The 126342-nt window shown below is 45.1% G+C and overlaps 15 protein-coding genes across 32 annotated transcripts; 10 read left to right on the top strand and 5 right to left on the bottom strand.

Moving 5' to 3' along the window:
• Positions 1–11168: 11168 nt before the first annotated feature.
• On the bottom strand, positions 11169–21768 carry clcf1 (cardiotrophin-like cytokine factor 1). The gene is made up of 3 exons (XM_040172783.2): positions 21579–21768; positions 14496–14650; positions 11169–13845 (listed from the first exon to the last, which is right to left on the bottom strand). Exons 1-3 carry the CDS (start codon positions 21589–21591, stop codon positions 12526–12528), a joined length of 1488 nt encoding a protein of 495 aa, XP_040028717.2. The 5' UTR covers positions 21592–21768; the 3' UTR covers positions 11169–12525.
• Positions 21769–23312: 1544 nt separating this feature from the next.
• On the top strand, positions 23313–33505 carry ssrp1a (structure specific recognition protein 1a). 3 transcript variants are annotated; one of them, XM_040174542.2, is made up of 18 exons: positions 23313–23564; positions 24367–24442; positions 24921–25106; positions 27483–27588; positions 27761–27954; positions 28036–28136; positions 28297–28426; positions 28544–28647; positions 28815–28943; positions 29028–29249; positions 29610–29682; positions 30923–31055; positions 31146–31191; positions 31291–31417; positions 31672–31839; positions 32289–32404; positions 32490–32664; positions 33021–33505. In XM_040174542.2, the coding sequence occupies exons 2-18, from the start codon at positions 24389–24391 to the stop codon at positions 33090–33092; spliced, it is 2136 nt and encodes a 711-aa protein (XP_040030476.1). In that variant the 5' UTR covers positions 23313–23564; positions 24367–24388; the 3' UTR covers positions 33093–33505. The 3 variants fall into 3 exon arrangements, with proteins under 3 accessions (XP_040030476.1, XP_077957261.1, XP_077957260.1); XM_078101135.1 differs by having other exon boundaries at positions 23502–23564; positions 25757–27588; XM_078101134.1 differs by lacking the exon at positions 23313–23564 and adding an exon at positions 23736–23939.
• Positions 33506–35928: 2423 nt separating this feature from the next.
• Positions 35929–40689, top strand: p2rx3a (purinergic receptor P2X, ligand-gated ion channel, 3a). Its single transcript, XM_040173698.2, has 12 exons — positions 35929–36273; positions 37317–37452; positions 37623–37694; positions 37991–38060; positions 38281–38377; positions 38467–38544; positions 38685–38826; positions 39230–39366; positions 39449–39542; positions 39686–39751; positions 39831–39908; positions 40003–40689. Exons 1-12 carry the CDS (start codon positions 36140–36142, stop codon positions 40129–40131), a joined length of 1233 nt encoding a protein of 410 aa, XP_040029632.1. The 5' UTR covers positions 35929–36139; the 3' UTR covers positions 40132–40689.
• Positions 40690–41535: 846 nt separating this feature from the next.
• On the bottom strand, positions 41536–47443 carry LOC120817449 (uncharacterized). Of its 2 annotated transcripts, XM_040173695.2 has the most exons (8): positions 47210–47443; positions 45405–45815; positions 44604–45302; positions 44378–44508; positions 43435–43825; positions 43166–43289; positions 42868–43055; positions 41536–42502 (listed from the first exon to the last, which is right to left on the bottom strand). In XM_040173695.2, exons 3-8 carry the CDS (start codon positions 45300–45302, stop codon positions 42254–42256), a joined length of 1782 nt encoding a protein of 593 aa, XP_040029629.2. In that variant the 5' UTR covers positions 45405–45815; positions 47210–47443; the 3' UTR covers positions 41536–42253. The 2 variants fall into 2 exon arrangements, with proteins under 2 accessions (XP_040029629.2, XP_040029628.2); XM_040173694.2 differs by having other exon boundaries at positions 44604–45815.
• On the top strand, positions 46794–51486 carry rad9a (RAD9 checkpoint clamp component A). Its single transcript, XM_040173699.2, has 12 exons — positions 46794–47112; positions 47217–47287; positions 47430–47503; positions 47656–47704; positions 48118–48232; positions 48356–48455; positions 48640–48746; positions 49205–49311; positions 49767–49831; positions 49931–50029; positions 50644–50881; positions 51083–51486. The coding sequence occupies exons 1-12, from the start codon at positions 47079–47081 to the stop codon at positions 51191–51193; spliced, it is 1170 nt and encodes a 389-aa protein (XP_040029633.2). The 5' UTR covers positions 46794–47078; the 3' UTR covers positions 51194–51486.
• On the bottom strand, positions 51487–58596 carry tbc1d10c (TBC1 domain family, member 10C). Its single transcript, XM_040173692.2, has 10 exons — positions 58499–58596; positions 58028–58165; positions 57143–57242; positions 56695–56802; positions 56233–56339; positions 55943–56057; positions 55663–55728; positions 55309–55498; positions 54653–54810; positions 51487–54191 (listed from the first exon to the last, which is right to left on the bottom strand). The coding sequence occupies exons 2-10, from the start codon at positions 58159–58161 to the stop codon at positions 51633–51635; spliced, it is 3537 nt and encodes a 1178-aa protein (XP_040029626.2). The 5' UTR covers positions 58162–58165; positions 58499–58596; the 3' UTR covers positions 51487–51632.
• A 303-nt stretch (positions 58597–58899) lies between these two features.
• ndufs8b (NADH:ubiquinone oxidoreductase core subunit S8b) lies at positions 58900–62783 on the top strand. 4 transcript variants are annotated; one of them, XM_078101131.1, is made up of 7 exons: positions 58900–59040; positions 59869–59948; positions 60040–60099; positions 60243–60332; positions 60898–61070; positions 61735–61863; positions 62260–62783. In XM_078101131.1, the coding sequence occupies exons 2-7, from the start codon at positions 59900–59902 to the stop codon at positions 62389–62391; spliced, it is 633 nt and encodes a 210-aa protein (XP_077957257.1). In that variant the 5' UTR covers positions 58900–59040; positions 59869–59899; the 3' UTR covers positions 62392–62783. The 4 variants fall into 4 exon arrangements, with proteins under 4 accessions (XP_077957257.1, XP_077957259.1, XP_077957258.1 ...); XM_078101133.1 differs by lacking the exon at positions 58900–59040 and adding an exon at positions 59104–59199; XM_078101132.1 differs by lacking the exon at positions 58900–59040 and adding an exon at positions 59722–59754.
• A 313-nt stretch (positions 62784–63096) lies between these two features.
• ran (RAN, member RAS oncogene family) lies at positions 63097–66261 on the top strand. The gene is made up of 7 exons (XM_040173706.2): positions 63097–63396; positions 64305–64363; positions 64531–64615; positions 65079–65204; positions 65292–65479; positions 65595–65765; positions 65892–66261. The coding sequence occupies exons 2-7, from the start codon at positions 64331–64333 to the stop codon at positions 65934–65936; spliced, it is 648 nt and encodes a 215-aa protein (XP_040029640.1). The 5' UTR covers positions 63097–63396; positions 64305–64330; the 3' UTR covers positions 65937–66261.
• Positions 66262–67548: 1287 nt separating this feature from the next.
• Positions 67549–80618, top strand: stx3b (syntaxin 3b). 10 transcript variants are annotated; one of them, XM_040173701.2, is made up of 11 exons: positions 67549–67966; positions 72313–72387; positions 72574–72673; positions 72759–72833; positions 72956–73026; positions 73299–73407; positions 73492–73565; positions 74153–74287; positions 74995–75105; positions 76792–76908; positions 77296–79381. In XM_040173701.2, the coding sequence occupies exons 1-10, from the start codon at positions 67937–67939 to the stop codon at positions 76876–76878; spliced, it is 867 nt and encodes a 288-aa protein (XP_040029635.2). In that variant the 5' UTR covers positions 67549–67936; the 3' UTR covers positions 76879–76908; positions 77296–79381. The 10 variants fall into 10 exon arrangements, 7 of the variants coding, with proteins under 7 accessions (XP_040029635.2, XP_040029637.1, XP_040029636.2 ...); XR_013467393.1 differs by having other exon boundaries at positions 67554–67966; positions 74153–74713; XM_040173703.2 differs by lacking the exons at positions 74995–75105; positions 76792–76908; positions 77296–79381 and adding exons at positions 75419–75529; positions 79787–79880; positions 79968–80618 and having other exon boundaries at positions 67554–67966.
• A 679-nt stretch (positions 80619–81297) lies between these two features.
• On the top strand, positions 81298–93003 carry kdm2ab (lysine (K)-specific demethylase 2Ab). Its single transcript, XM_040173691.2, has 23 exons — positions 81298–81585; positions 82020–82060; positions 83349–83487; positions 83764–83842; positions 84022–84068; positions 84510–84688; positions 84987–85093; positions 85254–85347; positions 85458–85611; positions 85706–85821; positions 86361–86487; positions 86597–86868; positions 87043–87120; positions 87414–87674; positions 87866–87994; positions 88133–88213; positions 88384–88608; positions 88794–88823; positions 88963–90059; positions 90360–90523; positions 90826–90972; positions 91120–91335; positions 91439–93003. Exons 2-23 carry the CDS (start codon positions 82025–82027, stop codon positions 91618–91620), a joined length of 3960 nt encoding a protein of 1319 aa, XP_040029625.2. The 5' UTR covers positions 81298–81585; positions 82020–82024; the 3' UTR covers positions 91621–93003.
• A 144-nt stretch (positions 93004–93147) lies between these two features.
• Positions 93148–99959, top strand: ankrd13d (ankyrin repeat domain 13 family, member D). The gene is made up of 16 exons (XM_040173693.2): positions 93148–94096; positions 94240–94375; positions 94459–94583; positions 94747–94792; positions 95242–95385; positions 95483–95672; positions 95841–95907; positions 96293–96374; positions 96660–96721; positions 96824–96954; positions 97053–97210; positions 97360–97473; positions 97646–97818; positions 97941–98020; positions 98655–98900; positions 99423–99959. Exons 1-16 carry the CDS (start codon positions 94001–94003, stop codon positions 99484–99486), a joined length of 1914 nt encoding a protein of 637 aa, XP_040029627.2. The 5' UTR covers positions 93148–94000; the 3' UTR covers positions 99487–99959.
• Positions 99960–100470: 511 nt separating this feature from the next.
• On the bottom strand, positions 100471–103560 carry LOC120817450 (signal-transducing adaptor protein 1). 2 transcript variants are annotated; one of them, XM_040173696.2, is made up of 11 exons: positions 103282–103560; positions 103079–103150; positions 102799–102849; positions 102481–102597; positions 102340–102396; positions 101795–101991; positions 101593–101724; positions 101408–101477; positions 101235–101337; positions 100957–101142; positions 100471–100852 (listed from the first exon to the last, which is right to left on the bottom strand). In XM_040173696.2, exons 1-11 carry the CDS (start codon positions 103381–103383, stop codon positions 100695–100697), a joined length of 1245 nt encoding a protein of 414 aa, XP_040029630.2. In that variant the 5' UTR covers positions 103384–103560; the 3' UTR covers positions 100471–100694. The 2 variants fall into 2 exon arrangements, with proteins under 2 accessions (XP_040029630.2, XP_040029631.2); XM_040173697.2 differs by lacking the exon at positions 102799–102849.
• Positions 103561–106308: 2748 nt separating this feature from the next.
• On the bottom strand, positions 106309–108157 carry LOC120818085 (paired box protein Pax-1-like). Its single transcript, XM_040174852.2, has 6 exons — positions 107898–108157; positions 107486–107683; positions 107362–107402; positions 107185–107283; positions 106501–106644; positions 106309–106422 (listed from the first exon to the last, which is right to left on the bottom strand). Exons 1-6 carry the CDS (start codon positions 108104–108106, stop codon positions 106400–106402), a joined length of 714 nt encoding a protein of 237 aa, XP_040030786.2. The 5' UTR covers positions 108107–108157; the 3' UTR covers positions 106309–106399.
• A 257-nt stretch (positions 108158–108414) lies between these two features.
• Positions 108415–114454, top strand: LOC120818220 (zinc finger CCHC domain-containing protein 7). 2 transcript variants are annotated; one of them, XM_040175127.2, is made up of 8 exons: positions 108415–109555; positions 110533–110585; positions 110686–110796; positions 111258–111428; positions 112272–112307; positions 112540–112644; positions 112881–112998; positions 113627–114454. In XM_040175127.2, the coding sequence occupies exons 1-8, from the start codon at positions 109189–109191 to the stop codon at positions 114109–114111; spliced, it is 1446 nt and encodes a 481-aa protein (XP_040031061.2). In that variant the 5' UTR covers positions 108415–109188; the 3' UTR covers positions 114112–114454. The 2 variants fall into 2 exon arrangements, with proteins under 2 accessions (XP_040031061.2, XP_040031060.2); XM_040175126.2 differs by having other exon boundaries at positions 111255–111428.
• Positions 114455–114758: 304 nt separating this feature from the next.
• LOC120817869 (E3 ubiquitin-protein ligase RNF38-like) lies at positions 114759–125968 on the top strand. Its single transcript, XM_040174500.2, has 13 exons — positions 114759–115060; positions 115852–116365; positions 120357–120406; positions 120568–120749; positions 121523–121973; positions 122294–122434; positions 122565–122753; positions 123092–123253; positions 123346–123449; positions 123761–123842; positions 123951–124072; positions 124265–124364; positions 124945–125968. Exons 2-13 carry the CDS (start codon positions 116038–116040, stop codon positions 125005–125007), a joined length of 1974 nt encoding a protein of 657 aa, XP_040030434.2. The 5' UTR covers positions 114759–115060; positions 115852–116037; the 3' UTR covers positions 125008–125968.
• Positions 125969–126342: the final 374 nt, after the last annotated feature.

Raw genomic sequence — 126342 nt, 5'->3', positions numbered from 1 at the left:
AGCTAACCGGCTGCTGGGTGTCGTATATTTAACCAATACGCATGTGTAGGGTGTTAATCTTCTCATCTAATTTTTGACAATATAGCAAACGGGCACATTCTAAATAAACTTTATTTCAATGTGGAGTTGTCAACGTTTGGTGCCCATGTCCCCGTGTGAGTGTGTGTGTGGTTCCAATTGACCCGAAGCCCCTTTAAAAGCAGCCCATGACGCGGCTGCTGTTTGACATATGGAAATTCCACCTTATTAGACCTAATTATCATTCTTCAATCTGTTTCTACTTAAATAGAGTCCAGACAGCAATCAGCGAAAGCACACACGCACTCTCAAACCCAATGTGGTCCTAATTTTCATGAATGTGAAGACGCTTGTTGGGTTGGCGAGGGAGGGAGCGGGCCAGTCCCACGGTACCGGAAACATAAAACATATCTAATCCTCTGATTCCATTAGTAGAAGACCATAACACATCACTTCTCGGAGCTCCAAACTACACACAGGTGGCCCTGGACAGTTATCACCCGCTGCAGTAATGCTCACTGCTCGCCATAGGAGGGCACCGGAGGCCTGTGAAATCAAGAGGGGTCTATTTAACCTCCATAACTACTGGCCAATCACTTAGGAAACGGTTCTGTGGGCTGAAACATAACAGCTTGCAGTTGGGTTATTTACCCTCTGGTGAGATTTGGAGAAGAAGGTTTCTCCTTAATATAATCCAGTGCTCCCCGAAAATACCAGAAAAAAAAACTCAAACCAAAGCATGAATACATCTTTTTGACACATTGTCTTGGTTCCAGTTTTTTGTTCCCTGCAGTAACGTGGAGCCTTTTCTACTTCTTCCTTCCTCAAGCCTCAAGACTCGGACTTGGAACACGTTTTCCCATCATTGTTGGTTGCACTGATTTAGAATCCGTTTACTGCAGATCTGCGTATACATCTTCCTTAAGTTGACGCAGGACGTCAGTCCTGTAAGATTTATGCATTTATCAAAAAGCAGTCCCAACAGTATCTGTTTTCAACACCCAAACGCACACCTGACATTCATTTATTTTGACATTTACGGGTAAGGTAACCGCATAAGGAACAAATCATATTTAAATGTTGAAGCTATGCTGAGATCCTGTTTATTTGAATTAATTTAGATTTAATTCATTTTAAATTTCCTCTCTCTCCCCATGAAATGATTAATTCTTGTTTTGAGTCAAATTTGCAATTATCGCAAATAATAATAATGATACACATTACTATACATTATACACATTATATTATTTATTTATCTCATGTGGTTTAGCCTGATGCGTTATTGTTCTAAATTGTGACGGAATCTTTAGCAATGTCGGTACCAGTAACATGATCAGTGCAGTCTCTGTGTAGCTGGGTGAGTCCAACATCTCCTCGAGTCCAACAGTTAACCAGTTAACCAGTTAACCAATTAACGTGGCCGACGTCCATGTCGTGTAGGACGGACCACGAGTGTGTAAATATCAGAATCTCAATCAAAGTGTCAACAAACAACTGTCCACTCGGCTGTAAAGTCAGACCTTTACAGGAAATTCATTTATTGGGTGTGACTACATGTAACCACAAAGGTTATCTGTATGTGTGAGTGTTACAGGACAATCCAGTGCGTTTAGTCATCACCATTCCTTGTATCGGACAAACAGAGCACTTGACAATGGCACTCGGCAGGTGTTTGAATAAACAAAAGGTAGCTGGAATCAGGCTGACTGTTAAGTTAAATATTCAGGATCATGTCATCATGCAGTCAGTAGACCACTGAAGGTGATGTTGCCCATAAAATGTCAGTCAGCTGCAAAGAGAAACTACAGCTTTGGAACCGGTTGTAGTGTAGTTTCCACCTAGTCATTCCGTTTTGAATAAAATGTCCACACTAGGATTTCCATCTACAAAAAGTGAAAGGATTTTAAAACTGTTTGCCTTGAAAACGTTTTCTCTCCCCATTATTACAGATCAAGCAGATCCTGGGAGCTTTTAAGTCTCTCCTTTTTTTTGTTGCCAGGCACGCTAGCAAGAAAAACATGCACGTAGATTTATCATACGCAAAGACAACTTTGTCAGAATGGAGAGAAGATGTGAGAAGGGAGTCCTGTGCTTATGAGAAGTATTTGGACCCTCCGGGCGTTTGGTGTAGGCCGCGATGACGCTCCCCGCCGGCTCTGTGCACGCTCCTCGGTTAGGGGTTAGACTCCCACTGTGGCTCCTCAAAGCTCAACATGTGTTTGCACAGCACTGAAAACCCCAGTAATAAATCGTATCCTGCAAATCACCTGTGGTGCATTTGTACCCGCTGCCTGAAAGTAATTAGCGCGTTCATTGTTTGTCCGAAGACGACGGCCTCCGCTGAGAGCGGTGGAGGATCAAAGAGGTCCCGCTGCGTGCCGTGCGGCCTGTCGGGCCAATCAAACGTCTCCCGCTGGCTTGAATTATGACGCTTTTTTCCAAGCCAGGAGCGCGGAGTCGCAGGAACCCTGAGTGTGCATAAAAAACAGAACCAACAGGACCGGCATATTGGCATAAATATGAGATAATTGCACAACAGCGTCACGACCGCCGGCGACAGCACATGATGGATGAGCCAGGGAGAGAAAACATGTCGAGGGAGGGTGGAGAAAGGCACGGGGCTACTGGTGTAACGCACACTGTGGTCGGAGGGATGGGAGGGAAAGGCGAATAACAAAAGATGGATCGAAGGAGGAGGAGAGAATGGTGGTCTTAGTGTCTCAGGCCGCAAGTCTCACCCCCCTCTTCTATTTCTGCCTTTTAAGGAACTCCATAACTTCAAGTAGATAATGAGTGCCTTCAAGCAGACGGAGTAAATCAGGCATGGAAAAAAATGACAGAAAAGGTGTGTAAGGGGGGGTGGGGAGGGGGGGGGATTAAGCGAGGCAGTGGGAAGCGGTGGAAGGAGGGAGAAGATCTGAAGTGATAACAAATGAAGCGAGAGGGGCAGAGAGAGGCGCTGAGCCAAGGGGAGATGCGAGATAACATCGTGCATTAACTTAAAAGCATACTTGCGTGAAACTCCTCCGAGAGCTTTGGAGAGGGAGAAGCATGAAGGGTTAGGAAAATACACGCTCGTGGGAGATGTTTTACACTCGCTGATTTTTTTGTTTAACCCCGACTCTCTTCTTCTCCCCACACAACCACCCTTCAGGTTCTCGTCTTTCTCTGCCGTTCTTCTCCTAATTTGCAGGCGTTTCTCAGTAGATATGTTGTGACTTTGAATGAGCCTTGAGGGCGGGGGGCACGGCCTAAATGTAGGATTCAATGGGGCTGCGACCTCAGCGCTCGGTTTAAACCAACAGTCACTGAGTCAACTCTAAACGTTGACCCTTATTGGAATCATGTGTGTCAGAGAAAATGTCTCAGTACGCCTCAAACAAAGAGCTTGTCGGGCCGTCCACTTCACTCTGCATAAAACGTCTTTACCAGTCGAGTAAAGTCAGTTTTACACGGCCTAAAACAATATGATGTACAGTATCTAGAAGAGCTTTTTAATATGTACAGCACAATGTACAGAAAATAAAAATGGAGAAGCCTCAGGGAGCTGGGATCCCTCTCCCAGTTCAAATAACCAAACGCTGTATGTGCCACCGTCAATTTTCATGAGAACATCCAAATGCACCACATGGAAGGCCTTTCTAGAAGAGACTGTTTGTACAATTCATTCAGATTGTACAACCTACTTTAATTCAACCATCGGAACCCGTGGTGCTTTGCCCAAGCTTCTGCTCATCAGACCTGAAACTGTTAACACCACTTCATGTTAAAATGATGAGAAAAACTGCAGCTGCTGTGGTAAAGATCAATTTCCTACCATTCAGTCACCCTGCCTGACAGAAATAACTACTCTAATAGAAAACAAACAGCAGCCAAGCTCCATATAATACTCTCATGTGACGTAAAGGAAAAAATAAGTCCAATTCTTTCTCCGTATTTCAAGCCCCGTCTCTGTTTTACTGTGTTTCTCTGTATTTAGCTTCCCCCTCGGTTCGGTTCTGTGTCCCTAAACCACAACAGTTGCGTAAAATAAGTCTCAGCTGTCAGCACTTTGATGTGATCGTTGAATGTGTCAATCAAGCCGGCGCACGATGCGCTGAAATCTCATTTTAGGATGCTGGTTCTTCGGGCTCCCACCGAGGTCTTTGCCGAGGAATTACCTTCGACTGTCACGCAAGAACAGAGGAAACCCAGGAAGAAACTGACCTTTGTTCCACCTCCTAAACAACGCAACATGAAAGGACAAACGTCTTCGGCTTCTCAAACTCAAGATGTAAAGGCGTTCTGCATTCGAACTGGCAGCGCTGAGAGAAACAGGCTGTGGGAACTGTGGGAATCTCTCCTCTGGATACGCGGCGCGGTGGTTTTGCAGGTTTGAGAGTTCCGAGCTCTGTCAAACATCAAGTCGGTGTCACAAATGGGATGTGAGTCAGAATGCTTGGGTGCATTCATACGTCTGGTCAGAAAGAATTTTAAAAAAAAAGCTCTTTTTCTAAACTTTTCCGTCTCGCTCATCCTCGTCCCTCCTGCCAGGCAGACACAAGCATGTGTTGTTTGCTTTGGTCTGGACGTGACTGAATGTGCTGTAATGGTGAAGGACCAAAAAGGAATTAAATGAAAACTCAGACAGCATGACGGAATAAAGAAATCGTATTGCATTACCGTGGGGTTCTTAAGAAGACCGTAAAAAGATATGCACTGTGAACTTTCCAGGCCTTGAACGGGAAAGTATTTGCTTCTGCCTTTTCCCTGCGCTTTTGAAATGGTGCACCGCGGGAGGGGGGGAGGAAAATGGTCCGGCGTTTGTGGGACTTTTAGAAGGAAAAAAAAAAGAACGAGTATGAGTCTGCGAAAATGTGCGTTATGTCTCTGCAGTTGTGCATCGTTGTGTAGAAGTGAGAAAAAAAATTGGTCCACAAAATAAAGTCTCTTACAGTTGAAGTGCTTGCGTCATTCTGTATTTTTTGTTTTTTAGAAATCCCATGAAAAGACAAAAAGCAATGAATGATTCAGATTAATTTCCTGATTTTGTTTTGCTTTTGTTTGTCGTACAAGATGCAAATCTTTTCAGAACTGCTCTCATTCTTAGGCTCACACTGTAACAAATTGCTGTACATTTTTGGTGCATTTCTAATGGTATCTTGCTTGTAAATAAACGGCCATGAATAAACAGTTAAAGTTGTAAATTTACAATAGCAAACTACCGTAATTCAACTGCATGTTACATATATTTTATGAAGTGGTGAAAATACACGTACAAGTGCAGTGAATCACAAACCATCTACATCTTTTGTAGGTTAATGTATGGAAGCCCATGTCAGCCACTGAAAAACAGGTCCTGTAAGTCATCATAATGAGATAGTATCTCATGAGATACGATGATGACTTTGACTTACAGGACATTACTATACATGCGGCTGTCACTTTTACCCAAAACGCCCATAGTTTATCATAATTTTATGTGGAGTGATTGGGGGTTAGGTGTCTTGCTCAGGGACACTTCAAATTGGCACAGGTCAGTCAGGATTCGAACCACCAACCTTGTGCTGCACAGCACACCCTCCCTATCCCATGCGCTGCCTTCGCCGTCAATCCAGTGGCCGGAATGTAAAGATTAGAAATATTTGTATTATTCAAAGTGTTCATTGCCTAAAAGTCATTTGAGTGTTAATCGTGACCGATTGAACGTGACGTCAGATGTGTAATCTCAGTTCATCCAGAATACCTGTGCAGTTCAACATCGGAGGAGTTTCTCATTTCCTCGTCTTACGTTCCATCCATCCATCCATCGTCAATGGATGCAGAGTCCATCCCAGCCAACTTCGGGCAATAGACAGGGTACATCCTGGATTGGTCGCCAGCCAATCGCAGTGCCAACACAGAGACATACAACCATTCACACATCTACGGGCAATTTAAAGTCCCCAATTAACCTGATCCCCAGAGCATGTCTTTGGACTGTGGGAGGAAGCCGGAGAACCCACGCAGACTCCACACAGAAAGGCCACTGGGCGGAATCGAACCCAGTACCTCGTCTTACGTTGGTAAGTGTTATTTTCCTAGCATTATTAACATTCTCCTTCCTTACATCTTGTTGTCTTCCTCATCTTTGTAATTTTAATAATTTATCAATGACAGTGTTTCTAAATATTTTATTTTGGTTTGTTTTACAGAGGCACTGGATTAAGGACGCCAGCCGTTTGCTGCGGTCAATTGAAAATGTTCCATAGTGTATTGTTGCAGTTAGTTTACCTTGTTCCTAATGATTTTGATTCATTTTTTTATTATTGTATACATGCGGCATATTTTATGTTTTGATCTTGGTTACAAATCCCGAACATTTTTGTCTTAAAGGCATCTCATAAACTCCAACCAGTATGACCAAAATGAGTTTGGTTGTCTTTCTTTAATTTGTGGGGAATTAAATGCAAAATTATACGGTTATAAGTAAACGGTAACATTCTGGTATTTATAACACAAAAACAGTAATCGTATGGTAAAAAACTGTAATCCAATATACGTCAACATACCGTAAATTACGGTAGAGCACTGTAAATAAAACAGTAAGTTACTAGCGTCGACTGCCAGTAAATTGCAGTTAATTCACAGAAAAAATTTGTTCAAGTTCACGGTAACAAAAAGTAATCCATTTTACGGTAACATAGTGTGAAAAACATTTACGGTATTATACCACCAAATAACGGTAAATTCCTGGCGTCCTTGCTGCCAGTAAAATACCGTTAATTTACAGTGAATTTTTTTAGAGTGTAGAGAATAAAATAATCTAGCAAAGGAGTAAATGTACTTCACACAGGTTTTGCACGGAAAATAACTTTTAGGGCAATAAATAAGAACAAGACAGAATAACACAGATTCGACTATGAAAACAGTGGTTATCAAAAGGTTAAATTCAACGTTGAATGATTTGTTGTCAAAATAACAAAAAGGTAGAATATCCCTTCAGTTATTTCAGGGGATTAAATTGGGATTTTGGCATGTGGAGTTGAGATTATAGAGCTGGCCTCCGGTGAATGAATGTAAGTCAACGTCTCTTCCTCAGTGACAAAAAAATGAGTGTGTGTGTGTGTCTTTGGTTCTTCCATAATCTCCTGTCTTTGTGCGTCCCGCCGACAGTTTAAAAGCTTTCTATTTACCTTTCGCAGCCATTCGCAGATAATGTGTGTGTCTGTGTGAGAGACAGAGAGACAGGGACAGAGCACTGCACAGAGTCCTCCACCGGTGGGTGGACAGCTGGTCAAAAACAGGCGTTTTAGTCTCTAACAAACCGTGGCACGTCAAAGATGTAACGTAGACCGCAACACAGCAACGTGTAAAACGCCTCATTGATTCCCACCCGAGGCCTGGGGGGAAATTTAAAAAAAAGCTTTTGCTCACACACAACTGCAGCCGTTAATCATAAATGAAATTTTTACGAGGGACGGGGAAGAATATGATTGTCATACATTAAGCAAAACAAATGCGCAGTGGGAAGATCCTGCAGCTACAGCTGCTCCAAGTACCTCAGGTCATATTGGCTCCGGGAGCAAAAAGTGTTGAGATCTACTCTGTGTTGGATACGTGTGTTTATCTCGCTGTTCTGAATCTGTGCGTCTGTGCTTTTGCCAGGATGCACGTCAGTTTAGCGGACTTATTAGACGCCATCAGACGTCTGCTCTATCATCTGTCTGTCGTCTGAGTCTTTAAAGCTCTCTCCTTTAAAAGCAGCTGTTTTCGCTTCCCATGGCTTTTCCCCACAAACGCATACAGGCACATGTTCAATGCAAATGTTGGCAAAGAAAGAAAGAAAGAAACGCACAAACTGCATGAAAAACACATGCTTCTCTGAGGCTGAAGCGCTCGGTTTGAACGATTACTCGTGTGAACTGTTTTAAAGACAAGTCAACGCAGTTTGTCTTGTCATATGTTTATTTTAGATTTTCTGACTCATTGCAGACGTTGAGGTGTAAATCTGCACCGTTATCGTCCCTGAAAATAAAACAAATGTCCCTCACATCCTTCTCATCTCATCCATCAAGTCAATGAGCCACGAAGGTGGATGTTGGGGAAAGTTTCAACCGTTGTTGATCGAGATCACTCCAGGAGGAGTCACGTTGTTTACTGTCCCCTCCGCCTCCTGGACATTGATGAGTTGACCGAAGCTCACCTTGGCTTCTGGGACCAAAACGTGCCTCATGCACACGTGTCTTCTGTGAGACGCCCCACATGCACCCACCCATTCAAACCATTCAACCATCAGATGAATGAGCACCCAGCCCCATTTCTCCCTAATTGCTTTTGAAAACATGTCGGCGGGCTGAGCAACACGGGCAGCGACAGCTCGCGGTGTTTTCCTAAGAGACTAAGTCAACAAGCACAGACAGCGACATGAAAGGGCTCACACGCCTCCGCCGTTCTGCTCACTCACACGGACGACCGATTGATTAACTCGTAAATCATCCTCATTCAGGGGCCCCCGGGGGCCCTGAAGCGCCCCTTCACCTCCACCGACACCAACGCCAAGCCCCTCCCCCCCTGCCCACCTAAGAGGAAAAACGGCGGCGAGGAGCTGCGGCCCAACCCTGCGCCCTCCAGCTAAGTAAGTGGAGGCGGGATGTTTCAGCTCGTGGCAGAAGCCCAGGAGGAGGGAGAGGCCAGGTGGGGCAGGTACACCGGGTGCTACTGGGTATATTCATGGAAACGACAGGTATATAGAACCAGTGAGTGCTATTACACTGACATGGAGGGGTGGAGAGAGAAAGAGGGATACAAATATGTTGAAAAGACAAACGACAAGATCTGCCAAAAACAGAGAGAAACAGGGGGGGGGACGATATAGAGAGAAGGGGGGTGGGGGGGACGCTTAGAGGAATGCAGTAAATCCCAAAGAGACTGAACTATCCTCTGAAGAAAGAAAAGAGGAATTTTTATGTGCTGCAGGTGAGCAGGAGAGAGGGGGAAGAGGAGACGAGGAGGCAGACAGATGGAAAAAAAGAAAAGAGGGAGAGGACGCGGGGGTGGCCGAGGGAATTAGGGGGGAGGCTTCAAAAGGCTTTGATTGTGGCAGAGGGAAAGGGACACATGGGGGGTTGAAATGGAGCAAAAGTGGCAAGAAAATGACACAAAGTGGCTTCTCGGGCCGTTAGGGAGAGGATGGCGTGTGCGTGGACACGGTGGACGAGGGCAGGAGGACATGTGGCAAAAAGATTGGGAGACAGAGTGTGACCAAAAAAGAAAAAGAAAGAAAAGCAGATAAATAGGAGAGAGACAGACGGACGGGGAGAAAGAGGAGGTGTGAGTATAAGGGTATCTGAGGATCTTAAAGGCATACGGGAGACAACACAAAAATCGTGTTTAATATTATCAGGGTAAAGACGGACCACCTTCGATGGGCTCTTCATTTGTTTGGCCTATTGATTCATGTAACATTACTGTAATAGTTCAGGACTTATTGGATTGCTCAATATTTTAGTACCGTCTACCGAGCATCAGCTTTAATGTCCCATTATTGTTGCTGTATATCTGCTTAAAAAAATACCTGTGATTAAATGGATTTTTCCAAAAAGCTTTCAACTCTATGACACCGTATACGAGGGACATGGACGCATCCATTAATCCACGCGTTTTTCTTACACTAAAAGGAGGCAAAGTGTGGATCGATGGAGCGAACTTAAAAGAGCAGAAGAAGAAGTGCGCACCGGTTTGAACAGAACGCGGCGAGCGCGTCGATGTCGCCTGCTGACGGTATCCGATATTATCGGCGGTGTCTCGCCAGCTGAGTCACACCAATGGGGTTTGGCGATTGTGTTGAGCGTTATAGTTGGAGCCGTTTGTCTCTGAAAGAGAGAGAGAGAGAGAGAGAGAGAGAGAGAGAGAGAGAGAGAGAGAGAGAGAGAGAGAGAGAGAGAGGGAGAGAGAGAGAGAGAGAGAGAGAGAGAGGGAGAGAGAGAGAGAGAGAGAGAGAGAGAGAGAGAGGGAGAGAGAGAGAGAGAGAGAGAGAGAGAGAGAGAGAGAGAGAGAGAGAGAGGGGGACAGGCAACGCTGAGTGATGGCTGTTAGATAGTTACGCATGACGGGCCTTATTCCAACAAAGCTGTGACACAGAGATAATGATTCACACACGTGCTGCGCTTGCAAGCCCACTCGACAATACACGCACACAGAGCAAACCCACGCGCGCAGACTACACAAAGCTGCCTTTGTTGACGACTGGCGGCCCTTCAGTCTCACTTGAATGTAAAAAGCATACCCCGTCTTGTGAGTGTGTTAAGTCACGTCCCCGTCAGCGTTAACCCTTTCCCTTGATGATGATGATGATGATGATTTCAAGGTGCGTGTGGACACTTGTTTGTCAGCACATGGTCCTGATTTGTGCGTGCATGTGTGTGTGTGTGTGTGTGTGTGTGTGTGTGTGTGTCAAGGTGGGCGTTTGCTGTTTTGTGCAGGTGTGTAGCTCAAAGGTGATGGAAAGGAGATTCTCATTGATCCTTTAATATCTGGCCTTGGGCAAAGAGAGGGAGCCAGTGAGCTTCAGAGCAAGTGTGTTTGTGTGTGTGCGTGCGTGTGCGTGTTTGTGTGTGGGATGGGACGGGATGGGGGGAACAAAGATAACAGGTGAGGAAGCAGTAAAAGAGTCCGTGTGTGGCAGAGAAGAGAGGAGCAGGGCAGCATGGCGGCATTGACACACAGACACAACAAGAGAGCATTGTGGTTTGTGGGATTAGGATGTGGGGCATGGGGGGGGGGGGGGGGGGGGGGTGTACCTGTGCCCGTTTCATGTAAATCCCTCATTGTCACATGTCAGAGAGATGGGGTTTTGGGGGGAGGGGGTGGGGGTGGGGGGGAAGAGGAGCTTCGTGAGATAGTGTGATGAGAATAGAAAGCAAAGTGGGAGGTGGGAAAGGAGGAAAAATGAGAGATCGTAAATTTTCACCGGGACGGACGAATAAAAACTCTCTCGTCTCTCTTGCTCTACTTTCTTGTGATGGATGTGAGCCGGCCTTTGTCTCGCTGACCCCAAACTCCTCTCCCCTTGTGCCAATCACCCGAAACCATCCCTATAAAACTGAAACCATAGCAAACAAAAATCCCATAAGCATTTTTTTTTTGCCTCCCCTCCCAAAAGGCTCCCAAAAGACCAATAACACTCTGCGCTCTGTACAAAAGCTCGTATTTATTCTCTCTTGAGTTACATTACAGTATATTCACACCGCGGAGAAAAATAAATAAACATCTCGTTCAATAAATATTATAGAGATATGATCCATAACCTTTAGCCGTGTCAGCCGACGCACATTGTAGAGACATAACAGTGGATTTATTCACAAAAATAAATCAACTTAAAGGAAAAAGTGTCTAATTTCATGTGTCGAAAGGCACAAAAGATTCACATAAATGTGTCAAAATTTTTCTGTTTAGAGGTGTGAAGTTACTAAATGGATTAGTTAGAAAATGTATTTCCACTCTCACATTTGCCTTTTGGAAATGAATGTAAAATGTTAAATAAACATACACCTTAAATGTCACAATCTGTCCAATACATGTGCCGGATTGTTTGTGTGGTTCTGATACTGCAACATGGTTTTTAGTCTGGATTAAACAAACAAGATTTTACTTGTTGATTAGTTTAAAGGTGCTCAAGGGGGGTTTTATCTGGCTAGTGCGTCCCCTTCTTTCCAGTCTTTATATTAAATTCATATTTTAGTGTACAAATATGGAAGTGGTACCCATTTTACAATTTTACTCCCAGCAAGAATGCTTAAATGTTTCCCGATACTCTATTTTCAAAAAACACAAAACTGTGGTACCGTTTGGTAAAACGCTTCAAGCTAACCATGTGTGTCAGCAGTGACATCAATACGAAATTGGCACAAATGTGTGAGCAGTGAAAACAAAAGCGTGTGTGTGTGTGTCTGCACAGTATGTGTAGCGCTGTTGTGGGGTTACTGTAACTGACCAGCAGACTTCTGATTACTCAGCAAAGCTGTGCTCACCCCCCCTGACTCACGCCTCCTCCCGTCTTCCTCTTCCTCTCCTCCTCTTCATCCCCTTCGGCCATTTCCTCCTCTCCTTTTGTCTTCCACCCATCCAGAAGTTTTCTTCCATTACAGAAGATGAACGTTTGCTGATTCACACATCTGGGGATCACTGAATCGGCTTTAACTCAATGGCTGCACTGTTTGTCACTCGCCGCCCCCCCTGTGTGTGTGGAACCACCTACGGTGGTATTTCTGTTGATCTATGAGCCGTGCAGTCCGGTAACTCTGCCCAGCCTCAGTGTGTCCCGCTCAATGAGCTGCTGTGTGCATCGGGCCGGGCGGCGCTGCCGGTAATGTGTCCTATATTCCGTCAGTGCTCCCAAATCGTTCTTCATTCACTTACTCCAGCACGGCGTGACTGAATGCTTTAATGTTCTATTGTCTGTCGAGCTCTCGGGTTTGTTCGCTCTCATTTGGTGCAAACAATAGACTGTGTGATGAACTGCCCTCGGAGCGTCTCCGCGTCGTCGCCTCAGCCTCTGAGTCGCTTCTTGAGGCGGTTGAAGTCCTTCGCCGAGCGCCACAGCCAAGTCTGCAGCTCCCTCAATATCCAAAAGCCCTCCACCTTCCTGGCAAAGTCGTTCATCGTCGGCCGCACCGACAGCAGCGAGGAGGAGGGGGAGGCGGGGGAGAGGAGCGGAGTCGAAAGGGGAGGCGAAAGGAGGGAGGTCCCCCTTTGTAAAGACAGGGGAACCGGGCGGGGGAGGAGGGTGTGCTCCTCACCGGACCCGAACTGGTAGAGTAAGGACAGTGTGGACAGAGGAGGCTGGAGGGTGGGAGCGAGGAGGGAGCGAGGAGGCCGACGCTGGTGATGGAAAGTGGAGTAAGGGGCCTCCGTGTCTGTTTGCTTCTCCTCCTCCTCCTCCTCCTCCTCCTCCTCACCCCTCAAGCCCCTGCGTCCCTCCACAATAAATCCGTCTTCTTCTCTCAGTGTGTCCGTGTGACGAGAGTTCAGATTGTAGCTGTATTGATTGCTCGGCAGTTGAAGGAAGGTGGAGCCGCCCGCAGTCGGGTACGACCCTTCTGCCCAGGGGTCGCGCTGCGCCTCCTCCTCCCCGCCATCCCCGCCGACGCTCAACAGCCTCCGCCTCCTCCATCCCTCCTCGCCTGCCTCTCGCTCCAGCTGCTCGTCCTCCTGCTCCCCTTCTCTCTCTCCTTCGGGCCGCTTCCCGCTCGGCGGCTCTTCCCTCCTCCCCCTCCTCCCTCTTTCTCCTCTTCCCTTCTCCCTCAATCCGCCGCCACCACCTCCTCCGGCTGCGGTCGCGTCCGCTCTCCTCCCCTCCCTTCCTCTTCTCTTTTCCACCGCTTCTACAGTGACGTCGTCCCCCCTCTCTCCTCGGGCCGGCGTCTTTCCGCTACGTTTCCGCTGACCGGGCGTCGTCCTCGTCCCGGCTCTTGACCTGTAAAGGCTCCGGGTCATCAGCGGAGCGGGTCGGTCGCCGCCCGGCCCCCTCGGAGGGTACTGCAGCTCGCCGGCGTCAGCGGAGGGAGGAGGAAGCGCGTAGCCGAGGGTGGTCATCAGCGCAGATATGGAGCCCAGCAGCCCGTCCAAGCCTGTGCAAAAGTGCAGCAGGGAGGTCTTGAGGGAGGGGCAGAGGGTGGAGCGGGCCAACTCCCGGACCGCGGCCAGCAGGACGGAGTAGGCCTTCTGGTTCTGGGCGAGCCGAGCCTGGTTCTCCAGGCCGTGCCACAGCTCCAGGCGGGTGGCGGCGCTGGGCAGGGACAGAGCGGTGCTGTTGGGCCGAGGAGGGGAGAAGTCCTTCTCGTTGAATGGAGGGCCCAGGTAGGTCAGCTGGAGGGGATAAACACAGGGCGGAGAAGGTTACGGGTGATTCTGGTTTATTACGTATTTTCAATAGTTTGGGCTTTCTAGAGCTCTGTCGCTACGCTCGCCGAGCCCAGAAACGTGAGGTCAGGCAGGTTGTCAACGAGCCAACAGCTTAGAAAGATTATCTCAACGACTTCATTTGGAAGTTATACTGAACGTGAGTGATTCTGTCACGTCTGTAATAATACATCATCTAGGCGGAAAAAAACTCCGGTAGCGAGACAATATGTGATGGATTTGTACTTTGGCTTCATGTTCTCTTCCGAATTAGTTTAGCCATTAGTCCAATGTCAGCTCTCTTTCAGCTCTGTTTTTCATCTGTGGGAAATATCTACCTTTTTAGCTGCTTAATGCCCACTATGTTCACTGGCCGCATCACTCTGACTGTTTGGAGCACAGCAGGTCCTCTGGTTTTAAGACGACCCAATGAGAGCTTTAAGGCGCGATGAAGCCGAGAGGAGCCGTGGATTCGGGGGTTTATCCTCTGTGGGTTCACCACGAGCCATTCAAGTGCTCACATTGGTTTCGTGTTGCCACATTGTTATTGTAAAACTATAGATTTGAACGGCTTTAACAGGAAGTGAAGAAGCGATCTGAAACAAAACCCGGCTCACATATATGTCTTTGATTTCCTTGAGCTGGTACTCCAGGTACTTGGTCAGCTCGTACGTGCTTTCTATCGAACTCCTCTCGCTGGCCAGGTTGGGCGAAGTATCCAGCGCCGTCGCCATGGCAGCGGCCAACAGCAAGACTAGCTGGCGTTGATGCACTGTGGAGAAAATCAAAAAGTGATTAAAGCGGTTCGGGATGTTTCTTTAAGGACACTGGCGTCATGGGTGATAATCAGCACACACTGAAGAGGGATTCGTAATCATAACAAGAGGGAATGTACCTCAGCCATTATTTTCTCAGGCGATTATATAACTTGAATGCTTGGTTTTTAATTAATATGATGATTCGAGAACTCAACGGACAGAAATCACGTCCAGCTACAGTCGGTCGCTGCGCCATCACACTGTTTATAGGATTTCTTTTTTTTACAATATTCTGGTTTATTTCTTTGTCTCTATGGCGATGGCCTCGTCTGTTTACATACTGCCAGGTCGGAGTCATCGGACACTGCCAATAAAGCTTTTTTCCGTTTCCAATCTAATTTTAGAGGTTTCTGGCTGTGGGAGGTTTACTCTGGCTTCAAATAAAACCTCACTTAATAGCTTCAGAGAGCCTATGTTCAATGCACCAGCCTGTCAGGCAAAGAGTCGCATTAACACACACACACACATGTACAGATCCCAGACATGAGGCTCTCTTTACAATCACAAACACAAATGTGTTGCATGTTTGCTGTGGACTTGTTTAGTTTTCAGAGTGTTTGTGTAGGTGTTTTATATTACTGCGTGAGTGTTTGTGAGGATATTTGTAGCCGTAATTTTATATATGGATGAAATTTACATTGCTGCGAGTGTGTGTTTTTTTTAGGGGGGGGCCACAGGGAGAATGTTACGCTTAGAAACCTTTTTGGTTCTCCTGTTCTCGGATTTCAAACAGAGAAAATTGGAGGCGAAAGGTGGTTTTCAACATTACGGGCGCTCGTGTACGTCCACTCCTCTTCGTCCCCTGCTCGCCGTCTCCGCACACCTTCACCTTCACTGCACACACATGTCTTTGGTTTGTCTCTGGTCTCTGTCACCCTTTTCCTTCCTCTCTGCACTCCCCCCTCCTCCTGACACCCAGGCGACAGTGCTTCATGCTTGTAATCAAAGGTAAAAAGTGCTGCTGTACAACAGGTCTGGAATATGTGTTGCACAATGTGTGTCAACTTTCTCTGTCTCTGTCTCTGACTCACTCGGGTCTCTCGTTGCCTCATCAATTTAATCCCTCTGTCCTCTCGAACGAGTCACTGCCCATTTTCTGTCTTTGTCATCATACCCCCCCCCATGGCTTTTATCCCTTTTATGCCTCTGGGGAAAATAACTGCAGCCAATTAACCCCGATTAGCTCTCCTGCTCTCCCTCTATTGCCCCTTTTTTCTTTCATCCGTCATGGGCCCCGCGGGAAGAAAATTAACTGGTTTAAACACTCAACGCGCATTCAGGGGTTTTAGGAAAAACAAGTTCTGACCTTAAAATGTCGACACCTTTTTCTTCTGACTCAACCGCTTACATTTGACGCATCAGCACGCACGGGTTGGGTCGAAACCCAATGATGTCACGCACTCCATATTACTCATACACAAAAATGTGTAGCATAATTGTAATTACAACAATTTCAAAAATGTGTTGTATTTACATAGTTTTTGTTCTTTTGGCCTTTGCCCAAACATGTCAGGAAGAAAGAAAATCACCAGAATAAATTGACTTTGGTTGTGTTACAAATTGAAATGACGACATGGCAACAACGAGTAACTGTCGTGACATTTTCAGCCTAACAAGCTGAAGCTCGCTGAAGTTGCAGATTGAATGACAGTTTTTGGAAACCGGCAGTTTGAAATTAAAACAGGATTAGAAGTGAGGGCCTGGTAGAACGCCCACTACCTGTTGACCCTGAGTTGTCGGCTTCCTCAAAGCTTTTCCCCAGAATATTTTCTAAAACACAGGTTGGACTTGGGCAATTCCCACATGCTCCCGCACACACCTTGAAATCAGTCGGCTATAGTGCAACCTGCGCCAGCCAAGCCCTGTCCGATCTCCTCGCCCTCAAAACCCTCATCACCTGTCGGAAGCAATAAGCATCTTTCAACCACGCCTGAACATTTGGAGCTCATCAAGCGCCGGTTCCTCCTCCATTAGCATCAAAACACCCCTAAATCAACACGACATCTCCCAGTAAACAGGCCTGAAGGAAGGGGACACACACACAGGCAACAAGGGTGGCATTCAGAAGGAATAAACAGGTACCCAAAAAAAGGAGCCTGGGATACGGAAAGAAAATTCTACTTGGTAAAAATCAACCCAAACGGTTCCAAACTGCTTTGCTTTGCTTTGTCTGCAGCCACATGTTCGGAGATGATTGCCAGACGTAAAAGCCTCTTGCTGTTGTTGTGGAGCGCCGACATGTCTTAAAAGCATCCTGCGCTCCGGCTTAAAACGACTGCTGTTTTGTACCAAAAAACTGAGACAACTGGAACCCAGGACCAGGTTGTCGTTATATAACATTACATTGAGCAATACACTTTGTAGGCGGCATGTAGCCCGACTTCAAGGCTGAGCCCTGCAGCCGGGGGGGCGGGCTGTGTACCTGGCAGTGGAGGCGCACTCCGCAGGGCAGGTTGGAAACCAGAACATTCTCCGTGGGAGAATTGCGTTACGGCAACACAGGGGTTCCCTGCAGCCGCCAACCATGACACACCCTCATGTGCACTGCTGTGAGTGTGAAACGTATTTTGACACACTTACCCATCAGGGTTTCACATATTATGTGCACAACCGATCGCACGGTTTGTTCGCTGGTTCTAAAGTTAGATCCCGCTCTGGAGTCTGGCCGCCATCTGCGGTTGCAGAGCTCAACGTGAGCTTCGGCCATCGGAGCTTCTGAGCTCCTGATAGGTAAAAAACTGAGGATCGACCACCTCGCACCCTTCAGAGGGTGCAAGGTGGCGATCTGGATAGTTTCAGAGAGTGTTTTGGTAAACCAGTGTGCTGTGGGCGTTGTACTGCCTCCATCCAAGAGGACTATCTCATCTTTTCCAACATGCACCACCACTAGAGGATTTAAAACAAAGTACTAAAACAGAATTTGGTAATGTTGGAAATCCATGCGCGAGGTAATCTTTCCAGTCTGGTCCAAGAAAAAAATATGTCTGCAGAGCCAAAAGAGGTTGCCCTTCATTGCATTAAGCATACAAAAGAAGTCTTAAACAAAAAGAAAACATCAGCATCAAGTAGAAGATGTTGGAAATCGGCCCAAATTGGATGTTTAATTGTTCCATTGTGCAGCGCAACGATGCCTAGGGTGACCACAGTCAATTGTCCTGCCAAACTGTTGGTGAGTCTCTAACATGGTTTAACATTCATCGGGCAATGCGGCCCGATTTTGAAACAAAATGTTGGAACCGCAGTGTGTTTCCCAGAACGCAAACAACGTGCCGCCGACTGCATCCTCTCACTCCTCACTCTTCAGTGAGTTGTCTAGTCACCGTTCAGGACAATATTGGACAATGATGTATCCAGCCATGTTTCATGCTACCGTCAGGAGACACATCACTCAGAGTTCCATCTGATTTAAATTTGACCCGCTAATGACTTTTGATCAGATTCATGTTTTTCATTTCAGACCGAAAGAAATCTGATGGCCATTTGATAATTCTTCATTTGGGTTGCAATTCTGTTCAGTTCAGTTGGTAACATTGACAGTCAGGGGTCAGGGTCAGTGTTGTGTCTGTGTACAGTTAAATGCCAGATTTATGTGCAGTCTGTACTCAATCAAATGTGCATTCCTTTACTAACTCAACACACACGCACACATGCATCCAGATTGTGCACTAGAGATCCATATTTGCACAACCTTATCCTGAATAAATACATATAAGAAAGACATTTTTCCCATCTCTTGTTCCAAGAAATTCCATCATCTGTAGTTTGTTCATGCTGAATTTAGAATTGATCCTCCTGGCACCGGCACGGGCAGCCAAGCGACATCGGTGATCCAGAAAAACAAAGATGAAAGAAAACAATCGAAGGAGCCAATAAAATTGCTGTTTGTGCCCAGAATCTCTTTGTGAAACTATGTCTCACTGGTCGTAAACTCAATGTCCTCTGTGCACTTCCCCTTCTTAGCCCGATGTCTGTGTCCCCTCTTCACCTTATAAACAAATCCATCCATGCATTTGCGTTTTTAAATCTGTGGATTCCAATCGGGCCGAGCTTTATCGCCATGTTTGGTTTCAATTTTGTTGTACCTTCATGCGTCTCCCTTTGCCCCTCAATCTTTCTGAAACATCAAACCTTCTTTTTTAAAGTCTCCTTCCTTACTCTCCCTAATTACCGTCCCCCTCTCTTCCTTTCACTAATTGGCTCCACTCATTCCCTCCATCTACATCTTTCCTCCTTCCCTTTTCAGACCTTCGGTCTTTAATTTACCACTGAAAGCCCCCTCGCTGCACTCACGATCTCCCCTCATGGTTTTCTCCTAAATAGTACACCCAAACAGAACAAGACAAGATATAATTTCAATGCCTCTGCTCCGTCACCAGGTTTAAGAGAAACTTGTGGAATCAAACAATTAATCAAATTATTGTTAGTTGACAGGAAATAAAATGACGACCACTCTGTTAGTGGATTCGTAATTTGAACCGTTTTTCTTTAAAGTGAAATCGTGTCAAATAAGAAAGAATTTGTCTAATTTGATTACAGGCCCATGCTGAATATGAAGGAGTTTGGGACTTTTAAAACGGGATATAATGATGTCATGTCTAGGAAATGGTGTGTCTTCTGATAGAAAAAGCCATCTGCAGACATATTGTTGTTGAAAAGATTTGTTGGCTCACTTGTTTTATATTTCAACTTTTCTATGTAAACTATTTATTTGATCCCACTATTTTTACTGATCTGTGTGTGTGGTGCCTCAGTATATGTACATGTATTTATCACATCAATCATTTTTCTTATAATTGATGCATAAGCTGCACCTTTGGTTAACTATGTTGTGGTGTGCTGAGCAGTTTTCTTGTGTATCTCTTGTTATTTGTTACCAAAACTAGTTTCCCCTCTGGAGATTACAAATGAAAATGTTATCAATGAGGAGCTTGAGATTCTTCGCGGCCGTATTAAGGGTCTGAATCAGGAGAGTGAGGAGAGATGTTCTGGGGGTCTTGAGGGACAGAGGAGAGGAGGAGAAGGAAGAGGGGATTTGAAAGGAAGGAGGCATAGGAAAAGAAGTTGGTGGAGGGGAGGGAGAGAGGGAGAGTTTTCTGAAGCGAGGGGCCATGTTAATTTGGGAAAAATGTAAACAGCATGTGTAACTGTTCAAAGCGTGACCGACTCATTTTATATCATTCCCCCCTACTCTCTTCTCTCTCTTTCCCTCTGGGTGCTGCTAACTTCTGTCAATCGGGAATCTGCACTGCATTAACCCCTCTTCCGCCAGTTCCTCTCTGCTTCTCTCTCCCTCTATTTACTTTTATCCGTCCCTACCTCTCTTTACCCCCCCTCAGCGCCCCCCTCAGCGCCCCCCACCTCCACAAATCCTCCTGACAGCCACATATATACCGTGAAGAATTGAGGACGGTGGTGAGCGAGTCAAAAGATGTGAAAGGGTCACTTTTTCTCTTCCACCATTCCTTCCTTCCCTCCCTCCCCCCTCTCTCTGTCTTTCTCTGTCCCTCTCTCCTTTCACTCTTCCTTTGTTTCTTCCTTTTGGCTGGTGTGCTTAAGCTTGCAGGTCCAACACACACTAAATCTTTTATCTGAAACACACCGACACTAATTCACTCCTGACAGAAATAACAAACCTTGTCACTGTGTGTGTGTGTGTGTGTGTGTGTGTGTGTGTGAGAGAGAAAGAGAAAAAACATGTGCAATTATGTGTTGTTTTGTGTGTCTACCTGGCGAGGTGCGTTTGTTTGTGTGTGTTTGTGTTGTTGGTGTGAGCTCAGCGTGTATTTATTTGCTTTGCGTATCAGAGGGAGCAGCAGTTTTTTGTTTTTTCACGTCATGTGAACCGGCCGGCCATCAGCACATTTGGCCTCGCGGTGTGACCACCTAGAGGAGAGCGAGGGAGGAAGGAAGGAGAGAGGGATGGTGAGCTGTAGTGGACAGAGAGGGGGGAGAGAAAGAGGAAAAGACAAACTTGGTGATCTTCACTTCAGCGCATCATTTCAAGCTCTCCTCTGCACGACTTTCTGTCACCTCCCTTCCCATCCTTTCATAGACGGAGAACAGCAGCCGCACCACGAAAGAATGAGAAATGTGTGTGTGCGGTGTGTGTGTGTGTGTGTGTGTGTGTGTGTGTGTGTGTGCGAGCTCACACCCTGACTAACTTGAATCATGTACTTTCTCATATCACTGACAGCTAACCAGACAGGGGCTTTAGCTGCCTCTGACCTCCTCAACCCGGGTCATTTTTTACTGTGAATGAGAACACCTCCCCTTCTCTCTTTGACACACACACTTTCTTTCAGGATTCCCTCTCTCTATATACCCCCATCGGCCCCTTTATTGTTAATCTCACAACTCTGTTTACATTTTTTTGATGATAAAACAGCATCTCTAAAAATAACAAAAGTTTGATTTTGTTTTGAACAAGTTTGCTTGATCTGCACATGATTTTGTATGTATTTCTTTGGTAGATCCAAACCCATCTGTTGCTTTGTCATCAATCTCCTTGTAAAGAAAGGATAGAAATTTGTATCCATATGTAAACTAAAATGGTATTTTAAAAACGTTGCAAATACAATTTGCGTTTCTTTTTTTCTAGAATTACAAAAAAACAAACAATTAAATGTAATATAAGACCATGCACAATTAGAAACTTAAAGGTTGGCTGCAAAATGCTCAAACAACCCACAGGATGGATGATATTTTATCGCGCAAAAACGGCGAACACGTGGCATATATTTTCATCATTTACAAAACTAATTTGATTTGCAAAAAAATATATAATAAACAATAAACGACGTCAATATTTGACGTAAATATATGACCAAATAACACAGTATATATATATACAACTCCCATAAAATAATTGAATTAAACACTTACCTGCGCAAAGCATTTTCTTTTTATCCCAATCCCTTTATTCCGTTCAGTCCGCTCTCGCAACTCGGTCCACTGTTGAATTTTAACGGCCCCGATAAGAACGTCTTCTTTTCCTTCTTGTGGATCGGTTTGCTTTCACATGAACCGGTTCATGGTTCGATGCTCCGCCGGCTTGACGTGTGTGGTCCGTGTGACGGACTGAAGGACGCAGCAGCCTTTATGTACCTCCTCCCTCTCTCTCTCTCTCTCTCTCTCTCCCTCTCTCTCTCTCCCCCCCCCCTCCTCCCCATCCCCGGTCTCTCCTTTTTTCGTTGTCCTCCTCCTCGGAGCCGGTGATTCACCGGGTTGGGAACACGTCACAAATCATGTGCGCGTCTGTCTCCGCTCGTCATCCTCCCGAGCGCGCGATCGGGTCGGCGGCCGTTTGATCTGTAATCCGCTTCCCTTCTAATCAGGTGCGCGAGTTCACGGAGACGCCGGCAGCTCTTCGACTCTCAAATCATCCTGAAAATAAGAAGAAGTTACATTCCATTTTCGGCTTTTTTTCTCTCTAATTCATCAGGCCGTTTCTTGCCTTTTTTGTATAGGCGTCTATTTGTTCCCCATCAGCGGCCTACTCGGGAGACTAGAACACTAAAAACAACAACAAAAAATCTTTCTTTTTTTTTACGCAAGGAAGGCCAAACGTCATTTTGAAATAACATGTGGGTATATATGAATAACAAAAAAATATCAGGGAATAAACGAATAAAATTCAGGGAAGATTTCCTGTGCATAGTTGTTGACAGGAATATTATAAGCACGCTGGGGCCTATAAATGTAGAGGCCTCACATAAACTGTATTACGAAAAACACGTTGTCAATGGAGCATGACACACACTTTACACCCGTTAGGAAACATGAGAAAGGGGAACGAGTACAAGTATTTGACTGCTGCATTCGTTCTTCTCCCCTCATACTTCGGCTTTTATTTTTTATTTTTTAATTGGATTACGGAGATCTTCTTCTCTCGCCTTCGGCTGTCACTCAGCATACCACCGGGGCTCACACCGCGGCACGCACGTGATTATCTGCATACACGAGGTTGGAAATTCAAGTAGAAGCCGAACCGACGATGACGATTTGTCCGGGTTCCAATTTAAATATTTTTCCATAGAGTGGTTTGATTTAATTTGGTTTAAATGCTTTTGGGGTCTCACATTTACACTGTGCTTCCTAATTGAATATACCGAGGCCCTGTTCTAAAGGTGTGTCTATATCAGTTGCATTATTTAAGTGTATGCCACGTGTTTTTAATTAATGTGTTATATTCTAGTAAATGAAGGGGCCTACAAACTGACTTCAATCAGTGGGTAAAGGGAAAGTAACGGTTTATCTCTGTCAAAAAGCTCCAGTCATGTTAATCTGCACGTGAGTAGAATATTCTTTGATTCGTATTTAATCCAGGTACTCCCCGCAGTCACAAAAAGTTTGTTATATCACGCTGTTTCAAAATACAAATAAATATCAAGACCGTCACTGAAGTAAATTATTTCATATCCATTTTTCACTCCTATTAATTGATACACAATTGGATGTAAACCCCGGTACTGTTCTTCTCTGTCTACTGTATCGTTTTATTTTCTATGTTGACCATAGAAAGAAATATAATAGAACATATAAAACCCTTTACATTTATATAACTGCCAACGTTCCATGAGAAGGGTCGTGTGCCACCTCGTGGTGATGAGTGGTCCCTGCAGGCGGACTACTTCAACGTAACGTTACATCTTCAAACAGCGGTTGTCGTAAGCAGCTCAAGAGTTTATTCACCACAAAAACGTCTCAGTCGAAAAACACATTTTCCGACCGGCTGTTTTCAAGCGAGAAGCGAAAAGTCTTTGTCAAACCGGAAGTAAATACAACTAGTTGCTGGTTCTTTCCGGTGACGTCGCGCTAGCTCCCGATGCAACACGCGGGAAACAAGCGAAGCTTCTCATCACGTTGACTGTAAGACATGAAGTTTAAAATTCTACTCGAGCGCTTGTTTACTAACTCATTTGGTATGTTTGTATTTAACAAGGACTCCGTTTCGACGGCGTGCTTTGCGTGGAGCTGTTTTGCTTTCAAAATGAACACTGAATCTCTGTTGATTTCTTTTCACCGGCCTACTCCAACTAGAGCGCTTGGAATGATGCACACCGCGTCTCTATTCGGGCGGTGCTTGTGGTCAGTGTTGCTTGTTAAACTCCGTGCTGCAACGTAGTTGAAAATAAGCGCACTGCGAGCAGTTCGAATTAGCCTAGCTATTGTTAGTAGCACATCGTGGACGTTAGTTGTCGTTTTTACCCAACAACTGTTGGACCGGTCAACGGGTATTATCGGGTATTTATTGATTTATGTTAGAAGATAATAACAATGTAAATGTGCGGATGGTGGATGTCCCTGTTGGCTCACAGTTAGCGTAAACTGTTTGCTAAAAATTAGCTCGCAATTCCACCCGGTTCTTCAAATGTAGTGCACAGTAACGGTTGCTTGCACTAGTAAGGCATGCCACAATATAAAATAAATAAAAACAAAGACATCCCATGCAGTGCGTGGTATTAACAATCACACCAAGGCAGCTTTCTGTGGACTCATCCCCTAATTCATTAAGTGTCTGACCATGTTTTCATCTTACAGTGGCAGAAATAATAGCTGTTAAAAAGACACGTGGGGAATTGATGCTCCAGACGCAATGGAGCCCAGTGACTTTTGTACAAAGCCCGTCGGATTGTTCGGTTCTGCGTGATAACTCTTCTTCTGTCCGCAGAGGATCCTCGCCTGTAGCTGAGATGGGAGACACGCTGGAGTTCAGCGACATTTACCAGGAGGTCAAAGGCTCGTGGGTCAGTATCCTCATCAGACAGCTGTTACCATGTCCACACACACACACACACACACGCTGGTATACACTGATATATTTTTATTACAGGTTGTGTCTTTGAATGTAGCCGTGTAATGTTCAAAATGAAACGTGATCCTGTTAATTATTCGTGATTTTTTTAAATTTTATATTAGGGGTAGAATTTAATTTGTTTTGCAAATTAGTTTTAAGGAGTTATCCATTCCATTCCATTACATTACAGGTCATTTAGCAGACGCTTTTATCCAAAGCGACTTACACTTGGCACGACGACCCTTTAGAAATAGGGATGTGATGAGTGCTAATCTACTCATTACATTCACCACCAACGAATTCCTACCATTTTTACATGAAACATCTTAAAACAATTAATCTCCAAATGGGCAGTTTCAGTTCAACACATGTTTTGTTTTTTCTGATTTACCCATGTCCGTTTGTGCCTCTTCCCCTTGTCGCTGCAGAACGACGGGCGGCTGCGTTTCGGCAAACAAAGTGTGGTTTATAAGAGCAGCAAGACGGGGAAGGTGGACAGCATCCCGGCGGGCGATCTCAACCTGGCCCAATGGAGGCGGGTGTGTTTAGGTCACGGCATCAAGCTGGGCACCGGCTCAGGACATATCTACAAATATGACGGCTTCAGGGACACGGTAGGTTTCATTTTTGTCATGTGAGATCCATAACATTCTTTTTGTGACGCAATAGATACCGTACTCACACTGGTGGAACATTACAGTCTTGACACGCACGCACCAACGGCGCTGTTTCGTTCAGCGTGGTGTTTATGAGGAGCGAGGTAACGTGAGAAGGGGTGGGTGGGGGGGGGGGGGGGTCCCCGATAAACAACTTCCAAAAAACGCTGCCATCTCACCCGGTGGGCTGTTATTAAAAGTATGTGAATGGAGTGGAGTCTTCTCTCCAAAGCTCCTAATGGGATTAATGAGGGAAACCAGCGCGAGCATGTGCGTTCCATAAACAGTGTAATCATCGGCTCATGCGAGTCGCTGTTTACATCAATCCACTGAAACAATTTGGCTGAGAACACCGACGAGTGGGGGGGGGGGGGAGAAGAAATTGCGGTTGTAGTTGTGTGTGTTTTTTTTATTTATCGCCTTTCCCCCGCTGCTCTGAGCGTATGGGCAATGTCAGCTCGCCAGTATGAAATGAGGATGGAGGATCGGGTATAACCTGCAGCAGTGGCGTCTCCGGGGGTTAATCAGCAAGAGTTTTTTTTTTTTTGCCGGATGGATCGTCTCGTCCCGGTGCACATGGCGTGATGTCATTGTTTATTATCCCACAGCCAGTGTCGGTAATCGGGAGGAGTTGGCGGGAGGTTTAGCCGCTGGCGAGCCGTCCAGGAGATTTTCATGCACGTGTCCTTCCGAAGACAACGGACTCCCTGCCGGAGAGGCTGTTGTGTAGCCGACCGTAGATTGTTCGGTGGCCCGAGACAACGTGGTTGAACGAGTGCAGTGGCGTGTCGTGCATCTGTGTTTAAAAGGATTTTGTAGCAACTGAAACTGTTGTTCAACTGAAAATGTTGTTCAGTTGAACAACATTTATCAACTACTGTTTTGATAATTGGTTGACTGGTTGTTTATCCCATCAAAGATGTGTTATGTGCCCACAACATGGTACAATACGTCTCTTTCACAAAAGGGATGTACACTTAAGCTCAAGACGCGTAATACCAACAATTTATCTAAACATTTGACTAAGAAGCTTAACATGAATCTACAATAATGCACAATTTTCTACTGTTTGCCATCAGCCCTTATTTACTGCAGGTAACGTCAGCGATGCCAACGGAGTCTGATTGTTTAGTGTCCGTGAATACTGAAACCTTTTGTATTGCTGATCAAGATATACTGTTTATTTTTATGTATTATTTTAAAAGCAATGTTAAATTCTTAAATTGCCTTTTATCAAACAAAATAATCAAAGAACCCTTGAACAAGATGGATAAGTGTACTGAAATCCATAAAACTATACCGATCCCTACTGACAAGGATATGAGAATAATCTGTTGGGTCCCAACGAAAAGTCTCGTTGAGCCGTGTCATGAAATAATTATTTTGCTATTCATGTTCAACAGGAAGTTGGCCGCCTCTATTGGTGCGAAGCTGCACGCTTTTTAAGAAATAAGAGGTTGAAGGTTGTTGGGAGAGCGTAGTTGGAAACGTAATAGAAGACAGTGTTGTGTGGAGTAAGCCTGTGTCTGTAGTGGGTAGTGGGGGGTCTGTTTATTATGATTAAATGAGCTGAGCAACAACAGAGGTGCCAAAACCGTAATGAGGAGGGGAGAAACACTCAACAGGCCTGATGAGGACACGGGGAATGAAAACGCACACATGGACAAAAACAGGCAACTTCTGCACAAACTTTTCCTTTTTTCTCGAAAACACGCACATCTGCTCATACAAGCTCTAAACGGCACCTTGATCCAGGCCTACAAACAGACTGATGAACACACACACTGACACACACACACTGACTCTGGGCTCTAATTGGCTGTAATAACCTTATGGACAGGCAGATATCCAGGTGCGTAAACTCTGTTTCCCACAGAGTTTCGGCCCCGGCCCGTTCACTCACACACACACACACACACGGCACAATCACTTCCACATGTGTCTGTACAGCTAAGACGGTGCCTGTGTGTGTGATTTGAGCACGTGTTTGTCGCTGTGTGTGTGTGTCCAGTTGTAAGCGGCCTGCAGGATAAATAAACAGGCTGATTGTCAGCGGAGGGGAGGAGGGCGCGGAGGGCAGATGGATTACTTTCACCTCCAGTGTTCCCCGGAGGCCTCAGCGGCAGGCGTGGTTCTAATTGCTGCGTGATTAATTAATCCTCCGTCACCGCACCCTGATTTTTCTTTTTTCTTTTTTGGATGGTGTTTTTCTCAGGATTGTCACAGCGTGGTGTTTTACCGCCTGACTAACACAAAGCCTTTATTCTTTTCCATGTACGTACCCTCCTTCTCCCCCCACCTCTCTGTTCCCCCTCTGTGCCTTCTGTCCATCAGGACTTTGAGAAGATCTCAGAGTTCTTCAAAGCCAACTACAAGGTGGAGCTGGCGGAGAAGGACATGTGTGTGAAGGGATGGAACTGGGGAACAGCCAAATTCTCGGGTAAAGGACTAACTAAAATGTTGGGTACTGAAGGTGTTGAGCTCAGATCATTCCAGATAATCCGACTTGTCTTCACATCTGTGAAGAACACCCTAAAAATGTGTTTCATTTTTGTCCCGTCCTGAGAACCCTGCTGCTTGATTTACACCGCAACGCTCTACGCACACTGCAGGGCCGCTGCTGTCGTTTGAGGTCAATGAAAGCACGGCCTTCGAGGTCCCGCTGGCCAACGTGTCCCAGTGTGCGACGGGGAAGAACGAAGTCACCCTGGAGTTTCACCAGAACGACGACACCGAGGTCTCCCTCATGGAGGTCCGCTTCTACGTCCCACCCAGCCAGACGGACGAGCGGCAGGACCCCGTGGAGGTGAGGCTGGACAGGCTGGTTTTAAATCACCAAATACATCTGCTTTGCTTATAGAGCTAAACGTGTGTCATTTCCCTGCAGGCGTTTGCTGAGAATGTGTTGTCTAAGGCCGACGTGATCCAGGCCACAGGCGACGCCGTGTGCATCTTCAAAGAGCTCCAGTGTCTCACACCCAGAGGAAGGTAGAAGAAAACTCACACATCTCCCCATTCATGTTCTCCAAGTAGTCTGTGTTTGCTCTGGTAGTTGGGTCATCAGACATGACCGAGTTCAGCCGTCACCACGGGGACGTTCTGTGGTACATGCCGCTGCTCTCACACACCTCTCACGCGCCCCACTCAGGTACGACATCCGGATCTACCCGACCTTCCTTCACCTCCACGGTAAAACCTTTGACTACAAGATCCCCTACACCACGGTCCTCCGTCTATTCCTGCTGCCACACAAGGATCAGAGGCAGATGTTCTTCGTGGTAAGTGGTCTTCTGGGCCTCTTCTCTCAGGCCTTTTTCTTTTGCAGCCCAACAAACAGTTTCTTCTCAACCCTTCTAAAGCTCTTTCTCCCGTTTTTTTTTTTTTTTTTTCATCAGATCAGTCTGGATCCTCCCATCAAGCAGGGTCAGACACGTTACCACTTTCTCATCCTGCTCTTCTCCAAAGAAGAGGACCTGACCCTCACCCTCAACATGAGCGAGTGAGTGTGTGATGTTTGTGGGTGTGTCCACTAGAGGGAGCCGGCGGTCTAGCAGCACCGGCGACTTCTACGTCCACCATCCGGTTGACACTTTAACTGTACTAAACACGAGAACGACGCTTTAAGTATTTTGCTTCCACGTTGGTGAACCTTTGCGTGTCTCGCAGGGATGACGTGGAGCGCCGCTTTGAGGGAAAACTCAGTAAAAACATGTCGGGGTCTCTGTATGAGATGGTCAGCAGGGTGATGAAGGCCCTCGTCAACCGCAAGATCACCGTGCCCGGGAACTTCCAGGGGTAAGCGCCCCGATGGATGCGGCCTGAAGCCCCCTCCTCGTACACTCAAGCAGATCCAGCTCATCTTGCCTCTTTCTTCCGCAGTCACTCCGGGGCTCAGTGCATCACCTGCTCCTACAAGGCGTCCTCGGGCCTCCTCTATCCTCTGGAGAGGGGCTTCATCTACGTGCACAAGCCGCCCGTGCATCTGCGCTTCGAGGAGATCTCCTGCGTCAACTTCGCCCGAGGCACCACCACCACGCGGTCCTTTGACTTTGAGGTCGAGACCAAGCAGGGGAATCAGTTCACCTTCAGCAGCATTGAGAGGTGAGGAGTCCCGTGAGTCAGCGGGGACACGTCACCACATTCCTCCTCCGCCCGTGCACTTTACCAAGATCCTAACGTTCCTCGTGTTCAAAGCTGTGCAAAAATACCATCGTAGAAACCTGAAACGCGGAGGGAGGGGGGGGGGTTGGTGCAGGCGGCCCGGGTTCGCTCCAGGGGAACGGATGTTTTTTTACAGCAAACACGGTGGAGTGACCTGGAAGTTTCATCCGCAGTTGTTGAGATAGCTGGGAGAACTTACTGTGATGTAGATCTTTACGTAATACCCTTGAGCTGTGTATCAGCTTCGAGTTTCAGCGATGACACCCCCCCCCCTCTCCCCCCCTTTCTCCCCTCCTCCAGAGAAGAGTACGGCAAACTGTTTGACTTTGTGAACGCCAAGAAACTCAACATCAAGAACCGAGGCTTCAAAGAGGTAACTCCTTTGTCACGTCAACGTCTCCCAGTATGTGATCAAAGACATTACCGTGACTTCTGTCCCACCTCCACCCCGGATATTGATGCCTGTTGCCCTTCTCCTCTGTGTGTGTCCTTGTACCCCTGTAGAAGAAGGTGGGTATGGTCTCGGGCGTCATGTGTGAACTCAACTTTTACCGGTGTGATTTCTGCTTGCATGGCGCGTCCGTGTGTTTGCCGAGGATCTTTTCCTGAAATCTTGGGTCTTGGTTGCAGATAACCGACATGATTGCTGAGTGGTGAATGCTGGATGATTTATGACTAATCACGGGACGTGGGGGTTAAGCAGTGTGGGGGTCTGATAACTAAATGTGCGTGTGAGTGCGCTGGTGTTGCATTGTGCTGACTAATGTGTGTCCCCGGGGGGGTTTTGGTGTGCCTTCAAGACTCAACGCAACTGTTGGCATGACCACTGCTTAACTCGGGCAGTGGTGACCGGCATTAACGCCGGTCAGCTGACCCATAGAAGGTCCGTCCGGCAGGTCTGTTCCTCTGGTGACCAGGCAATTTGTTGCCGCGGTGACCGGGTCAGTTCAAGGGGGTTCAAGGAGAATAAATGGGCCTGCTCTGTCATGTTGGAGGTTTAATTATAGGCTGCTTGATGCATGGAGATGGGAAAGACCGCGCGGGAGGAGAAGCGGTTTAGTCCGAGAAAACATTAGAATGAAACGGGAGAATTCTACTTGTTTTATTCTTGAGTGACATCTTTTGTTAAAGAAACTTGTGCACTGCATTTTTCTAATGAACAAACCTCCCGTGCTCATTGACATCAGAGGTAATTCATCAGGCAGCTATTTGTAATTTGCTGTTAGTTAAGAGTTTCCATTTGCTATTCCCATGATCCAGCATGTCTTCCAACAGAAGACAGTCAGAGGGAGATTCTGTAGATTAAAAATAGAAGAATGCACTTTGATTTATTTTTTTTAATTCATGAATAATGGTGATGTTATTGATTTGTCAATCAAATCCTTTAGTCAATCAAATGAAAACGCACTAAAATGTTGTGTTGGACCAAATCATTCAAAACCTCGTCCATTTTAATTGAGATTGTGATTGGCACTCATCCGTAACTGGACATTTCATTGACTAAACGATGAATCGCTTTTGAAAGTGATGCTTACTTGCCGCCCTAAAACCTTCCCACGGCCACGCGGTGGCGTAGCTTGTGTCGCGTTGCTGACGATGCAGTTCACTTGCAGGGCATGAAGGGTAAGATTGACGAGTACAGCGACTCTGACGAGGACCAGCACGACGCCTACCTGGAGAGGATGAAAGCCGAGGGCAAGATCAGGGAGGAGGGCAACGACAGCGAGGAGTCGGACGGCGAGAGCGGTGAGTTCAGTCGGCCCGAGAGGTAAGCGGCGTGCGCCGTGTCCAGAATAGACCGGTAGGTCTGAATTCCCGTCTCTCCTCGCCCTCTAGACGAGTCGTTTAACCCCGGAGAAGAAGACGACGACATCGCAGAAGAGTAAGTGCCCCTTTTCTCTTCCGTTGCTTCATTTGGATCTGCCACCGGGGCTCCTTGCGCCCAGCTGACCTCCCTCTTCCGTTTCCTCCTCTGCGTCAGGTACGACAGCAACGCGTCGGCCAGCGACAGCAGCGACGACGGGGACGACGACGACGACAGCTCAAAGAAAAAGGCCCCGAAAGTCAAAGTGGTGAAGGAGAAAAAAGAGCGGAAACCACGCAGAGAGGTGGGCGAGAGAACCCCGAGCAAATATGTGGTTATGTTAGAGAAAAGATTTTTCTGTGCACTAAAATTGCAAACTGATGCGTTTTATTTATATATATATATATATATATATATATGGCAGTTGATGTAAATCGATTGCTAGTTGAGACAAAGCCTTGCAGTTTTTGTAGTTCTCACCATGTTAGAACGCTACACATATATAAAACCTGAATCACTTCACTCTATAAGCTTTAAAATCCCGTCCTGTCCGAGCAGAAAAAGCAGAAAGACAAAGGCGGCCCCAAGAGGCCGATGAGCGCCTACATGCTGTGGCTCAACTCAAGCCGCGAGCGCATCAAGTCGGAGAACCCGGGCATCTCCATCACAGAGATATCCAAGAAGGCCGGAGAGATGTGGAGACAACTGGGCAAAGACGACAAGGAGGTGAGGCTCTGGTTTCCCAGTGATGTTTTCAGTGAGTTCAACAGCTGGGAACGTGGAACTTGTAGGTATGATCCTTTTCATTTACGTGTACAGGGAAATAGTTTTTTCTCCACACAATCATTATGAGTCTGGGTCATTAAGATCATTGATTCTTTAATTGTGATTAAAAAGGAACATTTTCGCTAGCTTTTTTAAAAATGGAGCACTGTTTGTTTTAGGATCTTGCAGAAAAAACAACATTCCTTGCGTGAAAAGCGTGGGCCTATGTTTATTCGTCTAAACACTTTGATTTTAAAGTATGGAAAGAATGATGGCAGCCAGATGTGATGGTTTTCTTCACATGTGTGCCACATGAAGCTTGTGCTGTGCAGAGAGAAATTTTAACAGACCCAGTCTTGATTATTTCTCCCAATGTGATTTTGGTCAACCTCCTCTTCCCCGTCCTCCAGGAGTGGGACATCAAGGCGGCGGAGGCGAAGAGGCAGTACGACAAAGCAAAGCAGGAGTACAAAGAGAGCGGCGGAGGAGAAGCTGCTGCTCCAGCAGCGACATCCAGCTCCAAGAAGTGAGGCGCACAGCAGGAAACCAGTCATCAGTCTCAAATATTTGTCTTTTAAAAAAAAAAAACTAAACCCCTTATCAACCATTAGGGAGAGTAAAAAATCCGGCGGCGTGAAGGAGGAGAAGAAGAGGAAGTCCGCTGGCGGGGACAAGGAGAAGGAGCGGGCGGCAGCCAACGACAGCTTCAAGAGTCGAGAGTTCATTGAGACGAGCGAGGAGAGTTCGTCGGACACCGACCGCAAGAGCAAGTCCAAGAGGAAGAAGGTACGGAATAATAAAACACCACGACCAAACACAGACCCATTATCGGATTCATCCTCCGTCTGGTCGTCTTTGTTCACCACAACGTTCGCTCGACTGAAACTTGCTGGTTTTGATTAACTCCACTTCCCGTATGATGATGCGAGTGTGTCATTCTTATTTTATTAATCTTAACACGCCTCAAACGTTAGTATTTCCATTTCTTCCCTGACCAGTGTCGACCTTGATCAGCTGACAAGCTCCTCATGCTGCCATACGAAGCGTACTTCTTGTTGTCGTTTTTATTGTAAAATAAATTCTCGGGACACAGCATACCTGACCCCCCCCCAACCCCCCTGTTCTTTCTATTTTGGGACCAGGAATCGGATGATGATGAAATGGAGGAAGAGGCCGTGTCCACACCTGCCAGCTCAGAGGAAGAGTCTGACTAAACACCACAACATCTATCCACCCTGCACACAGGCCAAGGACCATTTATACGCTCCACGTGGATCTCACACGAACGATCTGATGGACAAATCAACTTGAACTGTATTTCATTTTGATTATTTCTTTTTTTTCTACTACAAGTTTCGCTTTATGAGTACAAATGCACTTTGTGACTCTCAAAGCTCATGTGATATTCTAACTTGTTTTCCTCTTGACAGCTTTGGGAGATGAGTTCCTGAAGGGTTTTTTGAGAGCACTGAGGAGTGTACGAGTTATTCGTTGTTTCAACGTCAGTAACACAAAGAGGAGCGAATGTGAAGCTGTTTTGTTGTTAGTTTGCAGTTGAGTGTTAGTTTGTGTTTTACCATGTCATCTTTTCAGGCTTGAATAAATAAATGATTCATTTTTCAATAAAGCCGCCCTGCATTGTTTATTTGTGGTACACAACATTTGATATCATGCCGCTGAGTGAGAATCCAAACCAGTCTTTTAGTTTCTATTTTTTGCAGTTAGTTACAATTTAAATTTCCTTTTTTTTAGGGCTCTGCAAATCCAGAGTTCACCTGCATGACTCACTTATTTGGGCTGTAGATGTTGTTTACCTGAAATATAAAAATGCAATTGAATTAAAAGACCTTTAAAGAGAGGGACTTTTGAAGCGCTTGAAAATCTTCCAAGCTTCACCTGCTGAGGGATATTGTGGCATACGACTAACCGCTCCAGAACACTTCTGATGTTGTTCTGTTATTCCTCCATAACTCTGAACCAGATTTTTCTGGCTCGTGTTGCTGCTTCTCACCACACGAAAGCGTCCTAACCATCCGCTCCAGAAGAGACGCTGCACATCGGGGAGATTCCCGCAGGATCTGCGTCCCCCGTGGCGCTGCACATTAGGCCCATTTAACCAGGCAGGGTGGTTTGGGAGTGCACGTCGGCACCGGAAGCTGCTTGGCGACGCTGGTGGACGTCGGATTGACGTTTTAAACGAAGAAGAGTGGGCCGAGTCCTAAAGTACACCGCGGTTTGTAAAAGAGCCGCTATGTTTGGTTTGAGGGTGGTTTCTAAGAGCTAAATGCTCCCAATGTGTGGTTTCCTTCCAAGCCAACCGTGTTTTGATGATGAGATCCGCTTCCTGCTGAAGGTCTTCAGAGTCCCCCCCCTGTTCATTGTTTGACAGACTCCTGTGCAGGTTCCTGTGCAGGGTGATTAGTCGGGATCATCGAAGTGATGATGGTGAGGACGCGGGTCGCTTCCTGCTCAATGATGATCCCTTTCACGATGGTGTCCCCTTTCACTGTGGGGGGTGGGGGGATACATCCGACAAGCCCGCACTCAGTCCTCATGTGTGTGTCCACGTCCAAAATCGGACTAATGGTGTCTCAAATTTGCCGATGTACGCGTTGCGCGGCGTGATTTGCCGGAATGCAAAGACACTAATCTTGTGATCAGTGTTACAGTCGCATGCAGCCTGAAAGCTTCTGCATGTGTGTTTGTCCTGTCTTCGATTGCGTTACCAGTAAGTGACCACAAACATAATGGGCCCACTTAAGAAATGACAAAGTCTTCAGGCGCACGCGCACACACACACACACACACACACACACACACACACTGTCATTGCATCATTACATTATCTGCACGATGTAAAAGCCAATAATGCTGTTGGTGCTCGAGGGTGTATTGAGAAGTGGTCGTATCATATGTTGCAATAATTGCACAGTTGTCAATAACAGAGTTTATGACTTATTTCCTCCTGTAGGAGCCTGTAAGTGTACAACCAGTTGTGTTTATTTAGGCTGTCGTACAAAACAAACGTATTTGTCTGTCTTAAGGTTGTGTCATTTTCACAAGTTTTCACGGCCGGTTTCAAAAAGTCCTCTCAGATGAACTGGTGAAACACGTCCTCAAGTAAAAGTAGAAACATTTTTATCTTCGTTTATATGTCAAATGTTTCCTTTTTTCATAAGCAAAGAATATCCAGAATAGACATGAAGACACAGTCCGTAATCTACAGAAACATTTCGTCTTCTGAATTGTTCACATCTTTTTTGGCCAATAGCAATTAGAAACGTGGACATATTTATAATCATTTTCAATAATGTTAAGCATTTGGAATTGTTGTTTTCATGTAAATTATTACTCTATATATTTTGCATGAGACAAGATCAGCCAAATCCGTGAGCTGATTTATCTGTCGAGCTTCTGGTATTTCAAAATGTTAACTGAACCGATCTACTTCATTGTAGAGGCGACTAAAATAAAATTCTTTTCTAAAACCAAGTAAGGGGGATATTGCTTGAAGATATTTGGAAATTAAGGCAAACAACATGTTCAACTCAATCTCTTTTTTTCACAAACTTTTCAATTTGAGGCAAAGGCTTTTTGAGCGTTGCCATTAAATGAAACCAACCAATAAACAGGTAATGCAATGCAGAAGCCCTTGGTACTAATGCGTTCGGCGTTAAACAGCGCTAGATGTTGTATCATTTCTTCTGCGAGTGGTGTGTTCAGGTTTTTGGGGTTTGGATTTCTCGGGAATCTCTCGTACCCACTGAAGCATGAAGTAAGTGACCGTAGTGTACTTCAGCTAAAAGCATCAAAGAACAAAAAAAAAAAACACTGAAAGGATAACAGAAATGTGTCTGGAGCAGATGAAAGTGGATGGAGGGTTATTGATTTGTGACCCTGAATAACAGTGTGTCTGTGTGTGTGTGTGTACCTCTGGCTTATTGTGAGAGCAAGAGGCCTGGGACGTGGGGATTTGTGGTGTCGATAGCAAGAGGGAGGGACACTGGAACACTTTCACAATCCCCTCTCGCTCATTCGAGTGAAGGAAGTGGGAGGTCCAGTTTGTCTTATAAACCAGTGAGTTCTAACCATCAAATACACAATAAAGCGGATGAACACAGAGTGAGCGACACACAGGACCACAGACTGTTCCCTCCCAGTTGAAGCAAAGTGAGCTGTAGGTTCACCACGCGCCTTCTCTTAAGGCGCCTTTTGACACTTTTGGACAGTTGTTGAAACTTTTCTTTGCTGACGAGCAGCCATGGGTTCCTTCGGGTGGGGCCTCGTCACCAATTTCTTCACCTATGAGACCACCAAGTCCGTGTTGGTCAAGAGTTGGTCCGTGGGCATCATCAATCGAGTCGCACAGCTGCTCATCATTTCATATTTCTTCGGGTGAGTGGCCGTTTTGGGTGTTTTTGGGGCATGTTGATTGATCAATCCGTGGTTTTGTGTTATCTGACCCTTTCGGATTTGTTTGTGCAGGGTTTTAAAAGCTGTGGGATTTCTGTTGGTATAGACTTATCTTAGTATAAAAGCATCTTTTTTATCAAGCCACAAGCGTGGTTTGGGGATTTATATGGCCGTATTTTAAGATTTCCTCCTCTAACCCTTTTACTTGCGGCTACTTTTAAAAGAAATAATTCCTGTGAAAATGTTTACAGTTTCCAACGGGCTCGAAGCCGCTTGGATTTAAGTGTTGAAATGTGTCAATTTTTACCTTCATTTTATATCCAAATATCCCCTCTAGAAAAGTGTCAAACTGCTTTTTAACAGTAATACCCCAACGTAAAAAGTCTACCATTCTAAATTTGAATTATATAAAATACATGTTGTCAGTGAAATACAATCAAAGTACAAAGAATTAAAGTACTTTAAAAAAGAAAACCCCTGTGAGTATTACATTATGCAGTATTACATCAAAAATATTTGACGTTTATTGTTGATCCATGAACAAGAAAAGTTGCATCCGGTTGACACTTTAATTATATACTTATGTATTATATACAGATATTTTTTATCTCAATAGTAACTAGTAGCTGTATTTGAGTAAAATTGTATTTACCAATAAAAAAAATGTCTACTACCATTTAAAGTAGGACGAGGACGACGTGGCTGTAAGGTTGTTTAACAACACATACTCCTGTTTGGAACATATTGCAAGACTCCTTGAATTTCCTTTGTTCTTACATCTGGATGAAATAAGTAATCCATCTGCTGCAAATTCATGTACAGTGTTAACAAATTTGAAATGTTGCCAGAAATGACCAAATGGCAAACAAAAAGTTTGCAAAAAAAATCCTGACGGTGAAATCCAAACCATTTTATTTATTTAAAGTCAAGGCTGAATTTGATGTAAAAGACTGCTAATTATGCCCAGAGGCTTCATGTTCTCCCACTGAACTCTTGACCTGCTGTTCATCCCACGCGTCCGGCAGCTGGGTCTTCGTCCACGAGAAAGCGTACCAGGCGTTTGACACCGGCATCGAGTCCTCTGTGATGACCAAAGTAAAAGGCTTGGGTTACCACAACGGCCGAGTGATGGACGTTGCCGACTACGTCTTCCCCCAACAGGTGTGTGGCGAACAAAACGCGGGCCCGACCCCACACGAGGTGGACTGAACACGAAGGCTCATTGTTGGTGTCGGTGACGCGTACGATGCTGATGTACTTAAACATTGGCGGCTCTTTCAGGCTGCATTTCATCAAAGCGCGGAATGTAAAAATGCTCGGCTGTGTTCCAGGGCGCCGGGATCTTCTGCATCATGACCAAAGTCATCGTCACAGAAAATCAGTTTCAAGGATATTGTTCAGAGGTGAGGACACATTCAAACCTCTCCGTTCCACAGCATCGCAAAGCGCTCCGGCAGTCAGGGTCCAGGGTCAATGTCTCTGAAATCGCTTCTTATCCGGGAAACCGTTTATTTCAGCTGAAGCTATTTCAGCCACCGTGACCGTGGCCGAAAGGAGAGAACAATCATTTAAAACGTGTTCTTAGAGAGGACATTTCAAGTAAGTACTTGAGTACACTCAAGTACAGTACTTGAACTTCAAGTACGGCTTGAGTGTGTGTACTTGATATCACTCTTACATTTCCTGTTGTGTGTTTCAGGTGGGAGGAATGTTTAAATGTACCAAAGACGAAGACTGCCACAAGCACATGGGGAGCATCCTCTCCAACGGTGAGTCAGCGTTCCTGTTATTGTCGACCATTTTGAATGGTACCCAATGTTTTAGTGTCTAAGTCAATGTCGGGGACAACCCTATTCGTAGCTGCTCCAGTGTTGAGCGGGAAAGTGATGCCCCGATAGACCGCAAACTCTTTGCGGCTGCCTTTGATTAAACTATAAACCAGATTGTGTCCCATTTACTGAGGATCCCGCTCTCTGTCTCACACACCAGGGGTGATTACAGGCGTCTGCGTTAACTCCACCAATGCAACCAAGGCTCATTGCGAGAGTTTCGGATGGTGTCCAGCCGAGAACGACCGAGTTGCGGTGTAAGATTCTCACACACACAATAATATGCATCTCATTAAGACACTTGGTTGTCATCCTCACGCGTTCTTCTCTGTCAACATCCTTCCAGCAAACCGATGCTGGATGTGAGCAACTTCACCATCTTCATCAAAAACAGCGTTCGCTTTCCAATGTTCGATGTCACCAGGTTGGTAACACGCAGACTCTCACCCTCACATTTAAGCGGCCGACACAACTGTGTGGAAAATATGTAATAATCAAACATAATTTGGTACCTGCTCCTTTGTGATCATTTCCTGTCATTAACATGAAGTATTTTTCTCTCAGAGGGAACCTTATCTCCACAATGACGTCCGATGATATCAGGAAATGTACTTACCATCCCGAGACGAACCCCTACTGCCCCATCTTTCGCGTGACGGACGTGCTGAATTACACTAATCAGAACGTGGCGGACCTCGCACTCAAGGTCATATCCGTCCTCCATCTCCTCCCCTTTCCTAGTTCCCCTCAAATTCCTTCAACGCGTCATCGTTGAAGGCCAACATGTTGAAGCTGCGCTGTAAACTATACACAGAGGCACAGTTGTGTCGAGATGGACGGGAGTAGGTAGCTTATCGTCATTCCCAAGAAGACATTCACCGATGCCTTGCATGCATCAGATGCCCGGGGTGTTTAAGTAACTACAATGTTTACCTGTACGATTCGTTACTAGACGTTCAGAGGAAGCAGTTCAGCAGAGTGGCACCTTTTACTTTAACCGCCTTTGTCGGAGTATAAAACGCTCAACAAAAAATAATACTGTATTTGATTGCACAAATTCCACAAAAGCCCCGATGTGAATCTGTGTTTTCCTCACCCTTCTCTTGCAGGGTGGAGAAATAGGAATAAATATTGAGTGGAAGTGTAACTTGGATCTGGACATTGAATATTGCTTACCCAAGTACAAATTCACACGACTGGATGCGCCGTTTGCCAAGAATGCCATTTCCAGCGGCTACAACTTCAGGTACTTTTCCTCTTCGTGTTCAAATTACTTTTTTTCTTTTTTCATTTTTTGGTCACTTTCTTTTCCTTCTCTTTGAATTCAGATTTGCCAAATATTTCCAGACGGAGAATGGGACGGAATTTCGGACGCTTCACAAAGCGTTTGCCATCCGCTTTGACGTCATGGTCACTGGCAAAGTGAGTTGTGTGACTCTGGCGTGCGTCCGTGGCCGTGGTTGAATGGATTAAATATTATAGAATACTATCTATGCTGGAGAGCAGTCCTGCTGGGTGATGTTTGTACATTACGTCACCCAAACCGTCTCCATCTCTCTCGCCAGGCAGGAAAGTTTGACATAATCCCGACACTCATCAACTTGGTAGCTGCCTTCACCTCTGTTGGACTGGTAGGAAAATCCCATCAGGCTAAAGACGGAAGTGTCAGCTGTCGGCTTTGATTATAACTTTTGTTTTATGTGTCGGCAGGGTACGGTTCTCTGTGACATTATCCTGCTTAACTTCTTGAAAGGGGCAGACCAGTACAAAGCCAAGAAATTTGAAGAGGTATTTTTTTTTTCTTTGCATAACACATCTGGCCGTCAGAGAGAGCGTCACCAAAGCGCGGACAGACATTCTTGTCATTGTTTTGTCCGTCCAGGTGTCGGAGGCTCAGATAGACGCGTCCCACGGTCGGAGCCCAGACAGCCAGCTGTCCCTTAGACCAGGTATCAAGAGCTCCTACGACTCTGGAGCCATTTCCCTCGATGCCTCTGATCAACCAGTCTGACTGACGACGACGACGACGACGACAACAACAACAACAACAACAACAACAACAACAACAACAACAATGTGAAGAATGGACTTCTCTTTCTCTTTCCATTGCTGCAAGAGATCCTGGTTGTCAGGCCAGTGCAGTCAGTTTTCGTTTGGCGAGCTTATGGAATCTTTGCAGTTTCGCGGAGGAGGAGTCAGAAGGAAAGAATAATCACCTGTTGTATGGCTGATACGAATAATTGGAGTTTCTTGGTTAGCATCACGCAGGCACATATTCTCCAGATGGTTTAGGAGGAAACTCAAGGGATGGCATACTCCTCAGCATTTATATAAAGCTTGGTTTCAAGTACAATAATTCTACTTGTAGGGCATTACACAGTAGTAAACTGCTATTTTAATGTCATCAGTTTCATTTTACAGCTATAATAAACTACGAGCACATGTTTGTCAGCCAAACACATTAAAGCTGTTTTCCTTTAGCTTTGCTCGAATGAACCAGAATAACAAAAAAAACATGTTGAGTATTAAATAACAATAACAGCCCTGAGAATAAAGTATTTGACTACCATTTTGGAAAATGGTTGTGTCATATTCACACTCTCAACACCCTTCCTCTCTGTCCTGCACAAATAAAAGCAACCAAATAGTCTCCAAATAGTGTAAAGACATGGTATGAGAGAGAGCGCGTGTGTGTGTGTGTGTGTGTGTGTGTTATGAGAGGGGTGTGCCGAGGGATAAATGTGTGTGTGGTTTGAGGTTCACAAATGGACCATTAGTTATCCACTTCTTTAAAATGGCACGCACTATGTTACTCTACTGCCTAAAATCCTTCTTCTTTCCTTCAATCCAAAATGTCAGTACGATTCTCTCCCGCTATTTACTCCTCTGGTTTGAGTGATTTTCTGTATTTCTTGAGTACATACAGTACTTTCTTCTCTCTGCTCCACAGTAAACGGTGACCAGGGCACTAATAGATCAGCTAAAGGGCCTCCTAATGGCTCCGACAGTGTTTTACGGGAGAAGATAGCTGTGGTCGGAGGGGGGCTAAGAGGAATTGACAGCAGTTAGCCACAAAGTTGAATGTACTAATTCAATCAGACAAATCAATATAAAATATAATGGAAATGACAGAATATGATACACGTTACTGTAAAGGACTGAATGCTGCGTCTGGTAAATCTAAATTTAAAATTGTTTTTTTTTACACTATTTCACAACAACAACAAGCACCAGTAATAATGTATATAATGTAACTGGTGTGGCTGGAAAAGGTTTTGTCTTCCAATATGTTCTCTAGTTTTTCAGGTTGAGGGAACAATGTTGACGAACACACACAACAGCGTTCTCCGGCTAACAATCCGTATAGTAATTATGAAGCTGTAGCTGACCACAAAGACTGAAGCGGGTCTCCTAGTGTTGGTGTCACGGGGTTTATGTACCAGACTAGCTGCCGGCACTGATCCCCGTCAAACACACAGAATCTCATACAAACATACATACATGACACAGAAAGAAAGCAAACACACATTGTGCAACATCTCAAATCATTCCTTTCATATTTGTCTCCCGTGTTGGGAGACTCAAACGGAAGCATCACTTAAGCAACAGTCCCGCCATTTAAAAACAACATCATATAATAAAAAAAACAATCCTATAAGTGGTGACTGCAAGCAAATGGCCTCAAAATAATGTTCCAGCCCTTCATGAGCTGAACAGAGAGCAGCAGACAAGCAGAAACCACCATTAGTCTGCCGGCAACGTTTCAGCTATAAGTCCCTTCGCTCTTCTGGGGTTCATTTTCCAGAGAGACACGTCTCAGCACAGGCAGGAGAAGCACAGCAACTCTCATAAACATCAAGTGGGAGAATATTTACTCCAGTAACCTGATCAACTAAAGCGTGGTCATACTTGTGTTATCCACACTGAGATTCTATAATACACGATAGAGTCCAGATGGACGGACAGAGACGAGAGCGGCAGCAACAGCTGACAGGACGACAGTCCTTCTTTATCCATCTAACACTTGATCCATGAACATTTTGAGCGCTGATGTTCTTGGCGGCGGATGAGGAGCGATTAGACACGGAGGTGCTTTTAATTGTCCAGTAAGAAGAAGTTTCCGGCTGTTCAGTCTATCTGTGCTTCCTCCGCGTGTTCCTCCTCTTCAGAGCCTGTATCCAGGCGGGCAGAGCAGCCCGGCGTGGGGGGGCTGACACCTCCTCTATGGCTGCCTTCTGCTCCTCACACTCCTGCGGTGCCACAGAGTCCTCCTCGTCTTCAGGATCCGAGTCCGAGTCCGTAGCGTACGAGTCCAGCGCCGGGGGCTCTATGGCCACCACCTCTTCTGCAAAATGAACCCGCCGCGTCTCCTCAACTCGCCTCTGATCCAGAGAAAAACATGAGAGACAAGGAAAAATGAACAGTGGAAATATTAGGTATTTGCAATGTTGCATATGAGAAGTTTACAATGAAACTAAAACAAATAATGAATTTGTATTCATATGGGATTAAATTAATCATTTCTTTTAAGATCGTCATTATTTTCTTGGTCTAGTTAGTACCGAATTACATCATTATTTTCAGGAAATAAATGATTAACGTATTTAGAAACCACACTGAAATGAAAATCTATGCGTTGCCAGTAGTCTATACTTTAAGAAATATATTATCAGTGTGACAACCCAGTGCACACCCCAACCTGCTTCAAATTAGCATGTTAAATGTATCTCACTTTGTGTCAGCTTACCCTTTTCATTACAATTTCCATGGAGGAGTCCCGGGATATGGAGTGTTTGAGGACGCCCCGGGGTGCAGGGGCGAGAGGAGCACATGCGGAGCTCAGGGTGTATGAAGGCACATGGTCGACACGCTGCTCCTCTCCGGTCTCCTCCATCACGTGGATGTCTGTTAGGCGTGGTGACGGTATCATCCCCTCTGTGAGACGAGAGACGAGAGAATTAAGTCTTCAGCTACAACCAACATCACCTCCTTCAACTCTCTTGTCGTGAAACATGTGAATAGTAATAGTGTTTAGTTGTTCTGACCTCTTTCTGCCTCCTGACCGTTGTTTATTCCCTCCATGGGAAGCATCTCGTCTCCGTGATACGGCCTCTTCCTGCAGCGTTGGACTCTTTTCTTCAGCACTGAGTTTTCCAGAAAATTTTTAGGCTGCAACAAAAGACAAAGGATTACGTGGTGACCACCTCATGTGTGAAAATAAAATTCATTGGAGTTGTGGAAATGTGCTTGTTTTAATTTTAGTTCTATTTTTAAAAGAACCAGATGCAAATATGCATTATCGTTCAGCTCTAACCTCTGCACACGAAGGAGGTCCACGGGTGTGTCCGTGCTTCATTGGTTCTGCTTGACCAGCGTCACTGTGAACGTGCCGTACTGCATCTGGCTTTGCTACTGAAACATCCATGCTGACGGGTTGGAAAGCATCGGGCGGCATGAAACCTGAATCTGGGGATGCCGCGGAGCCTCTGAAGTCCCACTGGTTGTACGCACCTCCTTGCTTGTTAAAAATCACAGGTGTTTGACCGCTTTCATTAAGACTTGATGGGATTTTGAGTCCTGGAGGTCTCGGATTTGCCGAGGCGGCTGATTGGTTGGGATTTAGGAACCTGGCCCACTTTTGACCCGTGACAATCTCCTCCAGTAAGCTAAAGGACCCGAGGCCAAACTGAAAGTTGGTGGCTGATCTGGAAAAAAGAATTGAAATGCTTAGCCTAAAAAAAGAATTACATTTAAGTCAGGTCAATTTTATTCAGTTCTAATCAATCCTACATATGTCTTCAGACTGTACTCTTTAAAGCACCAAATATGTGTCAATCAATAGATAACTGATAAGTATTTCCCTTGCTTTATGTTGAATACAACCTGTATCTTTCGGTCTCAGAGAAAAAAAAAACCCAATTAGTACGCAGTTGACTAATATTTGCTCAAAAATCATCGTTCAGCTCTATGAGGACCTGTGTGTTCATGTAAGCATGTCTTTTTTTTCCGCGATGTTCCCGATGATGTGATGACACTTATTGCACCATTAAAGTGTGACTGCAGATGGCTGATAACACACCCTGTGACAGGGGTGTGTTTGACACATTACATCAAATAAATTAGCCGAAACTAACATTAAAGCTATTCTTGGACGCGTCTTTAAAAATACCTGACACATCTTCCAACCTGTTGCTAAGGATCAAACAACCGCCTGTGTCTTCGGAACTGGTTTGAGTGTCTTCTTTTACGTTTCGTACCCCATACATCCTTCGCTGGCGTTGTCCGTGCGAGTAGGAGGCAGGCTACCGGGATCACTGCTGTCGAGGGAAGGAAGGGCCCGTTCTTCCACCTTATTTGCTGTCTCGGCGACCCTTACTGCTGTGAACAGCTGGTTTTGAGGGGAGATTTAAGAAATAAAAAAGTTTTAGTCTTTTTTCGTTTTTTAAATAACACACAGAGTAAATAAAAACATCCACTACTCACTTCAGGTCCTTGCTCATTTTTCAGGTCTAATGTTATTCCCTTTTTCCCCCCTCTGTTGCTCAAACTCCCCGGCCTGTCCCTCCATCTCTCCCTGATCTTCTGGGGCCATCTCTTCCTTTTAGTCTCAGACGATGGCTGTGTTCTTCTTGAACTACTGTTTGTCGCAACGTTCTGCATGTCCTTATTTTTTGTCGGATCTCCAAGCCCCTGTCCCATCGTCACTGCAGTGCTGCCGGAACTGCCCCCCGCCCCATCAGTCCTCTCAACGGAAGTGATAACAGCATCCTTGAGTGACTCGGCGGGAAACAGCTGCCGCGTTCCTGTCAGGATGATACCGGGCTGAGTGGCACGTCCCAGCAACCTTCCCTCACCCGTGTCGGCCTCGATGTCGTCTTTCTGGGAGGGGGAGGAAATAAGACCCGTGTCCACTTCACAGCAACGACCCGGTGGTTGTATTTCCCTGGTTCTTTCCGCAGCAGAGATCCCAAACACCCTCGGCGGGATCCCATTGGCACCAAGCTCAAAGTCATTTACAGGACGGCCGTTTACTTTGCGGATGATGGAGCCTCCTCTTTCCGCTGTGCTGAGTGCAGGTGGGTGCCGGTATTCCTGGGCCTCTTTTCCCGGTTGGAGCTTCAGTCTCTGCAGCATGGACTGCAGCAGAGACTGGCTGTCTTTTGGATCATGTGGCTGAGACATCTAGGAACAGAACTGCTGCGTGTCAAGTCCAGGATTCACAGAAAAGTATGTCAACAATGAGAGTACGCACAACCAACAGAGATGGATTCCACACAGTCATACCTAATACGTCAGCCCTCAAGACTCCTGCGATGGTGGTTTCCGTTTGTTTTCATATTTCAATCTTTTTCCATTATCTTGTCAGGAGTTTTCTCAACCGAAATGTCGTAACAGGTCCATCTGTTACAGTTGGAATTCCTCTGCTTGAATGTTAAGTTTCCTCATGGATGTTTTGCTTTCATACTCCAATCCTCCCGTATCCACAAAAGTTTCAGCAGCCATTTGTCCCTTTTTGTTTTGTCTTGGCGCAAAGCTTAACTGGACTTAAAACTATTCCTTTCGTCCTCTCGTGTGTTTTCCTTTTCACGAAACGTCCATGGTTTCAGTACACAAATGCTGTTTTAGTCACACCTCTTCAGCAACAGCCATTTGTATCAACGGAGATGGGAGGAGCGTTGCAGCGTTCCTCAAACTCTAAAGCAGGCCAACGAGAAAGACCAGTGAGGTGAGATCATTTTGACAGTCTCAGTCTCTCTCCCCCTCTCTCTCTCTGTCTCTCTCTCTCTCTGCTGTTACTTCCTGCCCATTTCTCTCCCTGGCTCACTCTACATGCACACACACACTCTTATTTTTATTTTTTGTATTGATTTATTTTGTGGGAAAAAAGACAGGTAAAGACAGGTCTTTACCTAAATTTATGCATAAATACAAGATCAAAATATCTATAAAAATATATTTAGTGGACTACACTACTGGAGACTGGAGAGTAGAAAAAATATTTTAAAATGTCATTTAATCAGTAATGTTCTTAATAAACACAAAAACGAAAATCTAAAATAGCGCCATGTACATAAAGTAAAATATGAATTACTTTATGGGTTGACTTGATTAATTTACACAGGTCTATGTATAAAGTGGTAATGGAAGAGTTACTTAGATCCTGTACGTAAGTAAGAGTAGTAATATCACGATGTAAAAATAAATAGAAGTCCTGCATTTGTAAAAGTTCTGCATTTGGGTATCTTCATAATTTAAAGTAAGAAGGTAGGCCTATTCTCCTTTAAAATACGCTTAAGTAAACACAATTTCAAGTGCTTATGCAGAGTGCATATAATTATATACAAAAATTATATTATTGGATTAACATTAGTATTTAATTCATGTGAAAGTGGTATTTTAAAGGTTTCAGTATCTGCCTAAAACAGAAGTACAAGCTTAAAGTGGCATAAAATGGATATACTCCACATACACGTCAAGTCAAGGAGGCTCAATACACTAATTGGCTAATAGTCTAGCTGAATTTTATACAATAATTTACAATATTTCATTTATTTACAGAATAATCCCATATCAAATACTTTTATACACAGTCATGCATTTAGAGTGACGCGGATGGCCACTTAGAAACACACTGCGCATGCGTCTCTTCAACCACGCCCCTTTGGCTTTCAGCCACTCTCATTGGTCCTCAGCGAGGCAGCGGGTAATGGCGGCGTAAACAACGCAAAGTTGGTTGCGAGATGCAGCTTAGGCGAACTAAAAATAAAACATAAGCGTCGACCTATAACTCAACGGAATATGTTTTCGATACCAAGAAGATTCTTGCTCGCTGTGCTAACTATTAAAACCCCCATAATTCCGGTTTTGGTTGCGTTTAGCCGCTAGCTCCGGCTAACTTTCTAGCGCACTTTGCTAACTTAAAGGAAAAGTAAGGTTAACGACCGTTCGCCAACCGAGATGGATTGCGTCGTGACGGGAGGAAACGTGAAAGGTAGCAAATCCCCGCCTTCTTTGAATCAGTAAACCCCAAAACCCGTAACATTAGCTCTTAATCTTCTCGTTACGTGTGTGTGTCTGTGTGTGTGTACCGTCCAGTCTTGGCCAAAGCCATCAATTCTCTGTCCAGGATCGGAGATGAGCTCTATGTGGAGCCTCAGGAAGAGGGGGTGAGCAGCTCTGACACCGTCACATACACCACCACTTCCTCCTGCCACGCATAAAGTCTTGTTTCTTCCTGTAGGTGCAAACTTTGCGTCAATGAGTGGTGCTGATAAGCGTTTTTTTCTCCCCTCTCTCTCTCTCTTGTAGCTGGCCCTGCGGTCTGTGAACTCCTCTCGGTCGGCATATGCTTGCTTCCTGTTCACACCACTCTTCTTTAGCAGGTGCAGACTGTGTGCCTGCGTTTAAACTGCACTGTGATGTGTGTGTGTGTGTGTGTGTTTCAGAGAGAGAGTGAGTCACTAAACATCACATATTAGTGTGTCATCTTTAATGGGAGCTTTTGGCCAACTCTCCTTTCCGTTTCTTTGTGCAGATACACCATCCCGAGGGGACACACCTTCCGCTGCAAGATTGCAATAAAGGTGTGGTGAGAGAAAGGGTGGGGTTTTAATTCAAGCCTTCATACAGTTAATCCATCGCATATAATATATTCACACATTTAAAAGGACCATCCTTCCTGTCATGTTGCTACTGTGGTACACCTCGTCATCGTTGTGCCTTTTGATCTGGGTGCTTTCTTTTTTGAACGTTGGTACATGGCATGTGCCAGTTATATTATCACATCTAAAGAATATGCTGCAAGAGTAAAACAGAGTGTAAAGTGAAGTGCATAAAAAATATCCGTAAGTGGGATTGAAATGTTGTCATGGCAACTTCAGTGTGGACATTTGTCTTAACTGGGTTGTTACCAGAATATTTCAGTGCACATTAATAAAGTCATGGCGTTTTATATACATTTTTTCCCCCTTCGTATCATCTTCTGTGTGTAAGTCAGAGTGTGCAGGCCGTATTCAGGTCCCTAGCAACTCTGGAGAAGACGGTGGAAAAGTGTCATATCGAGCTGGACGAGCAAAAGAACCGCCTCACCTTCACCCTCCACTGCAAACACGGTATCTGTGCTTCACTTCCTGCTCACATAATTCACAAGGATCACATATTATTTGTACTGACGCATATTTGAGTCATTTAAGCACATCGTTCACTGTGTTTGTGTTTTTTTTTCTTCTATGCAGGCCTCATGAAGACACATAACCTGTCTTTCCAGGACAGCGAAAGCTTACAGGCCGTGTTTGATAAAGACAGCTATGCCAATGTATTCAGATGCAATCCCAGGTCTGTGAAATCTTTTAATATGTATCTTATAAAAATATTAGAGAACCAATCTTTCTTTGTCTTTTTTTACTTGAACTATTTCTCTCTTTTTGTCCATTGCTTTGTAACTGGTGCAACTTTGTAAAGTAGTGGTTCACTTTATTTCCTTGTTACTCACTCACCTCTTGCCTTCCTCTGATCTCAGGCTGCTGGTGGACACAGTTGTCCACTTCCCTCCGTCTCTAGAAGAAGTGACGGTGTCAGTGAGCGATGAACGGATGTGGTTCAGGAACCATGTGGAGGAGGACGCAGGTGACTCGTTTTTTCCACCAAGAAGTTAAAAAATTGTGTTATAATTGGTTTTATTACGTTTATCAAGCAGTAAACCAGGTATTTCAAAATCTTTCCATAAAAGAAAAGAAAAAAATGGTTTCTTTTTTTTGTCTTACTAATCAACAAATCCTTATCTTTTCAATCAGGCTTTTTATTGTGAGAAAACTAATGATGTTATGTAAAGGAAAGTCACTATTATGTTGATGACATGGAGATGTCAATGCAAAGTGAAGAGGCTGAATCTGAAGCCAGTGTTGCCATTGTGTGGTAGAAAGGCAGAACAGCAGGTTTGTACTGTGTCGTCTCTGTTGTCATTGGCCAATAGCAGAAGGCTTCTCCACTCTGCTTTCTCACAGCAATAGAATACAACAAAGAAATACAAATACGTCTAATAATAAATCCTTTTTTCTCATCCTTTCACTCTGTTTCCCTCCCAGACCAGTCGAAGGCCATGCTGACAGAGCTGTGTCTGGCTTCTGAGGAGTTCGACCATTTTGCTGTCAAAGCCCACAACGGGGTGACCTTTTGTCTGAAGGAGTTACGGGTAAGAGAACAACAAGAGAAGGATTACATTACATCATTTGGCTGACGCTTTTATCCAAAGCGACTTACATTGCATTATTAACCCATGGCTTTTTTACATTTTTGCCCGGGGAGCAATTAGGGGTTAGGTGACGCGTGGGGAATATGTCAGAGGGACGAGTGCGCATAATTAGGAGAAAATCCGGTCAATTTTCAAAATAAAACATTTTTCAGAAAAAAACAATATATAAGCTTTCTGTGGTGCGGCCCGGTACCAAACGGCCCACGGACCGGTACCGGTGGTTGGGGACCACTGTTCTAAGGGGAGAGGAATCCTTTGGAGGAAATGACACTGAGGGCAGTCAGTTAAACATATGTCATTGTGGATAAAAAGAAAAGCAACAAAAGAAAGACTTTTTATCAATTAACTCATCAAGAAGATTTTTTAAAAGTTTGTTTTTGTCATCTCTCCTCCAGGGTTTGCTAGTGTTTGCAGAGTCCACTGGTCTCCCTATTTCTATGTACTTTGATGAACCGGGCAGGTAAACCTTCTCACATACATATGTTAGTTAATCACATGGTTAACATTGTAGTGACGTTAACATTGTGTGTGTGTGTGTGTTGTTTGTTGTGTTCGTCAGCCCCGTAGTGCTTTCACTAACAGACAGCGTACTGGAGGGGAACTTTGTGCTGGCCACACTGTCCGATGACCCCAACCATCGTAAAAACAACCCCAGACGGTAAAGCTCAAACAAAACAAGAGTGCTTTTTCATTATTACAAATGGTTTCTTTTGGAGGGGCAGTAAATTCTCAACGTATACTCTGCACAGACATTGCAACATTTTTGACATTGTTGGATGTTGCCTTACTTTTGCCACCTTCTGGGTGCAATAGTCAGTTGACTGCTAGATGCAGATGTTCTTGGCAACACATCTGTCCAGCTGTAGAGTATTTGGTTTGTTGCAAAGTCTAATTACAGTTTGGTTGTCAAGCCTCAGTGATTGAACACGTACAATTTAGTGCAGTGCAAAATGTATAAAATAATGAAATCTGACAATGTACAGATGTTATAAATGTACCAACGGGAATTTTAGTCTTCACTTCTCACTGGTAAGATAATAAACATGGCGGATTTGTATTATATGCATTTGTGATATCCTTCAAAAATAAACTCAACACAAGTTTTGGCAGCTCGCTAGCCGGCCCATCCAGGACGATACGGACATTACTTCCAGCAGACTTTAGAAAAAGTGTCATTTGGATGAGCATGGACATCTTTACCCTGATGATACTGGTAAATATAGTCCGATCTCTGTTCAGAACTACCACAAACTTCCTGTGTGATCTCCTCAGAGCATGCACGCCACCGCCGCCCCCTCCGGATGACTTCATGAATGACGACATAGACTGCTACCTCATCGCCATGGATACCAGTATCGCGCCAGGTGCTTCGGGCGCCGGTCCGCCTACACCCCCATTATCTGATTCTTTATGTTCAAAACCGAGTGCTGCAGCCAATCACAGGACGAGGCCACACAGTGAGGAGGAGGAAGATGAAACAGCTGATTCCGGCAGACCACCTAATAAGAAGGTGCGGTATAGTGTTCACATTCATGGGTTACCTCATTAAAAGGCTGAAAATGGAAAAAGCTGATAGATTGGTAAACAGTTTGATTAGATTACTTTGCTCTTTTTTTATAGTATAGTATAGATAGTATACAACTAATCTAAAGCTGTTTTAATTTCTAAGAACACACTCTCATGGTTTTCTTCTCTATTTCACCTCTCGCAGTTCTGTTCCTTGTTCTTTGGATCTGTGCTGCCCGCGTCCTCTCAGATGACCACTCAACCAGTGACAAGTCAGCAAGTGTTGGCCAGTGACAGCGAGGAGGACGTGCAATGAAGCTACCTTTGTCGTTTACACACACACTGCAGCACTGGAGAAGAGATTGATGCCTTGAACCATCATTTTCATCTTTACCAGCCCGCACAACTGTTCTACAGGGAGTGTTTTCTTTTTAAGACAGTACAGAAAAGGATATTACAATGTTTTATTGGACTATAATGTTGGAAATATGGGATTATGTAAACCTGGACATGAAGCACTTCCTGTTTATTTTTGTTCAACGTCTGTTGGGTTTGTGATCTAGGTGTGACGAAAAAGCTCTAAATAAAAGACGCATATTTTTCAAATTATTTAAACATTATTTATGATTTATTTACATGTCAAAAGGTTCAAGTGTGACAGAGATGTATGATGATCCGTATGAGTTTGAAGCACTCTGTAAAACAACTCCTCATTCCTCCGGATCCGATAAAAAAAAATATTTTTCAGTTTTTTGTCAAAAGTACGATTCAGTGTAAGAAGAATGGCTAAGCTTCTGTGATGCCGTCTGTGCAGGTTGAGTCGCATCACTGCTCCCTTTCTCGCTCTGCGCCTGGAAACTCTTCCCCCTCGTCTGTGGTTTCTTCCTCTCTCGTTCTTTCTCCTTCCCCAGCTCCTTCTCTCTCTTCTTTTTCAACCTCTCCTCCTCCTTCTCCCGTCTCTCTCGGTCCCTCCGCCGCCGCCTCCTCTCCCTGGAGCTCAGTTTCTCTTCTCCCTCTTCCTCCACCGGTTTCCCCGTGCCGGTTACATCACTGAAGTCCTGAATCAAGATTTTGGGGATTTGCATTTTGGCTGCCTTTTTGGGCTGTCCTCCCCTCAGCCTGCGGAAGAGACCCAAGCGTTTTGGGGGGTCAGGCTGAACCGCTGGAGTCGCTTCTGCAGACAAAGACGGGGAGACTTCTGCGGTTACTTCCGAAGGACTCTGGGTCGGGTTTACCGCTCCGGGGTCGGACTGTAATTGGCCGAGTTTACCCTGCCGATTAGGAGTTGATTGTGATTGGCCGGTTTTCTCTGGCATGATGAAGAGATCTTCAGAGAGCCGACGCGCTAACCTGGACCCGCTGGAGTTGGACGACTTGCGGACGCAGAAGTCTCCAGAGGACCTGCTGCTTCGATGCCCTGTGGCTGGTGTCAGGCCCCTGTGAGCCGGCTCAGCCTGGTCCCTCACAAGCTGAGAATCTTCGTCCTGGACCTCCAGGGTTCTGTCAGCGATTGGTGGGTCTGTTGGTTCGGTGGAAATGGGGACGTTGTCGTCTCCTACCGTGTTTCCTTGAGGAGTTTCTGGGCTTTCCTCCTCCACGGCACCGACAGTGTCCTGGATGATAGACGGTTGTTGGGGTGCAGGCTCCTCTGAGCTGATGGTTTCTACCGAACTATTCTTCCCATCAGGCCCGGCGGCTGTGAGTGGCCCTGCTCCTGCCTGTGTTACTTCCTCCTCTAACTCCTCCTGCGGAGGTGCTATCAAGTCAGTATTCTCCCTTTCCTCAGCTTGTGTTGGACCAGCCTGTGCCTGGGAGTGTTCACCCAAACATCTACCTTCTTCGTCCCGTGAAGGTTCAGAAGCTTCTGCGTCACCTTCTTTGTCAAAAGCCGCGCTTGACTCTGTCTCTACGTGGTTTGGTGTTTCTACCTCAGTCTCCGTATCAGCTGCCAGGTCCGTGCTGTCTTCTGGTTCAGTACATGGCGGTGAACAAAGTATCAATGTTCCTGCCTTTGAGTCTAGGTGTTCTTCTGAAACCATTTGTACCATTTCAGTCTCTGATTCCTGTGCGGCTGGATTTCCCTCCAGCTCTTCTTGAGTCCGTGCCAGTTCAATAGTTTCTTTTGGTGTGTGGGACTCTACTTTCGTGTCAGTTTCTGTCAATGACTCACCGCTGTGGTAATTGTGTTCCAATGTGTCTCCCCGTGGGCTTGTGCCTGTCTCTGCGACTACTTCTTGCTGTCGCGTCTCCGTCTCTCCTGTGGGATCTGCGACGGTTACCTGACTGTCCGTCTCTGAGCCCGAGCTTCTCTCGGTTGGGCCCGTGTCCTCCTGAGTCTTTTGCCCATTTTCAGTTTCTGTGCTCTCCACCGGTTCCACGTCGACCTGAATCATCTGTTCCTCGCTTGGCGATGCACCTTCCCGCGCCTCCACCTCCGTGTTTTTATCAGCATAAGCATCTTCCTCTATCTCAGGCGGAGTTTCCACCTCAGCTTTTGCACATCCGCCTCCTGACGGTTGGTTTTCCGTCGCTTGGTCTGAGTCTTTACCATGAATTTCTAGGTGCTGGATTGGATGTCTCTGGTGCTCCGGGACGTGCGTCCGGCTGTCAGGGTGCAGCTCGTCTCCCTGTTTGTGTTCAGTGGTCTGATCTTCGGTCGGACCTTCACTTTTGTGCGCCTCCACGTTTGTTTCTTCCTTCTGCTCCGAAATCCCTTTGCTCTCCTCGGTCCCGATGAGTTGGTCCTCCTTCCCAGCGATGCTTGTTTCCCCCCCGTTTCCAATCCGTTGTTCTGCGATAACCGTTTCTTCTACGTGCTCTGTCGGCACGTTGTGGATTTCAATCATCTTAGGTTCTTCTAAAAGTTCTTTGTGTTCCCTTTCTTCCGTCAGTTTCAGCTCCTCCTCTTCTTCGTGGCTCTCCAAAACTGCGTCGTCGTCCTCCTCTTGAACGCGCGGCACCTTCTTAAAACGGAACTCAGTCCAGCTCCTCCCGTCCTCCTTCGCTCCCATCGAGAAATGCCTCACAACTCGGCCGCCACCGCCTTCCCATTCGCGCGTGTTCGCCTTTGCCCCTTTCCACCCCTTCTTGTGGAGGAGGGACGGAGACAGCGAGAGGGTGGAGGCCGAGCGAGCGAGAGGGACGGACAGGTTTCCTTTCTGGCGCCGCTCCTGCTCCCTCGCCCACGCCATCCGGTATCCATGGCAGCGACCTCTGGGGTCGAATGTCGACGAGGGTCTGTCTTTCCTCCACCTTTCTAACTCCTTCTCCGTCTGCTTCTGCAGATCTCTTCCTGACAGCTGCACCGAGCACACCTGAGAACAGGGGGGGAAAGACACCGGTGCCACTTTACGTTACTGTCATTTTACCCAAATTTTAAATGATTTCTTGATTTCAACACAGCCATTCAGTTTGGTGGAAATCCGGTTGCTGCAAAGGCCACGACAACTACTACGCAGGGACACCTTGTGTTTAGTTATCCCAGAAGAGTACAGGAATAGTTTCCAACCTCCCCGGTTTGCCTGTAATATGCCAGGAAAATGTCGTCGAGCTGTGTAGAAGCCTCCACATTCATTATGTTTCGTATGTTACTTTTTCCATCTCATTTCTATGTGGTTCTGTTTAAAAGCTTCAAAAATACAACTAGGTGAACCTTGAGGTCAGGTTGTTTAAACTGTTTAAAACAGTTGGATTCATTTTCATAGCAGCAAAAGTGAAGAAGGCTCCTGGTGTAACCGTCTCCCCTCAACGCCACCACCACGCCTGTCCTTCGAACCTCGGCTATGAAAGCGTTGTCCTCCTCTTGGACCTCCTCCCTGACGCCTCTCAGCCTCTCCAGAGTCTCCATCTGGCCCTGACACCGCTTCCTCAGCTCGGCCCGGCCCAGCACCCGGCGCACCAGCACCACCGCCACCTGGAGCAGCACCCGCACCCCTGAGAAGACGGGAGGAGAGGAGAGGTAGTGAAGAGACGTGCCACATTAACGTCGCACAAATCACTCGGTATATGATAGTTCCTTGTGTTTTATAAAGTTGTGTCTTTTTTTACAGGGATGATTTGCTAAAATAAGTTGCAATACATCTAAGCCTGTTAAGTATTTTTAACCACAGGCGACAGAACTTGCTGTGTATCTCCACCCTTAGCGCACAGTTTGAGGTGGAAATTGAGTGGGTGGAGGATGTGCTCTTCTACTGAGGCCGCAATGCTTGCGGTGGCCTTAATGTTTGATCCTGCGAGGTTGTGTTTGGTTATATGTGTGACTGACAGGAGCAGAATGGCCCGAAGAGTCCTTTAAGCTGACAAATCTAATATGATGCTATTACAACACAAGGCATAATGTGATAGAGATTATTGTTTCTGAGAAATTCCATTTATTTTGCCTCCTTTTCAGAAGATACTTTAGTTTTCATAATGGGGGGGAGGGTGGCGTACCATAGCAGAAGAAGAGGTCCCAGACCCGGAGCAGCGTGTTGAAGGGCAGGTGGCGCGTGTAGAGGCACATCAGCCAGTCGGTGGCGAACATGAGGGGCTCCACTCCGTGGTGCTGCAGGTGTTTGTGTGCAGCTGGACACGTCCTCTTCAAGACCCAGTTCAACATGGCCGCGTCAAACAGGACTCCTTCCTGCGGAGGTGTGCATGCTTAGACGGCTCAGGAGATCTTTTTTCGGGTTTCTTGTCAAATGAAGTGCAGTGATCGGGTATCCATTGTTTTCTAATTGCGGTGCACAGATGAGCTGTGTGTGTGTGCGCGTGCGTGTGTGCGTGTGTGTGTGTGGAGGTCCTCACCAGCAGAGGACTGTAGTATCCAGGCAGGTACTGCTGACTAATCTCCACCAGACACCAGAAGGCCTCCTGACAAGGAGACATGATGGCAAATGGAATGACAATAAGTCGACATGATGCAATAGCCCCTTTATGTTTTGCACAGTTATAAATACACTGTTTTTTATTGTGTTTGTGGGGCAGTAATTCTCCTCCTCTGAAATCCAGGCTAGTGGCCTGTTTTAAAGATGCGTCTGCAGCTTGTTTGCTGGGCAGAGCGATCGACGGTGCTGTTGATGGCTACCTCAGCAGGCATGTTCATCAGCAGCACTGCAGCCACGGGCCCCTGCGCCTGGCAGTAACCCTCCTCCGGTTGGTACTGAGTGAAAGCTTTCAGCACCCGGAACAAGCCCTGCTGCCTACACACAAACACACCACAGGAACCAGTCACACAAACCACAGGCGCATGATTCTGTTGAGACATTCTGTATATCCTCTGTTTTTCAACAGAGAGACACAAAGTTGGCAGGAGTATGAAGACGGAGCGGTACCAGCTGAGAAACAGAAGCCAACAGTAGTAGAGATGTTTCCTACCCGTGTCCATCCTTTGAGAGGAACATTTCATGAAAAGGGAACTGTCGGTCCAGGTCCCTCACGATCACGTCCACCCAGCTCTGCAGAGCAGGCTGCGAGTCCAGAGACTGACGCAGTGACAAAAGACTGTTGAAATCATCCATTTACCAACACTAGACTACGAGGGTTTTAGGTTACAGGGTAGGTGACTTATTAATGGCTCTATACGTATTGCACTGTGATGAACCTCATTTTTTAACAGATTGCTTTGTCAGTTAGAAGAGATATTGGTTTACTGTGATATAAAACTGAGAATAATAAGAAATTCATACATTTGAGATGCGGGAACCAGAACAATGATTATTGTTTGATGAATTACATTTACGGTTGACACATTTCAAATGTCAAATTGTTGTTGAATCGTACGCAGTTGCTGCTGATTTGAAAGCATTTGCCACAGTGAAAGTGTTTGTTTTTTCTTGCCTGGTAGAGGTTTTCGCTTTGTTTCATCTTGTCAGTAGCTCCGCACAGCAGAGGCCAACACTTGGCCCGCAGAGAGGCCGGGATGCCTTTCTGACACTGCACTTTGACCTGAAGGGACGTCGGTAACAGACACGGCATCAGCTCGGTGCAGTCAGACTCCGCTGACTACATTTCATTGTTGTTTGTGTGAATGCAGGACTTGTTGACTCATACGGGGAAAAGCACAGGTGTATTATAACGTTAAAAGGGCCTCTGTTCTATTCTACAAGTGTCCCAGTAAGACGGGACACTGGGACAAGGGCCCTAAAACTGAAACGTCATTTACTTTACTGTCAACTGTTCTTTTCTAAAGGGACAAAACATCTGTAATGGAAATGGCGCATCATTTTTTTCAGGGCTTAATATTCACTACATTAAATGACTTTTAGTTGTCAGAGACGGGACACACCTTACTGGTCTTCTTCAGCAAGATGCGATCCCATTGGCTAATGATATTTATCCATTTGGTCTCCCTGTGCCTGACCAACTCGGGCGGTGGGCCCACACTCCTGACACAAAACAGAATGCAGGCAAGTATTTTACACATTAAATATTCAGAGGATGAGAGGCTTTTTATGCATCCGTTGACTGGCAGCATTAAAGTCTCATTAAAGACCTTTCGGTCTGTGTGCAGAGTTGCTGCACGTATGTGTGCTGTCATTACAGAAATACAGTGCTGTGAAAAACAAGACAGGAAACAGGAAAACCACACGGTAGCAGTGTGATGTCTCCATGGCGACCGTTCAGGATGTTACCAATGGGCTAACTGTGGGAACGGCAGGTAACAGACGGTCTTGTCCTGACTGTAGCCAGTCAAGCAAGAAAATTACAATTTTGTGAACTATTTAAAGTTGCTGTTGCCATAGTTGCTACGTGGAAAGTCAAAAATAGCACCACTTTGAGGTGAACTGTCCCTTAACTGTTGGCTAACACTTCTTTTTTATAGTTTTAAAGATTTATTGACATCTCATGTTTCTGTCTCCAACTTAAACTCACTGAAATTGGTTGGAAGCTGCTGCTTTTCACGAATAGTGTCTTTATAAATATGAGGTCTTGCATTTGAATAGGGTTACTTGTTTGTGAAAAAACATCATGGTACATCGCACGGCCTCTTTGAACACAATCATCCTGTAATGGGGCGTTTTTTTTCAGCATTCAGGGGAAAAATTAGTATTTAAAGATCTTTAAAAGACGATAATTATAACAGAGAGACATTAAACCTGCCTTTGACCACCGTGCCGAGCTTAACAACAGCATAGTAACAGTACACAGGGACAAATGCTTTGCTGCTCACCCAGCAGTGGATCCATTGGTCAGAATGAAGCCGAAGCGGTCGGTCTCAGGTTCCTGACCAACTGACTCTCCATCAGATCCAGAGCTGTCCTCCTCACTGAGGTTCTTCTGGGCTGCACTGGTTGGACTTAACATCTTACTGTCAGAGGAGAGGAGAGAGCGAACTCTGTCATCATGGTCATTTAAAGCTCTACAATTCCTGCTATACGTAGAAAGAATGTGTTAAAGCACTGCTCCGAATGGAGCCTGTTTAGGTTGGTCAGTAGTTGTATGAAAATGTTGTGCTACTTTCTGTTATATTTTAAGAGGACATGCTTCCTCACATACAAGCAGCGGTTAGGACATCTGGCTCGCTATTTATTTTGTATTTTTGCAGCATTAGTGTTAAACTTTCTTCGCAATCATAGATCATCACAGCTACAAAGCGGACGACACGTAAATATCTTCTTAAAAATCATTTAAACGGAATTACCTTTCACACTTCCGTCATGATGAATCACTCGGTTGTTGAAGAGGTAAAGTGTCAGATACTCCCCTAATGAGGAAGACACACTCTCTCTCTCTCTCTCTCTCTCTCTCTCTCTCTCTCTCTCTCTCTCTCTCTCTCTCTCTCTCTCTCTCTCTCTCTCCCTCTGACGACTATTGAATAATGTCCCTCAAATCAACACCCATTGGACTGCTTCTAGCAGTAATATAATGCTATTCTAATTGACGTGGATGTCAGAAATACGATTAATCAAACAGCTTGTCACGTGGAGTGATATATGTGTAATATTGACCTGCAGATTACGTTTAAAGTGTTTTTTCCGAACAATGTGTATGCTTCTTTTGCTTTCAATGGGACATTTAGCAATTATATGTGTTTGAAATACAGTTAAAACAATGTGAAAAGTATCGCATAGTGAAATATCTTCAGACAAAATGAACGAGGAGCACCTGAATGCAACATAAACACAATTGCGCAGTTCAGGGACCGTTGTCTGTCTGCAGCTGATAATCGATAACTTGTGACAGGTAGGTCTAAGTCACCATTATACGCTTCTGTAATAGAAACTGTGCAGAAATAGTTTTAGCTTGTAATATTCCGTTTAATAAATAATGTACGTGCTTCATGTTATTGAGGGGTGACTTGTTGAGTGACGTGTCGACAGTATTTCATCAAACGGGTCTCAAGTGAGTGTTGCGAACCTTCAACTTTTGAACAAATTTCATTAATCAACCGAACAAACGTGGTTTTAGGAAACTGCGTCATCGGGAAACGTTAAGCTAACTAAAGACACACTTTGCTAGTTTATTTGTAATGGGGAGTTAATGTGATGCAACAGCATTAATGCGATTTGCTGGATTGACCTCTCATCGGAAAGTATTGTTCACGTGCCTCCAAACCGATTTCAAAATGTTGGGAGAAACTATCGTGGGGGAAATTAGCTAATTGAAATAGACTATAAATACTACAGTTGTTTACATTTTATTTCACTTCCTAAAGCACCATCTAATATTTGCCACAGCAAAACGTCAACGTCTTATTTGTATGGTGATTTCCGTTTCTATGGTGTGGTTGCTGTCTAACAACAGGTGCAATATCATAATAAATGAATAATCCCCTAAATCGTAAAGACTGGTTTTGTTCTCCGTACGTCCCATTCTGTCGGAGGGCCGTGAACGTAGCACACCGCTGACGCAGAGCAGGAATTAGGAGCGCATGATTAGAGGATGCGGGGGAAGCATGTACGCAGTTAACTTCCATGGCATCTTTCCTCCCTCTCTTCAGTCCCTTTTTGTTTTCAGCGTGGATATATTTACATGCATTGCAATAATGGAGGTTTCCTCTATCTACTTTAGCTCCTCCTATTGATATAAAGTATTGCAGTACATGTCTGCCACAGGGAGTCTGCGTCTTCTCTACTGCTATTCAAAGCCAGGTAGGCTACTACAGGAGCAGCAGTCGTTAAAAGCTATAACAGCTTAATGTTTTAAATGTATCATGACCCCATTGAATGTTTGTTTCTCCAGCCACGTTAGGATGTGGTCTTTGTCGCCCATTCAGTCTCACCGTCCAGAGAGAGGGCTACAGTAAGTACTAGCAACTAAAGCTATTCACAGTGGAATGAACGAATCGTCATCTGTTGTATGTGTAACTGTCCACACTCTGGGTGTACCCCTACATATGCAATGATCTAAGCACGCTCTCCCCTCTCCCCCTGTTCTCCTCTTAGAGTATGTGAACGCTCAGGAGCTGCCGACAGACCTGCGGTCCATCACCGACCGGGCTGCAACAACCCTCCTGTGGACGGAACTCTTTAGAGGTCACACATACTGGGATCGCTATGCAGAAAGACCATACTGTGCATCAGGCCTGGTGTTGTTCTTTATTTTTTGAGATCCAACTCTTGAAGTTCTATCGTACTATTGTCTGTCAAAGCCGGATAAAGTTCATAGCGCTCTAAAAGTATTCAAAAGGAACAAATGAGTCACACTATCAGGTGAAATGTTGCTGCCTGACAACAAAGAGAAATTTTCAATTTGAGTCAATTCCACATGCCCCAAGCGTCTGTTGCTGTGAATGCTCAGTAGCGCACCAAATGTATATTAATTCATGTACAAAGAGTAAAGGAGCAGGAGTCACAGTTATTAAGTGGTAGCACATTACCAACACGCCAATGCGATAAATATAAATGAATAAAAGTCCACAAGCGATTCCCTATTTACAAATCCAGTTTGAGGGACATTTTCCAAATATTGTCCCACCCAACTGGTCAAGGAAATAACATGAAACAATATATTATAGATGATCAAATAAGCCACAGACGGGAGGCAATTCAGAATATTCCAAAAGATCTTCCAATTTTGGGATTTTGCTCATACCTGCAGGTCTGGCGATGACTATGAGTTACCTGTTCCGTGAACCAGCCACCATCAACTACCCGTTTGAGAAGGGCCCCCTGTCCCCTCGCTTCAGGGGAGAGCACGCCCTCCGCCGCTACCCCAATGGAGAGGAGCGCTGCATCGCCTGTAAGCTGTGTGAGGCCATCTGCCCCGCTCAGGTGAACACGCAAACACTCAGTTGCAGCTAGGAAGAGATAAGCACAATCACTGTGGTTTATTTTAAGGGGCCGCCATGCATTATTATCAGATCTTCATTTTTGCCTTTTCTCACTGTAGGACGAGTATAACGTGTACTACAGTGTCCTATAGCAGCAGTCTAAGGCAGTGGCAAACGCTACAAACATGGGATGCGTTGAGGGAGCATGCTTGGATGAAAAGAAAATGTTGAACCAATCTGCACCTCTTAAAACATCTGGGTATTATTTTGCTTGAAAATTCTGTAAAGAAAACCCCACAAATTCTGCCTTTCAGTTTATTTATTTGCAGTATAGTCACAGATTCTTAACAACATTATTATATCTTGTTGCCCATACAGTAAATTCTCTCTCTCGCAGACACAAAAACACACCAAAAACCGCCCCAAAGAAAAGCATGTAGCTTAATTTTTATTGCTGCTAATTCTTGAATGCTTCACCCTATTAACATAGAAATCTATTGAGCATCCTCTATTCTGTTAATGCTGTGATGTGATTTCTACAGACTAGTTAATATATCACCATCGTCAATACTCAAATAATCTCACTTATTAGGCTTTGATCACCTCAATGCTGAAACGTGGCTTTAGTTTCGTCTCGTCTATTTTCTCCCTTTGTGGAATTTCAGGCCATCACCATTGAAGCTGAGACTCGAGCCGATGGCAGCAGAAGAACCACACGCTATGACATTGATATGACCAAATGTATCTACTGTGGCTTCTGCCAGGAAGCCTGTCCTGTTGATGCCGTCGTTCAGGTGGGAAAAAGCTCAATCTGTATAGATAAGATACAGAGCTGAACCAAGATGGCTGTTGCCTGACTAAACTGTATTTGTGCCACTTGAAATATGTATTTAATAAAAACAATTAATGTGTGAGTGGATATTTTTGGAAAGTTAGACTTGTATCAGTTTCACATTCATTATTTGTATTTATTCTTACTGTAAGTATACAATACTGCGTGCTTCCAACAAAGTGTTTTGTAGGGTTGCGTTGCATGTCGCAGATTGCTTATCTAAAGTCAATTCCTACCTTCTATGAAAGGGGTCATTTAGAAGTCAACCCACCCCTAAACCCTAAATGTAGAAAATGGAGCTAATCTCTGTGACTTTAAACCTACTGACGTTTAATGTGTATTTTATTCCATCACTCAGGGTCCAAACTTTGAGTTCTCCACAGAGACCCACGAGGAGCTGCTGTACAACAAAGAGAAGCTCCTCAACAACGGAGACCAGTGGGAGGCTGAGATAGCAGCCAACATACAGGCGGACTATTTGTACAGATAAATGTGTACACTGTGTGCAAAAATGTTTCAAGCGGTATATATTTTATCGTCCTCCATTGCATTAAAGAGATTATTTGTAGCGTTAAAGACATTCAAGTGAATAACGAATGAGCAGTGAAGCCGTCAGCAGTCTCAAATTCTGTTGTCAGAACTAAGAATATATGTAAACTGTTATTGTATTGTATAGTTATTGTATTGAAAACATGGATGATGTTGAATTTTATAAACAGATTAGTAGATTATAATCGTATAGCCTCTGGTGGACAATTTGATGCTGCACTTTAAAATATGTGTTTATTTTTAATCGGTGTGATGCCGAAGACATTTCTAAAAGAGTATATTTATGTAATGTAATTTAAGATACTGAAATAAATCATGTTTTAAAAACTCAAACCATTGATTCCTATTACATCGAAGCTAGCGCTGAAGCAATTAGTTGATTACCTGGAGATTCAATTCAAACAATCCCTGTATCTTGCTGTGGAATTGTGAGGATTTTGCTGCCTCTAAGATTTATATCACAGTAAATATCTTTGACTGGTCAATAAAACCACTAATTGATTCAACTTTCTCTGCTTCATATGATAAAAGTGCAAGTGGAGATGAGCGCTTGTCACGCGGCAGACAATTAGGCCAATTAAGTATTTGATCCATCAATAAAATAACGTCAATTATCATCACAGTTGCTGCCCTTATAATTACTCCTGATCATTTCATGAGCAAGGTGCGACGTGTCGTTACACCGCGATGCAATACAAGGGTGTATCAATTTGACGCAGGATTAACCAACGCCGTGTTTAACACGCGTGATTGGTTATCGGCGGCTCGTTTAGATTAGCTGACGTGCTGAATCACGCTCTGAGGAAGGCGGGCGTCTCATAGGGCGCTTTTTTTTGCCGCTGCGGTGTCACGTGATATGGGCGGAAACTGACTCACAGTCCACGCTGAATCTCCCGCGAACGCAGCCATTTACCCTCTTTTCTCTCTTGTTGGTGGTACCGGCTAGGTGAGTCTCTACGTGGGGTTTTTCCACTCGTTATAGGCCATCTTGTATTCAAGCGTGTGCGTTTTTCGGGAAAGTCACTTAAAGCAACGGGAAACGTGAAGGTAGCGCTTGGGTCTGTGGTGCGTGCGGCTCGTGGCCCTGCGAGGCTCCAGCGGCGGCGTTAGGCCATCGTTTCTCTTGTGCTAACGTAGCCTGTTAGCTCTGTGAAAAGAATGGCTTCCATGCGTTGCTAGCTAACAGGTTAGCAGGAACAGCCCTCCGCCACTCCACTACTTTTTCAGTCCATATTTCCCCAATTAAGTTAAGTGCACTTACTACTTTTTCACCGAACAAACTGTAAATGCGCGAGGGCATCTCGACTTTGCCAATTATTCAATGTGTCACTCAATCACAACACGGAACGCAGAAGCTAATCTTCAACTCCGATTGTTCCCCTCGAACAAGGGAAAAAGTGCGGTCGTCCGTCGGATGTCGCACTCCGGCTAAACGTTAGCTGGCCGCCGATCTGCCTTTTAAACGCGGGTTAAAAGCGAGATTAGTACTAATTCGCGCCCTCAAATCCAGAGTTACTTATTACGAAACGCAGCGAAATTTGAACTTAAAAAAATAGCGCTAACGTTGCACGTTGGCGCGTCACAGCGTTAGCATGAATATATTTGCTATCAACAAGCTAACAAGTTAGCCAGCGGTGGAGTTTTAGCTGTTGACTAAAGTAAATCGCTTCAACGTGACCCTTTGTATCTAACTCAATTACTTAGCGTATTCCCCCCCAAATGTGAGGTCCATCGTGGTCTTTGCTAACACCGATAACGTTAGCTCAACGCAACTGATCGCGATAACCGGACGCTACAGAAACCAGGATGAAGGGGGGAAACGTGCTAACCACCCCGCCTTTTCTTTCTTTTTAGGTAAAATCGCAATCACGGCGGACTCAATGGCCCAGTGTAACCCGGTGGCGGTGTTCAAGGTAAGATTTGTCTGTACAACGTCACGCATGTTCGTCTCTCTCCAGACGTGCGGTGCGGTAAAAGATGCATGTGGCATTTAAGCTAGCTGAGCTAACGGTCAGTGCATCCGACTAGAAACAACCAGTCTGACCCCCCCCCCCCCCCCTTTCTCTCCCCTGCCCGCCAGCTCGTCCTAGTGGGAGATGGAGGCACCGGGAAAACCACCTTCGTGAAGAGGCACATTACAGGAGAGTTTGAGAAGAAATATGTCGGTAAGTTCCAGAAGACTCAGACGTTCAACTGGCTTAATCTCACCGTGGTGGTGTAGGTAGTCGGAACTTCTATGCTGTGTGAGAAATAAACGTCTGAAAGATTGTTTTCCATCAATGTTGTTATGAGTATGAATGGGTGGATGGTTAGATTGAATAAAAACTGAGTTTTTTTGTTTGTTTTACCGCTTAATTTGAATTTTGGATTCTGCATGACTGTGGTGATCCAGCTCTTTTGCACTTTATTATCCTAATAATCCATATCATGCATCACTATATGCCAAAGGAAATCCAGTAGAGAAAAGCAACAAACACATGTGTAGATTTTCACTTCAATATAGTGCTAATGAATCAATTTCAATAAATCCTCATTCGCCAGAACGATACTGCAACTACCCCCAAGAGGCTTTATTTTTAACCATTTTCACCGTTCTTGCTCCCATTAATCTCATCTTTGTCATTCCAGCTACTCTCGGAGTAGAGGTGCACCCGCTGATGTTCCACACAAACAGAGGAGCTATCAAGTACAATGTGTGGGACACAGCTGGTCAGGAGAAGTTTGGAGGCCTGAGAGATGGATACTACATTCAAGGTGCCTGTTGCAAGCCTTGCCGTGCTGTTTTGGTTGTTCTGCCCAGTTGATTTTAAATTAAAACCCTGTCATTTAATACCTTCACAGCTCAGTGTGCCATCATCATGTTCGACGTCACCTCTCGAGTTACCTATAAGAACGTGCCCAACTGGCATCGTGATCTTGTCCGTGTCTGTGAGAACATTCCCATTGTCCTCTGCGGTAACAAGGTGGACATCAAAGACCGTAAAGTCAAAGCCAAGGCCATTGTGTTTCATCGCAAGAAGAACCTGCAGGTAATAACAATTATCCCAAAGTGAAGAACATTTATACGTTTCTAATGAACTAATCAGTTGTGCGTTAATTTTAGCAGGCATTCATTTCCAACTAATAAATTGCTCTGTCCTCCAGTACTACGACATTTCTGCCAAGAGTAACTACAACTTTGAGAAGCCCTTCCTGTGGCTAGCGAGGAAGTTAATTGGAGACCCCAACCTGGAGTTTGTGGCGATGCCTGCCCTTGCTCCTCCAGAAGTCCAAATGGACCCCACCCTTGCTGCACAGTACGAGAAAGAGCTTCAAGTGAGTATGACCATACGCTTGCAGTGTGTGTTTGGGTTACTGTGTAGTCCATTTTATTCCAGTAACTTCTTTGACGGTTCAGAGGGAAAAAACTTGGTTTGTAATGTCATATCGTTTCCTGTCCAGGTTGCATCACAAACGGCGCTGCCAGATGAGGAAGATGACCTCTAACCTGTTACCTGAATGTTCCCTCTCACCCCCTGATGTCGACCGGAAGTTGTTGAAGTTTTGCCCCTTACTGTAAAATCCCCTTTCAGATTTTTTATTTTTGAATTCCTTTTGTTTGTTTTAAAACTAAGAATCTGGTGGAAAAGTTGTAGTTCTAATTTCACTGTATAAGACACACCCACCCTAGTGTTGTTGTAGGCATGGCAACATGCTACTCTTCATCATCGAGCACCCTCCACTGCACTTGCCCAGCTCACATAATGCTGTTGTACGGTGTTTTGGAAGCACTACGGGGAGTAAACTTTGAATAAAAACATTCTCAATATAACATGCATGTTGACTTAATTTCCTTGAGGATCAGACTCTCCAGTTTCAGAGGACAGTTTAAAACGAAGAGGCATTTTTCAGTGAAGACGTTTGACATGTCATAGTAAAAAAACAAATGTATTTTTGATAAATGCACTTTATGAGAAAGGCCTAATGCGATACCGCATTATTTTATGTTTTTATTCCGCTTTCTAGAACAACTGCCCAAAACTCTGCTTTAGGGACTATTCCTGTTTAGAAGTGTATTTTAAATCGCTCTGTTGGAACCCGCGGCGGCCGCCAGGTGTCAGGCACGTTCTCAGTGTAAGACCGCCCCCTGGATTACGAAACAGGTTTACGCCGCACGCTCATCGTGGCGCGTGGCTTCCACCCGACTAACTACTATCAGGGTTTGAATGCTTCTTAACATCATGCAGTAACTCCACAAATTGAGGCTTGACTCATTTCAATTAATTACCTGTGTCTACGGCTGAACGAGTTCCACGCATCTGATACCCATATAAAAGATTTTGGGGACAACTAAATTCTTAGACTCACAAATGTGCCCCATTTTATGAAGACCAGTTTTTCCTCCTGTAATTGACTTTGGAAGCAGTGTAGTATATATGGCCGATAATTATTTGGCTGACGCTCTGAATACACTGCCTCTAACTATACCATGGCCATAAAGAAATGCTAGTATGATAACCTACGTTCAAGTTACTCTATAAAAGCGGAAATATGAAACGGAAACTACTCTCAGACCCTGAACGTTTTGGGTGAAATTACCAATAATAAACTCAAATTTCTTTAGACCTTGATTTTCCTACTGAGCGCGAGGTGGAATATGACCTAAAGCCCCGTAGCAGTGTGCCTTGTGGTGAGATTGTTTTCTAGCATTTGGTTTTTCCAACATTGTGGAATCTCAATTGGCTGTGAAGAAAAAAAAAACGTAATACCTGACATTAAATTGTCTGATTTTGCACTTCCAAAAAAGAAATAAATCATCATACCCCCGCGGCTTCTACAACATTTGCACTTTGCGTGTGACTTGTCTTCCATAAAGAGTTACACGGAAAATTTGCATGCACAACAAAATTATTTTAAAGATACCAGTACATCAAGAACAGTGGGTTAAGTGAGACCATGTACCACATTAAATTCACATGTATCCGTTTTCTCCTGGGATGGTCAATATTCAACTTTTAAGCAAAAATAAAAGAATTAACATTCCCACTAAACATGAACGCATCACGTGCAGGTGGCTCGGGGTGTGGCTTTGTGTCAGAGGAGCTGTCTGCGCATGCGTGAACCAGAAAAGTGCGTTTTAGAATGATTACTGCTGGTCAGTGGAGGGACAGATTATTCGTCTCTACACAACTGTTGTTTTAATCCCCTGGGCGAGGAGATTTAGCAAAGAAAAACCCCTGCTTTTAAACCCAGCAGCCATATTGTATGGAAAAAACGACGGGAGGACTCCGCTTTTGTGAAAAAGTCGTTTTCTCCCGCACCTCCGTGAAGACTTTTGCGGAGTTTAATTGCGGTTCTTGCCGGCGGTGGGTTTCCTTCGGACAGCTTGCTTTGCCAGCCGGTTCAGCAATTCAGAGACTGGGACCTTTTTTCTTTTTGAAGGGATTTTTCACAGAATTGTGGTAATTTCTTTTAGTTTTAAAGGTGTTTAAGGAACCTTGACAAACATGAAGGACCGATTGGAGCAACTCAAAGCGGTAAGTAACGTTCAGGAAACGTCAATTGTCCTCTTTTCCTCTTCCTCAGTCCACTTCAATGGTGCACAAACACATGACAGGGCGAGAGGAAAAAACATTTACTGTTTTTACTATTCTAAATGTAGCTCAAATGGCTGAAACACAACCCCAGTAATGATCTAAACTAGTTATCCACGTTGTGATGACGTAACTCGGGATGGATACAGTAACACTGCAAGTGGAGATGGTTTGAAATGGGGGTGATGGGGAAAGCGACCAAAGGTTTCTGACACGCAGCGGACAGTTTTATGTCATCTTATTATGAGAGTAAATGGGAGAGCTATCGGTGGAACTGTGTCCACAGATGTAATGCATATTAAATCCTCAATTGGGATGTTTGTGAATGTAACGACATATGGTACTTTCCACGCGATAGTTTAACACCAGATTAATTTGATCGGCGGGCAGTTAAGTTAATCGACCAATCAGTCTCTGGTCAACATGTGTATTATGTATTTAATTTATATGACTGTCGGAAGTATTCAGAAAGTGATTAATCAATGCTTACAGTAAAGAAGAAAAAAAAAAAATATATTTTTTTATATATATATATATATATATATATATTAATTTTTTTTATAGATAGAATGGACAGTAGAATGAACCAGAATCTTCTTTTACCTTTTTGTATTTATCCATCACAGCTGAGTTCCAAGTCTTAAACAGCAGCACACTTCCATTATATTTATACCTCCCCCCATTCAGACTGGAGTTAATGACAGTGAATTTATCCTCACTGGGGGAGTTTGAGGCCTTGGTCCATTTGTAACCCAAGTCAGGGTATGTTGCCATAGCTACCTGACACTGCCGGCCAAATATTTGCAGTATCCCCCCTCAGGACTGTGTAATCTCTCACAAATGACTTCTTTTCGTGCAAAGGAAGTACAGACAGCGAGTGGGCCAGTCACTAAAGTCCCTTATACTTTATACTTGTACACCTGTAAAACAAGGCTAAGGCTATGTACTCTTGTCCTGGTGGCCTCTAATCTCTTTCTTTGTCAGTCCTTCCTATCCACGTCTATCGCCCACCCGCTTCATTTCCCTCCTTGAGTGTAACGTGTCGGCAGTAGCTTTTTGGTGCGTATGTCAGCTGATTGGCTTGATAAAGATGAGCAACAAGAAGCGCTGTGGTTTCACTCGGGGCGACGGTCACATGTGAAAGCTCAAACTGTTAGAAAGCCTTCAACACAGTTTCTTGCAGTTTAAAAAAATAGTTATAACACAAGTGGATGAAGGAGCCATATGGTTTCATGGTAAGAGGACCCTCTGTGCCATCACCCTCCTGGTATCTAAACATGTTTTCGGACACAGGGAGTTTTTTAAGCATTGCATTGACTCGAGTCCCGATGGAGCATTTTGTTTTTCTGTCACAATGCCGATGTAAATCCGACCTCATGTCCTCGTCCAGCAGCTGTTCTGGTTTATGGCTAATTCCTTATTTTTTTTTAATCATCCCGTGGCAAAAACTAGTGGATTGGGCTTGAATTCATCTTGCATCAGCTACTTGGCATGTTGGTTGGAACCCTTCATTGTTTGTTTATTATGTTATTGGATAGAAACGGCCCACACGTTGCTCACCAGTCCCCGGGGCAGCAATGGGCGCCAAGGCATCGCAAAACACAAAAACAAGCGTGAATGTGCTTCTCTGCCAAACACCCGGTCTAAAACACCAAAGGTGTAAAAACTGTTGTGTTCAGGGGTTGGGTGTCGCACTCACATGTGTTATCACGAGTGAGAGTGAGCAAGCAGCCAAAGGGTTTTAAGAGAGTGCGAAATGGTGCGACCACACGAGTTGTTTGTGCAGCACAACGTCCCGAAGCCTTACTTTTTTGCTCGGAGCCGTTTGATTGATTAGTACTGTAATAGCTGCAGCTCTACCACTGTTTGGTCTTATCTTTTATATGACTGCATTTTCAGCTCACTTCATCCTTTGCCCGTCATTTACGATCCTTGGAGACAAAGTCTGACAGTAAATCACAGGAAATGTCCAGGGAGGGGCTTGTAGTACTTTCTGGATTGTGTTTTTGTATCCAAATACACCTCACCGGGTCACTTGAGGCTTTTTAATACATTGCTACAATGCGTGTGTGAACACGTATGCTGAGTTCGTTCAATGGTAGTTTGTAGAGGCCGATCGGATGACCTCCGTTAGTCAACGGGGGGGGGGGGGGGGGGGGGGGGCTGACGACGCATGACATGGTGACGTTTTGTATGCAGAACCGCCGTAATTAAGTGAATTTGAATAAAAGGAACAAGCCAGCAACCGAGCTGACATATCAGTCCCTCATGCTCTATCTCTGCTTTATCCTCGTGTAACAGCATGAGGCCGAAAAGGGGTCAAATCCAATCTGTTAGGTCTTTGTCAACAGTATCACCAATGTGGCCTTAAATCTAGTTGTCCACAATATATTTATTAATTTCCTAATAAGGATTAAAGTGTGTTATTTCACAACAATAGTAAAGTAAAAGGTAAATGCGTTATGGGTAACATTTAGATCATCATGAACGTGACAAAGCAGGTCTGCTAACAGGTGTTTCCCGGTTGAGTCATAGGACGGCCAGGTGAGTTTAGTCCCTCCGTCTGTGCGGATCGAACGGTTCTGCTATAACAACGTGTGTGTTTGGCTGTGGCCTGTTTTTTTATTCTTTTAGAAGCGTTTGTATCACACAACCGTCCCTTTGACCTTATTTCTGCTGAATAAGAGACGCTGGAAGGAAGTCTCGCTTGTTCTTATCTCTCTTTTGCAGAAATGCTGTGTGAGGGAGCATATTGTTTATGCCAGAGGGATACAGCTGTAAGTTTGCCGAATAAGTCACAGAGAGTTATGAAAACAAGCTGTGTGTGTGTGTGTGTGTGTGTGTGTGTGTCCAGAGAACTCTGTGCTACCTGACAACTGTTGTTGGTTTCAGCAGCCTGAACCAAATGGCTGCATTTGCAATTCAAATTGTAGACGAAAGGTAGAAAGACACATCGAATGGACGACGTGCATTAAATGTACGTCGAAGGGCTGCAACTGTGCTTATTTCCATCAGTGATTAATCCATTCAGCTATTTTCTCGACTACTAATTTTGTTTATAAAATGTCTGAAAATAGAGAAAAATCAATCCTCGTCGATGTGATACAATCATTTGTTTTATTTGACCCTTTGTTTTTGGAAGTTAAAAAATATCATGGTTATTCCAGGGTAGTGTAGATAAAGTGGAATATCTATTCAGATGGCTTGTTTGGAGGCTGATACGAGAGAGCCGCCTAGTCGACAGGTATTTTCCATTCCTTGACTTTGACACCGTCTGACTTTCTCCGGGGGAAAGTCAAGTGACTCGACTCGACTCGACCCTGTCACCCATTTCAAAACGGCTCGAATGCCTGTGGTTGCTCAGGTGAAACCCAATTGTTTCTAAAATGTAGAAGTGAATAAAGGGGAGGGAGCGAAGTGAGCTTCTTTCCGCGTTCTACTTCTGCCCGGCGGCTCTGTGATGCCTGTTTTGCCTTTCCTGTAGTTTCTACAGGCGATGGAAAAAAAAAAAAAAGAAGGGAGAGTTCCTGGAGCCCGGCCCTATTCTTTTACCTTGTTTACCGACTTTACCTTATGACGTGTGTGACTTCACCAGAGGGAAACTTCCTGATGGATGTGATTGGGTGCAGGCTGATGAGGAACGCACCAATATTTGCGGCCGTCACAGCTGAGCTGCTGAACAGGAAGCAGTTTCATTATTAAGCCTGTTCACGGTCCCCTGACTTTTTACCCCGAGAAAGAATGACTTTATGACCATTATTGGACGTTCAAATAGTTTAAGAAATTGTCAGTATTTTCACAGCAGAATTCTGTCTAACGGGGTTTTTCAAGATGAACACTTTTTGTTCATGTTATTTGGGGCGTATAGAAAACTGATGCTTGGTCAGATGAATAGTTTTATTTACCTGCTATTCGACAGATTATTAGTTGATTATTTGCTTTTCCCTTTTTTGATAACATGTAGCTAATTTTCTTCTTTATTCTTTACAGATAAGCTTATTGCAGTGTTTATATAGAAATAAAGGATTTCATTTTTTTTCTTTTTCAGAGTGATATAAGAAGATTAATTCCACTGTCCCTGCTAGCAGCCAGTTATCTTAGCTTAGCAGCAAACAGCTAGCCTTGTTGCACAGGTAGCGCAATGCGCTGGCACCTCCTGAAGCCCAATAATTATCACCTTATATCATTTGTAAAACCTGTTTTTATTACATTTTCCTACTTGTATCATGTTTTAATAAGACTTCACTCAGCAGTGAAACAAACTACTTACTCTGCGTTTGTTCTGTTAGACGTGTGATCAAGATGACGACGAGGTGGAGATTTGTGTGGACAATGCAGCCTTCATGGACGAATTCTTCCTTCAGGTCGGTGGCGAAAAATCAAAAAATGTTTAGGAAAAAAGGCAATATGTTGGGTTGAAATATTTTAATGGTATATGGTAGGTTGAATAATCCCTTGTGTTTTATGGAGGCCGCGCACGGCGAAACATTTCAATGTTGTCATCCACACGCACTTCTGATTGATGATGTCCGACTGTGCGTTTGTTGCAGATTGAGGACATCAGGAACAGTATCGATAAAATTGATGAGAATGTGTCTGAAGTCAAAAAGATTTTCTCTGTCATCCTGTCGGCTCCCACATCAGATCAGAGTAAGATCCCAGCTTGTCTTCCTGCACCTGCTCATTTTCCTCTTCTCGACAAATGTTGTCATCCATGCTCTTTCTTTGTTTCCAGAAACACAGGATGACTTGGAGGCAATCACCAATGACATAAAGAAGATGGCTAACAATGCAAGAAACAAACTCAAGAGTGAGTCTGTCTGCCTTACACACACACACACACACACACGTAGCTTGTCATGGAATGAAATGGTGTTTAAGTGCTTTAATGTGGAACGTTGAGGTTGAACCAGTAGTGTCTTTGCTTCCCAGCCATCGAGAGGAATTTGGAGTCAGAGGAACAGGAGAGGGTGTCAGCTGACATGCGGATACGTAAATCACAGGTAAATGAAGTCCAGCCGAAGTTTTCTCTATTTATATCTCAAACTTGACAGGCTTTTGGTTAAGAAAGAAAGGGGGAAGAGGAAAAATATATATTTTAAAGAAAATAACTACAGCACATTGTAATTTGATTCGTTATAATAATATATTTCTTTAATGTGAAAAGATGTATTTGTGTTTATTTATTTATGTATTAGTCCTATAATTGTTATTTTGATCAATTTAATTGAGATTACTTCTGTGCCAATTCATTTTTCTCCCTGTTGTCTCCCAGCACGCAGTCCTGTCCAGGAAGTTTGTGGAGGTAATGACAAAGTATAATGAAGCCCAGGTGGACTTCAGAGAGCGGAGTAAAGGACGTATCAAGAGACAACTAGAGATCAGTGAGTGGCAGCCATCAAATCATCTGATGATCTCACAGTCTTCTTTGTCTTAAGCCGTTTTGTCCTCTGCTCCTCCCTCTCCAGCTGGAAAAGCAACAACAGATGATGAACTGGATGAGATGTTGGAGAGCGGCAACGCTGCTGTGTTTACTGCAGGGGTAATCGTGTGTGTTTGTGTGTGTGCGCAGTAATCTCCACCATTAGTAACGTCCAGTGAGCCTTGGCAGTGATCATAATGTGGTGGAACGGACAAACCCTTCAGTAAAGCTCAAAGAGCCTGGTATCGTCTGGTCAAAGATTAGCTCTGCTCTGGATTTGTCCCGTTGGACTCCAAGTCAGTTCGCTCTCTCCTGCTTCCTTCGTGTTGCAAACCCCCAAAAGCCGATGGGCAAAGACTAAGCCTCTGTTGAGCTGCTTGAAACCGAGCACCAGTGTGATCGGACTCCCACACGTGCACCATGCATTTCAACTGGTGGGAGAGCCTCTATGCCTACTGTGCGAGTTGTATGTTTTAGATTTTTTTTAGAAATGAACTGTCTTTTAAAGCTGCAGTGGTCTTTAAAGGGGCGAATAGCACAGTGGGGAGGATGTATCTGTTAGCCCGGTTCACGTTACGGGTTGGAAAAGGAGGAGTAGAGGGATTGCAACCAAATCCTACACAATGTGACCCGGAGACCAAGCGTCCTTGAAACTCTTGTGTTGTGGATGTCTGTCTGAACTGGGCCTGACCCCCTCCTGTCCACAGATTGTGGACGCTGGGATCTCTAAACAAGCTCTGAGTGAGATTGAAGCCAGGCACAAAGACATTGTCCGTCTGGAGAGCAGCATCAAGGAGCTGCACGATATGTTTGTAGACATCGCCATGCTGGTGGAGAGCCAGGTACGCTGCCCCGTTCCATCCCTCCACTTGCCTCCGGACCTCCTCATTGCTTTCATTCATTCATTCATTCATTCTTTACTGTCCCTCGTGGCTTTGTGTTTCATCCTGACTGTGTTCAACTCATTTTCACCGGTTTATTTCTCTGCATCTGTTTCCTCTTTTCCAGCTGCATGCCTTTCTTACACCTCTTTGCACCTTTTATTGTCACTGCCACCACCGCCCCGTCCCCCAACATTGATGGTACCGACACCAATGCATTTAGTAAGATGTACGCGTAGACACGAGTGCACACTTCCCCCCCCCCTAGAATTAGTACCGATGCATACTGTTCATCAGTCAGCCACTGTTTATGAAAAAGTACTATGAGTTTAACCACATGTTTCTTACTGCTTGAACCATGCTGTCTGAGGGAAAGGCTTGTTTGAGGTAAGTGCCGCACTCCCGCTGGCCGGGCTTTGTGATTTCCTCCCGATGCTCTCTGTCTTCTTTTGCCATTTCTATTTTCAGGTTTTAAGACATTCCAAACACGGCTCCTCATGGAGTCATTATTGAAACCGTGGCTTTATTAACATTAGATGTTTTGACAGTAAAAGTGCCAGTATGTGGAAAATATGGATCAGTTTGGATTACTTTTTTTATTTGAACCAATATTCTCAGAGGTTCTTTGTGTTGCTCTATTCCTCATTGATTGTTTTTCTGTTTTGCAGGGTGACATAGTTGACAACATAGAGCAGAATGTATCCAAGTCACTGGACCATATAGTTGTGGCTAAGGAACAGACCAAAAAAGCCATTAGGCACCAGGCTAAAGCGCGCAAGGTAACGTAGCCGACGGCTGCTCCGGTCTGCTGCTCACCTCTTCGTGTGCGTTTTCTTTTCTTCTTTCTTCTTCTTATCAGCATCATTACAACATTCAAACACAGTTTGCATAGAGATCACACTCCCCTTGGCCTGCAGACAGATCGGCAATCGCACGCAACTGAATGCATTAAATGTGCTTGGCTTTTTGTGCTCTTTCCTTCTCTGCACCCCCCCCTCTCTCTCTCTCTCTCTCTCCCTCCCGTTGTTTTGTTTCTCTGGGGGGGTTTTGTCGCTGCTTTTGGTCACCTCTGACGCCGTGGCCCCATGTCAGGGGGGAATAATCGAGAGGATTGAGAGCAACATGGACCAGTCAGTGGGCTTCGTGGAGCGGGCCGTAGCAGACACTAAGAAAGCTGCCAAGTTTCAGCAGGAGGCTCGCCGTGTGAGTGACCACAGTCGGGAGGAGTGGCCGGTTTCCCAAAAGCAGCAGAGATAATTGGATTTGATTTGTTCACAATAGAAAGCCAACCATCTCAGAGTAACGCTGTTTACATTCAAAGCAGAACAAAGAGGAGAGAGATGGGGATTAGATTTAGTAAAACAGGACAATTATTGAGTCCGATTTGAGCTGCAACGCCGACCTTGTGTTTGAATACGATTGGAGTAATCTGATTACTCCACTGTGGACGTGCACTTGGAACGCTGGAGATGCGTCTGCTGAACCACAGAACAGTAGTTAAAGGGAATTGCTCAGACTGCACTATTCCAGATTATACGAGGTCAACACTGGTTCCAACAGAGCGTTAAAAGCATAAAAACGGCCTCCTCTGCACTGCTGCAGAAAAACCGCGTTGACCGGAGTGACCTCAACGCAATGTGACACGATTAAGAGCAATCAAACACGCGTTCCTGCTGAGGAGCTTTGTGTCATAATTACTTTATTTCTCCTCTTTACTATGTGATCGTCACGCTGAAAGATGCAATGATTATTCTTCTGATAAATTGTTTTAAAGAGATGTGAAAACTCTGTTCTGCTGTGCAGTTGTGTACCATCTTAAATGGCTTTTAACACAAAGGTGCTTTTGGGAAACCTGCCAGAATGAAGACCGTCCCCACCCTCAAGACCCTGATCGTTAACTTGATCCTCACATGTGATGACCTGTGACCCGTGACCCTCGTACCTGGTCGGTGGCTCTGCCTCCAACCCATGCCTACACACACAAACACACACACACACACACACACAGACAGCTTCTACGCTCTTCTTTCTCTCTGTTGTTTCTCTTCAGCTTTATCCCTAACATTGGCTTTTCTTTACAGTTTGCTCACGGTGTCGATGTTAGTCTTTGTTTTTCTTTGGGGTGTTTCAGGATGTTGCTTGTTAGCTTCAGGCTGTTAAAACGTGCTGATGAAAATAACCTTTTTATACTTTAAGTGAACATAAAGTCAACACTGCTGCACCAAAACATAACTGGTTTCATCACACTCTAGCAAGATGTTTTTATGTTTACCGAGCTACAAGTGGAATTCACATTCTTTATTCAGCCATTGTTGGTTTATAATGAACAAATGCATGCGTGCAACAGTTGCGAAAGTGCAATGTAAGGTAGACGTGATCACGTTTGCCCAAGTCAATGTTCTTATTGTTGGTTCCCACTGAGACTCGTCCTGACGGCACTGTATGTACTTGGTTGTTCCCAACAGAAAACGGTGATAATAATGGTGGTTGTGGCGGTCTTGCTGGGCTTACTAGCTCTCATAATCGGGTTGTCTGTGGGATTGAATAGATGATGAGCTATTTGAATAAGAGGAGCGCTAAGGGTGAGTAACTCTGCAGCAAACAAGCTCTGTAGAGCTACAATGGGTGTGGGCAGGAGGCGTGCTTTGAAAAAGGGGTTGCATGCTCTTTTCTTCCTGGTTTTGTGTGCGTGTGTGCGTGTGTGTGTGTGTGTGTGTGTGTGTGTGTTTGTTTGTTGTCTTTCCATCCACAGGGCTCACTTGAGGTGTGTTTGTGTGTATTTGAGGTTCTTGGGTGTCTGTGTTTCCCCCCCTCCTGTTACTGCTGAACAAACAAAGCATTGCTTGAAGGGAGTTATTATTTCAGCTGGGGTAAGTTTTTTAAATAATGTCCCGATGTTCTCACGTCCCCCGTCATTAATCTCCCATTGTCTTTTCTCTCTCTCTCTCTCTCTCTCCCCCTCTCAGCAGAACATGATCATAACTGTTGTAGTCTGTGCTGTGGATGTTCTCATCTTCCTCACCGCCATCCTCCCCCCTCGACACCATCACTGGACTGCTGCTCTTGTCATCAGTTATTTATCATCCGCTCCATCCTATTCTCCGTCAGCCGGCGCGCCAAAGAGAAACCTTGATGACTCCGTACGGATAAAATGTTTGCACGACAAATACCTGCAACGCATTTGCTCGCTGGATAAAACAAGAAGAGCTCAGGAATGTTCTTAAAACGTTGTATCCAACCAGAACCGTCCGTACTGGTGTGTTAGGGTTTGTTTGGACGGTTTGAGGATGCTCTGCTGCAAATGAGGAAACGAGAGATTTGGGAAATAACTGATCATAACGTCACTTAACATTTCATTGTGTAACATTCGATGCCAAAGAATCAGCCCAGAAGCATTTAGGGAAATTAACTTTGAAGTCCGGTAAGTGGGACCCGTGAGAGGCCTTGTAGATCTCCTCCTCCTTCTCCTGATTCTTTACTTTTTATGAGCCACGACACATTCTGTGATTGAAAAGCTAGCTACTGTATATTTACTGTGTTTTTATTGTGTTGGTTTCGGGAAATGTTTTAGCACTTTTCACATTTCACTATGTCCTTCTTTCTGAGATTAGGTTCAGATGGGAATAATAGCGTTATCAATTTTAGTGTTGTTGGTATCCAGCCCTGAATAGTTCTCAGTTCTTTCAACTTGAAGAGGATCGGTGTGCTCACTTATGATTCTTCAGTTTGTAGAGCTCAGTGGTTCATTTAAGTACAAAGGAGGTCCTCGTGAATTCAAACACAAGTGCAGGTTAGATGAGCAGAAAGATAAAAAGCACCGTCGGGTACATTCACATGCATCCATTGCTTTAGAGACATGCCTAAATATTTGTTCTGCGTCTTTGCTTACTTGTTACAAACCACCTCGACCGTCTACACTTAGAGACACGATTGACTTTATTGTTAAAATGCTGTAAAGACGTAATGCCAAAGGAGAGAGTGGTAACGGCAACTACTTCAATCTCCGGGCCAGAACAGCCCTATAAGTAGGTAATAGTAATATATTTATGATACTTTTTAATGACTTTGGTCATTTAGGGAAGTTGAACCCACAGGGTGAAGTGTAAAGGGACACTGTAAATAACCAAGATGTCTCTTACTGGTGAGTCTTTACTAGTGCGATATACATTTCCTGGCATGTTTTTAATCTCGTTATATTCCTACTGTAAATGTTTACCTCAGTTGCCAGTTCATTGGGTACAACTATCTGAAACTAATGCTTTAACACCACAGCGCAGCAATAAATCCTACCTACGGGCAGTGGAGGAATGCTGGGTAAACGTTATGGATCTACTGGCTGCAAACGTCGCAGCTTAAGAGATCACAATTCAACAGCACCATCAAGTGCGGCCTTCTAATAGACAGTGGAGTCAAATCGACACATCTAAAACACTCCCAACCATGAGTGTATTTAACGTAATGTTTTACCGATGTACCTTTTGTCGATTTTATCTTGCCACGGTTTGTTAAACTGAAAGGATTCATCGCTTGTCCGTGGTATTGGACTGCATTAGTTTTGGGGTTTCTGATGAATTGGCTTTAATTCTGTTTGGGAACCATTTAAGTAAGTGCTTTGTTCTTGTTGGAGGGAACCGCAGTGCACATGTTGTCACCCACAAGCTTTCATTTGGCAGTTAAAGGTGACGCCAGCTGTTTAAACAAAGACCGCATCAGAAACGTTACTCCCCATCCTTGAGAGACGGGCGTTGACATGTAGGAGTTTTGCAGACGTCACCTTTAGAATTTCCAGTGCATTATGGTGGCCGCTGTCGCTGAGGGAAGTTTCTGTGAAACCGGAGCATGAATGGTTCCTTTTTTAATTCTGGTTGAGCAGCTCGGCCTTTTCGACCACACGCTGCTCCTCGTCCATTGACTGCTCAGTGCTAATGCTCCTTTCTATTCAAGTGTTCGCACACCACCAAGAGCAGAAGGAGAAACCGGAGCAGTGGCACACTGTACAGAACTACGGTGCCACAGATTTGTAATGAAAATTAAAGATTTTATGTTTTTTAATGACTTTGTTGACTATGGTGTTTACTTTCCAAGTTGTGCATGTCCCGTTTGTGGATGATTGAAAGTAAAAGAGTAACTGATATGGTAAAATGTCTGACTGCATGTTATTGTGTGTGTGTGTGTGTGTGTGTTTTAACGGGACGGTTGTAGTTGTCAGCAGTTTGTTGATACAGCATGTTAACCAATGTGTTGCAAAGTGCACTTTTTAAAGCCTGGTTAACATGTTTCAAGGTAAGTTTGTCACCTTTCCTCTCTCTTTTTACACACACACACACACACCCTGATATCTGTAACTCTTTGTTCTCCTTTCAATCGGTCATTTCCTCAAATTGGTGTATCCATTTTTGGGAATAATTGAATTGTGTTAGATGATGTCTGACTGGCTGTTTTTATTCATCAAATCAACAGAAAAAGATGATGATTACTTTATGCTGTGCCATCATTGGAATCGTTGGATTCTCCTATCTCTACAGCTTCTTCTCATAAAAGGGTTCTTATGCAGGTAAAACACCTGCGTCAGCCTTTAACACTATGCATTGCCTTATTTCACACTGAATGTTAAATAAGCTCATTTTTTTTGTCTTTGTAGTGTTTCTATGGGAGAGAGTGTCAAAGAAAAAAAAGGAAAGTTTCCTAAAGTGCTTCCCCGTGTCTACCCTTACTGTTACTTCAATCTATTTTAAAATCTTAAGTATTTAAAAAGGAATTGAAACACATCTGTCCTGTGCACTTGACCTTTTGTTAATCTTTTTGAATCATTTTCTTACTGTATGAAGTGTTTGAAAACATGTTATAAATGTATAGCTTTTTCTCTGTCTGCCTGTTCATTATCCAGATGGCTTAACATCAGGCGTAAAATCGTTTTTGCACCATTCTGGTCGGTTGTGGTCGACCGCCTCCCGGTGGTGCTTAGAGAGGATTGGTTTATTGTCGGGAAGTTATTTCGAAAGATTCATTTAAAAAAATACATTTTTATTGTAACATTTCTTGTATATGTTGTTGGCTCCAAAGTCTGTTCATGTTCATGCACATTTGTGCGCAGGTCGAAAATATAATTTTAAGTGTTATTTTTTGACATGTGTTGTTATAATTTGAATAAATTCTGTGTGGTTTTGTTGGGTGTGATCTGTCTGTATGCACTGATGGTCTTTTCCGTATCAGCGGCTTCCACCGGCTCACTAGCTGCGTGTCAAGCCTGTAAAGCCTGTTATGTAATAAATGATTTCTGTGCGTTATTGTACCAATTGTGTGTGTGCTTCGCTTCCTGTGTCAAATGGTTCTGCGTGGCTCAGTCTGTATGCATGGGCGGCTTATTAAAACCGTACACCTTTCTCATTTAAATCTACGACTAAGCTACGGGAAATGTACGGCGAGGCACCGTTTGACATATGTGTATGAACGGCTTCCCTGACCTCATTTCAGTCACCATCGCGCTCTTCTTGCGAACCATTGGTCCGCCCGGCCCATTGACAACCCATGGGGGCGGGGTCTAAACAAGGATGCGCTCCTTTTGTTCCTTCGCGTTTGCAGGATAAATTCTTTTTGGAATGCAAATTAGTTTAAGCTTACGTTTGATCATCCCCAAGAAGGAGATTTATTATTAGAGCAGCACAGGAACATAGTTTCAAAATACTGTTTACTATTAATCTTTCAAGATAGTACTAAGCAGGTACTATTTCTAATCAACATTGAAATGCAGATCGCATGCTAAATGACGATCAAATAAACACCCGTGGTTTTTGCGTAATGAGTAGTTTTGATACTTCAATAAATTTAGTTGAAAATACTACCTTCAATTTACGTATGTTTACAGTAAATGTACAGGAAACAATTCCTTACATAACCGCTAGACCGGGTAAGAGAAATCAAGCACACCCGTAAATTAACATATTCTAATCTGGTTGACAGACAGGTGTCGTGGCCAATGGGAACACTACTATGCAAATGTTTTGGCCATAATATAAATAGGGGGGTGGATCTGGGTCGTCTTTTTTTCTCCTCCGTGTGTTGTGTGTGTGTTTTCTCACCAGCTGAAAATGGCGGCTCGGAGCGTCGAGTCGCTCTAACTTTATCGCACAATAATAAAGAGAAGAACATACACGGCCGTTATTACATAACATGGGGAGAAACTTTACTGTGAGACCTCAGACGCTCTAGCCGGGAAATATCACTCTTACCACTACGGCTAAAGGAGTTGAAACGCAGAGGTAATTGAAGAAACGTACAACTGCCGTACGGAGGCTAATGTCAGCCTGCTAGCTAGCGTTAACGTTCGCCGAAGACTTAAGAAAGGGATGCCATCTGAGCTAGTTTACGTTAACTGACAAGTCCAGTTCGCTAAATAACGTACTAAAATTGACACGACGGTCGAGACAATTGATTGTACCTTCTGTCGGCATGTGTCCCCATAAAGCCACTTGAGTTTAACGTTAAATGTTTTGCGTTGTGTTGCTAACCTCCGGTAGCAATGTTTGCTAACGTTAGCATGGCTACCTAGCTAGCGTTAGGCTCCACTCCAAGAGAGATGTGTGTGTTTCTGTCCAACATAATGTAAAAACACTCCCGTATACACTTTTAACACCAGCTGGCTGTTCAAGCGATGTGATTTCACGGTGCCGCCGATACTTTGTTTGTCTTCTAGAGAACATGGAGGACCCGCATACACGGTACAGCAAACGCCTGGTGAGTAACGTTAACTTAACCCAGCGGCTTCCCGGACAACTTGGTTTTATGTCCAACCTTTACAACGTATCGCCTGTTGCGATGTATTTCAGTGTGTTTCATACAAGATGTGGGGGATGTCGGGCCACCCCACAAAAAAAACACACGAAGCAGTCCGGTAAATGGTAATCATAGTTCAGTGGGTTTGAATGGCCTTCTTGTTTTTGTCTTTCTGTTCTGCGCGTGACCCTTAAAAATGCGATGAAGCTGTCTTTAAAAGACTGAGTTCAAGCGAAGGTCAAGTTCACTGTCTAACCTGACGGCTTTTGTGCTGTAACCTTGTCACCTCACAGTTATCCCCCTGTAGTTACTCAGATATAAGCACATTTACTCAGTGCTTTCTTATTTCTCGGTGTGTACTGGGGGTTGATGTGATCAAAATATACTTTTCTAAATATATATTCAAAAAGGTCAATTTTAATTTACGTTCCGTTTTGGAAAGCATGTCCAGGTCCTGCCTGCGGAAGACCCCAAAAGTGATCAAAGTCGCCCGGTAAATTGTTTCATAATGTTGATCAATTTATCCCAGTTGTCATCTTTGTGACTCTTTATGAGAATAACCGTGTTGCTTTCGCGGTATTCCATTCTTTTCAGTTGCAAAGTGAAAAAAGATACTATGCAGTGCTCCGTTATGAAAAGGATGAGTATCAGAGTTTACATAAAGCCACATTTTTTGATGGGGGTGGGGAGATCTCAGAGCAGGGGTGTTTATCCATCTGTCTAGCCAAGCAGGGCTGCGTAGGGTGAATGGCTGCATGGGGAGGGGGGGAGAAGGGGGCAGTTGTGGAAGATTAATCCCTGTTGTTGTAATGCTGTATTGTTTGTGTCACGTAACCTTTGGTATTTGCAATTCGTGATTTGCTCGGATTCATTTATCTGCTCGGCTTAATTTATTGTGATAGGTGAAACTGTGATTTTTATCACAAATTAGGACCAATATATTAGAGACAGCTCCATTGGATGTCACCTCATATCTTAGCAATTAGATCCAAGCATTTTTACAATACATTCAGCTATGTTGCAAATGTTTCTTGGTATTTTTCATCTTTTGGCTCTTTAAAAAAAAAAAAAAAAAGTTATACCAATGTTAGTCTGGTGAAGAAATGTGATAATAGTTTTTCATGGTTTAAGTTGATCTTGACATCGGTATCGCTGTTAGATAAATTTGTTAATTGCACTGAAATATCTTAACATATTTTTCATGCTTCGGCGTAGAGGTTAAAAGAACTTTTCTGTTTTCTGTGCTCAGCGTACAGGGACGCGTCGCCGCTACCAGGACGATGGAATCTCAGATGATGAAATCGAAGGGAAACGGATGTTCGACCTGGACGAGAAGCTGGAGTGTGTCAGGTTTAAATCTGACTTGGTCAAACACATGGCTGGTAAAGGTGAGAGGTTTCAACACATGTTCGAGATTTTTGGAATATATTTTCAATAAAATCTGCCTGAATATATCTGCCATGCAGGAAACTGAGGCGGTAACAAAAAGTATTTGTTCTACACACCATATTGTTTGGAAATCCTTAAGACTGTTGATCGGATAAAAGTGTCTCTCAAAGTTTGTATTGTATAATTTAAGTCTCGTTGTCGTGACGTGATAATTTACCCGATGCAAGTATCTGTTTTTTGATATCTGTTTTACTGTGTGTGCGTCTCATTTCCAGATTTCACATTCGAGTACATCCAGAGGGAAGGACTCCGAGACCCCATTATCTTTGACACGGCTGACGGCCTTGGCATACAGTCAGTCGCATTCCTTTGCTTTTTGTTTCTTGTAAAGATACACACTTTGTCATTGTCATATGGAGTCATGTGTTGTAGCTTTGTTTCCAATCAAATTCCTATAAAGCTGTTTTTTTTTTCTTTTTTCTTGGGAATAAAAATAAATGTAAACATTTACATGGACTTCCTCTTTCTTGCAGAATGCCAGACCCCGATTTCAGTGTGAGTGATGTCAAGTTGTTTGTTGGTGAGTTCCTATTTTACTCCCTTCCTGTTTAAATGGCTTTGCTTTTGTACACAAAATGCCTGTCTTATAGAGCGTATTACCGTGTTCCAAATAAATTGGTAAATATTCCGGCCGATCAGTAACAAGCAATAACCCCCAGGGAACTGCTAAACTATTGAGTGTCCCGCTCGGTGTGTATCTCAGTATTTATCCATGAAAAAAGGATTTCTACCAAGGTCAAATGTTTGCTCCTGTAAAAACATGATTTAATTTAAACAGGTGATTATTTTGAAACCCCTGAATATCCGTATTGGCCTAAAAAAAAATAGTATGACCTGGCTATAGTTACTTTGCTATTTGATCACAAATGTGTAACATAAAATGAGTTGATCTATATTTTAGGGCATATAAGATTTGATTACATTGGTAACAGAAGTTTAACCACTTTCAATTTTCTTACAGGGAGTCGACGCATTGTAGACGTGATGGACGTGAACACCCAGAAGGGAATCGAGATGTCGATGGCTCAGTGGCGACGCTACTATGACACCCCGCCGTCTGAAAGAGAAAAACTCTACAACGTCATCAGCCTGGAGTTCAGCCACACCAGGCTGGAGAATCTGGTGAAACGTCCGGCTTCGGTGAGAATGCACCACACGCTGTCTACAGCAACCCAGATGTGCGCATTCATAATGTTCATTTATAATGTACACTTATTCACACATATCTGTAAGACACAAATGTTTTGAGAGAATCCCATCTAAGTCAGATGAGCAGGACGGGCTACGTATCCTAATAATCTGACAGATACTTTGGCTCTGGCTTGATCCCAGGGAAGTTACTATTTGTCTACGTAGAGATGGTGGTGTTCGTTATTATAGAAACTGGGGTTTGGTGCAGACTTTTGGAATGAATGTATATTCTGTTCTCATTAAACAGGTGGACCTTATTGACTGGGTGGACAACATGTGGCCCCGCCACCTCAAGGAGAGACAGAGAGACTCCACCAATGCCATCATAGAGATGCATTATCCCAAAGTACAGAAGTGAGTAAACCAAGGACCTCAGAAACAAATGACATATGCTGTGTTGTAGATCAGATACAGTACATAAAAATCCACATCGGTAATATTCTTAATCCAATTCAAAGTGATTTCATGGCTAAAATCTGCATTGTGTGTCATGTCCTTCCTTGACTCCCCGTAGGTACTGTCTCATGAGCGTGCAGGGCTGCTTCACAGATTTCCACATTGACTTTGGAGGCACTTCAGTGTGGTACCACATCCTGCGAGGAGGAAAGGTCAGTTGGTCAAAGTTTCTCCTTCACGTCCCACGAATACACATTAATGCCATGGATCCATTTGTTGACCCCAGATCATCCATATGACCTTTCACCTGTGATCCCTGCAGGTGTTCTGGCTGATTCCACCCACACCATCAAACCTGGAGATGTATGAGAACTGGGTTTTATCTGGAAAACAAGGGGACATCTTCTTGGGGGACAAGTGTTATGACTGTCAGAGGATCGAACTCAAGCAAGGCAACACCTTCATAATCCCATCAGGTTTGTTCCTGTGATAAGGCTGTGACACACGGCACTGGAAAAACCACACATGCCTGCAACGGATCTTTAGCATCCTGTGTCTTGTATGTTGCAGGGTGGATCCATGCCGTGTACACACCAGAGGACACGTTGGTGTTTGGGGGAAATTTCCTCCACAGCTTTAACATCCCAATGCAGCTCAACATCTACAGCATCGAGGATCGCACCCGGGTGAGCATGTAGATATTTAACTGTGTCTTGGTGTGTACCTGTTGTTATTCTGTGGAAAAAGCTTTAATTAATTTATCCACACCACTTTAATGTTAAGATGTTTTCTTTTCTCTTTAATCACGCAGCCTAGTACAATTAATAGTGATAAAATCTTTGGCTGACGGAATACTTAAGTCAGACTAATGCAACAACACAAAATCCCACTCTATTTAGCAAATATCAGTCCTTTGGGAGATGGTGCAAAAATTGGTTCAGAATTTTGCATAAACATAAGTCGGTTCTGTTTCGCTGTCGTTGCCGAGACAACCGTCTGGGCCAAGGGAGGCAAACAGGTGAATCAGGACTGGCCTCTGTAGCCACATCGTAATTCCCCCAACTTCATCCAAGTGCAAAATTAGTCAAACCCAGTGAGGAAGAGCAGTTTCATGATGCTGTTTCATTATGTATAAAGTGATTCACTCAAAGCCACACTGTGTATATTTTTTATTTGATAAAATGAATCTTCTGAATTATTTACCTTTTCGGTCATCTTCTTCTAGGTGCCTGCAAAGTTCCGCTACCCGTTCTACTTTGAGATGTGTTGGTACGTCCTGGAGAGATACCTCTACTGTCAGACCAACATCTCCCATCTCACTCCTGAGTTCCAGAAACATTCCCTAGGCATTGGTGAGGACCGATGAAAGCAAGAGCACGTTGCTTGACTGTGTCTCTTCCCTACACAGACGTGTAAATGAATCCGCCACTGACGGGAAGGTCACGTTTGCTCTCCTTTCAGGACTCACGCAGGCTGACCACGAAGCCAATGATCAAACCAAGAATGGCAGTAATGGAGTTGACAGTGAAACGGAAGTCAAGGAGAGCATAATCAAGGAGGAAGAGTTCCTGCAAGAAGAGGCCCCCAAAGTTGCTGCACCTCAGCCCATGCTGACTCCCTTTGAGCTGGAGGGACTGTGGAACCTGTTGGGGAAGCTTGAAGAGCTGCCGGACCAGAAGAAATGTGTACCTGTAGGCATCATGGATGCTGCAGCCCTGATCAGAGACATGAGGGTGGGTGCCTGAGTTCTTCGTGCATTTCATTCCACAGTAAACTCCCACTGGCTTGTACTGCTTTTAGGGTTCTGCCTGAGTAGAAGTCCATACACACACATATATATATATATATATATATATATGTGTGTGTGTTTTGTCTTATTACTCTTTTTATCTACTCAACTTGTCTAGACTCTTCTGGAAGGGCACTCCAATGATAACCCCAAGTTCTCCTACACTGGGGAGCCCATTGTGAAGTGGCCCGAGAGGGTGAGTAGAGAACACATTTTAACACACGTCCAGCAAGCTTAGATATAAACATAAGCATGAAAAGCATGAAAAAAAATGTTGCAGCCCTGCAACAACATAGATATGATGTATTTTGAGTAAGCGCTCCAGTTAGTTTTCATTACTTTCTCCGTAATAATGTTATAATACACTGTTCATGTAAGTAAAATAACGTTCTGTGTTTAATTTGCATTTAGTAATCAACTATTTGATTACATTTTGGTAGGTCCTCCTACAGTCCACAACTCTAACCTTTCTTTCCTGTTTTCATACAGCCGTCATGGTACCAGCCCCCCACCCCCCCTCCTCCCGTCATTTACCGTCCTCGCTTGGCCCCCACCCTCCACAAGCCTCTGTGTCAGAGGCCCACCAAACGCTCCTCCATCTCGGCCCTGAGGCGCCGGCGGGTGAGGTGTAAGCGCTGCGCCGCCTGCTGCAGGAAGGAGTGCGGCACCTGCCAGTTCTGCCACGACATGAGGAAGTTCGGTGGCACCGGACGCATGAAGAAGGGCTGCCTGATGAGACGGTGTCTAGCGGTGAGCCTCGTACCCATCATGGTCTGTGTGCATCAAAACCAATGGTGGCCATCCGTCCCTGTGTAAGCCCAGTGTGCGCTGGGAGAGGAAGTGTTGTGCAGGGAACTGGTTTCACAAATTGTGATTCACAATGATGTTTGTCACGATATTATTTTAACCTTGTTGTCAATAACGTTCATATGTTCCTCCAGCCTGCCTTGCCGAACACAGCGCGATGTGCCGTATGTGGAGAAGGGGAGTTTGATGAATCCAATCCGAGCACTTACTCACTGATGGAGTGCTCTGTCTGCTCGCAGATTGTCCATCATCAATGCATTAAGGTAATCGACTTCCAACATCGCAAAAGCTAGAATCTCAATACATTACTACATTTTTGCAGGGTTTGTTTTGCCTCCTACAAAACTGCATGAGGAGGGTTTGATTTGTTAATAATTTTATCCAACTGTTTGCTTCTTAAGGAACCCGGTGACGGGAAGATCAATGATGATTTGCCCAGCTGCTGGGAATGTCCCAAATGTTACCAAGGCAAAGACTCTGAGGTACATCTCCTCTCACCCTTTTTTTTTTTTTCAGTCTCACTTCAGTCAGTCTAGTCCCTTTTCACTGACTTCCACTAGTGGCAATATGGTTGATGTTGATAGCCAAATTAAAATGAGACCCTCTCTTCTCCGACTCCACCAACCGTATCTTCTTGACCTTCCCACGCCAGTCTTCCAGCGATGAGGACAGTGAAGAGTCGGAGGGCTCCACCTCCTTCCCGCCGTCCAAACTCGCCTACCGGGAAGGCATCGGTGTAGGGGAGGGGGAGAGACGAGGAAGACCTAGCACATCTGCATCCCGGTCTACAGCACCACCACCTTCTCAGAAACTTCTGCTGCAGCATCAACAGAACCGCAAAAGAGCAAATGCACTGGAGCTCAGACTAAAGAAGAGGGTAAAGTGGATTAATGATGTTTCTTTCTGCTTTGTGGGGTTGATTTGACGCCCTAATTCTTTGATGCTTATTTTAAACTATCTCGGTCATGAATCTTCCAATATGTAATAAGATCTTTTAAAAGTGATGAAACTTGCTGGGTGTTTTTTCTTCCCTAAACGCTTTTCTGTTTTTTGTTTTTACAGATTAAACTAGAGCGCAGCAAAATCCTAACGGTAGGCACTCATTCTTGTGTTATTCTGTATAGTACTCAGATACTACAATGTGGTATCATTCCAGTCTTTGGTTTCATCCAAACAATTTGGTTCGTCGAAGATGCATTTTAACCTGTTTTTATCTTGTCCCACCCAACAGAAGCAGGCGACCCTGGACCGCTCTCCCCTGCTGCTGCGCTCCAAGGTTTTGTCCCGGCTTCGCTCTCCAACCAGCAGACTATCTCAGGGCAGAGGCCGCAGCTCCAGTTGGGCCAGTGGCTCCTCCTACTACAGCTCTCTGGGGGGGACCGGGTCTCTCCAACAGCATCAGCAGCATAAACGGCAGCAGCAGCAGCAGCAGCAGCAGCAGCAGCAGTCTTCCCTTGGTCTGGTACTCGAAACCCAGGGAGAGTCCTGCAGAGGGAGGGGCAGAGGGGTCAGGCTGCGGGGAGGAGGAGCAGGAAGAGGAATGCAAGGTGGTCGAAGCCATCAGGAGTTGGCCGAGGAGAGCGAGGACAGCAGCAGCAGCAGCTCCACTAACAGCAGCAGCTCCACCAACAACAGCAGCAGCAGCAGCAGCGACGAGCAAGAGGAGAATGGCCAGACCCTTGGGAGGGGTTTGGATAAAGAGAATCAGCCCCAGTCGAGGCGAGGAGGCCGGGCAGCCAAAGAGAAGGATGAGGCGGCAAGCGAGGTGGCCAACCAAAACGGAGCAGAGGAGGAGGAGGAGCAGGGCAGCGAAACGAGGGGCAAAGACCGGCCCTTTCTGAAAGTGACACTTCAAAGGCCAACCAGGGCCAAACACGACCCGTCAGCCATCGTCCCCAAATTAGAAGCCATCGCCCCTCAGACCGCCACATCCACAATCCACAACCAGGCGAGAATCCTCGTCAGGCCCCCCATCAGAAACCCCGGGCCGTGTCCCGATCCACACCCCAACAGGCACTTGGCCCCTCACGCTCGCGGTAAACACACAGACACTCGCGCCTCCCACCCTGAGAGGCCGGAGGACGCTAAAAAAACATGGCCGAGCAGACCTGCTAAACTGAGCAACGGCGCCTCGTCTTCGGCGACCTCCGAGCTTCCCCACCTCCGCGTACCGCTGTCCGCGCTGCAGGAAGGAGGGAGCGAGGCCGACAGGGAGAACGGCGGCAGCGGACCGGGCTGCGAGAGGGAGGTGTGGGTGTCCGTCTTCCGTTACTTAAGTCGAGCAGATCTCTGCGTCTGCATGGCTGTCTGCAAGAGCTGGTACAAATGGTAAGATGCCTTTTGAGGATATGTTTTTTTTATCAGGGTTTTGTTTTTTAATAGCTGCTTTTCATCTCATTACATGTTCTGGCCCTTTGTTTGTGCCTTCACCATCAACAACAGTTGATTATATGTATTAATTATTTTTTGCATTTTGGGATTAATATGAAATGTGATCAAACTCCTTTCCTTATTTTGAGATATTTGATGTTGAATAGACATTTATGTTTATCCATGTAAATGAGTTAATATCGCTCTGCAAATAGATGACTATGTATCGATGCTTCACCCGTATGTGCTTGTTCTCAGGTGTTTAGACAAGCGGCTTTGGGCAAGGATCGACCTGAGCATCAAGCGCACCGTTACTCCTCAGGCGCTCACAGGCATCATAAAGAGACAGCCGGTCACACTGGATCTGTCTTGGACCAACATCTCTAAAAAACAGCTCAATTGGCTTGTTGGTCGCCTGCCTGGTACGCAAACACACACACACACACACAGGCTCTTTTCTTTATGCAATAAAAATGAAATTCTTATTTGGTAAATGTATTTATATGTAATTAAATATGAAACCAAAGAGTATGCAACAACACAGATTATGTTGTGTTGCATCTACATTTTTTCTATTGATGTCAAATGTGTGTATTATTTAGTTTGACAGATTTGGTTTCAGGAATGAATTCAGAATTAGTCATGTGTCCACCAATCAGCTGTGTGCTCTACTTGCATACTTAAACACTCTATTGACTTGAAATCTAATTTTTTGATTTTCCAGGGCTGAAGGATCTGATGGTGGCCGGTTGTTCCTGGTTAACTATTTCAGCTCTCTGCTCCTGTGGGTGTCCTCTCCTCCGCTCTCTGGACCTGCGGTATGCAGACGGCGTCAAAGACTCGCAGATCAGGGACCTAGTCACCCCGCCAGGTGAGGAGAGAGTAGCCTCCCATTGTCTTTCATTTTCCTCACTTTATACCACACGCCTTCCTTTTCATTATGCTTCCCTTTTGCCATTTTACCTGTCAAAATCTTAAATCTTTTTTTTCCCTTTCCTTCCAAATAACTCTGCTCCAGGTTGTGACAATCGCAGTCAGTTTCGGACCATGCAGTGTTTGCGCCTAGCGGGCCTGGACATCAGCGACTCCACTCTACGCCTGGTGATCCGCCACATGCCCCATTTAACAAAGCTGGACCTCTCCCACTGCAACAGCCTCAGCGACCACTCCATCAACCTGCTGACGGCAGTGGGCTCGTCCACACGAAACACGCTCACAGAACTCAACCTGGGAGGTGAGATGGGGCTCAGTTCATTTTATTTAATTTCTTTTAGGCAGAATAATCTCATTTAGTATACATTGAGTATTGATGTGACTGTCATTTTTTTCCTCCCAAGGTTGCAGTAGACTGACTGATGTGAGTCTCAAGTATCTCCGGCGCCTCTCTTGCATCTCGCTGCTCGACCTGCGAGGCTGTAAAGGCGTCTCCCGCCAGGCCTGTGAGGCCTTCATCTCCGAGCTGTCCGTCAACGCGCTCTACTGCCTGTCCGATGAAAAACTGATCCAGAGGATTTCCTAAGCGTCGGCCTCCTCCGATTGCTCAGGTGACTCCGTGTAACGCAACGGACACAGGCCGGACAGGAGGTTCAACGTGCACGTGTGGGTGTGGAAGGAGGGGCGGGGTCTAGAGGGGGAGCGCTTGCTGGCGTAACTGGCATTGGTAAAAGGGGTTGTCACAGCTGGAACTGAAATTTCTTTTGTACATTTTTCCGTGTTCCGTTAAACGAGATTGTTTTTTACACTTCTTATGGGGATTTAATGTTGAGTGGGAAAAGCAAAAGGGGTTTCTTTCTTGCCGAGACTTGGAGAACATTGGCAATTAATTCTCTGTATTAGACTGCACTTCCTTTGGATAACCAAGTGCTCAACTCTCCTTTGGAGTGACACCAATCTCAACTCTCATCACAAACTCTGAGTTTCATCTTTTGTGGGGGGAACTACGTTGTTATGTTTGGCTAATTCCCATAAAGTCTTATTTATCCCGTGATGTATCATTAATTCATTTAATATCAGCTACTTTTGGGTGCTCTAAATAGATGGTTATTTTTTCGTCAGATTCCAGAGAGCACACGTCTAGATGGACGTCTGCTTTATGCACAACAACTATGCGCTGAGATTTATTTTTTTGAAGACGACTAAAAGTGACAGATCTTAGACATCCCGACTTGTATAGTGAGGGAGGGGGGGATGGCCCTGTGTTTACCAGTGTATGTTCAGCTTAATAAGGCATTTGGATGCAACAGTAGTCTAGTGGTATACCTGAGTGAGTGTACATGGACATTGAGTAGAGGCGGTTGGATAAAAGGGTAAAAAGACAGTGTGAGAAGGCAATCGACAAGGCAGCAACACCTCACCCCCCCAACAAAGGGCAGGCTGCATGATGTGTTCGGGGTCAGCCATGGGTCAGGTGCCAGACTAATGGTGCATTTTCGAATAAGCGTTAGACTTCAGGTGCTATTATTTCCAAACTCTTATTGCTTTGTTTTTGTACAGAGACAACATTTAGAGCCAAAATGTTAATATTCTAGATGAAACCACTCCCCACCCCTCTTTGATACGCTTTCTTATTTTCATGGAGGACAAATGTGAGTATATCCTTTTCACTTAATTCCATAAGTTTGTCCAATTCAATGTAGAGATGTTTTTCGGGGAGGGGGGGGGGGTGACTGGGGTTGCTGATTTCTTTGTTCCCCCAAAGTGTAGTAGTTCTGTATCCCAACTGCCCTCCTGGCCATATACCTTCAAATGAATATAAATATATACTTTTGTGTAAATGTGTTTTCCTCTTTTTGATTATCAAAGCGGGAGTTCTGTAGCATTGTAATTATTTTCAAAAGCATTTTTCACTTTATGTTATTTGTGTTATTTTTCAAGAAAAATAAAAAAAAGAAACCGATTAAAAGCCGTGTTGTTACTGAGAGCGAGAGACCGTGTATAACAAATGCATTATAGCTATTAGTCTTTCCCAGTTAGCACCATTTCTCAAATATCCACCCAGATTCTTCTCCGTAACCTGGAAATAAAGCGACGCCAAAAATAAATAACTGCAGCCGCTGTCACTCACGTCCACGCGTCGGAGCGAAGCTGCGGTTCGCAGAGGAACACAGCAGACAGATGCGGCCAGGTTTCATGATCATTCCGGGGTGGGGGTGTGATGATCGGCAGTAGGTGTCACCTACAGCACATCGGATGCGCCCCATCAAGTGACCTGGATGTGGAACTGGAATAAAGGCCGATCTCACTTTATTCGGACACACCGCAACAACGCTGCGATAGTGACGCGGGAGGCTGCAGCGACGGCGGCAGAGCTAACGTTAGCCGACTTCACCAGCCGGCGGTTCCACCCGCGTCTAAGTGTGTGTTTTGTCATTTTAAGAGAACAATCAATCCATCGTGTGAGAAAACTAACGGAATTTCGAGGCGCATTTCTGCTCGGCTGAAATAGTTGTTTGCCTTTGTGAACAACGGAACGCAGGCGCCAAGAGGACCAGAAAACAATGTTGTTAACAGCCAGTTAGCTGACGTTAGCTCAGCCAGCTAACCAGCTGTTAGTTAGCGTTAACTAACGTTACATTTAATTAGTGGGCTGAGTTAGCTCTGCTAGCTCAGCCCACTAACTTGAATAGGAATACACGGTATTGCAGTTTGTAGGCTTTTCCAACGTAAGCGTGCTGGAAACATTTTGCCCAGTGACGTTTTTTTTTTTACAGCGGAACACTTTGGGCGTATAACCCGTTTTCTGTAGTTAACTAAGCTAGCCGACGTTAGCTGAGCTAGCTAGCCCGCAGGTCGAGCGGCGCTGAACCCGTTGCTGCGGTCCGCCGCGGCGTCACCGCAGTCTGTTCGCTGCGGAAGTCGTATCGCCAACATCGCTTTTCTATTGTCAAACTGTCGAGCGGATGACCGCCATGGCGGAGGAGGAAGCCTTCCCGCTGCATCTTCTGGTGTGGAACAATCAGTACCTGGAGCTCGATCTGGAGCTGCAGAAGAAAGAGGTGAGTCGGGGGTGAGGAAGGGGAGAGAGGGGGGGAGGTGGTGGGGGGGCTTTGTAAGCGGTGGTTGACGTGTTTTAACCGATGCATTGCTCGGCTTGCACGCTGCATTGCGCTGATGCCGCACGCCCGTCTCGGTTCTGCAGCAGGACGTGGGGCGCGCGGATCCAAGAGGGCGCACCCCGCTGGAGCTGGCCGTGTGTCTCGGCCACTTGGAGTCAGCCCGCGTGCTGCTCAGACACGCCGCGGACCCGACGCACAGCACCGCGCAGGGATGGACCAGTAAGTGCTCCGCTGTGGCTCTCATCCCCCCCCCGAGGGCATGAGAAGCACTCACTGGCGTTCCGTGTGGACGTGTGTTTCAGTCTTGCAGGAGGCGGTGAGCACCGGGGACCCCGAGCTGGTCCAGCTGGTGCTTCAGTACAGAGACTTCAAACGGGCCACTGAGAGATTGGCGGGCATCCCGGAGCTGCTGAGCAAATTGAGACAGGTTTCTGTTTTTCTTCACAATAGGAATAAAAGCCCTCCAAGGTTTGACCCGTTTATGAGGTTGCACATCAACCACACCTTAAAGCTTTTTTGTTATATTTTGGCTCGGCCGAACCCAATGGAAGATGACGTGTGCATGAAAAGGTTTTCTTGGTCTCTTGCAGGCGCGAGACTTCTATGTGGAGATGAAGTGGGAGTTCACCAGTTGGGGTGAGTGTGCTTTCGCAGAGGTCAGTTTCAGCACCAGAGTAGGCGGACAGCTCCCCCGGCACCATTTGTGGCTCCGTTTCAAGCATTGGATTAAACTCAAGACACGGCACGTTAATCTCATTTGGACCCTCTACAAGTAACCGACCCCCTTCCCAAGGCGTCGTCTGTAATGCGTCTAACAGGACTAATCAATTACTTTGCCTTCTCTAATCTACAGAAGATTACCATATATACAGTTATATTTTACATCTTACAATTTAAGTGTCATTATCCGAGAAATGCATTAGTTGCAGCACAATAAGAAGCTAGATTTAGAAAGAATTCTATAAAGCTGCATCCTACCAGGTAACTCGTGTTTACGCTACTTCGTCCGTTCCCTCTGATTTCCTCGTTATTTTTTTGCCTGTGCTTTCTAATCTGCTTCTACTCCTGCTCCGTCCTCGTCTCAGTCCCTTTGGTGTCGAAGGTTTGTCCCAGTGACGTCTACCGGGTGTGGAAGAGTGGCTCGTGCCTCCGGGTTGACACCACCCTCCTGGGCTTCGAACACATGACCTGGCTGAAAGGTCGACGCAGCTACATCTTCAAAGGCGGAGGTGTGTGTGTGCGCGCTCCTCGAACAGCATTGCACAACCAACTGAACATTGGAGGCCTCCAACCAACTCCGCTAAATGTTTCGTGTGCTCCTCTCAGATGAAGGCGCCGTAGTGATGGAGGTGGACCATGAGAAGCAAGTGGTGTACACGGAGCCGCTGGTGCTGTCACCCCGCGACGCGCCGTCTCTCCTGGCGGCCATGCAGCCGTCGCAGGAGAACACCGCGCAGCGCCTCACGTCGCCCGTCGTCTCCACGCACCTCAACACGCGCAACATCGCCTTCGAACGGTACGTAGAAGCATTTCACAGAGATGCCGCTCGATTAGTTAACGCTGTGAGGACAGCTGGCTTATTACGTGTACACATGCACGCTGTGGCTCTCTGCGATGGACAATAAACAAATACCGATAACCTCTGTGCCGAGTGCCCTTTTACTATTTTGCTTTCCTTGTTTAGGAACAAGTCGGGAATCTGGGGCTGGCGTTCCGAGAAGAGCGAGGCGGTCAGCGGCTATGAAGCGAAAGTAAGTCACCGCTGAGCAGACGTGGTGTTCTATGGCGTAGAAGTTCAGCCCACCTGGAAGTGAGTTTAGTCCAGTTTGGGGAGCAACATTTTTTTTTAGGATGGATTCTTGTGGATTAATAAATGTATTTACAAGAGAAACACACAGGAACAGTTAGTGAAAAGATACCAGTGTGCCAGCGGCCAGTTTGGGGTGGGGCAACCAATCCTGTGTGGGAATGTAGCAGGCTTCCACCCCGTGTCCCCTTGTGATGCCACAAAACTAAGAACGGTCCCAATATGCAGTTTGCTACGTCCCAGATGGATTTGTTTGATTTTTTTTAAAAATTTTTTACTTGATCAAAGTGTGCAAAGCAGCTTGCTTAGTCGCATCTTTTTGCGTCCAGGTGTACAGTGCCACCAACGTGGAGCTGGTGACTCGGTCGAGGACCGAGCATCTATCAGACCAGGATAAGTCGAGGAGCAAAGGTGATCACAAACGCACATACACAACTACACCACCCAGTAAGTCCTTGATCTGCTCTTATAAGTGTAATATTGGGGAAGGATCGTTGTGTCAAAATGAGTGTTATTGGGCCAAATAATAACCATATCTGATTTAATTTAAAATATAGTAAGTTGTGAAAAATGATACAAACTATCAATCGTGACCAAAGTGACACCAGTTATAGTCTCAGCTCTGCATTATAATTCTAGTTTTTGCAAGGAAATGGGGCAGATTGCTGATAATCTTCCTACATTATTCCCACTCAGGCCTGAAGACTCCTCTGCAATCCTTCCTGGGGATCGCTGAGCAACACACAGCTCACAACGGGGTAAGAGTTTGGATCAACTCTGCACCCTGTCCACACGTACGACACCCGCAGCTCTCTTTGATGACCACAGCTCTCTTACGCCTCTCTCTGGGTTTCTGTCAGAGTAACGTGTCCCAGTGCGCCAGCCCCCACAACCCCACGGCCATCACGGCCGAGGAGTACTTCGACCCGGAGTTCAACCTGAACAGCAGGGACATCGGACGTCCCGTCGAGCTCACCAGCAAAGTCCAGAGGTGTGGTGCAGCCGCGGGAACGGCAAAAGCTCTCACGTGGACCCGTTTTGCTAAAAAAAAAAAACACTCTGTCCGCCTTGGTGTGTCCCCCCCTGCAGGTTTAAAGCGACACTGTGGTTGAGTGAGAGTCACCCTCTCTCCTTGGCCGAGCAAGTGACACCCATCATCGACCTCATGGCCATCTCCAACGCCCACTTTGCCAAGCTGCGAGACTTCATCACCCTGCGCCTGCCGCCAGGCTTCCCCGTCAAGATCGGTGGGTTGTGAGACGTCTCGCTTTGTGGGTCGTTTCCCGTGTGGACGCCTTGGTTTTATTACACCTTGTTAACAAGCCTACATGTCACCCACTGGTTTTACTGGACTAAGCAGCCATTTAAAATCTCTCAAACTCATACCCCCCCCCAGAGATCCCCCTGTTTCACGTGTTGAACGCCAGAGTGACTTTCAGTAACCTGTGTGGCTGCGACGAGCCGGTCAGCTCTGTGACTGTTCACCCACCAGAGGGCCCAGAAGAAGCTGGTAAATATCCGCTTGTTATGAACTCAATAAGATCGCTTTAATTAATAGCCACACAGAATTAAATGTTCTGAAATTCCATTTTTGAGTAAAAAGTGACCATTCATAGTGCAGAATAATGTAATTAGAACATGGTTGGTCCACCACTATTTCAACATAGTTTACCTTCACCCAGGTCAAGCTCCACCCCCCATCCACTGTGATGTAGACCCCTCGGTGTTTGAGCCCCCCGCCGACTACACCACCCTCGGTCCGGGCCGCAGCGAGCCGATGAGGGACGAGGATGACAACCTGCTGCAGTTCGCCATCCAGCAGAGCCTGCTGGACGCCGGCACGGAGAGTGACCAGGTCGGAGTCCGGGAACTCCTGATGAGCCTCTCAGTTACACAGATGTGGGAATAGATTATTTGCTGTTTGCATCCAAGGCCGGTGGTTTAACATCAGTTTTTTGTGCGTTTTTTTTTTTTTAGGTGACCATCTGGGAGGCCCTGACCAACAGCCGCCCAGTGTCCCAGTCGCTGCCGTTCGAGGACGACTCTCAGCTTGAGAGGTGAGCTCGTCTTCAGACTCTCGTTTCCTTTTGCAGGCAGATTCACGCTGCTCAAACTGGTGAGAATGCTCCCAGTAATTTACTCAATGTCAACCACTCAAACGAGTGATTTAAATGTACAGGGTTTTCTAAACACCATTAGTTTTTTTTTGTTTGTTTTTCATTTTGTTAATTCATTTTTCCGCTCGTTTTTATCAAATTTAATGATGAAAAATGAACTATGGAAGAGCTTGAGGCTGTCATCCACCTCATTAACGCAATTCCGTTGACCCCAGGCAATCTTCTTTTTGGGGGGTGGGGTGGGGGGTGATAAATTAAGACATTTGTAGTTGTTACTGTACATTGTTAAGGGTTCGGAAAGGCTTAAATCCCTAACAACATCAATCATGTGTTTTTTTTCACCCATGTCTATTCAGAATTCCCTTTTATAAAGGGAAACCCCTGGCTTGTGAAGTAATTTAATTAAACGTCTGGAAATAGAGTTCTGTGATTAGTTTCTTCTTTCCACTGGAGCAGCAACTCCCAGACGTCCTGCCATGAAGCCCAGCAGGGGAACTCCCCTGACAAAGATATCTCTTTTGTTTGATATGGCACTTCAGTCTTGAGTTCATCCTTTATTTATTTATTTCCTCAGGGCAATCCAGGAGTCTCTGACCATCTCACTGGCCAGCAGGGAGGGCGGAGACACGGCTGAACCCCACCAGCCGGCTGCCGCCTCCCCGTCCGACCCCGGAGCAGACCGCGCCGCCAACCCGCCCTTCTCCTTTGGCACAGAGGCCGACCCGCGGCCGCCGGGGCACTTTGGTGCGGCGTCGAGCTTTGACGAGCAGCTACGCATCGCCATGGAGATGTCGTGCCGGGAGCAGGAGGAGATGCACAGGTGAGGCGGCGGCGATGCAAAAGGGGATCAGGCGTCAGCAGCAGCTTATCTGAGGCGGAGTAAACCCTGTGCACCGTCACCGTGGATACAGCTCGCCAGGCAGCGCACCGACTGACCTGCATCTCTATGGACCGTGGGAGGGGGCCGGAGCACCCGGAGGAAGGACACCCACACACCACATGAGTGGTCCTTGCATTATTGCCGTTTGATACAATGCAGCACAAGCTGACTAATTTGCAGGCTGTTGGACAAAACAATCTGACGATTTCACGTTGACTCCAGGCCTATTTTAATCTATGGACGAGGAACACTGATTCTCCCCCAAATATACTCTCTTTATGTACCTGCTGTGAACCGGCACATTTATCACGTCTGTTCTTTAAGGCGGCCAAGCAGCTATTAAAACTAAAGATCTGTAACTATGAAATGTTTTCTACTTAAAGAGGGGGGTAAAGTTACAGCATTAATGAACGTTACAGGGCCGTCATTGTTCTGACGGCTTTATTTCTTATTCTGTCACAGGAAGCAGAAGGAGGAAGAGGACGAGCTGGAGAGGATCCTGCAGCTGTCACTCACAGAGAAGTAACGTCATAACGACAGCAGCAGCAACGATGGAGGTGCGTCTTCATTGGGGAACAATCTTAATTTATTCAGTTTTTTTAATTTTTTTGAATCCTGAGATGTTAAGTTAATTATGAGATATTTTATTTGTCTTTCTACAACCAGGGCTGCTACAATAGATTGTAAAGGACCAGAATATAAGTGGGAGGTGGCATAGGAATATAGAGATAAATAAGAGGAGGCACTTGGTGAAACACTACCGTGAAAGGAAGAGACAAATTAGAGGGAGTCTTTGTTTTTCTTTTTTATTGAATATTTTTCACAGTCTTGGTGTCTTTATTGAGTGACGAATGACTTAAACTTAAATCCTATAATGTGTTCCATGATAATTATGAAAAACAAGAAAGTACAATCTTAATGGAATAACTTATAAAAGAAATGTGATAACATTTATGTTGGCTTACTCCTGTGTGAATAATAAAGAATAATGATCATCCTGGATTTGTATTCAGTGCTTTTGAAAGTAGTGAACACAAGATAGTAAGAACGTGTAGTTTTACAGTTGCATCATTCTTTCATTTCATAAACCGTACAATCCATAAAACGATTCCAGACTTTTTCGGGGGGACGGAAGAGGTCTCAACGGCTTCAGAAGGTCACCAGTGTCTTTAGTTTTATTTGTAAATTTGGATTAATAATTGATTTGATTATTGACGACTAAAAATAAGAACTATTATATAGAATATAACTATTCCTGTCATCCTAAACTGTACTATGTTTGATGATAATTAGCAAACATTAGCATGCTAATATGTTAAACTAAGAAATGGACAAGGAAAAATCCAGGTTACTATTGGTAACCGGCAGGAGGAAAGAATCCACGGTTAATGTTGCATTCTGCTGCAGGCAAACGGCAGAACGCTACGGCTCGGGTTGCAAACCAGAGGACCTCTGGTGGTTGACTGACACTTTCACAAAACCCCTTTTTCGTGGCCTGTTTTATACTGACTGCCTCCTCACTCACCACTCCTAACAGCAACGGTTACGACAGTGGTCGTTGAAGGACCTGATCTGGACTCTACTGGTTCCCCCTTCAGGGTTTGAGTTTCAGACCCCTACTTTGACAGATGGAGTGAAATCTTTTTTTTTAAAATTGGGATTAAATTCGACAAACTTGTCAATGGTGTTTGTCTTTTTCTAACGACAAAAAAAGCGAGTCCTGACGGAGCAGCATCAGTACATCGTCTCGCTCTGCTGGCCTCTCTTTGGTCCACTCTGCCTGACTTCCTTTCTGTGGTTTTTCTTTGCATTGGTTTCCGTCGGCTCGGTTTCAGCGTACAAGTTTTCCGTCCGTAACCTTAAAACATCCCGGAGCGTTCCATCCAGCTGAACTGGTTGGGAGAAAAACACACAAGTTGACTCATTTAAAGCGACCTTACTTGTGCACGGTTTTATAGCTGTTATTGGGCTAAAGCGGATGTCCAGTCCCCCTCACCAAGGTTTAGGTTGTGAGAATCCGGACACTGATCCTCGGGAAGAACATATTCATCCTCTTCTTTAGCAGGAGGTGATGGAAGCTCTTCTCTCGTCTGTGAGCGCAGCATCGGTGCCACTTGTGCCTTTGGTATTATTTTAGGTACAGGCGGGGTTATGCTGATATACTTTGGAGCAGGTGACGCATCTATTGAACACACACAAACAGACACGCGCACACACACATTGTTAGGAATTGTGCACCTGCCTTTGAAGGTGTAACGGCAGCGGCCTTCTCACCGATGCGTGTGTCGTAGGGCTGACATTCCAAGAAGGGGTGCAGACGGTACTCCGTCTTTTCCATGAAGTATTTAAGTACCTCGTTCAAGGAGGAGACCCTCACCTACACGGAGGAGGACCCATGAAGACAAGCAAAGAGAAAGAAGATGAACGCAGTTTTGTAGGGCACTTACCGGCGTGTCCAGTTCAATGACAAACCCAGAGTTGGTGGAGGTCAATCTGAAGTTCTTCATGACTGGCCCGCTGAAACACAAACAAGAGGAGGATCATTTCCTCCTTTCCTCGTCACCTGATGTGTGGATTGAGACTTGCAGCCTCATCAGAAGTCCCTTTTTATTTGGGTACGTTTCAGACGGACCTGGGCATCAGTTGTCTGAGGGTGAGGGCGTAGTTGTTGGCCAGGGTGGACGGGCGGAGGATAATGCTTCCGCACTCTGGGTTTTCCTCCAACATTTTCTCAGCCTCCATCCGAGTCACGCTGAAGAAACACCTGCAGGAACCAAAGAACAACATGTGGTGCTTCCTCAGCGACGGAGCAGGGCGGTAAGGAGGCCACTTACGTAGGTAGCTCGGGGGCGCAGTTGTCCAGCTCGTCTTTACCCGCTGTAGTGGAGAGGGGGGGCTGGCGGAGGAAGAGTGGTCGCGGTGGGAGGGGTGGACACGCCTTCGGGGGGTTTCTCCTCCTCTCCTGATCCAGAGCGCACTGCAGCAGCAACATCTGGCCAGGCAGCAGCTGCATGTTGCTGGGGATCTCTTTCTGTGGGCAGGAAGATTTACCTGAGAAGCCTTTTCTCCGTCGCACATGGGATGGATCACTTCAATCTTTATTCTCTCGCCTTGCAGACGGTGCTATGTGTTGAGAGTTTGTCCTTGAAAGCATCCTGAGCTTATTTATCATTAACCAGGAAATACTTGTTTCCGTTTCATAGACCGAGCATGACTTTGTGTATGAAACGGGTACAATGGGCCAAAAAAACAACTGTTCTAAAAGTTGTTCTGTTGCATTCCAGATGTGTGCTTAGTTCAATACTTTGACATTGAGCTAATTGTTTTTCGTATTCATGAGCATCAACTGTCTCTGTCCCGTTTATTTGTGTTTGCTTACCTTGACGACAGTCAAGATGTAACCTCTCCACTCTTCTCCTGTGTCGCAGTTTTCCATCTGCACAGACCGGAGACATTTAGGTTGTATCTCACTTTCCATCAAACGCTTTTTTTGTTTGTTTGATGAATCCTCGAAGCTCACCTTAAGCTGCACCTCCTGCGTGTGCAGGGTGAGGGTGAAGATGGTCGGTGTTTTGCTTTCATACGGAGAATCCAGCTCCATGGACTTTAGCTGCTCCAGGTTCAGCTTCTCTGTGTACTGACAAAGGCAATACAACAAATCAGCATCACTCTCTGCCGGCGGAAGCTCTTCTCTCATCTGTGAGCGCCGCATTGGTGCCACTTGTGCCTTGGGTATTATTTTAGGTACGAAGGGGTTACGCTGATATACTTTGGAGCAGGTGACGCATCTATTGAACACACACACACACACACACATTGTTAGGAGTTGTGCACCTGCCTTTGAAGGTGTAACAGGAGCGGCCTTCTCACCGATGCAAGTGTCGTAGGGCTGACATTCCATGAATCATGTCATCAAACGACAAAGGCAATAAAAGCAATAAGCTGTCAGACACGTGGTGGATCAATAAAATTAGTATTAATGATGTCAAATAGGACGGACTTTGAAGCTTTATAAGAAACAAATATCTAACGACTAATAAAATAAGCCCTGACGATCAGCGTCTGCATTGCTGCCTGTGAAGCTTCAGATAGAGGAGCAAAGTCAACTGTTGGCTCACCGTGTCTTGTGTGTCGTCTTTGTAGAGAAAGAGTGTGGCTCCTCGGAGCTCTCCGTAGTACTTCTTGAAATCCTGAAAATCCCAAAACGTCATTTTTGATGTTTGTTCTTGACAAAGTGCTCCCAAATCCAACAGTATTGAAAAAAGCCTAAAAAACTGTCACGGAATTTGCAAACATCAGCATTTCCCAACGTCATTCTCACCTTCTCTTTGGTGAGTTTCTTCAGCAGGTGTCCGGAGTAGTACAGCGGCAGTTCTGTGATCGTCTCCCTCCTCTTGTGAACGACTCTTGCCGGCAAAGACATGTTCCTGCTAAATCAATGTGCTCCGACTGGCTTTTGTTGTTTCAGCTTTGGCTCACTTATCTTTGTTTTGCATTGGCGTCGAATAATCAGAGTAAGTTGAGTCCCGACAAAGTTTGGTTCCTTGTTGGTTCAGTGATGGATTCACAGTGAGTCATATCTGTGATGATTATTGGTGTAATAAGCTCCTCGAGCTTTTTTGTTCGGAGAATGAGGAAACGCTGGCAGTGATTAATGAACAAGGAAGTGGTTGGTATAAGAATGCCTAAAGAAAAGTGACCGTTAGACTTTGGACCAAGACACAATGAAGCATAAGTTAAAAAGTCATTCTCAATGTGCAAGCTGGATTAATTATTTCCTCGATGCCCATGCTTTCAGGGAACACACTGTCAGAGCAAGGAAATAAATGTCTTGTGTGAGAAATGAGGGTAGTATTTAGTGATACCTTTTCTAATTGGTCCAATTCTTTTGAATTAAGTCTTTGTTTCTTTTTCTTTCAAAGACATTATACCAGAGGTGTATGTGATCCATGAAGACGTTGCGTCTTTGACTTTCACCTGGTGAACATGAGCAGTGAAATGAACCAGCTGAAGAGTTTGGTCAACCAGAGGACCAGCTGGAGGAGACACAGGAGCCACCAGAACAGCATTCTGTCTCGTTTGAGGGAGATGTGAAGGAATGGTTGCGTTTTAATGGTTTTTAATCGTACATAGAGAAATTGACTTCTTTGCCAAATGTTGCCACTTCAGAAAGAAAAATAAATACATTCTGTATCACTGGGATTGAGAGAAGACGCCGACTTCACGGAGGGACGTCCTGTACCGTTTAAATAAAAGGCCACTTTCATGAAAAGTATGTTGAACTCTATAAGTCGTGGTACACTAAGGACATTTATCGGTCTAATTATTTTATTCAATACATACGTGAAAACTATTAAACCCTAATCACTGTGAGGAAAGTGAACGCCTGGAGAAGTAAGAGTACACAGGTCATCCAGGTCATTTCTCTCGATACATGTTCATTCATACAATGTAGTGTATTCATACCGAGAGGTCAGAATCCAGAATTAAGCTCTAATGGGCTGATATCTGAATGAATTGCGATTACATGACTACAGCAGGGTCAGCTGTAGCTAACAATGGATGAATAGATACAATAGAACAATATAATATATATATATATATATATAATAGAACAGCAGCAGCAGTAGACAGTTTGAACTCACTAGTGCTGCTGAGTGATGGACACTGTGGACAATCATCATCATCATCATCATCATCATCGTCACCATCATCATCGGCTGGACTACGCCGGCCCGTTGGTCCAGCTGTGACCATCCAGTAGTGACTGGAGGACTGGCTGACTAAGTTATCCTGTGTGTGTGTGTGTGTGTGTGTGCGTGTCTGTGTTTGTTGTGCTGCCTGGCATCCTCGGTGAGCTGCAGGTGGGACGGCACACATGAGATTTTTGCACATTCTGTAAGATCAGCAGATCCAGAAGAGAACGGCAGCTGTGAGCCGCCGACCAGTCTTCTTGTATAAGTGGCACTGAATATAAAATCATGTGATTTGGTGGGTCGTCGTGGCGCAGGGGGTAGAGCGGGTACGCTGGGAACCGCAAGGTTGGTGTTTGGAGTGCCTGCTGCCCCATGTCTCAAGTCAAAGTGTCCCTGAGCAAGACACCTAACCCCTAATTGCTCCCTGGGCAAAATGTAAAAAAATCCATGGGTTTAAAGTGTAATGTAAGTCGCTTTGGATAAAAGCGTCAGCTAAATGACCTGTAATCTGATTTCTTTGCCCTTGGAGTGATTTATCGTACGATTGGAGGCTAAGACACTCCTTGAAGTGGTTTGTCGTCTCCCTTAACTCAATGTATCTGTTTTACTTTTAACAGTGTTTTGTGCGTTACGTTATCTCTGAGTGCCTGCAGGTCATTCCCACCACACTAAGTGAGAAATATACAGTGTTTTCATTAAAAACACTTAAACTGCTTTCAGGCCATCCGGATCCTCGCTCGTGTTACATCACAGGCTGAGGTCTTTGTTCAGGTCCTCTTGGGTTTTTGTCAGGACCAAAAATAAAAACCCTCTGGGTGGCTTCTGCACTCGGGCCACCGTTCTCCCAGCAACATGATGACAGCTGGGGAATTGGCTGCACAACGAATGCATAAAAACAGCTCATCACATTCTAAACAGCTCATTAGCTAGAGATGGCTGGAGGGTGAGCTGTCAGTGCACTTTTGTTGTTTGTAAAAATGTGTTTCTCATCTTGTCTTAACAAGCTGCAGCTCGTAAAAGTGTCAGCTGTGCAAACTTGTTGCTATTGTTGCTTATATCCATGCAAACATTGCCCCCTGCTGTTAAAAGCTTCTACTGGCTCTGTTGCTATAATGAGGCTTGTTTCAATTCGGCAAAACTTCCTGAGAAGAAAATATGATTTTCAGCCTGTGAGGTAAAATTGATTGTGTGTGATGTCACGCCTGGTATAAAATCATTTTGCAATTGAAAACCTATGGACACATACTTTGGCAAATTACCACCTGTAACAACACATTCCTACATAAACGTCTGTAGATGTACACGCTCTCTACATCCCTCCTATAGATTGATGCCATTGCCGGCCACGGATTTCTTTCTCAGCAGTGTTCTTTGAGCCCACAGGTCCCTCCGGCATCTCCTTTAATGCCTCATGCTGCAGGGGAGGCCAGGGAGACGCACATTAAGGAGAGGAAACCGTGATTGTTCTCCATCACGGGGGCCCTAACGATGCTCCCCCTCAAACACTGGCTGAGGGGCAAATGGCCTCATGGGTGGCAGGGATGGCCGATAATATGTTGCACTGATGAAGCGCTGTAGAGTCTGAAACAACAGAGCGTGCGTATATTCTTTGACTCAGAAATTGTGTAAATAAAACACAAGAGATGAAGTTTAACTTTTCAGTTTTATTTCAACATGTTTGGTGATTTGTGCTCCTAAGCGGACGTCAGGCATGTTGGAATAATCAATCTTCCGCAGCACTGTTCAGCTGTAATGACACAGACGCCCTAAATAAGAGAACACAAAAGAGAGAAACATATTCAGGGTCAACTCATATCGGGTGTCACGTTTTCATGCGGACTGACCTGAGAGGTCTGGATGATGATTAGCTGGCAGACCAGGGTAGAAGGTCAGGCTGGAGATGCAGGCGAGGCCGTGGTTGGACCGTCCACGGGCTTCATCACAGGAGCACGGCTGGTTGCGGCAGACGCAGCGGGAGACGTCGCCCCCTGGAAAACAAAACAGCTTCTGCCCATGATCCCTTTTTATTTCCCTCCGTACCAATGTGACTTTTTCTAATTGGTACAATGACAAAATACACGCGTGTGCCGCTAGCCACGAATGCATATTAATCCGCACAATGTTCTATTTTAATGGCCGCAGTGATGGAGGAGTGGAGGTTCAATCGAGCCTGTAACGAGAGGCCAAGGCGAGGGGGGAGGGAGGCCTCCCGTGTGGTCTGTTTTACCACTTTAATCTTTGTGTTTGCGCTACAAATACCTCCGTGCGCATTTTGTTTGTTGTTGAAGAACACAACAAAAAGGGAAGCTTCTAACGGCATGAAAAATGTGGACTGTTTAAATACGATGAGAAATATAGCTTGAAAAGCAGATTAAAATATATATATATATATTTTTTTCAGGTTTCCCAATTTGGAAGCAAGGAGTCGTGTTAAAGTGACAGCTATCAAAACAATGCAAACAAATGAACACGTGCACATTTACTTTTAAAGACACACAAATATATTAAACCCATTCAGAGTATTTTACCTTCCCCATGTTTGCCGCATTTTCTGATCAGCCCATTAATGGAATAGGTGGACTCAGAGGAATAGGCGTTTCCCATTGCAACAGATGATGCTGATGATACTGCAGGGTCAGAGGCCAATGTCAGGTAACATTCAAAACACACAGACAGGAAAGAGTAGAAGGGACGGAACAACATACCGGCTCCAAAAGACTCAGACTGTGCTTTGTTTCTGATGATCCTGTAAAGAGAGGGATCTCAACTCATTTAAACGATCTGTGTTGTCAAGCACACAATCAAACACATGCGGGAGCTCATCTGTACCTGTTGATGGAGCTGATGCTAGGCACACCATCACTGTTGCACACTTGCTCCAGCAGCAGCCTGTCTCGGATCTCCCAGGCGAACATGTTGGGATTTGTGTGTTTCAGATGAAGGATCGTCTGCACAACTCTGGGAGTGGCCACTTTGGGTTTGGAGCCTCCAATCACCCCCGGTCTGATGCTCCCTGTGTCATTGTACCTGCATTTACAATATTGTAACAATATATGTGTCGGCATGTTTAACATATTAGCCTAGGAGGACGTTTGATAAACATCAAAATGCATATAATGGTGGTGAATTTGTGTTACTCCGTTTTGAAAGGCATAATATTGTTCAAATTCATAAAAGTCACCCTGAATCTGCTTTATCAATTATCTATGAACCACTTAAACTATAAAAAAGGTGATTTTACCTGGTCAGTAGCTTGCTGACACAGCCGTGACTGACGCGCAGGCGGCGGGAGATCTCACTGGGACGCACGCCCCGTTGCGCCATCTCCACGATGCGCTGTCTCACCACGGAGGGCAACGGGTGCCCGTTAATGAAGACCCCGCCGAGCTGGTTAACCCTGCCATATCCTGAGGACCGGAGCCGATCAAGGAAACACGTCGTTTTCTCCATATGAACCCGTGCCGGGGGTAGACTAATAACCTTTTACTTACTGTGCGTAACGGTGAGCGGTACCTGTCCAAAGTGCGCGTCCATCACGGACTGACTCCAGGTCTGTGGCTTAATCTTGATAAACTTCTCTTTGTTTTGTATAATATGCAGGAAATGTGTACTCATTCAGACAGACATGTCTTTAGGAGAGCATTGTTCAGATGTTTCCCTTATAATCTGGTCGGAGTTCGGAGGGACAGAAGTGTCCCCTCTGCACCTCAACGGTGAGCAAGAAGAGCCTTTGATTGGTCGCGCGTGCACGGACGCACACGCCCCATTATGTTTTTCCCCGATGCGTTGATCGGAGCTGCAGTCGGGATCAATGGAAATATAGTGAATCGTTTCAGGGCTGTATAGCTGATCTATCCACGCAGGGAAATTAACTAATATATACATTTAAACACATTTTACGCTAACTGACAACAAAATAAAAATGTGTTTAAATGTAGTAAGCTTATATTACAAACGGTGACAAAATCAATCTTAATTCTCCAGGGCCTTTAGGGGTGAACTTGTTGTCTAACTCCGTGTTTCTCAACACTGAGATAGTTTTGGTTGTCCAACAATTAAACACCCGGAAACGCCGGTAAAGTTGTTCAGAGCGAAGCGTCAAACATATAAACAAGAGTGGAAGTCACAGATCCTGTTCACTTCTGTGGGGGAAATATTGTTCAAATAAACAAACGGTAAGCACTCTTAAAGTGCCATTATGGGCTTCATTTGACTTAGTTGTGTGCTCTTAATTAGCTATATTAGCTTACAGAGCTAATATTATAGCTAAAGTAGCTAACAGCTAAAGTTAGCATAGCACCGCCGGCTGGGCTGATGTAAAACCACGTGCAGATATATTTGGATTGTGTGCTTCACATACACCTCATAATTACATGCTTAAAGAGAAAAACTACACAACCAATTTTTTTTTGCACAATATCCAATATAAATGTTTGTAGTAACTTGAACGAGCTAATGGCTACCGCTGTTTGATAGTGCGGTGAGCCGTCGCTAGGCGGTGCTGTTCGACTGCTCTTCTTCGAGGTTGTACTATGGATTACAGCATAGAACTCGAAGGTTATGATGGTGAGCAATGTAGCGAGGACAACAACTTTGTTGGGGACCGTTCAGAAGGGGAGGAAGAGATCAACTTGAGCTACCGGGAACTTCACAGCATCGGTAAGCGGGCAGCGCGGCTCCGCAGGGGAAGCTCTCCTCCGCTCCTCCTGGCGTACAACATCACCTGTGGACGGGCGCTCAGCACTTCACACCTACACGATGAGGAGGAGGAGGAGGAGGAGGGTGAGCATCCCATCGAGTGGTGGATGCTCCTTGGAGGAGAGGAGCAGGCGGGAGACTCAAGCATCCAGCTCAACCTGAGCTACAAGAACTGCTCTGAGGATTACTCTGGAGATGAAGGTTAGACTGCAACCCAGAGCGAGATGAAGTGCAATCTATTGTCCTGTTTCAAAGCCTTGATACTAGTGCAAGAGCAGCTTTTACAGTACTTAAATGTACATTGTTGGACTCTGAAAACGTTTACGTGAAGGACAAATAATTCAAACTGAATGACGTACAAGTGATATGTGGAGTGCCTCTTCTACATGAGCTAAATAATTGTAACGATAAGAACAGCAACTCGGCAAGAATCAAATATGAAGCAATCAAATTCTACAGTTTGATGGCTGCGGTATACAAAAGATGAATCAACTTTCTATTAGTCTACTATTCTTCCGACCACTCGAAGCGCTAAATGTCATTCACACCCGTTCATGCAGTGGAGGACCAGCCGGGGGGAGCGATTTGGGTCTAAGTGCCACAGGACACGCTGACATGGATTTGTGGGGCCGGTAATCGAGCCCCCTAAGGGCGACCGCTCTTCCACTAGGCAGTCTCCTGTGTGTGTTGTATGGTAATATCACTCACGACCCATTAGTGTTGAGCTTTCGTTGAATACTGTTGTGATTTATACACCCAATGTTCTGGTTAGTGGAGCTTGTTATTGTATGACAAGCACTTGACATATTTGGTCTTTTTCATTTTAAGTGAATGATCGATTTACCGCTGATAGCCGGTGGCTTCGTGCAATACAAGAAGAACCCTTAAAAATCATTACTACAGGTTCTATTCATTTAAGGCATAGCAACATGTGTTCACAAATACAACAATACTGGAATGAATCTAGTTGAAGATTCATATTTTCCTCAATTAAGACTGTGCGTCTGACATGCGATTAATAAAGTAATTCAATGCTTACATATTCACTTAATCTATAAGCTTTTATTTTGCTGAATTTAAGAGGTATATATTCTGCCATTAACACAAAATAACTTGAATTGAGGAATACATTTAGCTCTACAAAGCCTTACTCTGCTGGGTCATTCTCTCCATCATAGATCAGACTGTGAAGGCAGTGGAGGATACCTGGGCCGTATCAGACAGAGACAAGGTAGCGTTGGATTTACTCTCTATTCATTTCCAAGGAAAGACATTTTTACAATACTACCTTATAAAATAATGTCCTGTTTTTCTCCTCTCACGTCATGTAGCCCGGTGCTCATCATTCTTTGCCCAGCCGCTATTTCACGGCTGGTCGCTCTCTGTTCTGTGACATTTGCAAAAAGACGGGACACCTCGCCAAAAGCTGCTACAGCCAAAAGGTAAATTCATCCATTCCTTTTATTTGACATACACATAATGTGCTGTCATTTGTTAGGTATAAGTCAGATAACAAGGTCTTGCAGAATAAATAACCAATGTAGGAGTTTAATGGAGTTGTTGAATAATTGATTCAGATTAAAATACTTACACAACTGGCAAGATATTTATCTGACTGAAGTCACTTCTTCGAGCTTCCGATTGTCCCTTTCCTGTTGAAGTCCAGCTGATGTCCCCGTATTCTTCGCTCTATTTCCTGCAGCTCTGTACTCATTTATTTAATAAAAAGCTTAAATGTTTTTTTTTTTATGCTCACGTTTGAAGACCATGACTTTTACTTTCAGCAGTTTAAACATTGAACATATTGCTGGACGGGTAGTGAAGTTTATGCTGTCTAGTTGAGAGGAAAAAAAATAGAATTATTATTAATGTTGCATTTTTTGTTTGTTGTCTGTGTCAGCAGAAGTGTCCCACCTGTGTTCTCTGTGGGCTCCAGGGCCACGTCCAGAGGCACTGTGGGGGCCGCCCATGTCCCAGCTGTGGACTGCCGTCACACGGCCGCAGCCCCTGTGAGAGGCCGCAGGTGTGGAAACAACACTGCCAGCGCTGCGGGATGTCAGGTCACCTCTCTGATGTGAGTTTGTGTTGGGATTTGGGTTTCTGTGTTGAAGGAAACTTTGAAAGGGTTTGTCAGTTGTGAGTTGACGTATTGTTTAGCCTCAGGTGTGTGTGGGCCTTTTTTGTGTCAAGGCCGGCGCATGCTTCTGCGTTTGCGTCTCGTACTCGCACTCGTTTCAATTCATGGTTCTGCGTGTGTTGCAGAGCAATTCACCGCCAGAACAACAGGCGGAGTAACGTGTTTTTGTTGAAGACGACCTAGAGAGTCACGTCTATTTATTTATTTGTTTATTTATTTATCATAGACTTTATTATCCCGTGCATCGCCACTGCTGCTTTTCATCGCGGACACATTTGTCCCGTATTTTCCTCCACAACTTTGTGCACCTCTCGGCGTTTGCGGCGATCTCCCTCCGTGAATCCAACCCGCTTCTACAATCCGCCAATGACGGCTTGTATAATCGGTCATATTTGCGCATTTATTCCGACAAAAGTTCTTCAATCTGATCCGTTCTATCGTAAACATTCTTCGTTTTAATAATGGCGGTATCGGGCTATGAAAGCGGAAATGTGAGACTCCGTAAAGGACGTAGTTAGCGGAGCAATCGCAGCCTGGTGGGCCGCGGGAGGCTTGCGTTGCTTGCGTCGCTTTCAACGCAAGCCTAGAAAAATGTCTCAACACACGCAAGGAGCGACGCAAGGGACACGCAAAGGGGTCTTGCGTCTGCGTCGCTCTGAAAACGCAGAAGCATAAACTAGGCTTAAGTCTACCTTGGCAGTTCCTTACCCGTCTGATGCTCTCTACTGTGTTGTCTTTAAAAGAATAATGTTCTCTTTTTGTTTCATGGTTTTTCTTTAGACCTGCCCTGATACATGGAGACAATACCACTTGACAGTGAGTTACTGTTTTGACTTTGCTGCCTTTTTATTATCGCATTCTTCTTCACAATAATCGGTGCATAACAAGTTTAGATAATAAAAGTCCTTTCTGGCTGATGGTAAAAAGGATCATCTTCATTTCCTTTTAACAGGCTGGTGAGAATTGAAGTTTGAGATGGAACTTCGGAGAGATGAACTTATGTCTTTCACCCATTTTAATATGTTATTTGTGTGACCTTTTTTTCCAGATCGGGTTAGAGCTTCCAGTCAGACCCCAGACAGACCAAATCCTCAGAAATAAGAAACCCCCTGCTCATTGTTACAACTGTTCTAAGAGGGGACATCATGGTTATGTAAGTGAGAGGAATCCTTCTTTTACTTTCTCCATCTCCTTCTTCACTAGAACGTTGCCTCTTTTCTCCTTTGTCCACATTGTGTCTGGTCTCTTGCTGCCTTCCTCTTCCCCTCTATTTGCCCCTGTACAAGATATTCTGCCTCTTTCTTCTGTATCATGTTTTGGATTACACTTAAATGTAGTGTTTCGAATGGCTCACTCACTTTTGAATTTGATCTACACTGTTGGTATTAGGAGTGCACTAAAACAAGGATGGTTAGTGGGACTTTTGCCTTACTGCCATTTGTCTGCCACTACGACACCATCAATGACGTCCTCCAATGTGGCTCCAGGAAGCAGAAAAGAGCCAAAGGTGACAAAACTTATATTATAGTATGTATAGTATTATTATGCATACAAGCATTTGCTGAATGATATGCTTTATCTTTGAACATTTTTCCTTATGTAAATGGTTATCACAAATCACTGTACAGTTGAGTCAACACCTCTGAAACATTTTTTTTTTTTACTTTATCATAAATATAATTGAAGTAGGATTCTTGGTTACACTGTTATGGGTGATTGCCTTAGTTTTAGCTTGGCACACCTAATATACTGGTTCCCTTCCGCCGTGTCTTTATTTTCCTGTTCAGCCACCATTATGCTCACCAGCTGGTCAGTAACTTTTGCTGTGGGACATTAGGTGCTGGGCAAATAGAGTATTTGGTTTTACCTGAGCTTGGTTCTCTAGAAACGGCTGCCTGCTGGGACTAAAAACAGATTTAATGGGAGCAGTGAATGAATCAAAATGGTAAAATTGTAGGCCGCAAAAACCAACTCAATGTGCCGAAAGGCGCTAGGTGGAGCTGCAGAGTTGGTGGATGATCTGCTGCATGTTTGCCTTGTTGAAGATGCACTTTCACTTAATATTAAAAAGAAATATGAATTTATTTTCTGGCTCACTAGTTAGGACATTTTCTCCATTATTGCTGTGTATACAGAGCTCTTGAGTGCTGGACCCATGCCTCTGTCAGACCAGCAGCACTTGTCTGAAGCGACAGGCAGAAGTTGGGAGAGGAATCAGCCGGTCCAGGGGAGGAGCAGGATGCAGCAGGAAACGTTTGGGCGGGCGGGCAGGAGGAAGAAGTGGCCGGAGACGCGCAGAGAGAGAGAGGAGTTGAAGAGGCTTAGAAGAGATGCTAAAGCCAGACGAGAAGGAGGATTATTGAAGAGGCCCAGGAGGTACTTTGATGGTAAAGTTTACCCTGCAGACCTCCACGGTCACAAGCAGTACACTCCGCCTCCAAAGAAGAAGGGGAAGAAGAAGAATGAGGCAGGTGGCAAAAGCAGAAAGAGCAGAGAAGCTGAGCGGTGGAAGAAGAGAGGAGGGCGGAAACGTGGGTATTTATATCCCCATGGTGACATAGACACGGGTAGCGAACGCCTTCTTTCACCAAAACATAGAGTGCGCCACAGAAAAAGATAATACAATCCTTCAAGGAGTAGCAAATAGAACTGGAAGATTAAATGTTTTGATTGAATGATTAAATGTATTTATTGTGAAACTGTGTAGAGTTTGTGTATACAGTTGAAGGTGCTCATCTTCATTGTGACTTGTTTAAATTTGTTTTTGTACATGAACAAAGCTAATTTGATACAAGTACAATTTTCAACATATTTTGGAATGTTTTAACATACAATGCATTGCTTTTTCGGCCCTTGTATTGTTAGTCATTATAATAATTGCAATATGGTTCAACTGAACCGTGTTTTGGCTTCTGTACATTTATATTGTAAAGATAACAACAATAAACATGGATTCCAGCTAATCTCTTGTGTATACGTTATATTCAAAGATAATTAGTGTGTTCCCCTGATACGTATAGAACACATAATCATGGGAGTTTATGTTTGTATAGTATATAGGAGAAGGTTGCATGTAATCACCTAAGAGTTCTTCAACCTGAAAAGCGGTGTAAGGCAAGTGGCTTTAGTCGTTCAAAGCGTTCTCTTATAATGTTTCTGGCATGAAGCTGCTGAATTATTAATGAACTGAGCAGCTGCCCGGGGTTTACCAGACCAAAGTAGTCAACTCGGATAATGAGCCGCTACCTGAAATCGACTCTAACCGTTGCAAATGGAAGATATCTCCCCCTTATAGGTGTTGCAATAATTCCAACACTTCCTCTATCGTGGGTTTGGTGCCACTTGCCAACAACTACGTCGCGTGCAGGCTCGTGACGATCTACGTGTTTCTCTGTGATCGATTGGTTGCGCCTTGGCGGAGATGTGAAACTCCCATTGATTGATCTCCACACACTCCCCGCTGACCAGAGAAAACACTCGATAGCGAATGCGAGAGGGGATTTAAATTTGACAAATATTTACCCACGGACACTGACGGGAAAGGTGGCCGTTGTCTCGTGCGGCCCGAGGTAATATCCTACTACATTTATCGACTAGGCTAACCTTCAGTGCGACGTCCGTTAGCTTGTACCGTTGGCACCGTTGGGACTTGTTTTCCCCTCTAGACCCGCTTCCTGTTAGCTTCGGGCTAGCTGGAAAAATCGAAATGATGCTAATGACCGAGCAGGTATAGTCGGCCAACCTAAAGGGGTGTAACTTTACTACACGCCGAGGACCGTCGAGTTTAATCACACATGTAAGCTGATAACTGTTTAATCAGCCTGCTATCGGGGCGGCGGGTTTCCTTTTAGTTCGCTAACGTACGACAGCAAGCCATCTTGCTTGTGTTGAGGGATTTAAGTATTTAATTCAACTGAGCTTTTGGTGGCAGAAAGCGAGAGACACCCACTTCATTTTCACGTTAATATTTGCGTCGGTGATCGTCTCATTAATGTAGGACAGCAGTGCCGTAGATCACTTCTGTGTTAGACCGGGATGCTGTCAGGGTTCCGCTGTGAAAAGACAATAGAGAACCTGAGACCGCGATCAGCTGTTGTTCCGCTTACGGCGAAAACTTGAAGAAAATAGTTTATTGATCTAATGTTGTTCTATCGCACGCTTATATCAGCAACATATTTTTTTTAAATGCTTATGTGGTAAAATAACCGTGAAGTTGACCCGCACTGATGGCTCGTTGGGGGCGGGGGGCTGTGAATGGAGTCTGTGCGGATGGTGCTGGTGCGACATATGAGGTCTGTGCTTCTCTGAACGCGGTGTTTTCAGGTGTCTCATCTCATTACATCACCCCCCCCCCCTTTAGATGCCTCTGAAAACCCTCGCGGACACCGCTCGTCATCGGAGGTAACGCGGAGGACCGAGAGACGCGTAGAAGCGGCACAACGGGGAGGCTCCTGCCCCGTTTCCCCCTCTCTCTCCCTGCCTCCCTCCCTCTCGCCTGCCCGCCCGCCTTCATCATCGCGTCCATCCACCGCAGCCCTCGACGACCATGGACCCCCCGAGGACTCGCTCGCGATCTCGGTCCGGCTTCTACCATTTCGGCATGAGCGGCAACGTCGGAAGCAACGGCGGCGGTAACGCGGTCGGTATCGGCGGCTTGATGATGCCTGCCGGAGCAGCAGGAGCAGCAGGAGGAGGAGGAGGAGGGGGGAGCTACGCGCAGCAGAGCAACCCCGGCTGGGCTCCGCACCACGGGGGTCGCAGCTACCCTGAGAGCCAGCAGCAGCAGCAGCAGCAGCACCCGCCCCAGGGGAGCTACCTGTCCGCGGGGGCGCAGCGCCACTCCTTGCTCGGAGCTCACAGACACCCCGGGGCCGGTAAGCAAGCTTCAGTGAGCCGGGGGCCTGCAGCCCAGCTAGATGCATGCAAGATACATGCACGTGTTTACACACAGGATAACCCCCCCCCCCCCCCCCCCCCCCAAGGGATGCAGGCAGTCCACCAGCAGCCTGACAAGGCTCTAGACATTCAACTAAAAGGCTTTGCTGCCCTGACCGCCAGCTGTTGGAGACGTTTGAATAACGTTTGAAACTTTCTCTGAATGTTGCACTTGAATCGTTGAGGGATCGTTGATGAAGTCGAGGGACTTGTGAGGTTTTAGAACGTTTTGAGCAGTGTCCACATTGTTGAATGCACTTTGTGTAGGAAGCCTCGGGGGAAACAGACAGGTGAATAAATAGTAGTGGATGTTATTGGCTGGTTCACAGGAGGGAAACTACTGGACAACCAGTATGAATTCAACGCAAAATCTTCCTTTTGGATGGTCCTGTGATTATGATGTTGATGCCTTCAGAATAGACCATGTTAACCCTGTTGGTGGCTATGAGGACATAATTCCCATGCATTCATTTATGTGTTAATACATCTGCTTGGTCAGTGTTCCATACTGCAATATTGATGGCCTTACGTTTTCACATATCCTCTGATTCTGATGCATTTGCCCAGGGGTTTAGAAAGCCTACATAATATACGTGTCACATGACCGTCAGCATTTAAAAGAGTCCAATTAATAAACACAAATATAGAACCTTGTAATGCTTTGAAATAGTAGGAAATCTTGAATGTTGATGCAATTTGTGTTTTCTTTCGGCTTGCCTGTTTAAGCCTGCTCTACATTGGCCCCAAATAGTTAAACGGATCTCTTATTTAAAGGTGCAGGATAAATAAGAGAATGGCAAGGAGTTGTAGTTTCCGTCCAAACACAAAGCAACATTGTTTTGGCTTGTTTGTGAGGCATTTCATTTATTGAAATTGTCCCGTATCACTCAAACTGTTATTCAATAGGCCTTTCATGCCCACAACAGTAATGGCTCCTTATTGAATTCCAACTCACTACAAGACAAACTACCTAAAACTGAGGGGGGGGGGATTTTCAATGTGAGACGGCACCCCGGCCTCTTTTCAGTGCAGTGAACGTGGATAACTGGTCTGTTCAGAGCACGGCGGGTTTCCGGCTCTGACCCCCCACCAAAAGGTGACTGGAAAAATCTTCTGTAAAGCCATATTGGATTTCTTCAGAGGCACAAGAAACCAGTGCGGTGAATGAATGAAAGCAGGCCTTTTAATGGGTCCGTGTCGTAACGGCAGCATTGTTGCCAAACACCCGGATAACCCACACAGGAAAACATACTTCTCAAATTGAGAGACCACAGAGGGATTTGGGAATGTCTTGAACAACGTATCTCCAAGCTGTGTGATCTTCCTCCTCGTAAACGTATGCGTGTGTGAGAGAGAAACGTACTGGTAAGGGTGTGTTTTTGTGCGTAATACAGATTTTCTGTCATGTAATACCTTGATGTATCACTTCGTGTAGAATGTGTCTGGGTGGTATTTAGCGATGCTGAAAATGTCCCTCTGTCTTCACTCCATTCTTTTCGCCTCCCTTTCGTCTTCTTTCTCTCCCACAGTGCAGCTCTAATAGAGTCCTGCATCCCACAGCCTGCCAGCAGCACAGCTTAATAGCAATCCATTCTTACAGATCTTCATTAATACCGTTATTATCACCTGGTATTTCTATTGATTTTATGTGGGTTGAATAGGCTATTTCTCTATATTTGGCATGGCGCTTCCATATAGTGATTGGAGTAGTTGCCAAATAACAGGAGCGAACTGCTGCTCGGTGACAGCTGATGCTCTTAAGTTCCCTGTCTGGTCCGATGGTCTGTTGTAAAATAAATGGTGTCAGTCTTCCCCAGCAGCCACGCTGGGAGGAAACAAGGTTGCGTCTGCTCGACAACAGATCCCCGTCTATTCTGGCTCGCCGTCCCCTCGCTTACGGCCTTAAGGGGGAATCGGCATTAACAGACCTAGTTTTTCTCAAAAAAAACAAAATGGGTGGCCGAGGTCCGGGACTAGAGCTGGGTATCAGGCAGAAGAACCCGGTCCCGAATAGTATAGAGACTCCCAGGCCATCGCCACAAGTGTTTTTAAATGTAGTGCGGGGGCGTGTTTGGCCCACTTCCGCAGCAGCTTACAGCTCATTGTGCCGAGATGGCACCCGAACGATCCAAAGTATTGCAATGCTACATGATTAAAACCCATGGTGGCATTCTGCTGTCACTGATTGCTGAAAGTAAAATGGGGGGGGGGAAGCATTGTGTAAAGTACTCAATTGCTATCAGTAACACTTTCAGAAGGCTGGTATCATGATATTTTTCCTACCCAGGACCGTACGAAGTGTGAAGAAAAAGGGAGAGAAAAAGGCCCGGTAGATAAATAAAGATGTAAGGCAGCGTGTCGGCCCTGCTGTCGACTCGTCAGTCAACCGACTGCCTCTGTACTCCGCAGCCACCGGCAGGGCGCCTTTGAGCCGGCGCTATCGGCAGCCTTTACATGGCTCCGGAGTGGCATCGCAAAGACAAGAAAAAGGGTGGGGGGTCGCTTTCATATCTGTTGTCTCTAGGGAGACAGAAAGGGCTGTTTGTGGGAGCGAGGCATAAAGGAAGAAATGGAAAGCGATGAGGGGAGATTTTTTTTTTTTCTTCTTCCTTGTGGTGTTTCAAAGGTTTTTGGGGGAGCGCGCAGAGGAAACACTCGTCAGCGGAGTTCAAGGACATCTTTCTCAAGCTGCTGAAGTAACTGGCTTTGTTTTTTTAAAAACAAAATAAAAAACAAAACATTAGCAGCCAATATTAGCTTCTGCTGCTGGCTCTCAGGGTAGCTGCGATTATTATAACATTTTCACCAGGGAAAAGAATATTTTTTTCTGAATGCATACAGTTTCTTTTCGATTTTAAATATTGAGCGGTGTCTTTTCATATAAATAAATGTTGTTAGTTTGACATTGTTCATGCACCTCAGGGGTTTTTAGGCAGACGGGAAGCCAATTCTTATCTGATGGCCGTAACAATGTTTCTCCAGGATCAGTTGAACCGATCTGGACGTCTTCACAGGTAGCAGAAGATGCATCTGAAATCCAACCGTCCATAATTACATATTTCGACCCCATACTGGAAATCTCGTAGCACCGTTGAAGGCTGATTAGCAATGCAATCATGTCCCTTGCAGGTGGCAGCTTCTTTCTCTGCACGTAAACTAACAATTCAGAGATAATTATCTCGTTAATTAAAAAACAAGGTTTTGTTTCCTCAGAATTCCAGAGATGATCTGGTTCATTTATTTTAAAAAAATCATTCATTGGATTATTTCAAAGCGTCATAAAAAATGCCACCACGGCCATGTTGTGAAATTGCTGGGTTGGTCTCACCGAAACTCAAAAAGCAAAAGATGTGCAGCTGACAAGGCTTCAAAAGGGAGAAAATCTGCAAATCAAATTCAAGCTGAGCATTTTTACTTCGTAAATAAAATCCCCTTTTCTGTCGGCCAATCAATTTGGCCCCTTTTGGCGGTACACTATGGTGTACAAGGAAGGTGAGCCTGAGTACTTGTGCCGATGCAACAGGACGCTCTGGTTTGATAAGTGGATGTGTTCTGTGAGCCTGCGCTGACGTACCGGGGAGATCAGAGGGAGTGATTTGAACCAGAGAGGATGAGCCCAGACCCACATCCTCCTCCTGTGTCTGCTTGTGTTATGCAGGGAATTCAAAAGGCTATTTGTGAAGCAAGACGCTGGATAAGCTTTATTGTCATCATTGTTGAATTTTTTTAGTATTTTTTTTAGTAAGTCTGTAGATCTGTTTGAAGCAAACCATTCATTCTTTCATGACCATCCATTGAAAGTCAAATCAAAAGGCAACCAGCTTGTTCTCTCTGCTGAGCAGGCATATGTCTCTGAGTCTTGTGATGTTGATGGTTTTTCTTTATCTTATCTGATTCAGTTTCTTTTTTCCCCCCCTCTGTGGCCTACAGGAGGAGTGCTACATTTTCATCCCGATAATGTTTGCGAGGATCGGGACAAAGTAAGTATGAAACATGAGCTCTGGCTGTTGCTGCTGTTTTGAATAGGATTTGTATGTCGTTGTCTTTGCTTCTTATTCGTTTTTCCCTTTTTGTCTATCCCTCTCTTCATGACCAACCACCCCTCTTTTCTCCCGCCTCCCTCCTTTTTACCTCTGAGCAGATGGAAGACAGCCCAAGCCCGAAAAGGCAGCGTCTTTCCCAGCAGGCCATGTTGGATATAAACTCCGCCCCTCCCTCTACTCCTTCCTCTCCCATTCGCCCCTGGGAGTTGCCTCCCAGTCGCAGACCACACCCCCACTACATGCCAGAGCGGTGCCACACGCCTGTCCGCAACCGACGCAGGTAAGTATGTGTATAGATAGATCGATAGATACTTTATTGATCCCTCAAGAGGTAAATTTTGGATGGATGTGTGTGTGTGTGTGTTTTGTGCCCATCAAATGTGTAAAACATAATCTCAAAACCCCACATTTATCCCTTAAAAGTTCTAATTCTCTCTTGCAGTCAAAAGACCTAAAAATGTTCCATCACAAAAAAACAGGATTCAAGAAACTGTAAATCTGAAACAACTATTTAAAAAAAGTCTGATAATCAATATTTTTAATCCCAATTTGCAATTTTATTTCCATAACAAACAAGAACTGTTTATATTTTTACAATGGTCACAAAATTGTACACATTTCAATTGTCAAATGGCTGTTAGCAGTTTTGTTGCATTGTGGGTAATATATGGCACCAGGTGTTTAAAAGGACAAAGAATGTGTGGACAAAAACTAGCCGTCATTCTTGTTGATTTCTGTTTTTTGAACTTGTAAGAGTGCCGGTGATATCGGAGTGCAGTGCTTAAAGGTTGCACATAAGAGATTCGGAGCATTTCTATTTGCTTTCAATGGCTCGACTGTTCCGCTCTGTAACCGGCGCAGCAGAGCAGAGCGGCTCTGAGCGAGCCGGTGGAGCCCGCTCGCCTGCTCTGAATGAGCATGGCATTGTAAATACAGTGAGCAGAAGCAGAACGCACAATTGTAGTCTGACATAACTCTCTGCTCTGTATCTGTGATACAAATGACGACACGGCTCCTGTGCCCCCCCCCCCCTCCGCCTTTTCTTTACCGCAGCCCTCCAATGAGACGCCAGCGTGGCCGGAGAGACCGCCTGACCCGCCATCACCACCACCACCACCACCACGCCCACAACAACAACCACCACCACCACTACAACAGCAACAACAACAATCATCACCACCACCACCACCACCACCCCAACGCCCATCATCACCACCATCACCCCCACCACCTGCACTCCCACCACGGCCCATTGCCAGGCCACCACGATGAGAACTACCGCCACCCGGCTCCCCCTCAGGGCTACCCACCCTTCAGCCAGCAGCCTCCACGGGGGCCGGGGCTGGAAGAGCGGCCGGGGCACCATCCCCCGAATCCCTCGCCAAGGCCCCTCCACCAATCGCCGAACCTGTCTCCCAGGCTGCTGCACCCTGTGGGCCATCCACAGCACCCACACCCCCACCCATCCCAGCAGAGCAGTGTGGTGCTGGACCTCCATGAGCAGGTGACTGCCTCGGATAGCGTTTGCCGGGTGAATTGGGGGGGGGAGTACATAAAGCATAACTGAGTCTGGTTTTTGTTTAGTCTTGTCTCCAGAAAGTAATTAGATCTGAAGGGAAAAGTTTACATCACTAGATTAACCTTCTATGTTGGTCACCTGGTTTATGAATGAGTCGGTTGAGATGTTTATCTTCAGTTAGGAAATCATTTGAATAATAATCAAAATCAAGTCTCATCCAGATGGCAGTAACTAACAGCTGCTCGTCTCTAAGTCAGTCCGGGCTCGTGGAGTTGAACCGTCACCCTTTTGATCTCCACTCTCAGGGTTCAGCTCCAGTGTCGTATCCTTTGTCTCCTCCGGGAGCGCCACCGGGCCTGCCGCCTCGCTCCACTCCTCAGCAGATCCCAGCATGCTCGGTAGTCTTCAGTGGACAGCACTATCCCGTCTGCAGCGTCCCTCCTCCTGTGAGTCTGTTTTTGTTTCTTTATGTCACGGTTGGACGTTTTCTGCTGCTGATGAGTTTGTTTTTAAAACACACTTTATACATCCACCACTCAATGAAATAATGAGGCCATTTTTCCATCTCCCCGCCAGGTTCTTCAGACTTGTTCTGTGCAGCACTTGCCCATGCCCTACCCGTTCCCGTCATTGCTGTCCAGCGACCCAGCCTTCCTGCTCCCTCCGCCTCACCTCACCCACCCCTCAGCGCACCTTTCCCACCACCCACCTCACCTGCCGCAGCCCGGACAGTTTGGACCGTATCCGACGCAGCAGGCCCGATCGGTGAGGAGCAAGTCTTTTGGTTTCTTTGACTTCTTTCAACCTGTATCATGATTCTGTATCACAGGCCGCTCTTGTGAATAGTGTAAAATATGGCATTGAAGGGAGGAACTGGTTGGCGAACCAGGACAGATGTTCACTCAGATTATTTTAATCCCACTAGTTGAAAAAACATGCTCATGTATAAAAGGTAGGTCGATCCATGCAAACAGTTAAATATTTTTTTAACCCCCTAATCATTTATAGGATTTACCTGTTATTCAACGTTTAAATATATTTAAATTGCTGACATCTGTGATCACATGAGACGATCTCTGATGGGAACCGTGTGTGTTTACCAGCCGCTACAGAGGATAGAGAACGAAGTGGAGCTCCTCGGAGAACACCTGTCTTTGGGTGCCGGGCTCCACTATCCTCCCGCCACCCACCCCGCCCTCACTCCACACTCCGCCCAGCTTCACTTCCTCTCCCATGAGCCCCTGCCACAGGAATTCTTTGGAGTGGTGAGCAATAACAATAATAGAAAGGCGTTCCTTCCTCCGCGGAAAATCCATGTGACTGATTTCTCACGTATGTGTCGTCAATCGCCCTCTAGTCCTATCCCAACTTCATCCCCCGGCGTCTCCCGGGGCGACGGTACCGATCACAACAGCCACTGCCACCTTCGCCTTACCACCCCAGCCTCCTGCCTTACTTCCTGTGAGTAGATTCCATTGTTTTCTTTTCAGTTGACACAGGTTACACCTCAAAAATAAAGGTACAAACCAAAAATACCAGATCCATCAACGGATCGCCATTTGGACCTTTAGCGATCACTTGCCAAAGCTTCAAAACCTTTCACAATCTTCTCCATAACATCTGAGACAGATCTCCAAAGACTCGCGTCTCCTTGGAAAAGTTGTAGAACGTTCTAAAGCCAACAGCAAACTTTATTTTGGGGCCAATAACTATTCAATTTAGTTGCTTAATTTGCTTCTTTAATGAATTGAACTTACGTCCTCCTTCTTTAGTTCAATGCTGCCAGTCCAGCCAACAGGACCTGCGATCAGTCTAGAGCTGGATGTAGACGATGGAGAAGTGGAAAATTATGAGGTTCTTCTTTATCTGCCTTCTTTTATTCTTTGGTGTGTCTGTTCGGTGCATGCAGGCTCTTTCCTTCATTTGTTGCTGATCTTGTTTTTTTCTTTCCTTCCCCCAAAGGCCCTCCTGAACCTCGCTGAACGTCTGGGGGAGGCCAAACTCCGGGGACTAACCAAGGGAGACATCGAACAGCTTCCTTCATATCGGTTCAATCCAAATAACCATCAGTCTGAACAAACCCTGTGAGTGCTGCACGTCTATATTTGTCATGATTATTTACATTGGCTCCTCTAAATGTGGATTTTTGTGTTTTTTACTATTGATGGAGTTTACAGAATTTTTTCATTTATGTGATTTTCCTCGATGCCCAGTGTGTCATGTAAAAAGTGTTAAACAGCTAAACTGTTTAAATGTCATTACCATTTGTGTTGCAGCTGTGTGGTGTGCATGAGTGATTTTGAGTCCCGCCAGCTGCTGCGAGTCCTTCCCTGCAGCCACGAGTTCCACGGGAAGTGTGTTGACAAGTGGCTACGGGTAACTACAACCCAAGCACATGTAATACATATATCAACACCGGAGTTCATCTGAGGCCAATCACACAATCGCATTCTCACTTCAAGTTGACGCTAATTATGTGACTCAATCTTTCAATTATAGAAGTGTAGTGAGAATCTCCCTCTGCAAGCATCAGGGTTGTGTCTAGATGTTCCTGGATTCAGAACAGAAGAGTCCAACAACACTAAACCTCAGGTTCACCAAAAAAAGGACTCATAAACACTAAGTTCTTTTTGTAAATCATAACGCAGACTTATGATTCAGTGGCATTATGTCATATTCCCAAAGCTTTCTGTGAATTGGGTTACAAATCGATACTAAACAGATAATTGGGGATAGTAGTGGGCAGTTTAGGAAGATAAGGAAGGGAGAAAGGTTTTTATTGTCATTGCTGTTATACAATGAAATTATAAAAACATTACTAATATAAAAAGAGATTAAATGTGTGCGTTTGTTAGATCCCAATGTGCAGGTTTAGGAAGGGGCTTGTTGAGTGATCAACCGAAAGCAAATTTATGATGATTTCATGATCATTTTTGTCCCCTCTCTCTGTCCTCAGGCTAACAGAACGTGTCCCATTTGTCGGGCCGACGCCTCGGAGGTCCAGAGAGACTCGGAGTGACCATGTGAGGGAGACAGCTGCTCCTCCATGTTCGGCATAACCTGCTCCTGATATATTAATACACATGTACGAGCTTACACGCACACACACACACCCCACTTTGTTTTTGTGCAGCACTTTCCGCTTGTTTGTTATCCTTTCGATATTGATCCCTTCTTCCTTATTTTTGAATCTGATCAGAGTCCCTCTTCAGCAGTTATTTGTTCATATGAAAGCAAGCTGCCACATCTCTTTTTTGAATTTCACCATCCATGACCACTATTCTGCTAGTTGTGTGGCATGGATCTGTGTGTGTCTGTGTGTGTTACACGTGCATGCACTATTACCGTGCAAGCGTTGATTCGTCAGCCGTGTAGTGGCTGTGGCACGTGTGTGTGTGTGTGTGTGTGTGTGTGTGTGTGTGTTCTGGATGTCCTGGAGCATGCCTGAGGTTCTGTCGTGCATCAGACAAGGGAAAAGACATGGAAGCATTTTTGCTCTCATGAGTGACTGTCAATCCTTCCGGTTTGTACGTTTATGCACTGTTGATGTTTGTCTATATGCATACTGTGTTAGTGTGTGTTAGACTTTTTTTCTAGTTTGACACTAAGGGTCCATGCTGCCACTATATTTCTCGGTTGCCTATTTGATCCATTTGTTTCAGTAGCTGATTATTATTATTGCTGTCATTATTATTATTATTATTATTATTATTATTACTCAACAATTATAAGTGATTGTTTTCCTGCCTGGCAGTTACCTCATCATTCCGGTTCTGATCATCTTTCATTACAGACGCTTCACGGCACTACTCTGAATTTAAGCACATATATTTTTCTTTTTCTTCCTTTACTTAGTAAAAATGTTTGTCTGTGAATTTGCGGTGGCACATGTGTTACATATATACATATATCTATATATATATATATATACTGTATAAATCTACAAATATCTGTATACCAAATAAAATGCTTGATACAAACTTTTTAAAAGTAGTGTTTTTGTATACATTTTTTTTTATAGCTGCACGTTGGGAGCTAAAGAAATAAGTTGGTTGTGCTGGATCTGGATTTCAGATTTATTTTGGACCTGCAGTGACTCCAAGCCGCCACTAAGCGGCGGTACTGTTGTTCTCTAGACCGGTGGTTCCCAAACTGTTTGGACCACGCACCCCCTTCTACATCCCAATCGGGTTCATGGCCCCCAATCCACTGCTCTTAAAAAGAAAGTCCATTTACAGCTGTATTGAAAATGGACCAATGACAGAACCGTTTGCTCACGCGTGATGTTTGTTTGCCACATTTAGTCCGCTGTTAAATGTTGCAATGTGAACACAGACCGAACAAAAGGGCAACT

The sequence above is a fragment of the Gasterosteus aculeatus genome, chromosome 4 (assembly GCF_964276395.1).
Source record: "Gasterosteus aculeatus chromosome 4, fGasAcu3.hap1.1, whole genome shotgun sequence".
Taxonomy (NCBI): Eukaryota; Metazoa; Chordata; class Actinopteri; order Perciformes; family Gasterosteidae; genus Gasterosteus; species Gasterosteus aculeatus.
Note: the sequence above shows the minus strand (reverse complement) of the source record. Positions and strands in the feature narration are given on the sequence as shown.

Coding starts and splice junctions, on each gene's coding strand:
- clcf1 (XM_040172783.2), bottom strand. Junction 13,846..14,495: donor AGGAAATCAAAGACATATAT/GTGAGCCGGGTT, acceptor TATCCCCTCCAG/CTGACCTACCTGGGCCCTCC.
- ssrp1a (XM_040174542.2), top strand. CDS start 24,389: ATGGGAGACACGCTGGAGTTCAGCGACATTTACCAGGAGGTCAAAGGC. Junction 29,250..29,609: donor ACCTTCAGCAGCATTGAGAG/GTGAGGAGTCCC, acceptor CCCCTCCTCCAG/AGAAGAGTACGGCAAACTGT. Junction 31,840..32,288: donor TGGGCAAAGACGACAAGGAG/GTGAGGCTCTGG, acceptor CCCGTCCTCCAG/GAGTGGGACATCAAGGCGGC.
- p2rx3a (XM_040173698.2), top strand. CDS start 36,140: ATGGGTTCCTTCGGGTGGGGCCTCGTCACCAATTTCTTCACCTATGAG. Junction 38,378..38,466: donor GAGAACGACCGAGTTGCGGT/GTAAGATTCTCA, acceptor ACATCCTTCCAG/CAAACCGATGCTGGATGTGA. Junction 39,543..39,685: donor ACGTCATGGTCACTGGCAAA/GTGAGTTGTGTG, acceptor CTCTCTCGCCAG/GCAGGAAAGTTTGACATAAT.
- LOC120817449 (XM_040173694.2), bottom strand. CDS start 45,302: ATGTCTCAGCCACATGATCCAAAAGACAGCCAGTCTCTGCTGCAGTCC. Junction 43,056..43,165: donor CGGTCAGGAGGCAGAAAGAG/GTCAGAACAACT, acceptor CTCGTCTCACAG/AGGGGATGATACCGTCACCA. Junction 42,503..42,867: donor TGGAAATTGTAATGAAAAGG/GTAAGCTGACAC, acceptor TCTCTGGATCAG/AGGCGAGTTGAGGAGACGCG.
- rad9a (XM_040173699.2), top strand. CDS start 47,079: ATGGATTGCGTCGTGACGGGAGGAAACGTGAAAG. Junction 48,233..48,355: donor CACCCTCCACTGCAAACACG/GTATCTGTGCTT, acceptor TCTTCTATGCAG/GCCTCATGAAGACACATAAC. Junction 49,312..49,766: donor TTTGTCTGAAGGAGTTACGG/GTAAGAGAACAA, acceptor TCTCTCCTCCAG/GGTTTGCTAGTGTTTGCAGA.
- tbc1d10c (XM_040173692.2), bottom strand. CDS start 58,161: ATGTTAAGTCCAACCAGTGCAGCCCAGAAGAACCTCAGTGAGGAGGAC. Junction 56,058..56,232: donor CTCTCAAAGGATGGACACGG/GTAGGAAACATC, acceptor GTTTGTGTGTAG/GCAGCAGGGCTTGTTCCGGG. Junction 54,811..55,308: donor GGACCTCTTCTTCTGCTATG/GTACGCCACCCT, acceptor CCGTCTTCTCAG/GGGTGCGGGTGCTGCTCCAG.
- ndufs8b (XM_078101131.1), top strand. CDS start 59,900: ATGTCTGCCACAGGGAGTCTGCGTCTTCTCTACTGCTATTCAAAGCCA. Junction 59,949..60,039: donor CTACTGCTATTCAAAGCCAG/GTAGGCTACTAC, acceptor TTGTTTCTCCAG/CCACGTTAGGATGTGGTCTT. Junction 61,071..61,734: donor AGGCCATCTGCCCCGCTCAG/GTGAACACGCAA, acceptor GTGGAATTTCAG/GCCATCACCATTGAAGCTGA.
- ran (XM_040173706.2), top strand. CDS start 64,331: ATGGCCCAGTGTAACCCGGTGGCGGTGTTCAAG. Junction 64,616..65,078: donor GTTTGAGAAGAAATATGTCG/GTAAGTTCCAGA, acceptor TTGTCATTCCAG/CTACTCTCGGAGTAGAGGTG. Junction 65,766..65,891: donor AGTACGAGAAAGAGCTTCAA/GTGAGTATGACC, acceptor TTTCCTGTCCAG/GTTGCATCACAAACGGCGCT.
- stx3b (XM_078101127.1), top strand. CDS start 70,756: ATGCTGTGTGAGGGAGCATATTGTTTATGCCAGAGGGATACAGCT. Junction 70,801..72,312: donor TATGCCAGAGGGATACAGCT/GTAAGTTTGCCG, acceptor TTGTTCTGTTAG/ACGTGTGATCAAGATGACGA. Junction 72,388..72,573: donor TGGACGAATTCTTCCTTCAG/GTCGGTGGCGAA, acceptor CGTTTGTTGCAG/ATTGAGGACATCAGGAACAG.
- kdm2ab (XM_040173691.2), top strand. CDS start 82,025: ATGGAGGACCCGCATACACGGTACAGCAAACGCCTG. Junction 83,843..84,021: donor GCTGACGGCCTTGGCATACA/GTCAGTCGCATT, acceptor TCTTTCTTGCAG/AATGCCAGACCCCGATTTCA. Junction 85,348..85,457: donor ACATCCTGCGAGGAGGAAAG/GTCAGTTGGTCA, acceptor TGATCCCTGCAG/GTGTTCTGGCTGATTCCACC.
- ankrd13d (XM_040173693.2), top strand. CDS start 94,001: ATGACCGCCATGGCGGAGGAGGAAGCCTTCCCGCTGCATCTTCTGGTG. Junction 96,375..96,659: donor GGATAAGTCGAGGAGCAAAG/GTGATCACAAAC, acceptor ATTCCCACTCAG/GCCTGAAGACTCCTCTGCAA. Junction 97,211..97,359: donor AGGCTTCCCCGTCAAGATCG/GTGGGTTGTGAG, acceptor ACCCCCCCCCAG/AGATCCCCCTGTTTCACGTG.
- LOC120817450 (XM_040173696.2), bottom strand. CDS start 103,383: ATGTCTTTGCCGGCAAGAGTCGTTCACAAGAGGAGGGAGACGATCACA. Junction 102,397..102,480: donor CGCAGGAGGTGCAGCTTAAG/GTGAGCTTCGAG, acceptor CGGTCTGTGCAG/ATGGAAAACTGCGACACAGG. Junction 101,992..102,339: donor ACATCTTGACTGTCGTCAAG/GTAAGCAAACAC, acceptor TCCTGCCCACAG/AAAGAGATCCCCAGCAACAT.
- LOC120818085 (XM_040174852.2), bottom strand. CDS start 108,106: ATGGAGAAAACGACGTGTTTCCTTGATCGGCTCCGGTCCTCAGGATAT. Junction 107,403..107,485: donor AGCATCAGCTCCATCAACAG/GTACAGATGAGC, acceptor CTCTCTTTACAG/GATCATCAGAAACAAAGCAC. Junction 106,423..106,500: donor TCATCATCCAGACCTCTCAG/GTCAGTCCGCAT, acceptor TCTCTTATTTAG/GGCGTCTGTGTCATTACAGC.
- LOC120818220 (XM_040175126.2), top strand. CDS start 109,189: ATGGATTACAGCATAGAACTCGAAGGTTATGATGGTGAGCAATGTAGC. Junction 110,797..111,254: donor AAAGCTGCTACAGCCAAAAG/GTAAATTCATCC, acceptor TGTCTGTGTCAG/CAGAAGTGTCCCACCTGTGT. Junction 111,429..112,271: donor TGTCAGGTCACCTCTCTGAT/GTGAGTTTGTGT, acceptor GTTTTTCTTTAG/ACCTGCCCTGATACATGGAG.
- LOC120817869 (XM_040174500.2), top strand. CDS start 116,038: ATGGACCCCCCGAGGACTCGCTCGCGATCTCGGTCCGGCTTCTACCAT. Junction 120,407..120,567: donor TTTGCGAGGATCGGGACAAA/GTAAGTATGAAA, acceptor ACCTCTGAGCAG/ATGGAAGACAGCCCAAGCCC. Junction 123,254..123,345: donor CACAGGAATTCTTTGGAGTG/GTGAGCAATAAC, acceptor ATCGCCCTCTAG/TCCTATCCCAACTTCATCCC.